Source organism: Orcinus orca, chromosome 4 (assembly GCF_937001465.1).
Source record: "Orcinus orca chromosome 4, mOrcOrc1.1, whole genome shotgun sequence".
In the NCBI taxonomy this organism is placed as follows: domain Eukaryota; kingdom Metazoa; phylum Chordata; class Mammalia; order Artiodactyla; family Delphinidae; genus Orcinus; species Orcinus orca.
Window position 1 is genome coordinate 26,645,784 of NC_064562.1, and position 141,058 is coordinate 26,786,841.

General features: G+C 40.7%; 1 protein-coding gene across 11 annotated transcripts; it reads left to right on the forward strand.

The window, feature by feature from the left end:
- Positions 1-22,854: 22,854 nt before the first annotated feature.
- On the forward strand, positions 22,855-100,130 carry SMAD1 (SMAD family member 1). 11 transcript variants are annotated; one of them, XM_004263606.2, is made up of 7 exons: positions 22,855-23,189; positions 53,106-53,683; positions 81,744-82,001; positions 84,869-84,985; positions 88,108-88,329; positions 94,573-94,829; positions 98,765-100,130. In XM_004263606.2, exons 2-7 carry the CDS (start codon positions 53,284-53,286, stop codon positions 98,906-98,908), a joined length of 1,398 nt encoding a protein of 465 aa, XP_004263654.1. In that variant the 5' UTR covers positions 22,855-23,189; positions 53,106-53,283; the 3' UTR covers positions 98,909-100,130. The 11 variants fall into 11 exon arrangements, with proteins under 11 accessions (XP_004263654.1, XP_049565490.1, XP_033258612.1 ...); XM_049709533.1 differs by having other exon boundaries at positions 22,906-23,017; XM_049709534.1 differs by lacking the exon at positions 22,855-23,189 and adding an exon at positions 23,871-23,996.
- The last annotated feature ends 40,928 nt before the right edge of the window (positions 100,131-141,058 follow it).

The following is a 141,058-nucleotide window of genomic DNA, read 5'->3' on the forward strand; positions in this document are numbered from 1 at the left end:
AACAAATTAGAAAACAATTACAAGAGAGAAAATCAATAAAACCAAAGTTGGTTCTTTAAAAATATTTATTAAAAGGTCAACCTCTTGTAAAATTGAGCAAGGGAGAGAAAGAGAAGGTGCGCCCAAGTGATCAATACTAACATTGAAAAGATTGTATCTCTGTTGTATGCATGGTTATAATATTAAAAGTACTATGAACAAGCTTATATTAATATAAACTTGAAAATAAAGACAAAATGCAGAAATCCTTAAAAAAATATATCCCAAAAAGTGACTCAAAATAAGTATGTACCTATTATATATGCAATAGGCAAGTTTTACCAAACTTTATGAAATAAATAATTCTAGTCTCATACAAACTTAGACAGAAATGTAAAACGGGGGAAAACTTAAGAATGCATTCCATGGGGCATTTTAACTTTGATACTAAAACTGGAAAAGAATGGTATAAGAAAAGTATAGGTCAATCTAACTTGGGAACATGATGCAAAATTTTTAAATAAAACATTAGCAAACTGAATCTAGCATGTACCGAAAAACAAAACATACCATGACCAAGTTGTATGTTTATCCCAAGAATGCAAGAATGCTTTAATATTATAAAATCTATATATGTCAGTTACTACATAAAATATATTAAAGGAAAAAAGCCATGTGATCATTTCAACAGATGTAGAATAAAAATTGTATAACAGTATCACTCATTTTTATTAAAATCCCTATCAGATTAGAAACAGAAGAGAACTTTCTCACACGAATAAAGGATAACTACCAAAATTTTGTATAAACTATCAGTTTAAGTGGGAAACATTGAAAATATTCCCTTTAAAATCAGGAACAACACAAAAAGTTCCACTGCTATTCAACATTGTACTAGAAAACCAAGCCAGTACAATAAATCGAGAGAAAAAAATGGGATACAAGGAATGGTAAGAAAGGAAGAAAAACAATCATTTTTCACAGATGCTATACAGACATAGAAAACCCAAAAAATCTATAGATAAATTATTGGAATTATGAGTTTGATGAGGTAGCTGGCCAAAAGATCAATACACGAAAATCAATTGCATTTATATATACCAGCCCACAAAGAGCAAATGGACTCTAAATACCCATTTACCATGGCAACAACAAGAACCAAAAATACTGAAGAAAAAATCTCACTCCAAAAAATGTTTACAATCCTTATGGATAAACTATAAAATGTTATTGAACGACATTAAAGAACTAAAAAAATAAGATCCCGTATTCATGAACAGGAAGATGCAAATATTCTAAACATGTAAATATGCCCGCAAGTTGATCTATAGTTTCCATTTTTAGCACAACTAAAATCCCTATATTGCTTTTGGTGGAACTTGACGATCTGATTCTAAAATGAATACAGAAGAGCAACATGCTAGGAATCATCAATACTTCTGATGAAGAGGAATGAGGTGGATGTACTTGCCCACCAGATATTAAGACATCATCAAACTTTAATAATTAATACAGTAACGTCTTGGTGCAAGAATAGACCAATTGACCAGTGGAACAGAATAGACAGTTCAAAAACAGGACATCTACTACATGGCAGAAGTTCTAAAGCAGTTCTGTGGGGAGAAGATGTGACTGTCAGTAAACACATTACCTGGTTATCTGTAAGTAAGGCTGGTCATCTATAAATAAAGTTAGATATTTGTCTTTGTCTGCTAGGGCTGCCACAAAAAAATACCACAAACTGGGTGGCTTAAACAAGAGAAATGTGTTTTCTCACAATTTGGAGTCCAAGACCAAGGGGTCAGCTGGTTTGGTTTCTGATGAGACCCCCCCACCCCGGCTTGCAGGTGACACTTTGTCCCTGTGTCCTCACATGGCCTTTCTTCTGTGTGTGCATGCTTTCCTGGTGTCCCTTCTTCATCTTATAAGGACACCAGTCGTATTGGATTAGGGCCCCACCCTTATGACTTCATTTAACCTTAATTACCTCCTGAAAGGCCCCATCTCCAACACAGTCACATGGTGTGGCAGGGGAGGTGTTAGGACTTCAACATATGAATTCGGAGGGGACATAATTCAGTCCATAACACCTTCTATGTACCATTAGAAAGAAAAATCTGTTCCAGATTGATTGAGGACTTAAATGTGAAAAACAAAACTTTAAAACTTATTAAAAGTGAACATAGGTGTGAAGTAACAGTTTTCAGACATTGGACATCAGGCGGCCCAGGTCCACCATCCCTGAGAAAATGGAAATTAACAAAGTAAGCCCTGGAACTGTCCCAATTTAGTGCCTAAAGAAAGTTTCCAGGTCACAGTGCAGGAAGGAGGAACCCAAACAGAGCTCCTAGAGTTAAGGAGACAGAGTTGAGGATTGAGGGAGGCCAAGGCAGCTGGGATTTATGGGTAGAGTGCCAGAAAGATGGTTGCAAAGAGAGCTCTGGAGATGCACAGAGGTTTCGCCTTGAACATTCAGCTGATTATTGATCAGCTCATGCATGTGCTGAGAACCAGGGAAAGAATACCAGAAAGGAGCAGTTGGAAAAATTCCCGAGATCACACAAGGCAAATGCAGCCCAAATGGAAAACCTCGTACTACACAGGACAACAGAGTACTCAGAAAAGTACTGCTTCAGTAATGGGGCTAAATTAACCATAGATTAAAGGCTGCTTTGGTCCCACCTAGACAAGCTTAAATGCAAGCTTTGAAAAGACAAAACTATTTCCAAGTAGCTTCACTGCATCCCAGAATAAAGTTCAAGACTGCCCAAAGGAATATAAAGATATAATATATCTGGCTTGCACAATATGAAATTCACAATGTCTGGCATCTAATAGCAAATTTCCAGGCATGCAAAGAAGAAAAATATGCCAAAGAAGAAGGAAAATATGATCTATAGTGAGAAGAAAAACCAATTAATAAAAACAGACCCAATGAAATGAAATACAGAATTAGTGGATAAGGATGTTAAAACAGCTATCATAATATATTCCAAATATTCTAGAAAGTAGAGATGTTAATCATGAGATGTTAAGAAAAGGCATGAAAGAGGTTTTTTTGAAAGACCCAAATAAAACTGCTACAGATGGAAAATACAAAATCTGAGATGAAAAATACACTGGATGGGATTTTAAAACAATAGACATATTTTAAGAAAAGATAAGTAAATTTGAAGACATGGCAATAAAAACTATCCAAAATGCAACACAGAGAGAAAAAAGGCAAAAAACAAACAAACAAAAAACCCCACAGAACATCACAGGTGTGTGACAATATGTAATCAGAGTCCTGCAGGAGAGGAGAGAGGACAGAAAGGGGACCATCAACAGGAATTGAAGAAATAATGGCTGAAATTATCCCAGATTTCATGAACTATATCAAAAAATTATTCCAAATTTAATCCAAATACCTTCAATTTAAGAAACTCATTGTGTCCATGAATGAATGCATGGATAAAGAAAATGTGATGTATTAATACAGTGGAATATTATTCAGCTATGAGGAAGAAGGGAATCCTACCATTTGCGACAACATGGACAAAACTTGAGGATATTATGCTAAGTGAAATAAGACAGAGAAAGACAAACACTGCACGGTATCACTTGTATGTGGAATCTAAAAGAAACCAAAAAAAAAAAAAAACCCAAAAAAGAGAAACGAACTCACAAATATAGAAAATAGATTGGTGGAGGTGAGTAGTGGGCAGAATGGGTGAAGGTGGTCAAAAGGTACAAAACCTTGTTTGTTTTAGAAGCACAAAAATAGATATTTCAAAATTTAAGCCCTGGAAATATAATGTATAGCACAGTGACTATAGTTAATAATACTGTATTGTATATTTGAAAGTTGCTAAGAGTAAATCTTAAAAGTTCTCATCATAAGAAAAAACATTTGTAATTATGTGTGGTGATGGATGGTAACTAGACTTATTGTGATGATCATTTTGCAATATATACAAATATTGAATCATGCTGTACACCTGCAACTAGTATAATGTTATCTGTCAATTATATCTTAATATTAAAAAAAGGAAAAATTCAACAAAGGTTCCAGTGGGTTCTTTCTTGAAACCCTTCAAGACAATCATTAGAGGGCTTCCCTGGTGGCCCAGTGGTTGAGAGTCCGCCTGCCGATGCAGGAGACGTGGGTTCGTGCCCCGGTCCGGGAAGATCCCACGTGCCGCGGAGCGGCTGGGCCCGTGAGCTATGGCTGCTGAGCCTGCGCGTCCGGAGCCTGTGCTCCGCAACGGGAAAGGCCACAACAGTGAGAGGCCCGCGTACCGCAAAAAAAAAAAAAGACAATCATTAGAAACTGCAAACACAGAGAACCTGATTATTTTATGCATTCATAAAAAGACAGCAGTTCGTAGTTAACTGAGGGCGGGGATATACAGAAGATTGGAAATGGCGGTGTTTCCTACTTCTTCAGGATAGACTGCAGGTGATTTAATTCCAGATCATTGATGATTTTAGACTTGGAACAACTCCCAGACATCACTTTATCTGTGTCCTCTGGTTACACATATAAGAACTGAGAACCAAGGCGTTGACCAAGTTAAATGACTTGTCCAAGGTGACGTAAAATGTTAGTTACAGAATTGCCACTAGCATTTAAGTTCCTTGATTCCCAGTCTTGAGTACTTTCCAGTAAGTCAGAGAAAAAATCTTTTTCTTTTTCTTTTTTTTTCACTAAATCCCGGTACCCTGGCAAACCACAGGGTACTCCCAATAAACAAACACATATTTTTGACCGAAATACTTCCAGAGACAAGCCATGAAAATGTGAATATGTTTGGGGGTAAAGAATAGTTTAACTGGAGTGTGAGGTTGATTGAGGAGACATGAGGGAGAAGACATAGTGTAGTTCTCAACGCATGTTCTGGGGACCTGGGGCACTTTCATAGGGTCTGTGAGGTCAAAACTATTCCCCATTCATACTTACATGTTACTTCCCTTCTCACTCTCCTTCTCTCTAAGTATACAGTAGAATTTTCCAGGGGCTACATGACCTGTGATATCACGACAGATTGAATGCAGAAGCAGATAGGAGAATACAGCTGCCTTCTATTAAGTCAGACACTCGAGAGATTTACAAAAATGTGAAACAATGCCACTTTTCTCACTATTTTTTTAAAAAAGTTATTTTTTTCATAAAATGTGTTATGTTAACATTATGTTACCATGTTTGTTACTATTATTTTTACATATATAAGTAAATATTTAAAAATTTTTCAGTCTTAACTTCCAATAACAATAAATAGTGACAGATGTAGCCCGTGTAAATGAAAGCTCTTTGGGGTTTTCAAGAATTTTTAAGAGTGAAAAGGGATCCTAAAACAAAAAAGCTTGAGAATCACTGTTATAGAGGATTTCTAAAACTACGTTGAAGAATTTGTCTTTCATTCACAGGCAGTGGCTTTCACTGAAGGGTTTTGAACAGGGAAGTACAAGGTTAGAGTCAGGCTTTGGGGAAGACTTATTTGACTTATCTGTGGGTAGATGGACAATAAAGGGGGGCGGTGAAGATAAAACAATCAGGAGGCCATAAATATGCTGTTGAGAAGCAGTGAGATGGTGGGATTAGGTAGAAGAAGCAGGCAAAGGGATATAGCAGTAGGATTCATGAGCGAGACAACTGATGGGACGCCAGGGGCACTGGAGAGGAAAATGACCAATGTGTCCCCTAGTTGACCAAGAGAGTGGTGGTACCATTAACAGAAGTAAGGAAGTGGGGAAGAGGCTGTGTTTTTAGGTGGTGTGAGTTTAAGCTCTGACACTTTAGCCCTGGGGCAAAATTGTGAATCTGACGAGCAGATAGCTGGAAATGTGGAACTGGTATTTGAGAGAGGTCAGTTCACGTTGGACATGTGGAGTTGAGTTGTGTTTGAGATTATGAAGACATTCCCCAGGGAGACTCTGGGAGAGATAGAGATCGGGAGCAAAAGACCCAGAGGGGCAACAATAAGGTGAGGGAAGCTCGGATCCTAAAGGCAGAGGAAGAACTTGGATTTTGCAATGTCTCAGAAGCCAGGAAGGGAGTGCTTCCAAAAGAGAGTAAATGACACCCAGAAGCCTATAGGGTTGGGGGCCTAAGGGAATTTCTCTGATTAACAGATGTCTCCGGAAATTTGAAATGTAATTTTATTGGAGTGGTGGATGTGGGTCAGATCACAAGAGGACGAGTGTGGGCTGAGAAAGTCTGAAAAGAAGTTTAGCAGCAAGAGAAGAGAGTGAGAGAAGATGGTAGCCCACTCAGAGAATGGAGAAACTCTCTGAGGATGAAGATATTCAGAGAAAGAGCAGAGATCCCAGATAAGCTCACTCTTCGGAGTCGGAAAGCAGTCTAAAAAAGAGGAAAAGTATTGATTCGTGTCTAGAAAGTGAGTGGCTAGGAGGTGAAAAAAGAAAGAATGCGTGACGGTGTCAAAGGCAGCAGAAATCTAGGGATTCTATTCCTGCCAACAACAAAAACAAAACACAAAAAGCATCTAGGTAGAGAAAAACTTCGGGAGATTTTACAGTAGTAAACTTTCAAGAGCAGTTTCCTCTGAAAAGTAGGACTGAGGGAGATTTTATTTTTGCATATTCTTCTGTACAGTTGGAAAGCTTTCAATTTTTAAATTATGAGTTTGTATTTCATTTATAATGAAAAATATTCATGCCTCATCTAAATGAATGTGGTGTCCTGGATTGCATGGGACAGCCAGAGGACATTAGCAGGAAAACTGGTATTTAGTTAAGAGTAACATATTGATGTTGTTTTCTTAATTTGGAAAAATGGACCATGATAATGTAAGATGTTAACATTAAGGGAAACTAGGTGAGGCGTATAGTCATTCATCAGTATCCCAGGGAGATTGGTTCCAGAACCCCTGTGGATACCAAAATCTGCAGATGCTCAAGTTCCTTATATAAAATGACGTAATATTTGCACATAACATGTGCACATCCTCCCATATACTTTAAATCATTTCTAGGTTACTTGTAATACCTCATCTAATGGAAGTACTATGTACATAGTTGCCAGCTTGTGACAAATTCAAGTTTTGCTTTCGGGAAGTTTTCGGAATTTTTTTAAAAAATATTTCCATCCACGGGTGGTTGAATCCACGGTCGCAGAACCCCCAGATTCAATGGGTGAACCATATTATAGGAACTCTCTCTACCATCTCTGCAGCTTTTCTGTAAATCTAAAATTATTCCAAATGAAAGTTTATCTTTCAAAATGAGTTCATGAAACCATGAGTAAACAAATATAACCGAGGCACAGAATTCTGTTAGGAAAATAGTGGCGAACTAAGATGAATGGGTGGGAAAGGGGCCAAGTCATAGAAGACGTTGCATGCCTGGCTAGAGATTTTGGACTTGGATTCTGCGGTCCATGTAATGTCACTGAATGTAGGAGGATGGTGAGGTGTTTGAAGGAGAAAGGAACAGAGCAGAGCCTTGAAATGGGTGCTCTGTCCCCAGAGAGGCTTGAATGTCATCATTCGTTTGTGCTTGTTCAACACCCGGCTCCCTGAAAAGCAATTCAAATAACACAGTAACATTTTCCCTATCATACTTTTCTCAGTCATTAAAATGCTAATGCTGGGTTAAAGGGAACCAGAGAGCACAGAACCTTCCAGAGTCCATGGAGCAAACTCTAAATTAAATGGAACCAGAACTCACAGAACCTTCTGGAGTCCACTGAGCAAACTGAATTAAATGGAACCAGAACTCACCGGGAGGCTCCAGGCTCAAAGAACCTTCAGGAGTCCACCATGCATCTTTCCCCCGTCAGGCTTGGCACTCAGGTTGGTCACCGCCGTTGTGCTGGGCTGTGCTCACCCGTCCTCACAGCCTGGCTGCTCTGACCCCTCCTGCAGCCCTGGGGCTGCTGACTCTGCACTGTTTTGCGTTGCTGCCTCTCACTGCAGTGCAGTCAGGAGACGAATTCTCCTCCTCACTGTGGACCACTTGCTGGGCCACTGGCATCACCTGGATCTTGTTAAAGTGCCGAATCCTAGCCTTCGGCAGTGGATGGTTAGAGAATCTGCATTTGACAAGGTTTCTCAATAATCTGCAGCTACATAACCAATCGCTCTAGACTGTAGGTGCTAAAAACAGTAAATATTTATGATCTCACGCCCTTTCTTGTTATTTTCATTTATTTTTTTATTGAAGTATAGTTGATTTACAGTGTTGTGCCTATCTCTGCTGTATGGCAAATGACTCAGTTATACACACACAGAAATTCTTTTTTTTACTGTTCTTTTCCATTATGGTTTATCCCAGGATATTGAATATAGCTGCCCGTGCTCTACAGTAGGACCTTGTCGTTTACCCATCCTATATGTGTGAGTTTACCTCTGCTCACCCCACACTCCCAATCCTTCCTTCCCACACCGCCCACCCGTCCACACCCTTTCTGAGGGTCAGGGAGCAGCTTCACTGGACGGCTCCGGCTCAGTCCTTCCTAAGGCTGCAGTAAGACTTGGCCGAGGCCTGCCTGGGGCCCGAGGGCCCACCCACTGCCCGGCCACTTAATGCTGATGTGGCCAGAGGTGACAGCTCCTCGTCATGGGGCCTCTCCAACCCACGGGACAACTCGAGGGTCCTGACAACATGGCAGCTGGGGTCCCACAGCAAGTGGTCCAGGAGAAGCAGGAGGAAGTCCCAGTGCCTCCAAAGTCACCTGTGTCGTTACACAGGTTCGCCTCGCTCAGACGGGGAGGGACAACTGAGGCCCTGACTGCCACAGGGCAGGCTCACTGGGACCGACGTGAGGCTGCCCACCACGCCCGTTACAGTTGTGGAAGCACTAGCTTCTCCCCGAGCTCACAGCCCTGATGCATGGAGGCTGGGAAAGTTTTTGAGATTCATTGGTGTTGGTGGCATGGGGCCTCCTCAGGGCAGTGGGCTGCTCGCTCCGGCCAGTCCTGGAAAGGCCTCGCTGGCCCCCTGCTGCAGACGCCCGTCGGATGAACACACCGCAGCTCACTGACCCACTGACACTTGGGGCTAATTGAACACCATGGTGCCCCGTGAGCGCCACTGTCTCCCCAAGGTGTTGAAGCGACTCCCTCTCCCACCAGCATCTCCATTCCTCCACATGCCATCAGCACTTGGTTTTGTCCAATTTCTATTTTTTTTACCCCTTGGGTGGGTGTGAAATGGATCTCATAGTTTTCCTGTGAATTTCCAAGGTTACTAATAAAGGCTTATTAGCCATTAGTTTGCCGTGAAATGCCCATTTTTCTACTACACTGTTTCTTTCTTGACCATTGGTGTCCTTTGTATATTTTGGATATGAATCCTTTGCAGTTACATGTGTTAGAAAAAAATTCGAATGCTTGGTAAAACTACCAGATACTGGGGGAGATGCAAATGGCTGATTAACTCTCCCCCAATGAGCATTCGAGCCCTGAATGATGATTACTTGGCCTCACTCTATAGCCACAGTCTTGGAGCAGACTTTTTATGAAAAATTAGTATTGGAATGGGGTGCCCCTTCTACTCTAGCGCCAAGAACAGTCCCTTGGAGGTTATTGCTTCATTGTAGAGAAGGATTTAAAAGACCCTCAAAGTTATGAAAATGTAAGCAAACAGGCAATCCTTGCCAGTGAAAGTTTGGGTGTAGGCGTAGGTGTAGGTGTGGTTATGTAAAATAGGTGTGTATTTGTTGCTTAGCAACATTTGCCTTTCTCCTTTAGGTGCAAGGGGGAGATCCCTTGTTGGGATGTGCTGAGGTGATCCCATGCAGGGGGAGCGAACCAGGCACCGCAGGGAGGCTGGCACTGGGTTCTTCTCCAGCATGGCCCACCTGGCACTGTTCTAAGCATTAGGGGGACATGGCTGAGCGTGTGAGAAAAGAGAAGTGTCCTCAGAGCTCAGGGGGACGCTGCTGGGGTGATGGGAAGAAAAGAGCTGAATCAATAGGAGTATCTTAGCAACCATGAACAAGTTTCCTACCATCAGAATGTGCAGGACCACATGTAATCTCACGTGGCAGAGTCCCAAGCCACGGCATTAGTGAACTGGTCACGTTTCCTGGTTTTCTCTCTCTTCCTGGCTTCTTGCAGTAGCACCGATCTTCTTTGAACTAAGTCCGTAGTATTCCTGCCCAAGGAGGGTGGTTGGGGGAGGCCTCGGGGAATAAGAGGACCTCCCGTCACTGAGGGCAGGTGGGTGCTTGAGCAATACACTGAATAAATAAAAGTGAGGTGACTGTGTTTGTACTCCAAGCTAGTAGCTGTGGATCATTCCAGATACACCGTTGACAAGGATTTTTACCAAGTGAGTCATTTCCCTTATGGTCTTTCTCTAAATTTCTTAAATGTATTCCCACAACACCTGCAGTTAAGCCCAGTGTTTCTTGGAATATAAGAAGCAAAGTACACAGCCTATCTCTGAGAAAAATGGACCCCGAGGGTAATAGTAAGGACTTTGAGAAAGGAAATCTGCATGTGCTAGTCTGATTCTTTATGCTTCTTCTTCCTTACGTCCCAGCATGCTGCCTGTTTGAAGCCATCTCACAAGGACATTTGCAGGATCTGCTAGGTTGGCCATTCCACGAAAGCAAGAGTCCTGCTTTGCTTATTGACCTATAAGAGGGACAGGTAGAAGCTCAGTAAATATTTATTGAACAAACAAATGCATCTAGTGAGCTAAGGGGCATGAAAGTATCTAAACACTACTATGTACAATTGAAGATGGATGAGTGTTAATTTCTGTCCATTGAAAACACTACTAGGGAGGGAGAAGTTTCCTCAGGGAGGATTGGTGAGAGGAAGGAACACATTAATACAAACACACTGGGGAGAAAGCTTGTGTGATGGGGGGCTTCAGTCTATGTCCCTCAGAGCTAAATTGAGCCAGAGAACATTTGTTTGCTGATGAGTATCCCTACCAAGAGGAAATAGAGAGCTTCAAAGAAGGGGAAGTAAATCTCAATACCCTGGGCCTGATGCCAGATATTCCAGCACGTTAAAGATGACAGACAAAGGAGACAACACCTTAAGACCTATTCCAGACTGCATATTTTCCTCCCTTTGTGGGTTAGCCGGCGTTCAGTAATGTGTGTCCAGGAAGTAATAGAGAATGTGGGGAAAGATGTTTTCTGCTGTTCTCTCTGTAATTCTAGGAGCCACACTGTGAGGCTTGAGGTCTAAGTCATGTTGTGATGTCTAGACTATGTGAGAAGAAATGGGACGATGGTAAGATGTAACTTATCCAAGGATGCTTGTGGCTGAATGTGTACACGTGGACTAATGGTTTGATTCCCCCCGGAGTGGCTGAAAAGGTCAGGGTAGCCTCTACTTACTGGGAAAGAAGAATATTTTATCTTTGATTTTTAAAAATTTTTTAACTTTGTTAGGAAACTCTATTGTTGCAGGTTTCCTGGGACCTTGTACCATGCTTTTTTCGTTTTGCTAATGTAGAAAATGATCTAGTAAATCATCTGTGTCTTGCTACTTGTAGCATGGGAAGAGTTTTGAAAAATGTAGAATTTTGAAAAGGCACAAGGTTTCTCTGGCCTGAAAAGCTTATACCTAATTCAGACAAAAGGGCTTTCTGCAAAAGTTAGAATTTCAAAGCATGACAGTTTGAAAGACTGAAACAGCTACAGGTTCCAGAAATCTTGAGTGGAAAAACAAACACATTTTGAAAACTTACTCATGCAGGGCTGGGTTCTCACTACTGTAAAAGTAGAGGTAAGACAGTGGGCAACAAAGTTTTACAATTTATATGCATTTCCTTGTTAGTGAAAGGACCATTTGCTTTATAACTAGGTAAAACATTTCCATGGTTCCAAAACCAAATTCACAAATAGGGTATTTTCAGAGAAATCTAATTTATATCCCTGTTTTTACCACCTTAATCTTTCTCTCTCTTATATGTAACTTAAAAAAACAAAAAAACCCCCAAGCTTTTGGTTTATCCTTGCATTATTGCTTTGTTATGAAGAAATATCTATAAATATATATTCATAGCTCTCCACTTTCTTGAAATAGATATAACATACTATACATAATTTTCTCCACCTTACTACTTATTTATTTATTTTTTGCGGTACACGGGCCTCTCACTGTTATGGCCTTTCCCGTTGTGGAGCACAGGCTCCGGACAGGCAGGCTCAGCGGCCATGGCTCACGGGCCCAGCCACTCGGCGGCATGTGGGATCTTCCCGGACCGGGTCACGAACCCGCGTCCCCTGCATCGGTAGGCGGACCCTCAACCACTGTGCCACCAGGGAAGCCTACTTATTTATTTCTAAATTTTATTATTTTTTTGGCCACACCGTGTGGCATGCAGAATCTTACTTCCCTGACCAGGGATCGAACCCATGCCCTCTGCAGTGGAAGCGCAGAATCCTAACCACTGGACAACCAGGGAATTCCCTCCACCTTACTTTTTCACTTAACCAGATATCCTGGAGATTTCCCCATGTAGCATATAAAAAGTAGTCCTGATTCCTTATTTCAGCTCCAAAGTATTCCATTACGTTAATTCAACTAGTCCTTGAAGAACAGATATTTGGGTTGTTTCCGATCTTTTACAAAGCCAAAGTTTTTGAGAATGAAGGAATGACTAGTTGTGTCCAACGAATCTGAGCCATCCAATAGAAGATATTAAAGTATTCACTGGATTTGGCAATAGGAAGGTCAATGAAATCTTAACCAGGGCTAAGATGTATACACACAACCTACCCAGCAGCATGCAGAACCTAGCTTAGCAAGGATAGTTTCAATGTCATGGTGCAAACTGAAATCAGATTATAGTGGGTCACTGGGTGAATGTGAGAAAAAGGAGACAACAGGTAGTATAAACTTCTCTTTGAGGAAGTTGGACAAGAAGGGGCACAGAAGTGTAACTAGATAAGTATTTGGAAACAAGAGGGGTTTTATTTGGGGGGGCTCTATTTTATATGTTTATGAATGTTTGTGCAAATGTGTTTGTAGAATAGAAGATATCACAGCATGTTTGTTGTTTGGGGAAGGAGCCACAAAGAGAAAGAGTTAAAATGAGAGGAAAAGAAGGTGTTGATTGCAGAGAGATGTTGTCATTCTTCATTTTTGAAGAGAAGGCTCTTAAGGTTGTTGGAAGTATGGTTAGAAAATATAACATGTAACAAGCATCTTTTTAAAAATACATTTCCTGAAATTTATAGGAACTCAACTCACCATGAAAAGGCAACTTTCACTGGCCTCATCCTTGTCCCCTTGAAGCTTATAGTATAAGAGGCATTTATCCTTATTATAGCATTCTATCCTTTTTGGTCCATCACTACCACTACTGCCTAGTCCAAGCCACCATCGTCTCTTGGGACCACTGTAGTAGCCTCCAAACTGGCCTGCCTGCTTTCACTCGTAACCTTTCTGTGGTTCCCACTTTTCTACAGAGAAGCCAGGAAAATATAACTCAGATCCTGTCTCTCCCCTGCTTTAAACCAGTCAATGACTCCTTATGGCAGTTAGAAAAGATTCCAAAGTCCTTATGAGGGTCTGCAAATGATGATCTGTAACTTCTTCAGCCTCCTTCTCATTGTTCATAACTTGGCTCAAAGGCACCTTTTCTGGCTGCCCTGCCGAAAACAGAACACTGCCTACCCCTTAAAGTCACTGTCTGTCACAGCACCCTGTTTGATTGTCCTCATAGCTTAAATGATCACATCTTCACTTATCTTGTGTTCCTTAGTTCATTGTCTCCCCAATTAAAATATGTGCCAACTGAAAGGAAAACTTCTTGTTCACTGTAGTAAACCCAGTGCCTTAAACAATGCCCAGCACACAGTAGCCACTCAATATACATTTGGTAACTATTAATATTGTTCTTTGACTTTTGCAAGGACCTGCTATAGTAATCTTCCCATCCTTTTACCTCTTGTTTTCTCTCCTTTTATTTTACACAAAGCATTTCAATTTAACAGTTATGACTTTGGGGAATAAATACAACGGCAGAAACTTTGAAACGGACAAAATTTGAGTTGGAACTCCTTAACAACAAAATGCAAATTTCAGGAGCTTTATGTAGGCAAAGTGGAGTATCCCTGAGTTAACTGGGAAAAAACCTGATCACCTTGTCTCAAGTGGAAAAGTGCAACATTAGCCTTTCTTTTGAAAGATGAGATAACTCAGTGTATGTGCTGATGCAGAGTGGAAGAATCCTTTAGGAAACCAGAAGGGTATTTTTTGTGAGGGAGTGACCCCTTCTATCTAGTCGTACAAATAAATTGCAGCCTGTGGCTGTTCCACTATGGTAGTGCCTAAGACTGTCTAATTTGGAGGTAAAGTATTAGCAAGCCAGTTTGGCCACAGATCTATGGCTAAATATTCCAAGCTACTTTATAGATAATAAAGATGGTGTTTTGAATTCCATCTGCCTGACTTTGGGGTTATTATTTGTCTCCATACTCAGGAGGCAAAGGAAGTGTTATTCATCAACCATCCTCCAAAAACTCCTGAACAGACAGTGGCTCAAATGTGGTTGATTCAGTTGGATACCCAAGCCTTAGAGATAGATCACTACTGATCATTGTTTTTATTTTCAAATAAGATTCTTCATCATAACTGCTACAGTCAGATAACATTAGCTAAAGCAAATCATAAAAAGCAAGATTTTTAAAAGAAAAATGTCTTGTACAAGAAAAAACTTTATTATGTTTATACAATGGACTCTAAAGGTGATAAAACAACACTAAAAATTCCAGTCATAAAAGATATCATCCAAAGAAATGAAAAATTAAAGGAAAGTTAATGCAAAATTTCAAAGGCTTCTCTTTGTCAGTCTTGTTAGTTTATCACAAGAAAAAGATAAAGAAAAATCTAAAGGTACACTTGGCAACTCTAATTTATATGTGACTTTGTTTCTGGTTTTCATTTCTAAATACCCTAAGTCGTATTTTGGAGGTGAAACCCCTTAGATGGGGTCGTGTTCACAAGCCCTTGAGATTTACTTTTCAGTTTCTGGGTCAACTCCTGAAATCATTCTTCTTATTTTATCCCTCCAGAGGGAAGGCACTCTTTGTCCCGTCAGTGCTGTGTTTTCAAGTGTCTGGTTGTGTTCAAAAGAAAAGCAAAACCAAAACAAACCAAAACAAAACCTACCAAGGAGTCTCCTCCTTAAGAGTGAAAAACTATCCATTCCTCCTTATAATCAGGAGAAGAAAATGTTCCGCTGTACACTTTTTCCAGGAATACATTTTGGAAGAAGAAATTATTTTAAAGAAATTTTTTATATCTCAGGAAAGTTACACCTTAACTTAGAAAAGCTGGTCAGTCTTAGCAACAGCTCGATATGACAATTGCCTCAAATACAAAATGCAGGGGCTGTTTCTGCACATGTATGAGTCTTACCAGAACAGAATATTTTTACATAAAACTTTTTCAAGTTCCAGGACAGAAATTTGATTGTTTTATGACATCCCTAGCTTAACACCAAAGAACAACTTTTACAATCTCTGGGAAAATACTAAAACCCAATATAAATGGATACGCCTAACCTCTTTACAGAACAAAAAGAGGGAGATTGTTAATATACCAAGTACTTCAAAAGATTACCTGCCTAAGCGTTCACAAGCCTCAACCATTACGGTCAGAGATAAATGACAAGTGTAGTAAGGAAGATGAAAAGCCTTCTGTAGCACGGGCTTTTAGCTACTTATCCAATATTCAGTGGTATGGTATATGTCTAACAACTGGCTCTAGAAAAAAAAAAAAAAAAGAAAACCTAAACTGTTTGGTGTTTGCCAATTTTTATGCTGTAAATGCTCCCATTGTGACAAATTTCAGGCTACCAATGTGTTTAACAACCACCCTATAAAAAAAAAAACCTGAAAATTTAACCATTGGCTCTCACAAGCCAGAGTGAGCCATTTGGAGCACGTCACTGCATTCATCCTCCTCCTCTTCATCACCAGCAGAAATTCCATTTTGTTGCACTGGCAATTTTCTATGATTAAAAAGAAAAGAAAGGCATTTCCTAGTCATTCTTGCAAATAGGCCATAAGACAGCATGTGCTGATGAGAAGTAGGCACAAGTCATGGTGGGAGCTGTGCTCGTGATGTGTTCCTTAAAGGAGCTTCAGACTCAGCTAACCCTTTTTACCCTTAACATTTTCTTTTTCCTGGCTGGAATGCATACATGATGACTGGAGCTGCAGCAGCCATTTTATGATCAACAATTAAGGAGAGAGGACAAGGAACTCACAGAGATCTTGGCCCTGACATCTTTGAGTTGCCTTACCACCTCTGGAGTTCTTATTTCTGATCTTTTTAAAAATAAGAAATAAAATATATTCCTATATTGCTTAAACCGCTGTCATTTAGGTTTTGTGTCAAAGGCAGCCAAAGCCAGCCTTTCACCTTGGGCAAACTCACCAATAGATGCAGACCTAGTAAAGAGAAATTGCTACCAGAAGCAAAACTGTTTAAAATTTTCTTTCTGGAAATCACATAGTCATTAAAACTTTAAAAAACTGACCAATCAGGGCTTCCCTGGTGGCACAGTTGTTAAGAATCTGCCTGCCAATGCAAGGAACATGGGTTCAAGCCCTGGCCCAGGAAGATCCCACTTGCTGCTGAGCAACTAAGCCCATGCACCACAACTACTGAGCCTGCGCTCAAAAGCCTGCAAGCCACAACTACTGAGCCCACGTGCCACAACTACTGAAGCCTGCGCGCCTAGAGCCTATGCTCCACTACAAGGAAAGCCACCGCAATGAGAAGCCCGTGCAGCTCAACGAATAGTAGCCCCCACTCGCCACGAGAGAAAGCCCGCATGCAGCAATGAAGACCCAACACAGCCAAAAATAAAAACAAATAAATAAATTTATATATATATATAAAAATATTTTGTTGGAATGAATCTACCTAAAATACTTGACTCTAGAGGCAGAAATTGTATTCTCAGCACAGCACTATGAACCACCAGTGAAGAGAATTTTGGCCACTGTTATTGAACACATGCAGTGTACCAGATACTGTGCTAAGCACTGCAGAGGCATCAGCACACTTGCTGTGTAACCTTGAGCAGCTCAACATCTTGGTGCTTCATCTATTTATAAGACGGAGATAACATAATAGTTATATAATAGAGGGGTTTTGAAAAATAAAGGAGTTAATAGTATATAGGTAAGGTGCTCAAAACAATTCCTGGCAAATAGGAAACACTAAGTGTTAGTTATTATTACCATGATTATTATTCCCCACAAACCCTATTGGTTAGGCACTGCTATTACCAGCAGATGACGGTAAGAACATCTATCTCATAGGGAGGTTCTGAGACTATGAGATGATTCCTCTCAAGTGTTTAGCATTGTGCCAGGTAAATGCTTAGTAAGCTCTGGCTATTATGAGTTCGATACAGAACAGCAGTCAGATGAAGCCCTTTAGTGAGATCTGTGTCACTAATTTAGTGAAATATTGTGTCAGTGTGGAGAAAAAATTAGCTTTTTTTGTGGGAGAGAAGGCTAGTATTATTCATCCATCCCTATAATGTACTTATGGTGCCTTGTGATATGTAATTAATATGTCAAAGGATGAGTGATATTTGACATGCAATAGATAAAAACCAAGTATATGGGGCACGGCAAGAGCTAAGGAACAGAGAACGCCTTGGGATGGGGCTTTGGTATAGAGGAGAGAGAACTCTGGCCCAGGAGACATGGAGTTGGACCTGATTCTGCCATTTACTAGTTTTTTGACCTTGGGCAAATTACTTAACTTTTCATTTCCCTCATTTGTTAAAATGAGAATTCTGAGTTCAATACATCATCTATCCCAACTTTAAAAAGTAATTTTGTTTGTTTAATATCTAAGAGATGATGTTGGACCTTAAAGAATAGGTCAGATTTTGAAAACTGGAGCTTCCGGTTCATACACCAACGCTGAACACAGGATATACTATTTAGATGCTTTGGGGGAATACCATTGCAAATTTGCCCACGTCTGTGTGAGAGTATGAGCGAGACCAGGCAGGAAATGTGAGTCAGGGTCATACTTTGAGAACCTTGGGTAGTTTATTGGGAGGCACTGCTAAGCCATTGAACTTTTCTGAGCAGGGGAATGACATGCTCAAACCACTCCCCTCGGGAGATTATTTCAGCAACGAGAATGATATAAGGGTTAACTGAGGCACGGAGGAGGGTTGCGGGACCACCCTAGAGGTCTAGGCATGAGATCAAAGTAACTAGGAGCATGGGAAAGGAAGGACATGAGAGGGTTTCAAGAGGGAAGTGAATATCTCACGGAAGGGATGAACCTGTGGAAATTCTCCCATATGATTTAATTGGCAAGGAGTAGATGTGACAGTTCAGCAGTTTAGTGCAGAGCCATTCATTCCTGGCAGAAACTGGGGGTCTGAACATTTGTTAGGTGAATTTGGAAACAGTTTGAATGGTAGGTAGTAAGCTCACAAAATTGGGGATCAGCCTTGTTAATAATGGTTGAATTAATAGACATCAGATAAGCAAAAAGAATGCTGTCGATTTATTACAGTTTAGGAGTTCAGTAGCTTGAATATTCACTGTGAGTTTTGGGGAATAACAGCATTGAAGTTCTGTGTGGCAGGAAAACGGAGGAGGGAACAGTCCTCAAAGGCTTGTGTCTACATGCTGCAAATACTACCTGACCCTGACTGGAAATGTGGTCTCAGAGAATAATTCTAAGCAAGGATTATAGAATGCCCCACAGACTTCAGAAACTGTTGAAATTCATCTAAAATTCTACTGTCACCATGACATTTACCATCAAATGTTCACATAGAACTTTTTACATAGTATACAGACTGTTTTGAAACTCTTAGAAAAAAGGCTAACAACTTTTTGCAAATTCTTAGAATTATAATTAGATCTGAAATTTAGACTTGAGGGCGAGGATAATAATGGGAAAGAACCATTACTGTGAAGTATTGTCTACTTTAAGAAAGACACCAATTGGAATTTTCACAGCCATTCTATTAGAGATTTATTCCTTCAGCAAATACTTGAGTGTCTACTGTGATAGGTCTGTGCAAACTTTGGGGATGTAGTGGGAAACAAACTAGATAGAGCTCCCACCTACACACAACTTAGAAGGCTGATAGGGTCTTCCCACGAATAGTCAACAACATGCCTAAATACGTCTATAATTACAAACAGTTCAAAGTTCTATGGAGGAAAGGGTGTGATGAGAGAATAAAGGGATTTCAACATCAAAAATATATAATTCCCCCCACCACAGTTATCACAGGAACAACCCCCCCTTTTTTTTACCTCCTGCCTTTTTTTCTTTCTAGTTTTAATGAGATGTAACTGACATCCAACACTGTATAAGTTTCAGATGTACAGCATAATGACTTGACCTACATACGTCATGAAATGATGACCATGATAAGTTTAGTGAACATCTATCCTCTCACCTAGATACAAAATAAAAGGAGTACCCCTTTTTAATGTGAAGAATACCACACCAGTGATCCTTGGCAGGCTTGTTCCAGGGAAACTAATTCGCTTAAATTCATTTAAGGAGCTGATACACAAACTCTACGTTGCATTTATTTTTCTGAGTAGAACCATCTCTTAAAATAAGTTTTTGGGTTCACAGTTTGCATCTATAAAATTTGCAGCCAATTTTAAGGGCTCACTTTATTGTAAATGATTAGTAATTGATTTTGGGCAGGGGGAGACACACTGCTTAAATAGCATAATTAATTTGCTTTTGGTCCCTTGATACCTCCTTTTCTCTGAGGATCCTGTCCTCCTCCCTAGCTCAGCCCATCCACTTTCTCTGATCACACTGCTAGATCTTGGCATTATCCCACACTGTCCCAGCTCCATGATTTTAATCTCCAGCATCCCATTCTCAGACTGTTCCCCAGCTTTTGGGAGTGGTTCCCTGCTCCAGAAATTCTTGGATTCCCCTCCTCCCACCTTCATTCCTTTGATCTTCTCATCTTTCCATCATCATCACACTCTCCCGTGTCCTCACCTCTCTGCTTATCACAGTTCCCCAGAGTCACTCCCCTGCCTACACCCTCTGCTCTCTGACCCTCTTTTCCTCCATCACACCCACCTGCAAAACCCCAGCTCTGCCCCTTTAGGTCGCCCGAGGCTGGAGGAAAAGCCACAGCCATGCCGACTGGCCTTGCTTTAAATTCATGACCACTAACCTCAAATGGGCACTTAATAGTGCTGCCTGGCAATCCTACCACATTTCCATGGTTCATTTGCTCTCAAACTCTCCCAAAAGATAACCGTTTCATATGTGCTCCTCTCTTTTCCAACCTCCAGCATCTCTTCCACCCTCACCATTTCTCCGGAAGTAGGGTTCATGGCTATTTCACCAAGAAAAGAGAAGCAGAGAGAAGAGAAGGTCCCTGTGTTCCCAGCTCCTCAGCCACCAGCCCTCGTGCATCTGGGCCCACACACTGCCTTCCTTTCTGTGCTAGCTTCTCTCTGCTTCAGGGCTCTGGCCCCCGGCTCTTCTGTGAAAAGGGGAAGAAGACTCAGCCTCAGGGTCTTTGCACTTGGCAACCCTCCCTGCAGATCATGTGATATGCTCCCTCTTCCTCTAGGACCTCTTGTCAATAAGGTTTTCCCTACCTGCATGGACACAGCAACCACCCCCATTCCCCATCTCTGTTACCCTTTGGCTTCCATCCCATGTACAGCCACCTGGCATATTTGTGTATTTATTCATTATTTGTCCCCCCTGAGGGATTTGTATCTCTTTGCACCATATCCCTTGTGAACTGAACAGTGCTAGATTGATTCATTCACTCATTCCTTTATTCAACAGGTGCCGGACTCTGCTCCAGGCACTGAGGGTACAGCGATGCACAGATCCAGTGAGGAAACAGCCGGTGCACAGGTCCTGAGGTGGGAGTGTGCCCCAGTGGTCCCAGGACTTGTGAGGAGGCCACAGAGACTTGAGGAAAGAGCAAGGGAGAGAGTAGACCAGGTCAGAGTGGTAAAGAAAGATGGGAAGGGAAGTTCATGAAGGGTCTTGTACACATTGTGAGAACTTCTATTTTGAGTGAAATGGGGAACCAAGGGGGGATTTTTTTGGATACAATGATATTAATATGCAACCCACATTCAAGTTTTCACAACTGTCCCAATAATGTCCTTTTGAAAACAGTCCAATTTTCTATTACCATTGAAAGAAATAACTGGCACGATTGGCAAGATCAAATTTCACAGTATGTGTAGTATTAGTAATTATCATTTGGGGCTACTAGGCTGCACTGGGAAAGGTCATCTATAGATTTAAAAAAATGAACAGTTCTACGTCTTTTTATAGCTTTTCCCCTCATCCAGAATCCAAACAAGGATTAGTTGTCATGTCTTTTTTTTTTTTTAACTGCTTTATTGAAATAAAATTCACACGTTGGGACAATTTGACCACAAAATGTACAATTCGGTGGGCTTTAGTATATCCACAGAGCTGGGCAACCATCACCACAAACTAATTTTAGAACATTTTTGTCACCCCCAAAAGAAACCCCATAACCTTTACCTATCACCCCACCCCCACCCCAGCCTTTCCAATTCCCCCAAACAAAGGCAACCACCATTCTCCTTTCTGTCTCTATAGGTTTGCCTATTACGGATATTTTGTATAAATGGAAGCTTACAACTTGTGGTCTTTGGTGTCTGGCTTCTTTCACTTAGCATAGTGTTTTCAAATTTCATCCATGTAGCATGTGTCAGTACTTCCTTCCTTTTTATGACTGAATAATGTTCCAGTGTATGGATATAGCACATTCTATTTATCAAAGGAGGGTTTGAGCAGAGGAGTGATCTGATGGGAGTGGCATTTAACAAGGCTCACTCCAACTGCTGTTTTGAGGAGCAGAGAATGAATAACTATATCAGAAGTTGATTTTTTGGGAAAATAAGATGAGGCCCAAGAATTGACCTGTAAGTGCTCAAATATTTAATGAAGAAATTAGCAGAAATATTCTGACCTATATATAAATATATTTTATGTGTTTTGGGGGACTTGTTTCATTTCCTTAGAATAATTAAACATGGAATGCAGAAATTAAAAAATAGTTAATAAATAAGAATTTTAAATGGAATGTGCACGTGTAAAATTACATGAAAAATTGGAGAGTACCATTAATTGGATTTTTAAAAAAATATTGCTGGTAATGGTTCTTTTGGTACATGTGAAATTTATTCCTCAGAATAATTATTCGCCTCTAAACATAACTCAACATTATGGTAATTATCCAAGATTTCATGCCGGCTTCCAGAGAGCTGGCCAAGAGAAAAATGAAATCTTATAAAAAAATATTTTCAATGTCTACGCAGATCAGGTATCTGGGAGCTAGTTCGGTTTTATTTTGGGAAGTTGGTGTCATCTAAAAGATTGTAGAAACTGGATCAAAAAAATTTAAAGTTCTATTGTGGCATCTGTCATTATTTGGAGCAGCGAGGTAACCAACTGGAATCATTAGATCCCGGATTGGCATAAAACACACATATTGATTCAGGGTTTGTTACAAGCACATGCAATAGTTACTAGGTTATCCTTTTTGGGTACGTGCAACTTCTGGGGCTTGCAAATCATTGAGGAGTAAGCGAGGGGCAATGAAACTAGACATAAAAAGGCGAGGCTCGAAAGGTAATTGTCAAAACGCACTCCACGTTTATAGAGCGGTTGGGTGGGCCCGGTGGACTTGTTCTACGAACATTTCAAAAAAATAAGCATTGAACGCGGAACTTCACCGGCAGGCAAGGTACCGAGACCGCTCCCCCGGGACTAAAGGAGGCAGGGGCTGTGGTGTTTTCTCCTTGGAACCAGCGGGGCGTGGGGCTGGAGGCGCGGGAGGCGGCGCGGGCCCAGCGCTCGCGCCGGCGGGGCCGGGAATTTGGAGAGGATCCCTGGTCGCGCAGCCGCGGCGGGAGCGGCGGCGCGCGCAAGTGCGCGTGTGAGCGAGCTAGAGAGCAGGCGGGCGGGCGAGTGCGCCGGGTATTGGCAGCTGAGGAGTGGAGGCTGGGAGGCTCCGACTCCCTGACGCCAGCGCGACCAGATCAATCCAGGCTCCGGGAGCGAGCGAGCGAGCGAGTGTGCGAGCGGGCGGGCGGGAGGAGGAAGGAGAGGCCGAGCCGCTGAGCCCGGGCCGAGGCGCGGGGAGGGACCCTGCGAGCGCAGCGCCCGGCCGGCCGGACCGGGGCCGCGGGGGACCCCGCTCGCCCGGTCAACTCGTGCGCCCGCGTGGACAGGCGCGCAGCCAACCCGGTAAAACGAAACAGACCCGAACCCAACTTTCCCCTCCGTCGCGTCCTCGCCCTCCCCTCGGCGCTCCGGGCTTCCCAGCGCCGCCTCCGCCGCGGGCTGGGGCGGGCGCGGCCCGGCCGGGTGGCCACGATCGCGCGCGGGGCCGGCGGCGCGGGCTGCGGCGGGGAGGGGGCTCTTCCCCGCGTGGGGCGGACCGGGGATTCCCCCCCCCATGATGGCGCCTCCCGGCCGCTCGGAGGAGCAAGCCTGCCACCTCCTCCTCTCTTCGCGCCTGGCCAGCCGGGCAAGGCTCGGGCCCGTGTGCCCCCCGCGTCTTTGTTGGGTCTGCGGTGGGGAAGCCGCGTTCCTCGGTCCCCGGCCCTGCCTGCGGCCGGCCCTCCGCGGCCACCCTCCCCCTCCGCCCGCTGCCCGTTTCCCTTTCCCTTCCTGCAGCCGAGCCTGGGCCGTCGGCGCGGCCCGCGGGCCCATTGTGTCCCGCGCCGGCCCGGGCGACCCCTGCGGGAGTCGGAGGGCGGTCGCCGGCGCTGCCCTCTCCGCGGAGCGGGGCTGTTGTAAAGGGGACACCCGGTGCCCTGGGTCCTTCTGCGTCCGGGGCGGGCTCCTTCCTGTGCCCCCTACTAGCGTCTTGGGGGTCGAGGTCAAGGAAAGTTCGTACTGAAGTTCCCTCTCATTTATTCAAAGGTTTGGCGGCGGCGGCGCGCGTATTTTTTTTTTTTTTTCTCTTCCGCCTACACCCCCCGGAGTCTCCGAGTGTTGTCTCATTCCTTTCCCTTTCCCGGATTCGATTGCCTCACTGCATGTGTATTTGTGAGTTCGCTGTGCAGCAACTGTTCATTTACTCTGCGCCCGGTCTTTGTTAGTGTTTCTCGGGGTTGTTTCTGCAGGAAGGGGGGGGGGTGTTGGGTGTGAGAGAGACAGACGTGGGCTTGTTTTTCTAGTTGCTTAACAAATATGAAGGCTTCCAGGGAGAGCGTTTGCCTGATGTACTTTGGGAAGGGAGGGGGAACAAATGCCTGCCGGCTCTTACAACTACAGTAGCTGCGGCTTTTGTTTATTTTGCGGCGCGGACGATGTTTCAGTGCACTTGCAAGGTCCCCGGCCGGGCGCTTCCCTTCTGAAAATAGAGGCGCGTCTCCGAACCCTCTCCCGAGAAAACATCGTTGTCGTGAGTGCTGTGACAGCCGGCCTCTTGCTTTCCCCTGAGGTTCTCTTGCTGAAATTTCAGAGTAGGTGGAATGATACAGAAGTTGCCTGATCTCTGTATGTGCTTCCTCTTACTGAAACTCCTAGCAAGCAGCTCAATCGCAAAATGCCTTTATTTCAGAACGTTTCTCGCTTTCATTACTTGCCGTGGATAACATGCCTGCATTCAGTAGCACAATGAGAAAACTGTTCTCTGCCCATGTTGATTTTTCATCTTGTTTCTCATTACCTCTTGACGCTTTATTGGAGGTAGCTGAGCTGTATTGGAACCACGATTTAAAAAGAATCAGGGCAGAATCAATGTGCACTGCCCCGGGATTTTCAATAGTATAAATATTTTGCATCAGTGTTAATTCTGATGGAGGTGCCAGGCCTAAATATGCTGTAACTGATTTAAATGTTTGTCCTCCCCTCTCTCTCCCTCTTTCCCATTTGCAGTTATTTGATATTTCTGTGCAGGTGGTGTACATTTGTGTAATATTGCAGTTCTTAGGAAACTGTAACCAGGGTCGTGGGAGATGATTTTCTAGAGGTGGGCGATGTCAGAGCCTCTGGAGGATCCAGGCAGGATCGGGTTTCTTCTGAGGGTAGGGATTTGTCCTTGATTTAGTTTTGACCCCTCCAAGCATAGGTATGTAACCAGATACATTTTTCCTTTTTGCAGTATCCTTTGGTTTTATACCCTTGAAGAGCTGATGACCTTTGCATTTTAGAGAAACGACAGTTTTTAGGCAATTTAAAATATGAACTTCTTACACCTCTTGGAATTTAATTTTTTTTCTACTAAGTTCATTAAAGCATTAAGAGGAAGTAAGTCTCATTTTTCCAAATACATTTATTAGTTGAAAACTAAATTGCAGTTTGTGATTTTGATTTCTAGTAAGTCTGGGTTTAGTAACTTGGTTAGAATGGAAAAAGAATAAACTTGAGTGTAATGAGATGAGTATATTTAAGCTGCAGTCGCCTACATAATCAAGGCCAAGTTGTGTGTGTATAAAAGATCTCATTTGTGTAGTCTTACAAGGCTAATGGAAGCATCATTGAGGCTTTATAAATAATGTAAGTTGTGTATAATGTAGAGTCTCCAGAGACGGCAGAGAAAGCATCATTACCAGCCTTTTCAACCTGCTGGAGATCTTAAATTGATTTACAGCACTGAACTGGTGCAAAATGATACATCAGGATGACATGGGGTCAGCCTGTAAAAGTCTATGATGTCAGCCTATTAGTTCAGTCATCATAATTAAACCATATTACAGGGGCAGCTAAGCAGGAGTCTGGCGTTATCCTTCAGATATGGGTGGCACATGGATTTTGTTTATAGTGGAAAGGCCAAACTGGCAAGGAATGCTAGTATTTCTGAAAAGGGGAAAGGCTTACAGAACTCTGAATTGCTGAAAAAATTGAAGCTAAATTAAGCCATGTTCAGTCTGCATTGTCTAAATAGCTTTCCATTTGGTAGTGGAGAAACAGATGCTTTGAGGGTGCCGATAAGGACCCTCAAAGCAGCTCTGATCCATGCACTGAATCATGCTTCATGTGAGCTTGAATTTAACTTGGCCTTAAGGACCTTATAAAATATCAGAAGACCACGTATTTCACATCTCTGATCCTTTTATTAACACTGAGTTGCACTGTATTGATGCAAACGCTGATACGTTATTTCTTTAAGCATAGTTACCAGGTCTCCACTGGAAACAGAGATATTTGAATTGAACATATAAACAATTCAGGAAAAGAAGATTCTTAGTTTTTGCTTAAATTTCTGGCAATCCTTATTCAATTTATGGGTCATCTAGGGCTGTGCCGTCCAATTAGGTAGCCATAATCATGTGTGGGTATTTAAGTTGAAATTAATTAAAATTAAATTAAAATAAAACTCATCTCAGTAGCACTAGCCACAGTTCACGTGTTCAGTAGCTAATGTGGCTAGTGGCTACCACCTTGGAGAATGTATACATAGAACATTCCCATCATCACAGAAGGTTCTGTTGGACAGTGCTGCTCTAGACCTTTCGCCTCTGCTCATCCACACTTTCTACTCACCTTTCAGCTGCTTCTCTACTTGGTACCTCTGTGGATGAGTTTGTGAGGTCGAAGGGAGAAAGAAATATGTCAATTAATTTTGCTGCTTCCTAGTTGCTCTTGTTAAAAGAGTTTGGAAGTGACAGTTGAAGCTACTGCATAAAACAAGGTTGACTTTTCTGTCAATCATATTTATCATTGGTGTCATGGCTTCTAATTTGATTTAGAGCTTTGGGTAGGAGAAATAATTGTAGCTGATTTTTTTTCTGTGTCCCTGTCTTTAATACTCATATCTCATTTAAGCATCAAAACTTCCCTAAGTACTGTCGTTGTCACCTTTTTACAGGTAAGGAAACTGAGTTCTGAGTGATTCATTGTCTTGCCTCAGGCTACGTAACTAGTGATTATATTCTTAGCCATGAAGTGAACAAGGCAAGCTCACTCTAGAGCCTCACTTTTCTAAAAAATTAATTAATTAATTTTTGGCTGTGTTGGGTCTTCGTTGCTGCGTGTGGGCTTTCTCTAGTTGCGGCGAGCAGGGGCTACTCTTCATTGCAGTGCGCGGGCTTCTCATTGCGGTGGCTTCTCTTGTTGCGGAGCACGGGCTCTAGGCGCACGGGCTTCAGTAGTCGCGGTGCATGGGCTCAGTAGTTGTGGCTCGTGGGCTCTAGAGCGCAGGCTCAGTAGTTGTGGTGCAGAGGCTTAGTTGCTCTGCGGCATGTGGGATCTTCTCAGACCTGGGCTCGAACCCGTGTTCCCTGCATTGGCAGGCGGATTCTTAACCACTGCACCACCAGGGAAGTCCCCTCACTTATATATATATATATATATATATATATATATATATATCTAGAATACCTGAATAATCATTGTTCTGCTGGGCTTTATTATTCTGGTATAGATATGACTTTGCTTTTATTTTTTAGTCTTTTAGACAACTTTGCCTTCTATTGTGCTTTTCTGGGCCATCTTCTGTTGTCTTCCTTTAAGTGCTTAAGAAAGGAAACATAATGTTAACACCTCTCTAAGCAGAACATAATTGGAAGACTAAATCTGACATAAAAGTAATGCATTTCAAAGCCAAATTGGTTTTATCTCTGCTTTTCTGGATAATTCCTGTCACTTTCCCCTTGCTTTTTTCTTGTATTATCACAAGCTGATGGTACTAAAAAAGAAAGTTCTAGTAGTTCAGTTTATCTCATTAAAATTAGTCTTCTTTAGCTGGTAAACACTGCACTTTGAGATGCAAATAGTTCACTGCAAATTCCTTGGAATTTATTTTTTTACATTTATGTCTATTTTTGTATAGTCTTACAGTTCAGTCATTTTTATTTTTATTTTTTTTCGTCAGGGCTATTTAAGAATTTGATGAAACCCTGGATCCCCTATCACGCTCCCATCCTCCAATCCAAAAATGCTTATATGCCCTGAAGCTTGTGTGTGCACAGAAGTACCCAAATTTCAGGTGAAGGACATGCATGGGACTGCCTTGCCAAGTGTGTTCATAAACACTGATTTGTAATTTCCTTTACAAAGAATAGAGATATTGAGTGTTAAAAGCTACTTTGATGTTCCTATCAAGTTGAGCAATCCGAGGCCCAGGGAAGATAGCGGACTTGCCTGAAGTCACCCATCCAGTGATTGGAGGAGGGAAAGCCTGCACCTGGATCACTGTCATTGTCAAGTTCCCATTTGTTTGTTTTTTCCTTCCTCACTCGCTGTGCTCCTGGGCCTTTGGTCTGAGCATATCCAGTGTTAATTGGGGAGGGGAGGAAAGGAGAATTTTTTGGCATGATGTTAACTTTTTGTACCCAACATTATTTGAGCTGAGTATGAATCAAGTCTGACAACCTCAGATGTTTTTTACAGATTAAAATTGATTTTTTTTTTTTAATTTTAGAGATGGAAAAGAAACGACTTATGCCTGATTTAGTCAATGGGACCTTACTAGAAAATGGTAGATCCGAGATTCTACGAAGTTCAAATTAAATCAGGCAAGTCTGCTGTACAAATCTCCTCGTTTGGCTCTCAAAAACAAATCATATTCCTAACCAAAAGTCAGAGATTGGGGTATTTAGGGAAGGAGTTAGGAGGTACTAGGGAGAGAATTGGAAAGGTCTAAGGAGAAAAGGGATAATTTAAATATAAAAATTTAGAAATGAAGTATAAACTTATAAAATGACATTGAGGCTGATGAAGTGTTCTGTGTAATTGTACTTCTGTATGTGGTTTTTCTTTTCTTTTTTAAAAACTTACTATCACCGGTTTATTATGAAAGGATATAACTCAGGAACAGCCAGATGGAAGAGATGCACAGGGCAAGGTATGGGGGAAGGGCGCCATGAGCTCCATGCCCTCTCCAGGCGCCCCACCCGCATAGCACCTTGATGTGTTCACCGGCCTGGAGGCTCTGGTCTTAATTTTTGGTACCAAGATTAGCAGGAAGTGCTTTGGTAACAAATAGAGGCATCTCCATTTTGCCTCGAATTGAAATCTCTTGACTCTTTATCCCCCTTTTCTGCTATTACGTCGTATTGCAACTATTTAGGCTAATCTGGTGACCTGTCATCTGATTTGCTGCAAAAATACCTGAAGTATTTTTAATACTTCTGGAGTTACTGCCTTAAAAAAAAAAAAACTAAGTTGCATGAATGTACTTACTTAAAATCTAAGTCAGAATCTTCACTATGGTGTTCATTATTAAAATAATGTCAGTTTTAGAGATGTACTACTAGTCCTAGGCAAAAAAGTAACATTTACAGCTATTGCTGGCTGATTTGCAGAAATGAGCGGGCCCTGTAGAACGTTCATTTGCATAAGGAAAGCTGTCTTTCAGATGGGAAAAGCCAATCTTTCAAGAACAGTTCAACTCCAATGACTGCATCAGGCTTTTAGGCTGATACTGGGAACTGCAGTATTTGAGCAGTTTAATCTAACATCTTTGTGATTTTTTAAAAATTAATTTATTATTTTATTTTTGGCTGCGTTGGGTCTTCGTTGCTGCGCGCGGGCTTTCTCTAGCTGTGGCGAGCGGGGACTCCTCTTCGTTGTGGTGCGCGGGCTTCTCATTGCGGTGGCTTCTCGTTGCAGAGCACGGGCTCTAGGTGCGCGGGCTTCAGTAATTGTGGCATGCAGACTCAGTAGTTGTGGCGCATGGGCTTAGTTGCTCCGCGGCATGTGGGATCTTCCTGGACGAGGGCTCGAACCCGTGTCCCCTGCATTGGCAGGTGGATTCTTAACCACTGCGCCACCAGGGAAGCCCCCTGTGATTTTTTAATAAGCTAAAATCAGAACTTTAGAGAACATTCCCTCTTGAAGATAAAGCATCAAACTCTCTAAGGTTTGAGGGAATCCATACCTGGCAATTCTCCCAAATCTCTCTGCTTGGTTCCTAGTGTTCACATAGGAGCCTTATATAGAACCCAGGTCTATGGTTGGTGGATTGATTTCTTAACTAATTTTCTTGAGACAAGCCTGGATTTCAAGGAACACATACAACATACACAGCAGTTACTTATGCATCTATATGCTTTTGAGCTCACGGTGAAAATAAATATTCACTATGTCATGTTTGCGAAAAGGAGGATAGAGGGATCTAGCTTTTGATTCAAAAATATATTTATACGTGTAATTTTTTAATGCTTTATTTGTAGTTTCCCCTTAATTTTAGGGCAGCTGTACTATATTTTTTCCTACAATTCCAGATAGTTAGGGTATAGTTACTCAAACTATTCATTCATTTTCCTCTCCGTGTCTATGTTTTGTGGTTTCTTTGCGGTGTGCTTATGCAAAGTGGAAGTATTTCAGACCTTTATAGTATTTTTTCTTTCAGTTTCGAATACCACAAGAAGAAAAGGGAACTCATTATCTTTCAAGTATTATAATTAGGCATTAAATTAAGTCATTAGTTAGCTAAATGCAAGATCTTTTGTTTAGATTGAAGGAAAACATGTCTTTTTAATGGAGGAGAGGGGTATTAAATATCTCCTTATTTGATAATTTTGATGCAGTGTGGTAATGAGCATATGCTTCACTTAGTGAATCTGTTAGTTCAGAGTGGCTCAGTAATTAGTGAGGAGACCCACAAAAATGAAGAATTAAATGCAACATCACAAGAGTTGTTGCAGGGTGATATAGGGGTAAGTTGTACAGACAGTTCACATGAGGCCCACTGTGATGTGGAAGGATGTGTGGGTTTGCACTGGGAGAAGGAAGAGACATTTGGGCAGAGTAGCGGTGTGGAAGACTCAAGGTAACAGGAGCAGCGCTGTCCGATAGAACTCTCTGCAGTGATGGAAATGCGCTGTATCTGTGCTGTCCAGCACTATAGCCACTAGCCGCGAGTGGCTGTTGTGCATTTAAAATGTGGCTAGTGCAACTGAGGACTGCATTTTAAATTTTCATTAATTTATGTTTAAATAGCCACCTGTTTAACAATGAGCTATCACGTTGGACAGCACAGATCTGGAGGCCAGTCTGCAGCTCTGACTGACCACAGAGGGTATTCCTGATGCGGTCCCATGTAGTGAGCTGGGAGAGGTGTTTGGAAAGGTTAAGTTGAGGATGAGGGTTTGAGGACCTCAGCGTGCCAGAATAAGGAAGCACTGGGAAGTCACAGAAGGTGTTTGAACTTGCAGTTTGGGTTGGAGAGGGTAGAGTCCATATGCCAGGAGATTGATAAGAAAGCGCTTTGAGTTCTCTCTCTCTGATGGGGTGGGTTTTGTGAGTGAAAAGACACCTGGTGGTTATTTGGCTATAGAGTAATGGGAAAGAGGGGTGTCAGATTATCCTTAAGTTTCCAACCTGAGTGGCTGGAAAATTAATAAAGCCTTTACTTAAGAATAGAGAAGAACTGGTTCTGGAAGGAATAAAAATTGTGTGAATGATAAATTAGAATTGACAGGTTGAATTTAAGGTGGGGTATCTAAGTATTCTACAGGCAAGTTGGAGATACATAACTAAGCTAAAGCCTAGGGGAGGGCTCGGAGCTTTACGTAGATGCCAAGTAGTGATCTGTTGGGAATGATGGTGGAACGTCCGGGAATGGATGGGTATTTGGAGAGGATCATGTACAGAGAAACAGAGCTGGTGGGTTGAATCTTCCATTGATGCCCACAATTAGGAAGTGGTAGAAAGGAGAGGCATGTTTGAAGTAGACAAAAGAAGGAACTGAAAGGAAGGTGTGGGGTCAGAGGAGAAGTTAAACCAGGAAGCCAAGGGAAGAGAGATTCCAGAGGAAGGTTCAAAGGGGGACATGTATGGTTCAGGGTGAAGGAGAGAAGGTCAGGGTAATCAAGTGAATGCAGCTGAGGTGAAGAGACTGAGTATATTAAGAAATAAGAAACAGAGTCTTCTATGCCCTCGAGTGATTTATGTTTCAAAATTGATGAGACGACTTCTTATTTGAAGGTTGAGGGAAAGAAGTTAATGGACAGAAAGCAATCAGAGATGAGATGATGGAGGTAGTGATCTGGAGCGCAGGTGACAAAGTATTAGTCATGGTAAGGAGGGAGATTGTCTGAGAAGGAAGCAGAATGGGGTCCGAGAGAGGAAAGCGGATGGCACAGAGCTCATGTCAGCTTGCGCTGGTTTTCCCAGTAGTGTCGGAGGCAAGTCAGTCCCTTCATTGGGATGGTGAGCCGGGAGAATCAGAAAATGGTGCTGCAAGTTTAAGAATAATGGAGAAGGTTTGGAAGAACCATTGTAGGTGATGTGCCAGGAAATCTGTGGCGAATTCAGAGGCTGAGCAGTCGGAGGAAGCCTGGGGTGAGGTTTGACGTGGCTGTAGAGTAGACTAGTAATTGCTGCTTTTTAGTGTAACTTGGTGCCTGAAAGTAAGATTGGAGAGGAATGTTGGCAGAGATGATTCTGGCTGAGGGATAGAAAATAGGCTAAGAAATGAGGTTCTAGAGTCAGGTTGCCTGGGTTTAAGTCCCAGCCCCCAACACTGACTTGCTTTTTTATAACTTTGGGAAAGCTGCCATTAACTTTTTTTTTCTAATTTTTAAAAATTGAACTATAGTTGATTTACAATGTGACCATTAACTTTTTTTTTTTGACCATTAACTTTTTGAACCTCACTTTCCTCATCTGAAAAATAGAGATAATAGTATCAGCCTCAGGATTGATAGAAAGATGAGATGAGTTATCCTTCCATATTTCATCTAAGATGCTGTTAATCATAAGATGTTATTTCATGTACTACTGAGGAAAAAACCATCATTTAGGCACAACATACCACTGACTGTAAATTTCCTGGTTAGGAGAGGGTACATCTTGCAGTCAGTGAAGTACAGGATACATAAGGGACTTAGCCTAGGACCTGGCACATAATTAGCATTTGGAAAATGTTAGCTATTTAATATTTGTAAGAGTCAATGTGATTGTAGAGTCTAGAATGTTAATGAGAGCAATATCGAATCCAACCTAGATAAGGGGTTACAGGTTATAAGGAGTCTAATGGATTAAATGAACTGAGAAGGGTTAAGCAATGGGAATCCTGATAATGAAATTGTGGAATATCAAGTTTGGGAATTTGTAGATGGAGCGTTTCCCTGACAATGCCAGCTAAAGTTTTTTAAGAAAAGTATAGTAATTGAACTAAGAGAAGAATGCCCTTTATTGATTTTAAAAAGCTATTTAAAGTTGCCCAGAGCCTTTAAAAGTAAGTATTGTGAATTTATCTATGGATTTTTCTTACACTATTCATTAGTGTTAAAAACATTTTTTTTCGTTAGAGAATACACACTCAGTGAAGAAAGATTCCGGCGTGGATTCTGGTCATAGTGTCAGAAGGAAAGGGGGAGATGGATTCTCGATTATCACTGATTGAGTGAATTGTCATTTTCAAGAGATGGGGGTATGGGGGTGGGGGTAGTACTAATAGCTGCTTGTAGAGCTCTTTTGTTTTTGTTTTTTTGTTTTGGCCACGCTGTGTGGCATGCGGGATCTTAGTTCCCCGACCAGGGATCGAACCCGTGCCCCCTCCGTTGGGAGTGTGGAGTCTTAACCACTGGACCACCAGGGAAGTCCCTGTAGAGCTCTTTTAAACATGGCTCAGAAAGCAGAAACCATAAAGGAAAAATTTATAGATTTGACAACATTTATGTGACCAAACACACACTCTTGAATGACCACGCACAAAAATACAACCGTTCAAATTTGCAGCAAGTTACTCTTCTTGTAAAAAACTTTTAAAATCAATAGGAAATTCCACCCCTACAGAAAAATTGGTACATGGACCTGGAGAGTATCATACTAGGTGAAGTCAGGCAGACAAAGACAAGTATCATAGGATATCACTTATAGGTGGAATCTAAAAACATGATACAATGAACTTATTTACAGAAGACTCACAGACGTAGAAAACAAATTTATGGTCACCAAGGGGGAAAGCGGGGGAGGGATGAATTTGGGATTAACAGATACACACTACTCTATGTAAAATAGATAAACTACAAGGATCTACTGTATAGCACAGGGAACTATACTTAATATCTTGGAATAACCTATAATGGAAAAGAATCTGAAAAAGAATGTGTGTGTGTGTGTACATACACCTGAAACGTAAATCAAGTATGCTTCAATTAAAAAAAAATAAATGAAATTCTGGGCTCCTAAAAAAATTGGTAAAGGACAGGAACAATTCACAAATGAATGAAATGCAAACTACTAATAGACATGAACTGTTCTGCCGTGTCCTGGATGAGACTCTTCACTGGAATGGGGACGATGTCGTCTCTTTTACTTTATTGTATCATTCTTTGTGGACCAGGAAGGATCAGTCTGGGGAAACTGGGCTTTTCTCACTGAAGGAAAGGAAGCCAAAATTTCCCTGCCTCCTAAGAGAAGCTGGGGTCACAAGGAGGTACACAATGAATGTAAGCTGGAGTTATAAGAGACAGGCCATCTCCATCCCATTTCCTTGATGTTGCCCCACTACCCTCATGACATTGGGCTAGGAGTCTCCTCATTGGAATGTGAGGTGTTCCCAGTGCTTTAGGGGCTCTCAGTTCTATGCAGGTTCTCAACCAGCTGGCATGATGGGTGAACTTTTTTTTTTTTTTTTTTTGCCGTACGCGGGCCTCTCACTGCCGTGGCCTCTCCCGCCGCGGAGCACAGGCTCCGGACGCGCAGGCTCAGCGGCCATGACTCACGGGCCCAGCCGCTCCGCGGCATGTGGGATCCTCCCGGACCGGGGCACGAACCCGCGTCCCCTGCACCAGCAGGCGGACTCCCAACCTATCAGTGAACTTTTAAGGATACCAGTGCTCCATAGAGCACATCGAAATGGGCCTCTTGCTCTCCCACCTGAGTTGCAGTATTAGATTTGATTTGTAGTGGCGTTTTCTTATTCATATGAGACACAGTGATGGCCTTAGAACATGGTTTTTCTTATTGAGCTAGACTGGTTCATAAGGTATTGAAATAAGAAGTTCTCCCACATAGTAAAACCTCTTATAAAGTGAAGAAAATTTGAAGTTAGGCATTAGCATTTGATTTCCCAGATTGTCTCTTGAGGGTAATAGTTAATGTAATGGGCGTAAGAAAGGCTTCTCATGTGCTGTCCGTAAGGTGGTTATTGGTAGGGTCCTTACCTAACCGAAGTACGCTCAGTCTTACCTCAGCCTTGAGTTTTTACCTGGCCACTCGACAGAAGAGGATTCATCAGCATCCTCTGACCCACCATCTCCTCTCTCTTAAGTGATCTGCAAATATTTCAGAGTTGGGGGAAAAAAAAAGGCTTTTAAATTTCACCCACAGGCTTACCATGAATTTCAGCCACAGGGCAGTTACCCCCGCCTCTTCTTTCGTTAAGTCCTTTCAGAGGACGGTGCCTGGGAGTAGGGGGCCGGAACTGGTATGCATTGGTCAGAGCCATCCTTCAAACTCTTTAAGCCAAGTTGGGGAGGGAGGGTGAATGCCGGCAACACGAGTCTTAATTTTATCAAAAAGGGTCCTTAATTTTATGGGTAGCTTTGTGTGGAAGGGAGTGGTAATGCTACAGTGAGTGTTGCTTTAGGAATTACACCTTTAGCCCTGTGACAGCTCAGCACAGCTGCCTGTACATAGCTTGCCATCCCATCTGTTATGGCTTCCTGTTTTGCTTTGTGTCCGTTGCTGGCTTTGCAGTCTGCATAATTAATAACAACCTCTTTATTTTCCCAGTGTTCGTGTTTGTGTGCTCAGGACTTCTATTCAGTTTGTTCAAGCTCGAGAGAACGAGAGAACGTTTGATTGGTTTCAAATGGCCTTCTGTTAAACTGTGAGCAAAATTAATTTGATTACCCTTGAAATAATTGGCATCCAAGCTGTATTTATAGCATTTATTTGCATGGAAACACTGAAGAGTTCTGTCTTGTCATAATGTGCAGGCTGAGATGTTGATCTGTATTCCAGGAAAGCCTCCATTAAAAGCGGTGCATCCTCACTGAGCAGTTCTGCTTTTTGTTGAGCCAATATTAATCAATTCAGCAAATGTTTCATGCATCCAGTGCTGGGCTCTGTTTCGGGGAGGGAGAGAGAAACATCTAAGTCAGTTTTTGCTGTGCAGAAGCAATCTTACTGGTAAGAGGAGACTACGATTATATGAAAAGCTAAATAACAAGCCATCGTTACTCATGTTATAGCGTCTTATTTTGAGTGTATTTCTTCAGTAATTGGGATAGCCTTTCAGAATCAAGGGATTAGGAAAGAAATCTAATGTAGTTGGTAGAGCTCCTGCACTGTGCCCACCTCCAGCTTAGTGGATTCTTTCAGCAAGTTTTTGAGCATCTCTACCTATATTTCTGTTCATAGTGTCTCTTATAGAGCTTGATAAAGTTGGGATAAGGGGTCATAAATGTAGGATTTGCACTGAGATTGTAACTTTGAGGAAAAATGCAAACGTGCTTGTCTAATGCAGCTTCTGTTTTAATAGCTTTTATTACAGTTATCTTATTCATTCTTTAGACTGAGTTCCTTGAGGGTATGTGGACAGTATCTTTACGATCTTGATGTTAGCACAGTGGTTCTCACTTTGCACATCAGAATCCTGTGAATGACAACCACCGCAGAAATGCCAGGGCCCGCCCCTGGGGGGGCTCTGATTCCAGGGTTTCGGTTGGGGAGCTTTTAAAGAAGCACCACAGGTGAGTCTAATGTACAATAGCATTGAGAACTGTCGGTTTGACACACGGTAGTGATGAGTGAATTTTTTCATTTTGATGTGTTTAAAAATATGTCGGGAAATAGGACGTGTGGTATGCTGTAGGTCTGTTGTGAACATGAACTATGTCTTTGATATCCAGCAGCACTTGGTGCCGGGTGATACCTGTTCTAGGTGCTCCAGACGACCCAGGTAGTTCTGAGGGTTAACTTTTGCTCCCCCTGTTTTAATTTGAGGAGAGAAGAGATAGAAAGAAAGGATATGTGTGTTTGAGAGCTTTCGCTTTTCCCTTCTTGAAGGAATCGGCAATTCCTTGTGTCCTAGAGTCTAGAAGTAGAGCTAATAAATAAAACTGTTGCGACCTGGGGCACCAAGAGCACAAAGAGAAAAGGAGAGAAGAGTGTTAGCGGAGGTTATCCGGCAGAGTCTGGAGGAGTGTTTGGGTGTCACAGCTGGGGGGAGGGCAGGGCTGTTTCCGCCAGCAAGGATGCTGCCAAATGTCCTGTAATGCCGAGGTTGAGAAACCCTGGAATTGGGGATAAGGAAGGGGCCTGGAAGGCAGATAGGATACTGAAGTGGTCGTGTCACAGATGGCTGTTCCTGCCACACCCGTATGCTGTTTGCTGTGTTAGCCCCTCTCCCAAATCCTCTAGAGTCAAGAGCACCGTTTTTTGCCCTTATCTGTAGATAGGATTGTGACTGCCAGCTGTGTATGAGCCGTTAAAAATGAACATTTTAATATTTTACCTATAATAAAATATGATACTTGAAAGAGTCCTTCAGTTATTTTCCATCTGTACATTTGCTTGAACGGGACAGTATTAATTCACATGCAAAAAAATAAGCCAGTAATTTTTGTTCTGTTTTGCTTACGTTTTCAGTAAAGGATACTAAGAACGATCAGTAAAACGGGAAAAAAAACATTACAAAAATAAACCCAGTAAAGCAATCAATCAGTCCATCTCTGAGAGAACCAGAATAAAAGGAAAATTTCCAATCTTAACAAAGGCTATCTACTAAAATCTTACTTTTTAAACTGCTGTTTCTTACAGCATCATTTATAAAGGAGGAGTTTGAGGCGGCGCAAGTGTCTCCCTTTTAGGAATGGATAAGAAAATACAGTCTGTACGTCTTTTTTTTTTTTTAAAACCACTACACAGTAAGTGGTAAAAATAAACTAGATTTTAAAAAGAGAACAATCAGTGGGAATGTAAAGAAAATGAATTTCTTAAAAGGAGTTTAATTTTAATATTCCACAGCCTCATCATAAGAAAAGAGTATTAAGAGTTGAACACATACGTGGGTTGTTGGTGTGAGGTAATGGTGCCAATTTCCTTGTGTCTTTGTTCAGTTATCGCTTACAACTACTTATCCCTATTCTAGGCTGTTTAGATGAAAATGAATTTAATTTTGTCATCGCTGCCCTGATAAAACTCTTGGTTTTTTCATGTTCTAGGAAAGTGGCAAGATGCCAAGAAGGAAAGCAACAACGAAAACAAAAATAAGCTGGGGAGAGAAGGAACCAGGGGGATTAAAGTAAAACCATAAGCACATCCTTGCTTGTCAGTCCCTCTACTTCATGCATGAGACAAAGGAGGAGGTTATTTAGGAGAAGCAGGGTGGTGGAGGGGTTGCCTTGGCAAGCCCTTAACCTCTCTGCACCACGGTTTCATCGTCTCTAAAATAGTCTCTACATCACAGGACTCCCATAAGGATCAAAGAGAGTGAATAGGTATAAAGTGTTCAGCACAGTGTTTGGTGTTTCACTGTGGTGGTGATGGTGATGATGACGACGATAGGAGAATGATTTTTTATTCCCTCTGAATACTTGAGCTGTGTTGGAAACTGACAGAGACCATGGATACACTCTTGTGTGATGTCTCCCATAGAGCCACCTGCGTGACAGCCCTCTCTCCCTTTGAAGTGGGTGGTGATGAAGCTGAGAGCTTATGGAGTCCTCAAACTGGGGTGTTTCAGACGTTCTGTAAAGACTGTTGCCAATAGAATGAATTTCCAGAGGAGGATAGAGTGATTTATGTGACGAAATATGTTTTTAAGTTTTTATAACATAATAAAACCATTATAGTTAAGTCTCTGTCATCCACGTATAGATTTTCCACAGCAATATTTGAATCTTGAGCAGGCATTTCTTTAGAATTTACTACATTCTCAGAGTATATAACAGTTTTATGGTTAGTGTAAGCAACATGTGGTAAGGAATTAAAAGCGTTCTTTGATAAAAGCATAATACATATTCGAAAAGCAATGGTTACGTTTTATTAAGGCTGCTTTGGATTATCCATTCCGTGGTTCATCCCCACTGATGCAAGTGGTTGATAGTCAGCTGGACTCGTTTGGATTTCCACATCAGGGTAGGCAACACAAAGCCCCAGATGCACAGGAGATGTAGTTGTGGTAAAGAAATGGCACAGGTTTTTGGCCTCTGTCCCTTAGGTAAACAGCCTGAACACGTCCTGTGACTCTTATCACGATCAACCTGATAATATGGTTCTTCAACCCCCCCGCCCCCCATAACGGTGAGCAGGGTGATGCTGGGAACTGTTTCATACCCATTTTCTTCCTACTGCACCTTTGTGTTGGGGATAAGCACTTAAAGTACTGTTCAGTTAAATAGTGAATTGGTGGAGACTAATGCCTCTTAGTAGTTGAACGTACAAAGGAGGAGAACTTGTGTTTTGAAGCCTTCTAAGGGCACTCTGTTTATTAGGTTTTTCCATCTCGATTGGTCAGTAACTCACTGAGGGGAGGTTAATGGATAGAAACTGGACTGAACAAGGGATCTGAGGCAGAAGAGACCTAGATCAGTGGTGCTGGTCTCACCTAATTCTCTAGGTGACGCTTGCTTGTATCCACAGCATGGTTTCCCTAACGCAGTGAAAGACGGAGCATCTGCTGCTTTTCGCTCTCAGTTGGAGGGAACTCTCACTGTTCTGGAAGAGGGCTGCTGCCCTTTGTTCAAATTCTCCTCTGAGGTGGCCAAGCGAATGTAAGTCCAGCTTCGTTTTTGGCAGATTGAGAACAGGATGTCATTGATCATGGAGGAGAGTGAAATCTGGCTGATCTCAATGTTTGTTTCGGTGGTTATGTAAACTTTGATTTTGAGAAGTCATTTTATTCTTCCAGATAACAGATTTACAAACTGGAAAAGGGACAGGACCAAATTGCTCTTGAGATATTTGAGTAATACAAAACATTTCTTTGGTAAGAAATTCATGCCCTGAGAAATTGGAAGGAGATTTGAATTGTTAATGGAAAGGGGACTAGGAACTAGAACGGAGAGGAAACTGAATTTTTTGTTATAATATGCCATTTTGTAAAATTGAATTTTTTGATCATGTGGCTGAATTGTATAATAAAAAAGTACATTCCCACCCATATCGTATTCACCGAGAATTAGGTCATATGTCCCAACCCCATACATTGGAATACATTTCTCTGAAAATCCTAGTTCAGTGATAATTCCATTCTGGGCAGAGACACCTTCTATTATTTTTTCCTTCGTAAAACGATAAATCTTGTCACCTGTTGGTCATAATACTGTCTCCTGGAGCCGTGTAGAATAAACCTCTTACCTACTTTCAGTTTTTATTTGTTTTTATTGTTAGAGTCTTAAAATTGAAAACCGTAATTGGTTGTAAATAAAAATGGTCTGCTTTCCTGAACTCGCCTCCTGCCAGCTCACTCCTAAAGGCAACCACTTGTTCAGATTTGTTTATTTCCTTCCAGGCTTTTAAAGGTGTGCATATATTATACATGTGCAGGTTTCATTTCTATTTGTGTTTTTAAAATGGGATTGTACCATGTGTATGGTTCTCTAGCTTTTTTTAACTGAACAATTACAGTATGGTTTCTTTCCATGTTAGACATGAAAGGCTGTCCTCCCCCCCACCTTTTTTTTGACAGTTACATCATTGTCGGATGTACTATAATTTATTTAATCGTTCCATTATTGTTAGATACCTGGGTTATGTGGAACATGGATGATCTTGAACACAGATCAAACGCATCTGAGGAAACTGCTTCCCTTGTAGCTGTTTCTGCGGCTGTTTTCTCTCATCACCCTCATACCACCGGGCCTGCTGGAGGTAGGGGCCTCCTAACTGTCTCCTCCAGACCATTCTCCCACCATCCTCCATGAAAACACCCACCTTTGACCATACTGTCAGGTTATACCACACTTCCCCTCCTTGTTACTCACTCACTGCCTCACTCCCCACCCTCCACCCTAATTCCTACAGGATTTTAGTGTCTTTATTCCCTTCCTGCTGCTCCTATGATCATTCTCGGTCTACTTCTCCAGTGACCTTTGACCCCAGCTCAGGTACTCAGTCTCGTAGGCCCATAATACGGGATTTTGCACTTCTAAAAATTAAACAGATTTCACCAACTTTATGGTTAATTATTTTCCTCATTTACTTAAGCAGTAAAGTGTTATTTGTTCATAGCTTACCTTCAGAATACGCAGTAGCTGGGATCTGACCACTTCTACTGGGCTGATCCAAACCTTTATCATCTTTTTTTTTTTTTTTTTTTTGCGGTATGCGGGCCTCTCACTGCTGTGGCCTCTCCTGTTGTGGAGCACAGGCTCTGGATGCGCAGGCTCAGCGGCCATGGCTCACGGGCCCAGCTGCTCCGCGGCATGTGGGATCCTCCCGGACTGGGGCACGAACCCGCGTCCCCTGCATCGGCAGGCGGACTCTCAACCACTGCGCCACCAGGGAAGCCCCTAAACCTTTATCATCTTGAGCTGTAACAATTGCCATAGCTTTGTAGCTGGTCTCTTTCCTCCTTCCCACTACTATCACTCCTCCTCCTTCCATGCCTTCAGACAGTTCTTAGCCCAGCCATACCATAGTCAGCCTGTTAAGCTAGAAGTCAGATCACGTTGGTATCTCTGCTCCAGCTCGCAGCGGTTCTCGTCTCAGTTCAGAGGGAAAGCTACAGAATCCTTGCGGCATTCCTGTCTGTCTGCTTCGACCTCCCCTCCCCTCGCTCTCTCCATCCCAGTCATATTGGACTCCTTGCTGCCCCTGGAACATTTCAGGCATATTCTTGCCTCTTGGCCTCTGCCGTTGCTCCCCCTCTGCTTGCGACGTGCTTCCCTAGATATCCACGTGGCTCTGTCCCTCACCTTTTCAGGCTTCTGTTGGAATATCACCTTCTCAGTGAGGCCTTCCCTGACCACAAGAATGTAGGTCCCATGAAGGCATGATCGTTTTTAAAAAGAGAAAAAGCTGTTTCTGTCTCTTGTTCAGCCCTGTGTCCCAGTGCTTAGAATAGTGACTGGCATGTTGTGGGTGTTTGTCGAATGAGTCGAATGACTGTAGTGGTTATCAGCCTTTCTTTTTATCGTTTTCTTTCCTTTTTTGGACAAAGTTAGAACTTCACTGGACAGACAAAAGCTAGGACACAAACTTTGTTTTTTTTGTATAAACAAAATATTAGAATTAGCTTATTGTGAACCAGCTCTGTAAATATGTTACATTTTTCAGCATGTTATAATTTTCAAATCAACTTTACGTATCCCTTTTTAAGGCTGATGCCAGCCCAGCGGGGGGTAGGTGGTGGAATCAAAATTTCATGGAAGAGCAAATTGAGGCTCAGAGAGGTGTTTTGTTCAGAGAGCAGCTGCTAAGTGGAAAGCTGCTCTTCAGACCTATCTTCTTTCATTCCAAGTGAAGGGCTCCTGCTCTCATTTAGAAGCATCTCAAAATGACAGAAACATGGTGGGGGTCTTATTTGAAAGCCTGGAGACTGCCCTGATTGCTTACTCTAGATTTCGCCTGCCTTTTGTTTCCATTTGGAAAGCACATAAAATAAATGGTTCACTTTAAAATTCCTGACAATGACAGAGCAACAAGTTTTATTTCTCTCACCTGTGGAGGAAGTGGCCTCCACCCAGTTTTACTGAATTAGGAGGGAAGTGATTTTTTCAAGTGATAAAAAGAAAGAAAATTCCATGCTCTTCCCAGAGGAGGAGTTCAACAATTGGGAGAATGGCGTGAGACCATATGTTGGTTTGTAAAAGGATATAACTTGTAAAGATGTTTCCTTTGATGCCTGTGATGAATATGGATGTGTTTCCCTTCTAGAGGGTCCTGATTAAATTATTCAATTAAGCCCGGAGCTGGAGGATCTAAATATAGGGAGAGGGTTCTGGCTGTCCTGCCTTGTGGGTGTCAGCTCACCCCTACAGATGTGCGTGTTTGTTGTCATAAATAACACCTGCCAGATCAGTGGAGAAGGAGAAATGTTCCAAAAAATGAAATACAGCAGAGTATTTTTCTTTTTTAAATAAAAGGGACAGTTTTTTTCCTCCCTTCGGCCTATTCCATTTTCATTTGTGAATTTGGCATTTGAATTACTGATTTTCTTTTTTTTTTCTTAACCTGATTCATAGACTTTAGTATCTGTTCTGGTTTCAAGTGTAAATCTACCACTTACTAGAATATGATCTTGAAACAGTTACTTAACCTCTGATCCTAAGGTTTATTACTAAAACTGAGAGAATGCTATACATCTTGAAAGATTGCTGTAAGAAGTCAATACGATCGTGTTTGTAAAAACGACCAATATAATCCTTGCATAAGGTAATAGCTCAATTAAAATAATTTCATTTGTTAACGATTGAATCATTCCTCACTGGTCGCTTATGGGAATTTACCGCATTTAGCATGCTTTGCAATCAGTAAAATTGCTATACTACGATAACAATGACTCAAAGCGAAGAGTTTTTTCTAAGAGACGACTGTATACTTTTTCCACTTATAGTCTGTACAGTTGAACTTGCAAATGTCCCTGCTCTGCAGTTCCCAGTGTTTGAGGAGTAAGCACTTGCAAGCCAAATGAGTCTATACAATTTTTGAGTTGAGGTGACTGCAGATGAGATTTATCAGAGTGAGGCCTTTAGGACCTGGATATCTTGAAAGGCTACCACGTCCTGAAGGACAGCTTTCCATTACAAGCATGAATTCGAGAACAGGGATTCAGGGGGATTAAGGAATGTTATACAACTTCTAGAGAAGTGGTAAGGAGATGTAGCAATAAGCCAAGCTTGTTTGTTGAAGTTGAGGACAGCAAGAAAACTTTTAAGTGTCTCCAGTCTACTTTAACTAAACAAGTAATCGTCTCGTGAAACAAAACAGAACTGACACTTGTTACTCTATAAGGGAAGCTCTGTGACTAAGAAAAATTGACCAGGTGCCCTGTCAGCAGCCAGAATTTGTCAGGATGGAAGGACTTGTGTATGCAGAGCAGAACCAGAAAGAGTTCTTGTCTTGAAGAATTTTCTAACACAACGAACATATATTAAAGAGCATACTTGGTGCAACTAAACGCATAAACTACGGCCCTGTCCTTAGAGACGCATCTAAGTGCGACATCCCTAAACTCCTTGCTTCATTGTCATCAAGGGGATGCTGCTTTTGGTCGAAATGTCACCGCTCACGATGAACTTCCAACTGGTAGGTGGTGAGCTCTTCTTTTTGATTCCTAAGATTCCTACTCACTTAACACTGTTGAGAGACCACATCACGGCAGCCCTTGCCAGCATGTCCCTCAGGTCACACCTGAGAGACTGGTAGACCGGCTGTTAGTGCCTGTGTTTTAAAGGCACCGGTACCTGCGTGACTTCATTATGAAAAATAGCTTTCAAGAGCTGGTCCACTCTTCCACCTTCACCCCCTAGTTTCTCCAGACTTGGAAAATTAACCTTGAAAACAATTTTTTAATGAAAAAGAGGCAAACTAGCTATTCTGTATCATCAAACTGACATTTCGAAAGTTGGGAAATGTTTGGAAGTAACCGAAACAAGGCTTTATAGTAAGAGGCTCAGGACAGTGAAGTCTGCCTTCTGAATGTTTGTGACGGCTGGACTTTGCTGTAAGACCAGCAGAATTCTGCGATTGCCAGTGGATCTTTTTTTTTTTTTTTGTAAAAAGTATTATTTAAAAAATGTTTTCTAATTTTTTTATTCTTTTTCAAATTCCTTTCCCATTTAGATTATTACAGAATATTGAGCACAGTTCCCTCTGCAATACAGTTAGGTCCTTGTAGGTTATCCATTTTAAACACTGCAGTCTGTATGTCAATCCCAGACTCCCAATCTGTCCCTACCCGCCAGTGGATCTTCGTGTCTCTTTCTTGTGTAGGGACTTGGTTTAAATATATTTTCTTTTTCTGAGGATTCAATCAGAGTAGAGTTCCTGTTAGCCCAACTTCTCAGCAAAGAAGTAGGTAGTTTAAAAAGCGCTTTCAAGTCTGTAAAAGAAATGGAGAGAGGTTTTATTCATCCTCACTTTCTTCTTGTTCTAGGATTTTTTTTTCCCCTTTATTTTGGTTAGTGGTGAGCTTTATTTAGCTACATTTGACCCGTTTTAAATTGAGAAATGTTGAGGGAAGGTCCAGGACTAACTGCTAGTTTAAAACAGGAAAAGGAAATGCAGAGGGACTTCACCTGTTTTCTCCTTCAAGACAAGTATCCCAAAGCCAGATGAGTTCCTAATTGCAGTAACCGGGGAATAGAAACATTTGAACAGGTTATTTGTTGAAACGACGTCACAGAATCACAGACCATCGTTGCTTTGGGATATTTTCTGAGACTGAAATAGCTGGAGAAAACCCATCTCTGTTTTTATTTTCATTGTGATGGCATTATACTTGTGTAGCAAATTTTAACTCGTTTTTTCCCCTGTTTCCCCTGGTATGTTAACTTTCTGACTCTTTTTGATGTTTTAATTTAGCTAAGCATCTCGGGGGAGGCAAGAGTTCTCATCAGGCCTTGAATCCTATCTGAAATCGGATGTTAGGCTAGATGACACATACCTTTCCACAGAACTAATTAATATTGCCGCCAGTCACTTTATACAACACACCTGTGATGTACTTTACACCTCCATGGCATTCTGGTGAGGTATTTGGTGAAATAATTTAGATACAACTACCGAACTACAGAAATCATAGTTTGCTTGTGATTTCTCTAAAGCCGCACAGTAGCTCTTCTTTAGGAGCTAGTCTTACTTTTTCTGTTTCTTCACAAGATCATCTGTTTAAGAAGAGCTAGTGGTATAAGTCAGGAAATATGCCTACAGTTTATTTAGTCACTTGGAAATACTTGTTTCCCCCGCAAAATGGATCAGGCATTTTTTTACAGAAAGATAATTTTTGTAAAGTTTTCGTTTTTCTTAAGTAACACATCCAACAGTTACACAGTTCCAAAGCGAAGTTAATCAGTACCCCTGCGTTTAGTTCCTTGATTCTTTTGATCTTTATGCCTTGATGTTTTACCATTAGAGTTGAGACAGTAATGAACCAAAGAACAAGAAGGCGGGGGTGGGGGAGAGTTGCTTGCTTCGTTGACGGTAGGCCATTTATCTCCTTTTTTTTTAAGGTACTAGCAGGGAGTCTTTGATGTTTTTCCCCCCAGTCACTTTTTTGGAGCCTGTATTTCATGCTGATTTTATTGAATCATTTCATTATTCCCTCAGTATTTAAAGGAATCAGTCGTTTTGTCTAGTTCACTGAATTGCGTGCCAGTGCAGGAACTGTAACAGCACTGGTCTGAAGCTGTAGAGGGCGACTGGCCATTGTCTGTCTCCTCTCCTCCTCCTTCTGTTAAAGGTACTTGGTTTGTAGCACTTGGCAACTCCCCCCTCCCGCCTTTTTATTGTGCTTCAGATACAAATTAGAATAATTTCCTTTTAAAACTTTCAGTGGGAATCTGGGATCTGAGGCATGGCAGAGAGTGTATTTTGTAGATATTCACACAGTTGGATAATTACATGTTTCTTTGCTAGATGAAGATGAAGAAAATGCCGTTGTTGTGCAATTGGCTAATGAGGTTTTCTTTCAGTATATAGCGAGTCTCACAGCAGTTAAAGGTATTTTACAACTTCTTCCTTTTTTCCTTTTAACATTAAGGAATACCACATAAGCTAAAGAATTCAAGAACCATGTTGAAAGGAGCATTATAAGTATTCTTCTCATTTGGTTCCGGCATTGCTAATAGAAATCCTTCCCGTGGGCGAGACTCCATAGGGAAAGGGCCTGACTTTAGAACCCTGTTTTAAACTGCTTTTTTTTTTTTCTTGGTACGCGGGCATCTCACTGTTGTGGCCTCTCCCGCTGCGGAGCACAGGCTCCAGACGCGCAGGTTCAGCGGCCACGGCTCACGGGCCCAGCCGCTCCGCGGCATGTGGGATCTTCCCGGACCGGGGCACGAACCCGCGTCCCCTGCATCGGCAGGCGGACTCTCAACCACTGCGCCACCAGGGAAGCCCTAAACTGCATTTTTATTACTTCCCAAATCGGGTCACACTATAAATGCAACCTGATTTATAAGTAGACTTTGTATGTGTCTTGAGTTAATGAATTGAGGTTTTGTTTTTTTGTGTGTAATTTGCAAATATTTGTGTATAGAGGCTTTTAAAAACTTTCAAAGTAACAGTTTTTTATTAAAGAATGTTTGAAAAGTTTTAACAAGTAGGGGAGAGAGAGAGAGATTATTACCCTTCCAGACCCAGCCACCGTTACATGCTTTGGTATATTTGCATAGTTGTTCATGTTATGTATACCGTTATTTTGGTATATTTACATAGTTGTTCATGCTGTATATACCATTTTACGTTCTGCTTAAGGTGTTTTCCCAGTTATTTTTATGAACATAATTTTTTAAGGGTTACATAATATCCCGTTGAGTGGATTATACTACATCTTACTTATTTTCCAACTTTTAGATGCTTCTTTTTTTCCTTATAATAAAGAATGCTCTAATGAAAATCATTATGCAAAAACTTTTTTACCTTTCCAGTGCAGAGTGTTTCCTTAGAGTAAATTTCTAGAAGTGAAGTTGCCGGAACAAAGATCTCCCTATTTTTTAAGGCTTCAAGGGGGTTCTTTACCAGATGAATGCTTTTGCTTCTCTGTCATTTTGAAATGTTTGTATTTGGAGAAGAGGGAAGGAAATCTCTGTTTGCTGACTCATGTTTTTATTTTGCACTTTAAACTGATAACGCCACTTAGCTTTTGACATAAACTAAAGCAGGAAGTACCAAAAGGGGCAGAAAAAGAATGAGTTGCCTTGCCAAGGCCATAGTGTCATGGACACGTTTGAGTTCCTGATGGGAGGTAGGTTACTTGTTTGACTTGAATATAAAAAAATGCTTAACTCAAGTAGGCAAAAATCAGTCATCAGCCTGTATTTTGTTTCATATGCACATTTATATGCAAGAGTTTGTGATCTTGTCACTTTAAAGTTTTTAGTGGCATCAGACCCCCCAACTGGCCCTGTGGTGTTTGGAGAACATAGGGTTTTGTTTTCATTTTTTGTTCCCTGTGTGGAGAAGCCTTTTGTATTGAGGATATCACCTTAGCTGTCTTTCTAAAACATAAATCTAATCACACTGATGCCCTGATTTAAAGCCTTCCATTTGTCCACAGGATGAGATGTGTGACAGGCCCTTCACAGTCTTGCCCTGCCTTTATCAGCCTTGTATCGTCTACAGCAACTGTGAACCCTAGCATTTCTCTGATGTTGGTGAGAATGAGTAATTTACAAAAGTGGTTTAAAAGTTGAGGCTCTAGAGCCAGACAACATAGGTTCACTCTGGCCCCACCACTTACAACTGTGCGCATGAAACCTCGGACAAGTTATTTAACTTTCCTATTGTATATTTCGCTTTCCTTACCTGTAAAATGAGGAAAATAAGAGTGTTCACTAAAGAGGGTTTGTCACAAAGATTAAACTAGTTAGTAGATATAAAGTGCTTGGAACAGTGTCTATCAAGTAACGATCACTCAGAATATTAGCTCTGTTGTTTTGCAAAATTCTACTCATCCTTTAATGCTTGTCTGATAGTTCTTCTTTGGGAAAACTTCCTGAAATCCCTGGAATTAACTGTTCTCTCCTTTTCTGCTTTTATTCGTTATCGTTTATACCTGTCGTATAGCTTTTGCACACAGTGTTATTGTTGGTTCAGGGTGGGCAAATGCATGGTACATGGGCCGCCTCTTCTATTCCTGCACTCAGGGTTCACCTTGCTACAGTCCTGGCATTCCTTCCTGCTGAGGTCTGCACTTGGCCCAAGACTCCGCCGTACAGTCCTTTAGCTTGGCATGCAGGGGAACCAGTTTGCTTCAAGAGAGTTCACTGTTTACACACTGGCTCTTCAGGATGGAGACATCTTTGCTTCCATCCTCTGTGGATACCATAGGTACTTAGCAGGCACTCAGTGCAGCTTTGCTGAATGAATGTCACTTTGAGCAGTTAAAGCAAAGGTCTGCAATGGTGGTCCTTAATCTCCCCAACTCCCCACATACTTACCTTCTATAACAAACCCATCAGTGCTAGAGTTTGAAACAGCCCCAGGTGATTTTGATATAAACTCACCCCCTCTATTTGAAAACCATTGACCAAAATATAAAAAAGCAGTTTTTGGAGTTGAAGAAAAGGACATACAGAATAAGAAGAAATGTATTCCTTTTATAAATTGTTGCTAGAGGACAAGGAAAAGAAGTTGTCTTTCTTGTTCTTTGGCACAATTAACCTTTAGTTAAAAGTAAATGATCATTTCAGGAGGTACACTCTGACCAAGTGTGACTTTTGATGGTAGCACAGTTTTATTTTCTCTTTTTCTGTTCAACGAAAATAACGCCAGCTTCAAAGCACTGGTAAAACTCTTTACCTTACAAAAGGAAACAATGGACCCGCTACAGCCTATTGAATAAGTAAAGCTCCACACTTGGCCTTCTGATTCCTTCAGGGAGCTAAATCATTCATCAAACATTTATTGAGACTCTGATATGTGCCAGCTACAGGGCTAGGTTCCAAACCTAGGAAGACAGTAAGATAGAATTCCTGAGTCATTTTCCTCTAGTGAAGAAGTAGCTATAGACATGCACAGCTGTATGTCTATACCACGAAGTAGCTATAGACATGCACAGTTTGCTATGATAGCTGTTCATAATTATTATCCCTTTGAGCTGAGGATCAGTAATGATTTCCCCCTTTTATTCCTGTTATTGGTAATTTGTGCCTTCTCTTTTATTGATTTATAGGTTTTTTTTAGAGGAATATCTGATTTTATTCGTATTTTCAAAGAGCCAACTTTGATTTTATAGGTTTTCTCTCATATATATATATTGAATTTTTGCTCTCATTTCCTTTTACTGTCTTTAGGTTTAATTTGCTGTTCCTTTTTTTTTCTTTTGATAGATACATAGAAAATTAGTTTTCAGCTTTTTTTCTTTTCTAATATATGCATTTAAGACAACCCATTTCCTGCTAAGCATGGATTGAGCTACATCTTACAAGTTTTGATGTGTCATATTTTTATAATCATTCAGTTTAAAATATTTTCTAATTTCTCCTGTAGTTTCTTTTTTGACCCATGCATTATTTAAAAGTGTCATTATTTTCAATAACGATACTTTTGGCATTTATTCTTAGTTATACTGTGATCAAAGGACATATTCTGTATGGTTTTATTCCTTCGATATGTGTTGAGATTTGCTTAATGGCTCATTATATGGTCAGTTTGGATAAGCATTCCATGTGTTTTTGAAAGTATTACGTATGTTATAGTTGTTGGGTGCATACACGAATTGAGGCAAGTTTTTAAACATGTTAATCTTCTATATCTGTTGATTTCTGTTTACTTGTTTCGTCATTTACTGTGTTAATCTTCCACTAAGATTGTTAGTCATTTTAATTCTGTCAGTTTCTGCTTTATGTGTTTTAAAACTGTGATTACTTGGATAAAAAATTGGGATAGTGATGTATTTGTGGTGGATCAACTCTTAACGTTATGAAATGTCCCCCTTTTATCCTTGGTGATGCTTCTTACTTTACAACTTCTTTTGCCTGATACAATCGCTGTGTGAGCTTTTTTGGTTAGAATATGAATAGTATATTTCTTTCCATATTTTTTTTCTTTTGCCATTCTCTGTCTTTATATTTGACGATATGTGTCTCTTGTAAGTACAGTATAGTTAAGTGGTGTCTCCACCCCTACCCCAGTCTTTTGCTTGGCAAATTTAGTCTCTTGATATTTAAGTAATTCTTGAGACTTTGAGGATTAACTGTGAATCTTACTGTTTTCTATTTTTCCCATCTATTATGTGCTCTTTTTTCCTTTTTCTTAAGTTATTTTGGATTAAACATATTTTAAAAAATAATTCCATATTTTTAACTCCTCTATTACCTTTTTATGGTTTTTAAATTCTTTCAGCTGTTGCTTTATTATGACATGAATTCATAACATATCAACAATACTTTAATGCTTTACCACAACCTGGGTAGACAAGGACCTTAGAAATCTGACTTCATTTACCCCTTCTGCTTTATTTGTTATGCCTTTTAATTCTGTATTCTAAACACCACAAGACATTCCTATAATTGTTCTGTAAAGTCAGTACCCTTTTGGAGCTCTTCGTTCTTTCCTGCAGTTCCTTGCTTTTCCCTTGTGCCTGAAAATTCCTGCTGGAAGCCAGTTCTCTCAGATTTTGTTTGTTGGAGAGCATATTTATTTCACAGTCATTTTGAATGATTTTTCTCCACTAAGTAGGCTAAAGATGTCATTTCACTGTCAGCTGGTTTCCATTGTTTCTGTTGAAATGTCAGCTGTCAGCCTTATTGTACTCATTTTGAAAGTATTGTGTCTTTTTAAAGACTTTTGTGGTAGGGTTTCAGCAATTATACTGTGATATGATGCATTAAAACTTGTGGATACCTTTCCGTCTCTCCTTCTTTGGATTTGTAGGCCTTCATGAATCTGTGGCTAGACATCTGTTGTCACTTTTGGAAAATCTTTGGTCAGTATCTACAAATATTTCCTCTCTCACAGTTTTTCTCTCCTCTTTTCCCATCATCTTGTTCCAGTCTAGTATTAAGATGATTCTAGGCTGTGTTTCAGTGTTTGTAAACACTGGTCCATTTCAGTTTTACCCTTGCACACTAGGGCATACCTCTTCAGGGTTCTCAACTGAAAGTCTGGTGTGTTTACCAGGCCCTCAACTCCATTTTTCTTTTTTCTCTTTTTTTCGTCTCCTCAGCACTATGAGACTACTGAAATCTCTGTTTGGTTCTTTAGCCTCTTTCTGCTTGGCTACTCACAGCACAGGCATTGGCAACTAAACGCCTTGAGAAGAAAAGCAATGAAGAGTGTTCAGCTTATTATTTCATTGCTTTTCACATCTCTCCAGCATCTTGGCCCCTCATGTCCTGCGTACTTTGGTTGCTCTTTGATACATTTAAAAACTTGGGGGTTTTTCCCCCTGATTTGTTCATTTGTATTTTATTCAGCTTTTATAGTTACTTTGGGGAGGAGGTTGGTTTGATACCTGCTACTGAATCTTAGCCGGACTTGGTACAAAGTTATCATCTTTAATCTTTTTCACCGTTTGTGTTTTTATCTGGTGAAGAGTAACTGGAAAGTTTAAATGAGACAACTTGACAAAAGTATTTGGTACAGTATGTGTTCACGTGCTTCATTCCTTTCATGTAAATAAAAAGCAAATTTGAAAAAGTAGGGGGTAAATTTCCTACCTGACTTGCCTGATAGCCCATAGGCATAGGCTTGTTTACTGGTTTACTGAATAAATACCCTAAAATGTTGCTACATTTACATAGTGTAAATATAACTACCTTTTTTATAGCGTAAGACATACTTGAGGAACAGCCCAAAATAGATGTTAAGACTATTGCATTTTTATTTTTTCCTTTTGCTTTCAGTTTTTGTTGATTGAGGTGTATTTTGAAATATATATCTTAGAGCCTATAAATGAATCTAAATATAAAACATCACAATATCTGTTGAGAACTTGAACTTTTTTTGCACTAAGGGGTCTGTTGCTTCTATCTCAGAACTCATGTAAACAGTAACATACTCCTTTTTAAAGCTGCATCTCAGTTTATTCATCTATAAATTGGCAATGATGGTACTACCTAGTTGAAAGAATTATTTAAAGGATTAAATACTGTGTTAGTCTGCTTGGGCTGCCATAACAAAATACCACTGACCGAGTGGCTTAAACAGTAGAAATGTATTTCTCACAGTTCTGGAGGCTAGGAAGTCCAAGATGAAGGCTCCAGCCAGTTTGGTTTCTGGTGAGGGCTCTCTTCCAGGCTTGCAGACAGCTGCCTTCTCTCTATGAAGAAGGCCTTTCCTCAGTGGGTGCACATGTAGGGAGGGAGAGAGAAATCTCTCCCTTCTTCTTATAAGGCCACTGTAGGGAGGGAGAGAGAAATCTCTCCCTTCTTCTTATAAGGCCACCAATCCAATTAGATCAGGGCCCCATCCTCATGACCTCATTTAATGTTAATTACTTCCTTAGAGGCCCCATCTCCAAATACAGTCACACTGGGGGTGAGGGCTTCAACGTGAGTTTTAGGGGGGGACATAATTCAGCCCATAGCATACTGTAATACATAAAAGTGCTTAAAATAGTATCTGGCCCGTGGTAATTGTTTAATAAATTGTGATTTTGTGCTAGAGATGATTTTAAACATCTTTTTTCTTTTCTAGGTGCTGACTTTGGGTTACTTTTGAAAACACTAGGAATGGTGATTTCTACTTTTCAGGACCTCAGCACGAAGAGGCTAACGAGAATCCTATGTAAATAAAGTGAAACCTCTTCTGCTCTCCTTTCACATTTGGGGACGTCTTTCTTTCTCCATCCACAAGGAGTGTACGTGGTGCCATCATGAATGTGACAAGTTTGTTTTCCTTCACAAGTCCAGCTGTGAAGAGACTGCTTGGGTGGAAACAGGGTGATGAAGAAGAAAAATGGGCAGAGAAAGCTGTTGACGCTTTGGTGAAAAAACTGAAGAAAAAGAAAGGTGCCATGGAGGAACTGGAAAAGGCCTTGAGCTGTCCGGGGCAGCCCAGTAACTGTGTCACCATTCCCCGCTCCCTGGACGGCAGGCTGCAAGTTTCCCACCGGAAGGGGCTGCCTCACGTCATTTACTGCCGTGTGTGGCGCTGGCCCGACCTTCAGAGCCACCATGAACTAAAACCACTGGAATGCTGTGAGTTTCCTTTTGGTTCCAAGCAGAAGGAGGTGTGCATCAATCCCTACCACTATAAGCGAGTAGAAAGCCCTGGTAAGTGAGCCCTTTTATGTTGATGCGTTTAGCAGATTTGTATTGTTTCTCAAAATCATTCCTTTCCGTGTTTTTAGTTGTCATTTTCAAATATTAGGGGAAAAGTTACATTTGTCCGCCCTTGAATATGTCATACGTTCTAACAGCATAGTCTCTAGTTAATCTTATTTCTTAGGAGCGGGGCTGTAAAAACTGTTATCCCGGTACTAATACCTCTAACTTGTAATAAATTGTTTTCTTTCTAAATTTATTCTTTATGTTTCCCTTTGGCTCTGTGCATTTCTCTAGACAAATTTAGCTATGATTTTATTGTGAGGGACAGGAAAGGAAAGAAGCATGGCATTACTGTCTACCTACTTGAGGGCAGTTGCCACTGACTTGGCAACTTTATCCTTAAAAATAGCAATTTTTATCATCTCCAGTGGAATTTCACTATGGCATATTCCCTGTAGAGGATATGAAGGAATTATGTTCTGCTGTGGAATCATTGGATACTATTACTTTATAAGATATTTCTTAGTTTTTACATATATGACCTTGGCCGGTGGGCAGGGGGAGAAGCACAGTAAAGGATACACTTCAAAATTTACTTGGTTTTGCCCTCAAATTAGAGTCCACATTCTAGACAGTTGCATCAATTGGAAAGTGATCAGGCAATCTCAAGACCCTAAGTATCTCATTGTCAGATTGGAACCAATTTTGTTGATGGATTAGTTATTAATAGCTGTTGGTTACCAAGGGTTCCCAAATGAGGCTGTGCATTAGCTTCACGTGGCTCCCCCCCGGAAATTCTGATTCTGGCCTAGCCTGGTAATCCGTGTTTTTAACAGGTACTCCAGGTGGGGCTGATGGGAGCTGTTGGATTGGTGTTTGGGAACTACTAAGCTAGATCCTGTAATAACATGGCTCTCAAATAAAAGGCATTCTGGTTTCTTACGGAATATTGAAGAAGAGTTTAAGGACTAGGGAATAATATCATAAACATCTTTGTATCCACCACCCAGTTGCCTTCAGTAACTACTGTCCTGAATTTGATGGTTAAGTTTGAAGTTCATCATTCCCATGCGTGCTTTTATACAGCAATTCTGTATGTGTTTGAATCCTTGACAGTATGTACTGTCAATTTTGTATATTTAAAGGTATTATATAATGATACTGGAGTATCCTTCTACAATTTGCTATATTCATTCAACATCATTGATGTGTGATTTCTATATTACACACTTTAGGATTACCTTGTCAAGGCCTGTGAAAAATCCTCTGGAGATTTTATTGGAATTTCATTATTTCATTTGGGGAAGGATTGACATAGTTCTCTTCTTGAGCGCAGTATTTTTCTAAATTTATTTAGGTTTTTTTTTTTTTTTTTTTTGCGGTACGCGGGCCTCTCACTGTTGTGGCCTCTCCCGCTGCGGAGCACAGGCTCCAGACACGCAGGCTCAGCGGCCATGGCTCACGGGCCCAGCCGCTCCGCAGCATGTGGGATCTTCCCAGACTGGGGCACGAACCCGTGTCCCCTGCATCGGCAGGCGGACTCTCAACCACTGCGCCACCAGGGAAGCCCTATTTAGGTATTTTAAGTTTCTTCCATAAAGTTCTTGCACAGCTTTTCTTAGATTTATTTCTAGGTAACTGTTTGGGTTTTATTGTATCCTTTTAAAAGTTACATCTTGTTACAGTTGTTCATAGCTAGGACTATACTTGCTTTTTTCCAGCCATCTTGCAGAATTCTCCTTGTTCTAATCTAGACATTCTTTACTGCTTGTCACACCCACTGTGATGTAAATTTTAGTGTGTAATATGTACAAACAGGATTGTTTAGGTACTTGGTTTGTAGATCCCCATAGTAACTTTAAGAGGTACACGGGGAAGATTCTAATCCCACTTCACAAATGGTAAAACTGAGGTCCCTATAAATTAAGTGACCTGTGTGTCAGACAGCCAAGGTTCAGTATTGAGAAAACACTGTGGATACATTTTCTCCCGCCACCCCTTCCTCCACTCTGCTCCATTTCATCATACGCTGCGGCAGCTGGGGACCAGCACACTACAGAGAGTGTTCTTTGAAGATGCGCGCTGTGGCCATGCAATCTTCCTGCTTCCCATTGCTCTTACACACAGCTCTGTGTTCTGGTCTTCACCCACCTCGCCAGCTTCTTTTCCCACCTTCCATGCTTCTTGTGCTTGAGTCATATGGGGACACTCAGTGCACTCTTCCTCTGTACCTCGTTTCTCCTCCCTCTTTGCCTAGTTCACTCTTCTTTATCCTTCAGGCCTAAGCTTAATGGAGGCCGACTTTGCTGAGAAGCCTTTGTTGATACCTCCTCCCCCCGCCCCCCCCGCCCCCTCCCCACCGCATGCCTGTCTGTGTTTCCCATAGTAGCAATTTGAATTTCTTCCTGATGTTCTTCACACTTATATTTGCCACTGTTAGTCTTCCTTGCAGAATAGTAAATCAAGCTCCATGATGGCAAGGACCATGTTTATTATTAACATCTCCACATTTAGTAGTGAGCATGGTTAAATACATTTTTGCTGTTAAATGAAAATACTTCTTTTAGTTTCTCTGTATGGTCTTTTTGTTTGTTTGTTTAGAGATGAGCTTTCAGTTTGTTTATGTCCTCCAGCCATCATCTTCCCTTTCGTGTCCATTTCATTGCCGTTACTATCTGACACAGATGGAAAGGATTTTTTAAAAGTTAACGCTGAGGTGATTTTGTTGCTCTTAATAATTTACTTGATAGGGAGGAGGTGGGAAACCAGCTAAAACAGGGCATTCTGAGACTCCACAAGTATCATTCCATCCTCCCCTTTAGCCAGGAATCTGGTGAGCCGTGCACAGACCAGTTCTCAAAAACCGTGAGGCCAATATCTGTTGAATTTGAACATATCAGGATTTTCCTTATATTTTTTATATTGTGAAGTGAAAATATGGTGGGAATGAGTAACTGGACTTCTTCCAGAGACCACCGTGAAGCAGCCCCTGCACCATATGGGGAGAAGCCCCTCTAAATCAAAGTGCAGTGGGGCCTCAGCCCCTCGCAATCCCAGAGTTAAGTAGGCATTTTCCCTCTGTAATGTAGCATGGAGCACACCTGGTTGTTGCTTCTGTGAAATAGGAAAAAAGGGGTCTGGAAGTCTAAGCTGCGGACACTGCAGCTCAACACTGAATTACTCTGAACTCTGTAACTATTTTACCTCAGATAAAGTATTTCAAAGAGCAGTTTAACAGTTTAAGCATAAGATAGGTCTCCCAAACTTGTTATTTTCTGCTAAGGCCCCTTTTGGGATCTCTAGAGAAAACTTCCACAGAAATTGGGAGGGAGTCTCTAGATTTAGAGCAGTGGTTTTCAAAGTGTGTGGTCCTCAGACTAGCAGCATCAGCATCACCTGGGAACTTGGTAGAAACGAATATTGTTAGATCCTTCCACAGACCTACTGAATCAAACTCTGGGGATGGAGCCAGCAATCTGTTTGGACAAACTCTCCAGGTGATTCTGATTCAGGCTAAAGTGTGAGAACCACTGGTTTAAGGTATCCAGGCAGGTCAAGTCCAGCTGACCAGATGAAGTCTCTTATTGAAAAGAGATGCTAATGAGTTACAGTTTGAAATCCTTCATCATTTTTAACTTAGCATCTTGTTAGGGGTATAAAACTGACCTGCTCTTTCCAGAATTTCCCTTCCTGTTGATATTCATTAAGATTAGCATTCTGATACAGTGTGATAAAGGTGTCTTAAAGGGTGTGGAGGAGTGAGGGGAGGAAGGAATGCTTTGTTGTTTGGCCCAGTGGAAGTTTTATAATTGTTCTTTGGGGTATCTTTTACTGTCTCTGTTTCTTTGACCAAAAATAATTTTAATGGATTTAAGTAAACGTAGTTTTTCTTTACCTGTGCCATTAATTTTGTTATAAATAAAAGAGTCTAAACATTGTGGTGGGGAAAAAACCGAAAGTTACAGAAACACTTTGCAACAACTTGTGCTCATCATAGGCAATGATGGGAGACAGTGTGAGAGGGACGAACCTTCCTTTTGGTGAAAGGTAGTAAAGCACCTTGGCCATTACTGAAAAATGCATCTTTGGGAAAGTAGAAAGTGGTAAGAATTTCTTTTTCTGCAAGTGTGTGGATAGTTACAGGAAAGAGGAAGTGTGTGCAGTTTCTGAAGACCGTGCCCCTGCTGATGATGTAACAGGTGACTGTTTACTTGGACTTTGGGTAGCCTTTAGAGTCCAGGCTACTTATTAGTGGTTGGGTTAAATGGCAGTTTTCTTTTTCTTTACCAAAGCAAATGCTGACAGGGTAAAGTCAGTCATCTCAATGTGGTATGAGAAGGCTATTCAGTTGCTATCTGCCGCCATTAAAATGTCTTCATGGAGACTTCCTGTCATTTGGCCTTTTTTTTTCTTTTAATGTTTTTCACGTGGTTCCTGAGAATTATCATCTGTACTTTGAACTTCATCCACTTGCAAGGCCATATTGATCCTGAGCTTGAAATTCTGAGATTTCAGTTTGATCTTTAAAGTAATACCCTGCTGTTCACTTCCTGGTGCTTCTTCCATTTTCAGCAGCATGGCTCCCAGCTGTTTAAAATACACCTAAAATCCTCTTCACCTGTTGACCGAATGCAAGTTTTGCCCCTTTGGCTGCCTCAGTCACCAGGTAATTCCTGGCTTGGTAAATTTTACCTTAAGAAGAAGGCCTTAAAATCATAGAAATGGAGAATGAGTTGGTGGTTGGTGGGGGCAGGAGGGGAGTAGGTGTGGCTATAAAAGGGCAACATTGGGGAGGGACCCTTGGGTTGACGGAAGTGTTCTGTATCTTGGCTGTGTCAGTGTCGTGACTGTGATGACAGTCTATAGTTTTGCAGGATGTTACCATTTGAGGAAACTGGGTAAGAGGGTAGGCAGGATTTCTCTTGTTACTTCTTACAGCTGCATGTGAATCTGCCATTATTTGAATTTTAAAAATGGTGATTCCCTGAAAAAGCAGCTAGTGCAGCCCGCGACTCAGTCACATTGAGTGCTTTTCCTCAACAACCATTGTGTTTTGGCATGTAGCAGAGGTGCTCTGTGAGTACTTTTATATTGTCACACAGAATATTAGACGGACATATACTCAAGGATCAAGATTTAATAAAATTAATATTTAAAAATTTAAATCAAAAAATTTTAATGTGTTTCTTCATGTTGTGAATGTGTTTTTACATGAGCCAAGGATGACAAAAACCTCTATCTAATTAAAGTGCCTTTTTTTTTTTTTTAAGTCTTTGTATTAGTACATCCATTCGGAGGATGGTGATGGGTGGGGGGACGTATTGACTTTTCCTTCAAGTTTATCTGAGTGGCTGTATCTAGGAGTCTGGTGACTGACGCTGTAAACCAGATACCAGGATACGATGGTGACAAGTGTTTTGAAGATTTAGGATTAATTAGTAACAATATCAACTATAAAAATTAAAATAAAGCATTATGACCTGTATATTATAGTCAGAGTTCTCCAGATCAACAGAACCAATAGGATCGATCGATCAATCTATCTATCTATATATACATACACACACACATATATATTATATATATAGATCTTATATATTATATATATACATATATATATTTTATACCTAGATCCTATATATTTAATAGGATCCTACAAAATTTAAATTAATTTATTAATTATCCTATTAATAAGTCTACTATTGGGATTTCCCTGGCAGTCCAGTGGTTAGGACTCGGCGCTTTCCCTGCTGAGGGGCCGGGTTCAATCCCTAGTCGGGGAACTCAGATCCCATAAGCCTCACGGCCCAGCCAAAAACAAAAAGAGTTTTTAAAAAAGTCTATTATATATTATAGGTTTATTATGGGAGCTGGCTCATATGAGTATGGAGGCCGAGAGGTCCTATGATCTGCTGTCTGCAGGCTGTAGAACCAGCAAGTCTGATGATGGAAGTCCCAGTCTTAGTCCAAAGGCCTGGGAAGCAGGAGCACCGTATCCGAGGGCAGGAGAAGATAGGTGATCCAGCCTTTTTGTTCTGTTCAGGTGCTCAGCAATTGGGTGATGTCCACTTACAGTGGTGAGGGTGATCTTCCTTACTCAGTCTACCAATTCAAATGCTTATCTCCTCTGGAGATACCCTCACAGACACAACCAGAAATACTGTTTTACCAGCTCTCTGAGCATCCCTCAGCCCACTCAGGTTGACACATAAAATTAACCGTCACACCCTGTGTTCATCATCTACATCTAAATTCCTCTTCACTCAGACATCTGGGGCCCATGTACAACTCCTCAGGAACTGGGTCTGCCAGAGAAAGATGGGCATGTGAGTACAGCACAGTGTGCTAAATTGAATGATAGAAGTGTGGACGGGAGATGCAGCCAACTCTTACAAGCCTGAGAGTGGCCACAGAGAAGCTCGCTGGACTCCAACGCATCTGGACATTGTGTTCCAGCCTGTGTGGTGGTTCAGTTATATAAGTATATAGTATATTTCATCGTACAAAGGATTTAAGTTGGTTTATAAGAAGACTTACAGTAAAGTAGAAAGTATAACTAATAAGGTAGGCCAGGGAAAGCAAATTCAAAAGGAAGGTCAAGACTAAGAGGAAAATTAGCACATATGCGTCCCATGACTCACGATGATACAGATGTACTGCTGTGCATAGTTACTTTAAGTTTGTGATCCTAGTCTGGATGGTTCTCTCCTGCTTTTGGTGTGGGGGAGAGATGTGTATGACATTGAAAAGAAGGAAGAAGGCTTTGAAAGCTGTAAAAGGTAGTTCAGAACATTTGTGCCTGAGGGTGGGTGGTGGGTAGAGCCACCGAGGCAGTTTGCAGAGACTTCCTGCGGGAGGGATCCTTGGGGCGAGGGCAATGTCCCCTGACTTTGCAGTTGCTTTTCCATAGTCCACTCAGGGCCCCGTTCTCCTGTCCATGTGGAAGTTTTGTTGTGCAAGAGCATTTGGTTACTACTTTTGCTTCTGTCCGAGTTCAAGGGACAGCCAAGTGGACGTGGAGTTTAGATATTGAACTTATTTCCCAAATATTATCTTGGGCATTTGGCTTGTGTTTGATAATTTCATCAGTGTCATCTCAAATATTATTAGAAACAGATGAAGTAATGTAATCATGTGTGGGATTTTATACCCAGATCTCTTAGTGGATTCCATTTTCTCAAATCCAAGGCAAAATGTGAAGTTTATTATTCCGATCTTTTTTTTCCCCGAGCAACTGTGCCTAGTACATGATTTGGGCAACTGGTTTTGTGTTATTTATTAATTGATGAGCACATGGTATGTTTTAGCAGTTACTATATGTTACTTTTACATAAATTGTAAAAGTACATACATTTCATAAGTTGAAGCAGACATGGAGACCATAATTCTGTGATTTGTTTCTGGGTAGCATTTCTCTATTGCCAGGTCTACTCCAATCTGAAATTTTAAGACCATAGATTATACAAAGTATCTTGCTCATACTTTTGCTTTCCTGACCATGATCCTCCACTTCATTCCTTTCCTATCTCTGCAACATTAGGTGGGCCAGAGCAGATATTTTCAGACCTTCTGGATTCACGTAAAGCTCAGCACCCTTCTCTCTACCCCTGCTAGTTTATAGGGCTGAAGGAACACTAGCCGGCTGGCAGCTGTTGGAAACAAAGCACACACACACACAAAACCATGGCTGATAAGCAATTTTGAAAACCACAGAAAAACATTTGTCGTAATAAAGTAGTTCACTGATTGCAATTGTGTGGAAATAATGTTTCAAATCAAAAGGGAAAGCCTGGCTCATGACTTCCAAGACTAGCTTTGGGTGAAATAATACGGAGACCTGTGAGTACTGCTTTTTGGCTTTGTATCCCCGCGTGTGGAAAATCCTCAGTGATGTCTTGTCGGTCGGGGAATGTTCTGTGTGATTGTGGTGGGGAGCCACAGTTGACTTGCCCCAGGCTGGTAGTGCCCTAGGCTCTTGACAGACACGGAAAGTGAGAGAAATGGAGGGGAAGTTGGCTTTTGTAATGATCTCAGACTGATTTTCTCGGTTTTACTTTCAGCCTCCTTGGTACTAGCTGTTCAAAGGCTCAAGGAAAAGCCTGGGCATTTCTTTCCCAAAATGTAGGTCCCATCCCCTTGTCTTTTTCTACTTTGAGATGCAAATATTCTCTTGAAAGACCCAGCATCATGCCTGATAATCATGAATTAGCCAAATCGTCAGACCTCTGCCCTGTTATTTGGAAGAAGGAGATTTGTTTGGGGAGGAGATGGGGAAACAGAGTGGATATTTATTTAATTTAAAGAGCAGAGCTGGGGGATTTCGGGCAGCTGGAGGCTACCCTGAGCACTGTGTTAAAAATTGCAGAGGGCCTGGAGAAGGGGAGGACTAAAAAACCCCCAAATTTTGTTAATTTGCTAGCTTGGCTGGGAATTCGTTGCTCTCAGATACTGGTCTCAGGACTGGTTGGAAAGGCTGCATGCAGACTTGCTTCCCCTGCGTTTAGTCTGGTCTGGGCTTCCACCGTGTCAACAGCAGCTCTTCCCCGTGGGTGGGAGATGGGGAGGTAACGCTGAACTTGCCACTTACCCATTTCACTTACCTAATTACCAGTGCCTCAACTGGACTTCTCCATTCCCATGACCTTTAGCACCGAAGCCAGCCCGTAACACTCCACCCCGTCTGCTCTTCCTAAAACTGCAATGCAGGAGTTCCCAACCCCCGGGCCGTGAACCGTGGTCCGAGGCCTGTTAGGAACCGGGCCGCGCGGCAGGAGGTGAGCGGCAGGCGGGCGAGCAAGGCTTCATCTGACCCGTCGCTCCCCACCGCTCGCATTACCGCCTGAACCATCCCACTAACCCCCGTCCATGGAAGAACTGTCTTCCACAAAACTGGCCCCTGGTGCCAGAAGGGCTGGGGACGGCTGTGCTGCGAGCCACATGGGTTGTGTAACTAGAAGTAACCGTAATCTTCCCGAGAAAAGAATGAGAATCTGTAAACAGAGACTATGTTTAAATAAAGAGATTTAGGTCCACAAAGGACTGTTTGGCACTTTTTCCCCCGGTTCTTTTTTTTTTTTTTTTTGCGATACGCGGGCCTGTCACTGTTGTGGCCTTTCCCGTTGCGGAGCACAGGCTCCGGACGCGCAGGCTCAGAGGCCATGCGTGGCTCACGGGCCCAGCCGCTCCGCGGCATCTGGGATCTTCCTGGACCGGGGCACGAACCAGTGTCCCCTGCATCGGCAGGCGGACTCTCAACCACTGCGCTACCAGGGAAGCCCACCCCCCGGTTTTTTAAATGGGCATTTTTATACTCTGGCATTTTAGCAGACCTTACAATGGAAGATAAGGTTTACGTTCTACTGCATCACTACGTCAGTTCTAAAACAGCTCTCCGAGATGCTGCTGTTCTTAGTTACCCGCTCTCACATGAAACAAGTCATTTCCTGTCTAAGCGAGAGTGTCTGGCTTACGTAGTCATACGTCACCTGACCACCTCCCACTTGCTCCTGTATGGGATCTTAAGTCAGAAGAAGGCAAAAGGAGAGCCTATGCTTTTTTTTTTTTAATATATAAATTTATTTATTTTTAGCTGCGTTGGGTCTTCGTTGCTGTGCTCGGGCTTTCTCTAGTTTCGGCGAGCGGGGGGCTCCTCTCCGTTGCGGTGCGCGGGCTTCTCAATGCGGTGGCTTCTCTTGTTGCGGAGCACGGGCTCTAGAATGCACGGGCTTCAGTAGTTGCGGTGCAGGGGCTCAGTAGTTCTGGCTCGCGGGCTCTAGAGTGCAGGCTCAGTAGTTGTGGCGCACGGGCTTAGTTGCTCCACGACATGTGGGATCTTCCTGGACCAGGGCTCGACCCCGTGTCCCCTGCACTGGCAGGAGGATTCTTAACCACTGCGCCACCAGGGAAGCCCCCAGCTTATGATTTTTTGAGTGGTATTTCGGCAGCTTTTTGTAAACTGAAAGTAAACATATATATGACAACAGAGTGGAATTCCTTTGTATGTTTTTTCCTGTATGTTTCCCTATAAATTCCTGACAATTACACCTGACCAGCTCTGTAGCAGATTCAGCAGTATTTTTTGTGACAGTACCCTTTCTTTGAGCATCTAAAAAGTGTTTCCAGGGTATGGTGGTGTACCGGGACAGGTATTTAAGTACGATGGTCAAGTTGGGAAACAGTTGTGGGTAAACGCTTTTGAAACATCAAACTTAACAGCTTTTAAACAGAAAAAAGGACAGCTGATTTTACAATGAGTTATTTTTAAAAGAGAAAACTGGTGGGAGCATGTCACAGGGACACAGAGGTCAGCTTGAAGGGGCTGCTTCTAGCTAAATCAGACAATTTGATCAACAAGATATTTAAGGGCAGAAATGAATTATCAGCCACGGGGGGATAAAAACGGGGATCCATGCTGGTAGTATTCATTCTACTCTTACAGTAGAATGCTGATTGCTGACTGGTAGATGTGGAGTGGAGTTCTTCAGGAAAATCAGGACAAATGGGGACTATTAAAGGAGATACTTCTCTGTAGCTGTAAGGTTAAAATATGGTGGGGCGGAAGCTCAGGTGAGAAGGCCTGGACTAAAATTTTGGCACTTGGTATATTTGACCTTGGGCCAGTTGCTTGTCCTCTTTGAGCTTGTGTTTGCTAACCTGTGAAATGGGGAGCGATGGTATTTACCCTCCAAGGTCATGCTGAGGCTTAAGTTAAACAATGCACATGAAAAGGCTTTATGCATTCTGGAAACATAATGTGGCTGAAACAGTGAAACAAAGAGCATAACTTTTGTGCACATCTTCTTTAGAATAAAAACAAAATTTGTAATGTTAAGTTTTCACTAAACAGATCTTCAGGAAACTATAATACAGTTGACCCATGAACAACTCGGAGGTTAGAGGCACAAACCCTCCATGCAGTGGAAAATCCACGTGTAAATGTGTAGTCGGCCCTCCATATCCGTGGTTCTGCATCCTTGGATTCAATCACCTGTGGGTCGGGTAGTACTGTAGTACATATTTAGTGGGAAAAATCCGTGTGTATGGGTCTGTGCAGTTCAAACCCGTGTTATTCAAGGGTCAATTTTTACAGTATTAATAATAGTAACAATAGAAATTAAAATAGCTACTTTTTATGCTTACTGTGTGCCAGGCACTGTGCTTATGGATTCACGTGTATTCTCATTTCATCCTGACCGAGCTATGAAAGGTAGAGAGAGGTACCCACCGACAGGGCCACTTAGCTGCAGTTTAAGTAAGTTGTCACATGGCTTGTAAGGGGAGAGGGTGGATTCAAATTGAAGTCTAAATGCGAAGTCCATGCCGCTACCCACCACACTACTGCTTCCCAAAAGAAGTCGTTCCCCCCACCCACCCTGATCAGTTTTCTCTCTCTGACAGAGGGAAAAGGTACCCACAAGTTTCAGTGGGAGAGCGTTTGATCTGAAATACATACGTGCAGCAGCTGCTTGGATTTGGGGTTGCTAATGGTAAATTCTAAAGCACACCTGTGCTTTAGATGCTTCTGGAAGCTTTATTTGTATTTATTTCCCATTGGTCAATCTTCATCATTAGATAATAAGTGTCTGTTTCCTAGAATATATTTGAACTCTGAAAGAGAACTAATTACATTCAGCTGCAATTAGAAATGAAACCAAGCTGCCTGGTGTGACACCTGGGGATGGCCATTTCCATATCAATAGCGTCTGATAGATGATTAGGCGCGCTAGGCCGAGGGCTGACCAGAGCCCAGGAACTTGCTAAAGCTAACTGCGTCACATTGAGAGACACCTGCCTCCCCCCACTGGTTCCTGGTTGTATACTTATCGGCAAGTCACTTAATCTCTCTCTACCTCAGTATCCACCCTAGGTCGGAGTTGTTACGAGGATTAGATGAGTGAACATTTGGTACAGCCCTTGGCATATGTAAGCACAATGTAAATGTTAAATGAAAAGGAAATCTGGGAGAAGTACTACTCTTCCCATTTTACTAGTAAGAAGTTCAGTGTAAAGAGTAAGTTCCCTGCTAATCGTCTAGTAAATAACTGGACAAGACTTCTATCCAGAAGTCCAAAACTAAAGCCCGCCTCTGACTGTTCCTAAACTTCCGGTGTACCTTATGAAGGACTTTTTCCTCTCCTGGTATTTTTAGCTGACACCCTGAAGTTTTTCTACCTCTAACAAACTATGAGGTCTCCAATAATATAGCATCTTCCTTCTGTGGTAGTTAAGCAAATAAGTATTTGGCAAAGGAAAGGAACCTGGGGTAAGGATGGGAAGGGGACCTGGAGGGAGGAGCCAGCATTTGAGAGGCTGCCACATGCCACCTGCCAGAGCTTGGCCACTAGCCCTGCAGGGGGACAAAGGCCTGTGCTGTCTGATTCATGCCGCTAGTACCCTGGGCTTCTTGGTCCAAAGACAGTGCTTTTTCCTTGGCACCAAGACACCTGACCAGAAAAACTGGACACTTTGTGAATTTTCTTGTCAACTTGGTATAATAAGGCCATGCTGGTCTTTTCTGTATCATTCTAATTTAATCTGCATACCTGAGAACTGGGACCGAAGCTGTATGGAGTTTTAGGGTTGAAAGGGATGATTTCTAGAAATCTGACTAAAGGTGAGAAAATTGAAGTTCAAGCTCCACAGCTAGTTAGAGACGTAGACAGGTCAAGAGGCCTGGGGCTGTGTTGCCCACAAATATGGTAACCCCTCATCTTCCCCACCCAGGCTGCATTCAGCCAGACTCCAGGAGGCCTGATTTATTGTGTCTGGGATGAGGTACAGGAATCTGCCTTTAAACAAGTGTCTTGCTAAGTCACCAAGGACTATACTTTGAGCAAGACTGGTCTGTATTAATCAGGTTATAATAAGCAATCTAAGAACAGTCATATAATTCACAAACATACATTAATTGAAAAAACACTTATTAGGGATCTATTATATGCCAGGCACTGGATGATACAGTGAAAGAAAACTCAATTCTGCCCCCAAGGGGCTTATGGTCTGGGTGAGGTAAAGTCAAATTAGCAATAAAATGTTACAGATGCCATGATGATCTAAGCCACAGTGTGGCACAAAGAAAAGAGGAATTCATTTCTCCTGGAGGTGAGTAGAAAAACCAAGAAAGATACCATAAAAGAGATGGCATTAGAACTGAGGTTAGAAGGATGTCAAGTGAGCAGAGGTGCAGGAGTATGAAACCAGCAGGTGGAAACTGCAGGAAGCTCCAGGTGGCTGGGTGAAGTGACAGGGCAGTTACCCAAAAGATAGGTTGGACCCTGAATCTGCACTAGATCGTGGAGTCTTAAAGGACGTACTGTGGGCACGTAATCTCTCAGATGAGATGTATTTCAAAGGAATCACCCATGGTGTACAAAAAAAGAGAGAATCCCAAGCTTGGAATTATCTAGGAAGTTGGGTTCTCAGAAGTTGATTTCAATTCAGGCTCTTTTTAAGTCAATTTCATGTTGTTTTGCAGATACTTTTATTGAATATAGTTCATTTCTCTGTTTATATTTAAATTGTGTTCACATATTCATCTTCTGTTCATGTATTTGTACTCGAGTAATTGATACATTCCTAGAAAACAAATACTACAAAGTTGCTATCGTTAGGCAAAATCGTCTTAACTTTTAAAAAGATGTTCCCTCAAAAAACTAAACAGAAGAATGGAAAGAGAATTTTAAATCCACAGTCTTTTTACAGTTTGGCAGTACTGAGTAACATAGTCTGGTGGTTATTATATACAGACCTTGATTCAAACCCTGGCCCTCCACTTAGCAGCTGTGTGACCTTGGACGTGTCATGGAGCTGGACTGAGCCTGCTTCCTCATCTGCTGTGAGGGTTCAGGGATCTGTTATAAACTCCGTGTGGGCAGGGACAGTGGCCGTCCCGCTGACGTCTGCACCTGCCATGTCCCACCCAGAGCCTGGCCCTGAGGTCAGTATTCGATGGGCATGTATGTAGTGCCCAGTGAACAGTATCTAATTTTACTTCAAACCCTCCCTTCTGCCGCCTGACCACCAATAAGCACGCAAAAAGATAAAGGGCCACCACTCAGGGATTTGGGGCTATATTTGCATTAAAATTTAACCTCGATTAAAGGTTATGAGAATCTTTTTTTCAGTGTAGTTTCCCGATGATATATCCTGAGGTTAGGAATTTTATTTCATAAATGCATATACTATTAACTTTTAAGTAGTCTTACCCTCTCCTCCACTCTTTCCTGGAAACGCTTCTATTTAGAAAGTCATGAACACACACCATATTTAGGGACATCTGTCTAGTTTAGATATTATACTGGGCACAGCTGCTCTGGCAGCTTGGCTGCCTTCCCCCTTTCCCCTTCCCTCGCGCCCCCCCCCCCACCTGTTTTCAGATGAGAATTGTGGCCGCTGGACCAGCTCTCAGGCTGTTCTCCCATCAGCCCTGGGCCACCTTCCTGCTCTTGGGTGGCCTCACTGGCTGTCCTGAGACCTGAGTGAGATGTGGTCTGACACTTGTGCACCGCGACGCTCCAGATTTCCACAGGCAGCAGCGGCAGACTCACACAGTTTAGGGCAGGGAGGGCCCTCGGGATTCAGACCCCTTGCTCTTCGGAGTGAGAAGATTGAGACCCTGGGAAATTAAGTGACTTGCTCAAAGTCACAGAACTAATAATTATCATAGCTAGGCTAGAACTCAGGGGTCTCGACTGTTACCTCAATTCATTTTCCAGGTCTTCGGAACTAAGGGACATTTATGTACCACTGGGTCACAGCCAGCTTATTTGCCATTATGTCTGTGTGGACAAACATAGGCGACAGCCTGGCAGCTTTGTTATCAGAACTCGCTTGTGCGTTAAAAAAAAAAAAAAAATTCTCGTCCACGAGCATTTGGCAGGTCACAACCTCATCAGCCTTGGTCTGGTCACTAGACTACTTTACACTGATGACTTGGTGATAGAATTTCAAACAATACTTCAGAATCTTGAAGATGTTCACAAATCTGGAGGGTGCACAGGAATACTTTTCACAACTCAGCCCCTCTCTGCAATGTTAGCTGTTTCTTTTTCATTCCTTTTCCTTGTGCCCTGGTAACACAGAAAAGCTGAGTCCAGTAGCAGAATCGCAAATGTCTTCTGAAACTCGCTTCCTGAAATGAAAATACCTCCTGAAACTTTCTTAGTCTGGTTTCCCTATTGACTGGAAAAGGGATTTTATTTATTTTTTAACTAAAAGGGACACATAAATACTTTGAAAAGCAGAGGGATATACATCACTAAGAAAAGGCAGAAAACTGACCTTTTTCCTCCTGGGAGGTCAGGAAAAGAGGGGAAGAAAGCTCCCTCCTTTTAAAGACATACAGCAATTATTAGAGATTTTCAAGTAGGTGGAGGGAGGTGTAGTGAAATTACCTAGGAGCCTTGCCCTCACCCCCTACTAGAACACACTTGAAGAGGTGGTGTGCAACCAGCTCGGGCTTTTTCTGTTTTGTTTTGTTCTTTAACCAGGGGTACAACTCCTAGAATACAGGAATGACACAGCACAATCTGATTTTTCAGTGATTCAAATCAAAAAGAAATGCATGTGTGTAAAGAAAGTGTTTTAACACTGAGCCCCTCTTTCAAAGGAGATTCTTGTAATTCAAATTAGCCAGTAGGAGCAGCCCTTAAAGGGAAGCCGCAGACTTCTCTCAAGTTGCCAAGTAGGAGTAACCTTATCAGTTGCCGAGGAAAAGGGTCCCCAGGAGCTTCAGTGCTCCCATATTTCTGTTTTCCATAAAATGGAATAGACTGAAACATGGAAAGAAATATGAAGAGGAAGGCATTCCTCACCCTCTCTCCCTTCCTATTTCTGACCTGAGTCAAGCATAGAGTTTGCAAATCCTACTTCTTTCAGCTGGGTAATCATCCTCTCACCCAAGAAATAAGAATTGCACATAGGGGGACTTCCCTGGTGGCTCAGTGGTTAAGAATCTGTCTGCCGATGCAGAGGACACGGGTTCCAGCCCTGGCCCCAGGAAGATCCCACAGGCCGCGGAGCAACTAAGCCTGTGCGCCACAGCTACTGAGCCCGTGCTCTAGAGTCCGTGAGCCACAACTACTGAACCCACGTGCTGCAACTACTGAAGCCCACACACTCTAGGGCCCGCGCACTGCCACTACTGAACCCATGTGCCACAACTACTGAAGCCCGCGCGCCTAGAGCCCGTGCTCCACGACGAAGAGTAGCCCCTGCTCACTGCAGAGAAATCCCGTGCACAGCAACAAAGACCCAACACAGACCAAAAAAAAAAGAATTGCACATAGGTTTACTTACACATAGATAATTGGTCTGGATGTTTATTCTTTCCTTTTCCCCCAGTAGAAAACATACCTTAACATTGAAATATTGCTGAAATGAAAGGAACAAGGACTGGGGATGGGGGTGTGGGGAAGACAGCTGGGAGGGAAGTGCACTGTCCTTCAGGATCCCACACAGGCGAGGTGCCTGGGCCTTGTTGTTTTCGAGCAATTTGTGTATATAGGCCTAACCCTGCCTAGCTAGCTCCCCCCCCCGCCCGCCCCATCTCTTCTCTTCCACATTAATACTTCTTTCTAGGACTAGCAGCTGTTCCACACCCCAGAACCATTTCATTCCTCTCCTTAATTTAATCAGTTATTGTTTATAGTTTGGATGACCATAAAACTTATTGTCTAAACAAGAACACTTTTGAGAGTGACAGAGTCACCTATTAATAATTCCATCGGACAACAGGTACAGACTGGGATTGTCCAAGGCAGGCCAGAATATACAGATACTCTACTTATAATCTTCAACTGCACAAATCAGTTTTGATAATGATTCATCTCTTAGCATCATCAAGGAGTTAGAAGTGTCTCATAACTGGACTCACTCAACTGGACTGGAGTTTTCTCCTTTCAATTGAGCGGACCTTTAATTTGTCCAGAAACACTTCTAGACTTTATTCTACTCACCCATCCCTTAAACTGTATCAGACATAATTTAACATTCTTGGAAGTTAGTAATCGAGACAGCAGAACCTCAGTGGTTGACAGTGCTCATTGCCTTTGTCTCAACTCTCGCCCCTTTCTCTGTGACCTTAGGTAAGTTATCCCTCTAGAACTCTTATTTGCAAAGTGTGATAATGTGATCGGCATGGTTCCAGGCTTAAAGTAAATATTAGTGGTGGTAATCTGAATTTTGTAGATTCTGGTGATCACCTGAAAACCAATTTGATGGACATCTCCTTGCTTCTACATAAATGCTCTTAGTTCTAGAGTCTAGCTTTATATCTTATCTGCCTCCCTCCTTGCTGTGACCAGTCTTTTTGCTGTAATTTTCTGAGAAATTAGTAACTTATTAGAATTGTGACGCTGAGTAAATAGGAAATCCACACATTCAAACCACCCCAGCACAGTGTCCCACACCAGCTACTCAAAGCCATAGGTAACATGGCAAGCACATCTTCCTGGAGGATCAGTTTTACTAGATTGTAAATTATTTAAGATATCACTTTTATATTTGATAAATAGTGAAGAGCAGAGTGTAAAATGTATATGAGTTGGTTAAGATAAATCAACATGTCGATGTAATTTCAGTTCCAGTGGTGCTGCTGGGACCCCGGATGAATTCACTCTCCTCTGTCACTGATGCTTACCTTGGTGGAGAATGTTGAGAAATACTGGGAAAATGTCTTTCAGAAACATTCTGTGGGTAATTTGAGAGGGTTTGAAGCACTGGTTGCTGCTATTGTTAGAGGGTTAAGTTGAACTTTAGGTAAATTTGACAGAAATGTCTTCATCCTAGAGTGTATAGGAGGATATCCGTTCATATTTTTTATGTTGCAGTTCTGCTTATTAACTTTGAACAGCCCGTAGAAGATGTATGTCTTAAAGATTATCACCCCCTTCAGCATAAGACTTCCTTGCAGCTCTTTCCTTTTGGTATCTTCAGTTGGTTTTCCCTGTAGGATCGGGTGTATCTGTGATAGCAAACTGGAATTCCTTTCCTGAATGGGGATTCTGAATTGGGAGATGTACATCTTATATATAGCCCCAGAAGAAGAGGTGGTAGGATAAAACTGTGTTAATTGGGGATGTAGTACTGTTGAGAGCTCAGAATAATGGTTTGCAAACCTTGAAGATGGGATTGGGAAAGGAATAAATAATAGAAAATTTTAGCCGTTTTTTTAGATTAGCAAAAGACAATTTTAAATTGCCTCTTCACATTCATTTTTTGAACAGCTTTATTGAGGATTAATTGGCTTAGAATATACTGCACATGTTTAAAATGTACAATATGATTAGTTTTGACATACATGTGAAAGAATCACCACAATCAAGATAATGAACATACTCATCACCCACAAAAGTGTACTCCTGCACCTTTTCAGTCTCTCCCCCCAGCCCCAACTCTCATCCCCAGGCCACTACTGACCTGCTTTCTGTCACCATACATTGGTTTGCATCTTCTAGATTTTGTTTGCGTGGGATCATACACTCTTTTTCTGTCTGCCTTCTCTCACCATATTATTTGAGACCGATCCATGTTGTTGTGTGAATCAATATTTCATTCCTTTTTATTACTGAGTAGTATTCCAGTGTATGGATGTACCATATTTGTTTATTCATTCATGTGTTGATGGACATTTGGTTTGTTTCCAGTTTTTGGCTATCACAAATAAAGTATACACGTCTTTGTAGATACATGTTTTCATTTCTCTTGGGTAAATACCTAGAAGTAGAATGGCTGGGTCATATGGTAAGTGCGTGTTCAACTTTACAAGAAACTGCCAAAATATTGTCCAAAGCGGTTGTGCCATTTTACATTCCAGCCAACAATGTGTGAGAAAATCCCTGCTGCCATTACTTGATATGGGTAAGCCTTTTAATTAAAAAATTTTATTGTGGTAAAATACACATAATTTAATACTTATCATTTTAACCCTTTATAAGTGTACAACTTCATGGCATTAAATACATTCACAGTGTTGTGCAACCATCATCCAAAACTTTGTCATCATCCCCAACAAAAACTTGGTTCCCATTAAACAATAACTGCATCTTTTCCCTTTCCCCCAGCCCCTGGTAACCTCTATTCCACTTTTTGTCTGTGAATTTTTCTATGCTAAGTCCCTCATATAAGTAGGACATTTTTCCTTCTGTATTTGATTTACTTCACTAAGCATAGTACTTTTAAGGATTTCTTTGATGAAGGGTGTGTTCACATCTTTTACTTAATTTTTAATTGGATTATTTGGATTTTTATTAATGAGTTTTGAGAGTTCATTATATATTCAAGACACAAGTCCTTTATCAGATATGTGATTGCAAATATTTCCTTTGAGTCTGTGGCTTCAATGTGTTAAGTGTAAGACAATACTTCAAAATAAATATCCTTAAACAAGCATTTGTGGGGAAAAAATAGGAAATTCAGAAACTAAATACAGAAATGGATAAAAATTGGAAGAAAATCAAAGAGAATTGATGGAATTCAGTAAATAAATTTAAAAGAAAAACATTTCATAAATAAAGAATAAATTTCAATGTGCCAAAGAACAGTAGATTTGTATTAAAATGTAGTTAGGTTCTTTGAAGAAAGTCAGGAAAAAAACTAAATGAGTGAATAAGAAATTTAAAATGAGATAAAAAGGGTCTAAGAGAAAGTGATTGGAAAGGACAACAAAGAAGATCCAAAATATGTATAACTGGAGCTCCAAAGTACCCAGAGCCAGTAGAACAGGGCTAATACTTAAAACTTTCCAGAAGTTAGAGAAGACCTAAATCTACATATTGAAAGAACTCAGCTTACACTTGGGAAAATTCACCTAAAATGATCAACTTTGAGACATATCCTAGTAAAACTATTAGACTTTAAAGATAAAGGAAAGTCCTCAGGGCTTCCAGGTAAAAAGAGCACATTACTTGTAAAGGCAAGAAAGTAAAGCTAAAATCAAATTTCTCAAAAGCATCATCTAGAAATAGGCAACAGTGAAAAAACATTTCAAGGAACAAGGAAATCAAGGACAAGCCAAGCTCTCCTTCAAGCATCAGGGCTATAGAAAGTTTTAAATGTGCCACAAGTCAGGGAATACTGTAACAATGAGCTAGCTCTTCTGAGGCATCTGCTGGGGTCATTTTATTCAACTAAGATATGACTGGGGGAGGTTTGGCAAAAGGACAGGTGGTGAGCATTTAATATATTCAGTCATAGAGATAAGGCTAAAATAAGTGTAGTGATATGGATGAAAGAATAGTATATAAACTTTATTCTGACAAAGTAGAAAGAGTACAACTATAAAAATGGAATAGAAGAATAGGGAAAGGGGGAAAGTAAAATAAGATCATTGATTGTATAGGTGATAGATGAGAATTAAAAGATACCATTTAAAACTGACCAACTAGACGGTATGAGGTTGAGCAAGGAAAAAAACTGGGATGGAAGACCTTAAAAGATACAAATAGAAAAATAACCATAGCACAGCAATATAAAACTATCTTTAGAGTTTCCTTTTTAAAAAATCAAAGACAAATAATTACTTCACATAGAGAAATATAGTAAATATAATATTACAGTAACTCTAATAAAAAATAACATGACAGAGTTGAGACCAAACATCAGTCATAGCAATAAATGTAAATGGGCAGGAATTCCCTGCTGGTCCAGTGGTTAGGACTCCATGCTCTCACTGCTGAGGGCCTGGGTTCAGTCCCTGGTCGGGGAACTAAGATCCCACAGGCCGTGCGGCATGGCCCAAGATAAAAATATACATCGTGTGTGTGTGTGTGTGTGTGTGTGTGTGTGTATATATATATATATATATATATATATATATATATATATATATATATATATAAAACTGGATTTAATCACCTATTAAAATTAAAACGTTTTCCAGTTGGTTCGTAAAGCAGAACTTTATGCTGTATTCAGAAGACCCATCCGCCCCCCACCCCAAAGTGATTAAAAAGCTAAAAATCAAGGAATTGGCAAAGGTATATCAGGCACTTGTAAACAACAGGAAATAGGGGATTGTGATTCTAGTATCACACAAAATAGAATTCAGAAGACCAAAAAGCACTGACACAGAGAGCACTTTAAAGTGAACATATATGCACCAAACATCACAGCAACCTCCTGTATAAAGCAGGATATGGCAGGGAAGATGAATAGAAACACAACAATAATGGAAACTTTAATACACCAGTCTAAATACAAGACAGGTCATGTGGGAAAAAACGTAAGTAACATAGCAGCCAGAGGTTGGGAAGCTGCCCACAGGCCAAGTCAAGTCTGTTACTTGTTTCTGTAGATAAAGCTTTTTAACACACAGACACATCCACTTGTTTACATATTGTCTATGGGTTTCTTACTACAACAGCAGAGTTGAATAGTTGTGACAGAGGCCCTGTAGTGCACAAAACCTCAAATGTTTACTCTCCGATCCTTTACAAAAGAAGTTCACTGACACACACACCCTGCCCCCGATGCTGGAGACCTAAGCAACATTATTAATTAGGTAGTTTTTACAGAAACGTATTAAACACTGCATCCTAATAATAGAAAATATACCTTCTCAAGTGTGCAAGGAACACTCACAAAAATGTATAATATTGTAGGTCATAAAGAAAATATCAAGTTCCATAAGTTAGAAATACTGCAGTCAGCATTCTTATCACAATGCCATAAACCTAGAAATTTGAAGCAAATAAGCTCTTCTCTCTGGGAATTTTAAAACTTTTCTACTAAATGACCTATTGGCAAATGAGAAAATATAAATTACATAATTTCTGGGAAATAATGATCAAACAGCTACATATTAGAATCTGTGGGATGCATTTAAACCAGTGATCAGAGAAAAATTCATAGCATTGAACACCTATATCAGTAAAAATGAAAGAATAAAAGTAAATTTTAAATTCCCAATCAAAAGGCTAGGAAAAGAACACTGAAGTAAGCCAAAGAAAAAGCAGAAGTATGAGGACAAAGATAATAAAGATAAAAGCAAAAAATAATGAAATAGTAAAAAAAAAACAGATCAAGTCAACAAATCCAAATCCTGGTTTGAAAAAAAACAACCCAAGGGTCAATTTAATAAAGGAAGAAAAAGGTGTTGCAAGAAGAAAGCACAAATATAAAATAAGAAATAAGAGGGAAATAGATATTGATAAAGAGAATACAAAATTTTACTGTAAGGTTACTTAGCATACCTTTATGCAAGTAAATTTAAAAACCTAGGTGAAATGGATAATTTTCTAGAAGAAAGTATAATTTACCAAAATTATCCTCAGTAGACATAGAAAGCTTACATTTATTTACAGAGGACAAATAGAGAAAGTTTTAAGGAACTACTCCACAGGAAATCACCAATCCCAGAGAGTTTAAGAGAGGGAGTCTACCAACAATTTAGAGTCTGTTTAGAAACATAAACTGTTTCTGAGCACACAAACATTTATGAAGCAGGTGTAACAGTGACATGACAACCTGCTAAAGATAGCACACAAAGAAACTTACAGATCAATATAGTTTATGAATATTAATATAAACTGAAATAAAATATTAGTTATAAGACTCTAATGCCCCACATTAAGAAAATAATACATCATCACCAAGCAGGTCTTAGCCAGAATGCAGGGATAATTCACCATATTAATAAGTATAAGAAGAAAAATCATAATATCTTTAGAAATGCTGAACAATCTTCTGACAAAAATTCAACACCTATTCCTAGTAAAAACACTCAACTATAGGAATGGATGGATACTTCCTTAACATAATTTATATATGTCAGTCTTAAAGTCAGCATCTTACTTAATGGGGAAACACTAGAGGCATTCTCACCAAGGTCAAGAATAAGTCATGGAAATTCACTATCTCCCTTACTTTTTAACATTGTATTGGCACTACTAGCCAGTGCAATCAGACAAGAGAAAACAATTCAAAAGGAAAAAGTAAAACTAGTTGGAGACGTGATCATTTGCTGGAGAACTCACTCTATAATGAGTCAATGATAAAAATAACTCAGACAACAAAAGAATTCAGCCAGGTAGTAATATATAAAATAGCATGGAAATATCAATAACCATATATATAAATAATTACCAGATAGAAGATATAATGGAATAGAAAACTCCATTTAAAATAGCAACGGAAAAGATAAAATACTTAATTTTATAAGAAATGTTTAAAACCTAATGCAGTGTTATAGATTGAATTATGTCCCCCGCAAAATGTATCTGTTGAAGCCCTAATCATAAGTATAATACCTAAGAATGTGACTGTGTTTGGAAGTAGGGTCTTTAGAAAGTTAAAATGAGGCCATTGGTCTGGACCCTAAACTGACTGGTGTCCTTATAAGAAGAGGAGATTAGGACATACAGAGGAACACCAGGGAAGTAAGCTACGGGAGAACGCAGCAAGAAAGTGGCCATCTGCAAACCAAGAAGAGAGGCCTCAGGAGAAACCAACCTGCCAACACCTTGGTCTCAGATTTCTAGCCATCAGAACTTTGAGTAAATAAATTTCTGTTGTTTAAGTCCCCCAGTTCTGTGGTACTTTGTTTTGGGCAGGCCTGGCAAATTAATACAGACAGTAGCTATGGGGCAGTCCTGAAAGTTGCAAAAGTAGAGTTGACAGACCTTCCTAGTTCTTGAATAGAATATTTTAACATCATCAACATATTCTTACTAAATTAATGGGGTTTTTTTTTTTTGTTTTTTTTTTATTTTTGCGGTGCACGGGCCTCACTGTTGTGGCCTCTCCCATTGCGGAGCACAGGCTCCGGACGCACAGGCTCAGCGGCCATGGTTCACGGGCCCAGCCGCTCCGCGGCATGTGGGATCTTCCCGGACCGGGGCACGAGCCCGTGTCCCCTGCATCGGCAGGCGGACTCTCAACCACTGCGCCACCAGGGAAGCCCAAGTAATGTTTAAATATAATGTGATCCCACTAAAAGTACCAGTAATCTTTTTTTCTGGAGGTCGACAAGGTGATAACCAAAGTTCATATGGAAAAGTCAGCGTATGAGTAAAACACTGAAAAGGAAGAACTGTGAGAGGGGATTAGCCCTACAGATATTAGCATGTACTATAAAGTCTCTATAATTAAAGCAGAGTGATACTGGGACACAGACTAGAATGGAATGGGATGGAATGTCTAAAGATAGACCCTAACATACATGGACATTTATGAGAAAGGTGGTGTCTCCAACCACTAGGATGGGTGGGCTTTTTTTTTTTTTTTTTGGCCTCGCCACGTGGCTTGGAGGATCTTAGTTCTCCCACCAGGGATCAAACCCGCGCCCCCTGCAATGGAAGCATGGCGCCTTAACCACTGGGCCGCCAGGGAATTCCCCAGAGTTGGGCTTTTTTAATTAATGGTATTGGGGCAGCTGGCTAACCATTTGGAAAAAGATAAAGTTAGATCTATTCCTCATACTATAAATAAACTGAACTCCAAATGGATCAGAGATTTAAGTAAAATATGAAACTTTATATGCACTGGAAGAATGCATGGATGAATTCCTCCTTACAGTCTGGGTGTAGAAGAAGGCTTTTTATCACTCAAAATCCATATGCCATAAAAGAAAACATTGATAAATTTGACTACCAAAAAATAAAAAATAAACTTGCACATGAGCAGAGCCAAAAGACAAATTGACAGATTGTGATAAGATATTTGTAACGTAATATATCATGGGCTAATATCGTGTATGTATATATATATATATATATATATATATATATATATATATATATAAATAATGGGAAGATGAAAAATGGGCAAAAGGCACAAGCAGGCAATTCACCAAAAAAAGATAAAAATACATCTTCTGAAATACATGGAAAGATGATCAACTTTCACCATAATAGAAATATAAATTAGAATTGCACCACAATACCTACCATTTTCCACCCATCAGATTATCAGAAAAATTTTTTAAAAACCTGTCAGCATAGTCTGTTCAGGAGGCTTTGAGGGAAAAGTCACTTTCATTTGTCGCTGGTAGCAATGCAAAATGGTACAACCCCTATGTAGGGATACTTGACGATAACAAAATTATACCCGCATTTACCCTTTCACCCAGTATTTCCACTTCTAGGAATTTACCCTGAAGATACACCTTTAACAATACTGCAATATATGCCTGGAGTTATTCATTGCAATATAGTATGTAATGGTGGAATATTGTAAACTACCTAAATGCCCAGACATTGGAGATTGGTTGAATAAACTATGGTGCTGTTAGCTGTAAAACAAATAAGGTCCATCTCTACAAACTAATATGAAGTTAATCCTAAGATACAGTTGAAAAAGCTAAGTGCAAAGGCTGTATAGGAGGCTGCCTTTCCTTTTAGTAATAAAGTTGAAATAAGAAAGCAAACATTTATCTGTTTAATTTCTTCAAGAAGAAACACAGAAAGGATAAAACAGAAAAAAATGAAATTGATTATCCTCTGAGGAGGTTAGATGGGCTGACTGATAAATTGTAATATATACATATGATGAGATGCTACACACATTGGATGAATCAATCATACGGACATAATGTTGAACTTAAGAAGCCAGACACAAGAGTATATACGATTTCATTTATAAAAAGATTTCTGCATTTTATTATAGGTGTGTGATACCTCAGTACCTTTTTTAAGTTCATTAAAATATACCTGTACCTATATCAGCAGCAGCAAAATCATCTCATCTTAATAATCAGAGGTGAGAAAAAGGTATCAATCTCGTCAAGTTCATCTATAGAGTGCTGCTTTGTTGTAGTTGGTGGCTCACATCCCAGGTCATGTACAAAAGCTGATTGATCTCACCTGTGGTGTACACTAAGGGCAGCCTGGTGCTTTAGAGCCAGACCACTGCACACCACGCAACAGTTACACAGGAACACGTGTGTGCGTAGTATCAGCCGGAGGTATAGAAATACATTGCCTTCTGCTGCCACTGTCATCTGCAAGCAGTGGGAGGAAGTAAATTCCCAGTTCTAAAACTCTGTTAGGCAATAAGAGTCTCTAAAACAGGGGCTCCAGTAAGGGGGTGTGGGTGGGAGAGAGGAAGGGAGAGAGAAGAGAGATGGAGAACTGTTTTAAGTTGCTGTCTGGTGCTGTAGTTGGCACGAGGGATTTAGAAGCCAGTATTTTCCACCTTTTAAAGGTACGGATCAGAATGGAGGCTGTAGCTAGATGACCATAAAAGGCAAGCTGGGAAGCGGTAATTCAGGCTGCAACAGTTGAAAGAAAAAGAAAAGTGTTTGATTGCATAGGTAATTTAAAGATATTGCACTATTTCAGAGCATGTATTTATTTTGGAATATAGATTTCTCTTGGTGTTGGGGGAGCCTTTGTGACAGTTGGGAACTTTGTCGACAACAAAGCACAGTGGTTTACATTTCAAATGACTACTGAAAGGTAGGAGGAATTAGGTCTTCTTTTCCCTTCCCCCCACTTTTTTCCTTCTTGGGTTTTTTTTGGGGGAGGGCGTTGGGTGTTTTGGAGTGTAATTGATTTACAACGTTGGGTTAGTTTCAGGCATACAACAAAGTAATTCTGATATATATATGTATTTATTCTTTTTCCACTATAGGTAGGAATCATGCTTTTGATGACTTGATTTGGACAGATTCCATCACTGTGTGAAAAAGGAAATACATTTATTCTACTAAAAAGATTTGTTTCTAAGGGATCAAATAGTAGGGGAATCAGCAAATCTTATTGCTACAGGATTATGGAGAAATCTACGATACAGCACATGAGAACTTTTAATACCTTCAAAAACTTTTTTTTTTTCTTAAACAAGTTTCAGCTCATAAATTAGTGATAATCCAAGCATTAAGAGTACTTTTTCCTGTAGAAATGGTATCAGTCATGGATAGATTCCCTGGAAAGCCCTCAAAAATCTACTTAATTCCTAATGCCACTAAATATGGTTTCTTTGGGAAAATGTATTCTGAGGCCTAACTCCCAACAACAATAACAGATTTTAAATCTCCTCTTCCCTCCCATGTAGTTTACCAGATGGGTTGTTTTTCTCCTTCCAGCCAAGGCCACAAGAGCAGTAGGGATTCCAAGGACCTTGATTATGGGGAGGAGCCATCTGGTGACCCTGGCAAGAAGCTGCTAACCCCAGTTAGGGCTCTGGAAGCCAGCCTGCCCTTCCCTTTATCATTGCCTTTGTAGTGGCTTTGCCCCTGGAGGTTTCTGGAGGTTGAGGACCATGCTAATCATTAACTCCTTAGGTTCCTAACATACGGAGCTTTTAGGAACGGCTTAAGTTGTTTTATTTCCTTCTCTCCTGGTGTGTATGTTTTTTGGCCTTTGTACCTTGAGTATTCATTCAGTTAGCAAAATGTGGATTGTATGACCTGTTTCTTCCTTTGCCTATCAGGTAGTGATAAGGATTACTGAGAAGTGGGTAAATACATTAAGATCCTTAGAGGAAAAATGTTCATAAAGTATGACTGCTAGGACACAACATAAAGTCTGTCCCACAGAAAATCACATTTTATCTAATTAACTATTTTCATTGGCATTTGGATTTTATACAGCTCATTGTATTTACCCTCTCAACTTTATTTACTACATTTCCTTTGGTTTAAAGTGAGTTAATGTGTCCATTTAAAGCATTTGTGGTGAATAACTCATAGCATTCAATAAATATTATTAACTCTTAAATGTGAAATCTTATCAGCCAGAGATGTAAACTGGAATTGTCAATGGCGATATATGTTCCTACTTGTGCTTTGGTTTTTAGTGAATGAAAAAATTAAGAATAAGGGAACCTTAACATTTTTAACCTAAAAGAATGTATTTTGCAGACTTTCCTTGGGTAGTTTGTCGATGCTGCAGGTCCAGGCATAGGCCATCAGTGATTCTAAGACCGTAGAGTTTACTGCATTTATTCCTGAGTGAAAAATGTCTTTTCATTTGAATGGTGCCTTTCAGTTGGCAGCATGACAGTGTTCGAATAATTTGTTGTTACTTACAGATTAGGTTTCAACTTTATTGTGTTTTATTGTGGCGTTATTAACGATTTTCATCATTCTCATTTTTGTCCCTCTTTTCTTTTCTTTCCCTTTTTCCAGTTCTTCCTCCAGTACTGGTTCCAAGACACAGTGAATATAATCCTCAGCACAGCCTCTTAGCTCAGTTCCGGAACTTAGGACAAAATGAGCCTCACATGCCACTCAACGCCACTTTCCCGGATTCTTTCCAGCAACCCAGCAGCCATCCGTTTCCTCATTCTCCCAATAGCAGTTACCCAAACTCTCCTGGGAGCAGCAGTAGCACCTACCCTCACTCTCCGACCAGCTCAGACCCAGGAAGCCCCTTTCAGATGCCAGGTAGGTTGCAGTGTTCAGTGATGTTCTGTGGTCAGATCAGATTTGACCACAGAACAGTGATGTTCTGTGGTCAAATTGTCATCACAGTGTTAAGGCGAAGCTGGGTTCCCTGGAATGGAGAAAGTTTCCAGCCCTGGTACGTGGCACTGCGCCTCTAGAACTCAGGATGCAACTTTGAATGAAAGGGGACTTCTAGCCAAGTAAACCAGTGTTTTATTTGTCTGGCACAGATGCTTGAATACATTTTTGATTTTTGAAAGGTTTTAAAACAGCTGCATCCTTCTGGGAGTGGCATAGTTGTTCTAGCCTTTGCGCTTGATAAAAGAACGAGGAAAAAAATAGCATGCTGCACACATTTGCTGTTCCCATGCAAGGAAAAATCCCTGTCGTAAGTGCAGCCTCAGAAAAGATATTTCCTGGGGGATCACACCCCACCACACAACTTAATTAGATTCGTTTAAGTGGTGATGTAATCCCAAGAAACATATACTTTAACAACAAAAGACTTGCATCAGGAGTACTGGAAACCATCTGCTTGTTTAACTTTAACAAAGACAAAAAAACCATTATCCTTCATTTTTAGACTTCTCTGGTGGTGTAATGTTTGTCAAATTAAATGAGTAATTAGGACATTATATTTTTCGAGTTACAGGTTCATAAGCGAGCACCTCAAAAAATGATTAGTGCCCAATTTCTCGCCAGCAGACCTCACAAAGGATACGCCAAGCAAAGATACACTTGACATCTATTAACGTTGCAGGAAGGGAAAATGAGTGGGCGAGCATGTTTAATGTATCACTTGAAATGTTTTTGGGCAGATTTGAATCCGACAGCAGAGCTGGTGTGTCCTCAAAAATTGAAAAGTGGTCCACACTTGATATTCCTATCTTTTATTTATATATTAATTGCTTTTTTACATTTTTAGCCTATTATCTTGCACTTTTTTTTTTTTTTTTTGCGGTACGCGGGCCTCTCACTGTTGTGGCCTCTCCCGTTGCAGAGCACAGGCTCTGGACGCGCAGGCTCAGCGGCCATGGCTCACGGGCCCAGCCGCTCCGCGGCATGTGGGATCTTCCCGGACTGGGGCACGAACCGGTGTCCCCTGCATCGGCAGGCGGACTCTCAACCACTGCGCCACCAGGGAAGCCCCTGCACTGTTTGTTTTTCAGTCGAAAATAGTTTAAGATGAGGGTGAGGGATAGACTTGTTTCAAAATCAAACTACTATCATCTGGTAATCTGCTATCCACCACACTCCCTCCTGGACCCGCTGGGTTTGAGGAACAGGTTAGTGGTAAGGAGATTGTTTTGGAAGGCTGTGGAGCAGTGGCAGACCCAGGGTGGGCCCAAGAGTGACAAAACTGAAGATTATTGCTTGAATTTACACCTTGTCCCCAGCTGTCAGGGATTAAGGCACAGGCCAAGTAGAGGAAATATGGAGCAGAGAAAGCTGAAGGGGTGGGAGGAGGACCTTGTGGGGAGAGCAGAGCATCACCCAGAGTATCTGGTGCCTCCCAGGGACGCTGATGCCTTAAGTCGTTGATGAAGTTTTCACCAGCTTGTTTGCAGAAATGGTATTGGATTTGGTCTCAGAGGAGGCTCTTTGTCTTCATTCCTGGCTGGAAGTAAAGCAGAGGCAGTGTTACAGCTGCAGGGAAGAAGCTGAATTTTAAAAAGCTGGAGAAAGGGTGGAAAATACATCCAGATCAGGTCCCCATAGTCCTGTCTTTGTGCTCTGAGGCCTGGCTTGTTAGCACCTGGACGGTAGAAGTGGCCAGGTTGTGATTCAGCTGGAAAGTCAGTCTGGGAAATCTCTTGAGAAACTCTGAAAGAGTAGTGTTCGCTTTTTCTATTTGATGGTTGCCCTGAGTGGTCTAGAGTACCTGTCCAAGCTATTGGTGGTTCTTTGAGGTGAAGCTTTGTTCCCTGCTCTGTTGTATGTGCTAAGTGGTATGAGGTGAGCTCACCATAGCCCATGAGGAACTTGTTTTTCCATCACAAAGGATTGTTTGTGGGAAATCCTTATTTAAGAAAGCACAAGACTTGTGTTAGTGTTCTTTGTTTCAAAAATCACACTCTTTGCCTCTTATTTGCCAGTTAGCTGTGAGCTTTCCAGGAGAAACATGTATGCAAATTCTGAAATAGAAGATAGTTGCAACAAACTGATTTCTTTCCTATTATTCTGCTACTAGGGATTTTGAAACTTGTGATTATTATTTTTTTAATATGGGTACAGAAGATTTTTAAAAAATTTTTATTGGGGTATAGTTTATTTACAACATTGTGTTAGTTTCAGGTGTACAGCAAAGTGAATCTGTTATATATATTTAAGTGGGTAGGGAGAAGGTAGTCCCAGCAGATTTCTTGAAGTCATGGGAAATTCACAGTTGGAGTCAGTAAGTTGGCTGTAATGAAACTCAATTGATAAATCCCTAAGAGCCCATAGATTTAATGCAAGAGACCCTGAAGCTCCTTTTCTTAAGAAGTCCTGCGTAGCTTTCGAAGGTATTCCGTCCACCAGGGAAATGATGAAATGCAGAGGCCCTTTTAAAGTGGGTTGGGTGAAAGCATGTTTAAATGCCCTTCTGATTGTTTTAAAATGGCATGATCCTCGGTAGGCAGACAACTTCTAGAACTGGCATATGGCGCTTTCGTCCCACTGAATCTTCACTACAATTGTATAAGATTATTTATTGCATAAGATGGTAGTAATTTTCAAAAAGTGTACACCCAGTCCAGCGCCTGTAGCCTCTAATCTTCCGATGGGGAGGTTGAAATGGCAACTTAATCTCTTAAGAATTTCGGCACCGAAGAGAATATATGTTTTAAGCACGTGTGTTTACCAGAGCTTTTTTCCAAATTTTGTAGCCGATACACCTCCACCCGCTTATCTGCCTCCTGAAGATCCCATAACCCAGGATGGCTCTCAGCCCATGGACACAAATATAATGGCGCCTTCACTGCCCTCAGAAGTCAACAGAGGAGGTAAAATGAATTGCTGCTTATTCCCTTTCAGAGTCTGAAGTTTATCTGTCCAAGTGTTGCTTTCTCTCACAGATTTTTATTAGTCTTTAAAAAGATAGCTATTTGAAAAAGATAAGCACTTATAGTAAGAGAAGCTCAATGGAAAGACTTCTTTGGATTACAGATAAGCCTTTTATATGAAGAACAGGCGCACTGATTTAACTAATGAAGGCCTAAATACAATTGTGCAGTCATCTGTTTATAACTTCAATACTCAATACTTTTGAATTGGTGATAAAAGAGTATTTTTATGTGAAAGACAAAGGATGTTGAGGGAGAAAAAAGAACGTAAAACTAGAGTTTTCACTGGTGATTTCCAAAATTTAAAGTTCGTATAACAAGGCTTTCCAAAAGGTTCTTTGGTCGTTGGAATAGATATTCATAAGCCCCATCTATTTTCTAGGCCTCATCTATGTATAGCTGCAGCTGAAACAAACTAATAGCTTTTGTTCCCTTCTTGCTCTATTTGTTTGTTTCTTACCTTGTTACAAGAAGGGGTGGGAGGCGCATGTTTTTCCTTTTCTTACCCTGAGGAGCTGACTTCTTTTCCTCTCTAGTAGAGGGTGGGTCTTTGTGATCCCTGGCAGTGTCTGAGAGGAGGATGCCATCATTCTGCCAGGTCTGCAGAGGCTTAAGCGAGCAGGGAACTCGGGTAAATAAGCGTTGGGAGAATCCCTGAGCATCTGTAAGAAGTCATGACCACACATTGAGTGAAACTGTCCCCAGGTAACCTCCCCTGGAGGAAAGTGCTTCGCTGGCCCGCTCAGCAGCGGCAGAGATGGCTCGTTCAATTTGTATTCATTTAATGCACATTGAAGTTAAAAAGCCATTTCGTTACTAGGTATGTCTTATCTCATTCCTATCACTTTTTCAGTAAAGGTCTGCAGATACCTCAGACCTTGTCAGAGTTGCTGATATCTTTTAACTTCTTAAAAGTTGTGGATGAACTCAAAGAACCTTCCTTCAGTGTGCAGTGTAATAAATTGGAATTTACACCTTTTTAATCTGTAAACATTTCTTATATCTTTTTTATTGGCTGTCTGTCATCTTTTTTATTAGCTCTGTATTTTGATAATCTCTAGAATATACTCTCAAACATAAAATTATGAGTTGACAAAGATTTTGGTTGGGGAAAATAACTCCCGTCTCACACATCCTTGGAATGTGTATTTGGGGAACAGAATAGCAGGAGAGAATGGGCACAGCACTGTGAAACAGTTATAAGCCTGTGGACCTGCAGCCATGGTGGCTAAGCCCAAAATGTCTGATTTCAAGAAACAGACCTTCAATTTGCTTTAAAATTTTTCCTTTAAATGGCTTAAAATTCTTTCCCCATTAGAATAAGTTTACACTTAATATTTTCATGAGGACCCGCTATTGGCCTTGTGGTTGTTATACTTTGGTGGTTTTCCTGGAGCAGGGGTCAGCAGACTGCAGCCCACGGGCCACTTCAGCCTGCTCCCTGTTTTTGTAAATAAAGCTTTATTGGGACACAGCTGTGTTCATTTATTACATATTATCTGTGGCTGCTTCTGCACAGCTAGGGCACAGTTGAATAGGGGCCATAGAGACCACGTGGCCCCCAAGACCTTTCTGGCCTTTTACAGAAAAAACAATTGTCAGCCTCCAACCTGGATGAATAGTCCTGTGAGCAATCCTGATAGCTGATTCAAGCCCTCTCTTAGACTTCCCTGATGGTCCAGTGGTTAAGACTCCGAGCTTCCAGTGCAGGGGGTGCGCGTTTGATCCGTGGTCGGGGAAGTTCCGCCTGCCGTGCGGCACAGCCGGAAAAAAAAAAAAAGCCTTCTCTTTATGATGTTGCAGTCTTCTTTAAGATTTGGCACCTGTAAATCCCTAAAACTTTGCTCTTTGAAATACAGCTTATTGACATGGGATAACACTTAGCAAACAGGGAAGATGGTGTGTGTTTGTGTTCAGCTTACCTGCTTAAGTGTATAAAGCAGTTACTGTATGTGTGGATTTTCTTAATGATCATTTTCCTTATTTTCTTTACCGAATTCTACAGTAAAGCTCATTTTAATATACGTGGAGGTTGAAGTGAAGAACGCAGAGGTCGTTCTCCCTTAACAGTTAGAGTTCGTGCTTCCAATGTGGATTTTCTCTCTTTTTTTTTTTTTAAGATTGTACACTCAAGTCTTCATAAACCTCAGATCATTACATATTGGCATACTAGATACATATGGTTTGTATTCCTGGAATTGCTAAAGCACTGGTATAAGAGGTTTTACTACAGAAGGAACTTATCTTTAGAACTTTTTAGTTGCAAATGTTTAGAAGCATGTTCTGTTTGGAGATTTGTTAGTCTTAAGAGATTTGACTTAACAAGCTGCATCCTGTCAGTAAAGCTGGGTAATTTCCATTGTTGGCCCATTCTGGGAATGGAGAGACAAAACACACCTGCTCTGCATGACTTAAAGCAAATATAAGGAAGTTAGCATGAAATCTGGATGAGAGAGATATGATTCATCCTGTAAGAATGGCCAGCTGGCAGGATTTCTTCCTGAGCTTGAGGACTGGAGCAAAGCTGTAGCTGTGAGAGTTATTGGCAACCGAATGTGAAGTAAGGTAACTTCTTATCAATAATTAGAAACTGATTTTCATTGCTTTGAAAAAGCGTCGGCATACTGAGGCGTTGTCCAAAGTAATTCCTCTTTGTGCCAGCACCTTTGGCACATTTCCTGTCCTCTATTGTTCTCTCCGCACTTGTTTTTTCACTTGCCACTTGTTGCGTCTCTTTAGATGGTGAGCCAGGGTCAGTGGTGGGGTCATTTCCATTTTGGTGAATTACAGAGCGTTCAGCACATGCTGCTCGTGTGCTTGCTCAGCCAGTGTCTTGGTTATCTGATGGCCACTGGAGAAAATATCTTCCAGTGAAAGGTGAATGTCGCACTTAGCAAGGAGTACCTGCTTCTGAGATCAGAGATGAACTCTGTACATCATCATAGCAGTGGCTTCTTCACATCTTCATTCCACGACCCTGAGCCAACTTCACCACACAAGTTTCAGTTTTTGAGAGCCCAGGGCACTCACCGTGGTTGACTCTCAGCTTTTCTTTCTTAAAGATGTTCAAGCAGTTGCTTACGAGGAACCAAAACACTGGTGCTCTATTGTCTACTACGAGCTCAATAATCGTGTGGGCGAAGCTTTCCATGCCTCCTCCACGAGCGTGCTGGTGGATGGCTTCACCGATCCTTCCAACAACAAGAACCGTTTCTGCCTTGGGCTGCTCTCCAACGTCAACCGGAATTCCACTATCGAAAACACTAGGCGACACATCGGGAAAGGTGAGCTTTCACTGGAACCTCTCTCAAATGTTTGTCTGTCATGTCCCTCTTACCCCAGAACTCACCAGTCGTTCCTGGAGTCAATACCAGATGATATACACTTGCCGGTACGGTTTATAAATATTTTTTCAATTTGTATTATCAGGAAGTTCTTCATTTTCCAATCAGCGATTTTTGCGGTCTCCTGACTCATAATAATTATAGCTGGAATAGTGATTTGCTATCTGGGGACACCATTCTATCACGTGTTTTGCCAAAGAATGAAATAGCTGTTAAAAAATTCTTTACAACCTAAAACTAAAAGCAAAAAGCAAATGAAAACAAGTAAACCGAATGTATTTCAAATGAATACCATGACCCACTGGGGAAAAAAAAAAAGAATTAATTCAAAATAACTTATGAATATATAGTATTTGGCTATAGAACCTCAGCCTGAGCCAGGTAAGGTAGAGCGACTGCAAACAAATCCTGAACTCTTTTTAATAGACTTGATTATTTAGTGGCAGTGTGAAGGAGACAGTTATGAAATTTTAAGATGTATTATAATATTAAGCAAATGACTAAATGTGTGGTTGTTGGAGTAAACCTGGGTTTTCACTGTGGAATAGGAAGAGACATACAGGGCTTCCCTGGTGGCGCAGTGTTTGATGCCTGCCGATGCAGGGGACACGGGTTCGTGCGCCGGTCCGGGAAGATCCCACGTGCCGTGGAGCGGCTGGGCCCGTGAGCCACGGCCGCTGAGCCTGCGTGTCCGGAGCCTGTGTTCCGCAACGGGAGAGGCCACAACAGTGAGAGGCCCACGTACCACAAAAAAAAAAAAAAAAAAAAAAGAAGAGACATACAGTGGAGAAGGGTAAAAAATAAACCCTGTGGAGGTATCAGTGTGAGATCATGATTTTAATAATGTGTACATGCATGTTCATGTACTCCTGTACACGTGTATGTATGCACGTGTATGAAGGCATATGTGGATGTGTCTCTGCATGCATATAGTTTCTGATCTGTCTGCTGAGAGGGCCAAGAGGCAAAGATACCCAGTAGTAATAAGCACATACAGTGCTCAGACCATCATCTCTTAACTCCATGGCTGCTAAGAGGAACCAGGGCTTTTGGAGAAAGGGCTGACTCCAAGGCTGAGACAGGTAGATGCAAGATGAGCCGCAACGTTCTGTTATGTCCGAAAGTAAACAAATACTTATGCACGTGATGGAGGCATTTCCCAGGAGCCAACTTGGAGGGGCTCCCACTGGCCAACTCTGGGTAGTTCGAGCACCAAAATAATTAAATACAGTAGTGAGTTTTAAACCACTGGAAAACCATAGTAATTCATAAGTCCATGCCAGTAACAGATAAATAAATGAATGGGGAAGGCTGACTGGTAAATGCAGAGTGAGTTGGTGGAGTTAGAAAGTCCCCATTTTGCAACCATCAGGCAAGAATAGTCAGTGATGCTAAATATAGAGAGAACTTTTTATGAGAATCAGGATATTTTCATGGTCTTTAAGTATCTCCTCCCAGGCTGCCTGTTACTGACATGGGAGAATAAAAATCAGTAACTATTTAGTGGAGAAATTGGACAACATCTTGACTAGGCGATGAGAATTATCATCGCCAGTGAGAGGCAGATGGAGGTCGTGAACCTCCAGCTGTGGTGCTCTGAGGAGGGAGTAACGTCACCTACACAGAAATCCAACTGAGCATGCAGATCTGAATCGAATCTCAGGGTGCCTTCAGACAGACCCCAGACACAAAGGGTGAGAAGGGACTGTATTCTTCCAAAATACTGATGTTGAAAGACAAAGGTGTGAGAATGTTCCACATTAAAACGGCTAAAGAAACATGACAGCTCTATGTAATAATCTGCCCCTGGACATGATCCTGCAGCAGACAGGGGAAAAGTACTACAAAGAGCATTATTGGGGTCAGCAGACAGAATTAGAATATGAGTGGTAGATAAGATAGAAGTATTACATCAGTGTTAAATGCAGTGGCATTGCTGATTATGCTGTGGCTTGTAAGAGAAGACCCCTGTTCTTAGGAAATACACACTTAAGTATGTAGGGGTAAAGGACCATGATGAAATGGTTCAGGAGGAAATTATATATGTATCTTATGTTTATAGATAGAGATATCTATCCACCTAAAACAATCCTGTGTCTGAATGTATACATGTATGTACCTATGTGTGTGTATATGAGGGTGTGTGTGGAAGAATAGAGAGGACAGAGGTACCCATGATGAAGCATATGGAGTGAACTGTCCCAACAGGTGAATCTGGAGAATGGTTGTGTGGGTGTTCTTTGTTCTGTTTTTCTTTGTTGTTTGTTCTATTTCTGTAAGTTTTCAAATTATTTCCAGAGTAAAAGTTTTTTTAAATGACCTACTATGAAATTTAGAACAAATTAAAAGGTTATTCAATAGGTGCTTAAAAGACATTTGAGATGAAGTTTAACATTGAATCCTGGAAACAAAAACAACAACTCTTAAAACAGGAACTGATAGATAATTCTGTAGTATGCTTAAGGAAAAAATATAAGCCTAAACTACACATCTAATGATGAAATGTCAGAACTCAGGTTCATATCGTATGGGTATCTTTCTGTGGTCTGTAAACCCCTGAAATTGTATATAAACACAATTTTGCATACATTTGGAACAGAGGGACATAGTTTTCATTATATTCTAAAGTTGACCATTACTCCAATGTAGTAAAAAGCCATTGTACTCTGGAACATTCCTATTAACAATTAGGAAGAAAATAAGGATTCTGGGAATGCTGTTATTTCAAATTGTTCCAGATGCCTCGACTCTATTTTTAGAAATTATATATCAGTTTTCTTTAATCTGGCAATAGCCAGTTAGAAAATATAATGGAGAGGAAAATTACATTCTCAGTAGCAGCAGAATGTGTAAATAATCTGAACCAGCAACATATGAGAATTATGTAAAGAAAACCAAATTTCACTGAGAGCGAAAGAAAATTTGAATAATAAATAGGTAGTCTGTGTTCCTTAAAGAAAAGGCTTAATATTGTGAGAACAGTTTAAGGATATTCATTCTTCCTAATTTAGTTCATAGTTTAAACAATCCATGTCAGAATCACAATGTTTTGTTTTTGAAAGTTGGAAGATGTATTCTGCATATTGCCCAGAAGGATAAATAAGTGAAAATAGCTAAAATTTTTTAATGGAAGAGTAAAGAAAAAATTCTCAAGGTGACGATTAATGAAAGATTATGAAACTACAATTAAATCGGTGTGTAGAGAGAACAATAGAATAAAGTAAACTCAGACTATACTGTATTTAAAAATTTAATGTATGATAAGTGAAGCATAACAAATTAGTAGAGTCTTCCAGTGGTCCTGCAATAACGAAGTTAGCTTTGGGGGGAGGCTGGGGGTAGAAACCCTGCCCCATTCCACATATGCAAATGGATTAGTGAGTTGAATTATTTTTTAAGGCAAGCTATTGAAAAGCTAGAAGAACATATATTGATCAAGAGTGGCAGAGAGGACTTCCCTGGTGGCGCAGTGGTTGAGAGTCCGCCTGCCGATGCAGGGGACGTGGGTTCGTGCCCCGGTCCGGGAGGATCTCACGTGCTGCGGAGCGGCTGAGTCTGCGTGCCATAACTACTCCGCAGTAATCCCATGCACCGCAATGAAGAGTGGCCCCCGCTCTCTGCAACTGGAGAAAAAGCCCGTGCACCGCAGGGAAGACCCAACACAGACAAAAATTAAATAAATTTTAAAAAAAAAAAGGATGAGATAGACTGGAAAATGCTTTAAAAAAAAAAAAAAGAGTGGCAGAGATTTTCTAAGCATAAAAAGCAACAGAAAGATTGCAAGAGATTTGTCTACTTAAAGATTTCAAACTTCTGTAGGTTAAAGAAAAACGGTACCGTGAACAAAATTAAAAGACAAAGGACTAACGGGGAAACAAATAAGAAATAAATTATTTATATCTTTCCTATATGCGCAGCTCATTAAAAAAATAATGAAAATACTAGAACCCCAGAGGAATAAATAAGTAAGAAATATGAACAGTAAATCCATAAGAGAAACACAGATGGCTAGTAAACAGAGGAGAGCGTATCAAGGCTCACGTGCAAATTAAAACAATATTGTTTTCCAGCTATAAATTAGGGGAATTTTGTTGTTGTTTTAAACTCAGACTCAGTACTGGCACGGGTGAAGTGAGAAAGGCACTCATCTGCTGCTGGAGAGAGTGTATATTGATACAAGCGCTCCGGCAAAGTGAATCAAGAGCCTTCGATCCAATGACATAACTTCCAGGAATTGCTCCTAATTATATTATCAAAAATTATGCTGAGACATTCATCATGGCATTGTTATCATAGCAGAAAATTAGTATCAACAGAATGGTCCAATGATGGGAGAATCCTTTAAATAAATTGTTGTAGTCATTCAATGGTGGAGATATGTTAAATGTTTGCAAAGAAAGTTTAATGATACTCAAGACCGAATACGATGTGTATTCACAGTTACTGCCTCTGGGCCTCTAAAGGAGTGATAATGTTTTCTGCTTCTTTATATTTTGCTTTACTTTCTAAATTTTCTAAAATGAAAATTCCTCATTTTTATAATCAGGAAAAAAGTAGCAAACACACACACACCCTTAAATTGTTTTCTCTACATCAGACAGAAAAATGGGCTTCTGCTCCAGCGGCTATTTAATTGTTACAGCAGTCTTAGCCATTGTGTATACATATCAACACAGCACATAGTATTTTTTTTCATTTTTCTAAAATACTTTAGTTCACTCAAATCATGACAGCCCTGTAGACACAGCCATCAGCTCGACTTGCATTTTTCTCCTTCTTTCTTTCTTTAATATCTTTATGGGAGTATAATTGCTTTCCACTGTTGTATTAGTTTCTGCTGTACAACAAAGTGAATCAGCTATACGTATACATATATCCCCATATCCCCTCTCTCGAGTCTCCCTCCCACCCTCCCTATCCCACCCCTCTAGGTGGTCACAAAGCACTGAGCTGATCTCCCTGTGCCATGCAGCAGCTTCCCACTAGCCATCCATTTTACATTTGGTAGTGTATATATGTCCATGCCACTCTCTCACTTTGTCCCAGCTTCCCTTTCCCCCCACTGTGTCCTCAAGTCCGTTCTCTATGTCTGCGTCTTTTATTCCTGCCCTGCCGCTAGGTTCATCAGTACTACTGTTTTTTTTGGATTCCACATATGAGCACATAATATTTTGGATGAGACAGTAGGTTCTTGCATTGACTAAGCTTTGCCAGAGTTACCTGCAAGGTCCATCACTGAAAGCCACATGGGATGTGACTGTTTGCTGGGTGGCCTATAATGGTGTGGGGTTTTGTCAGAGTGGTTTTTTCCCCTTTCATTTTTTTAAAGGCTGGGTAAGATCAATTTCCTACACTCCTGGCACTCTAGGTCTCACAGGAAGAATTTTGGAGCAGATAATAGTTGAGTGAGATCAGATTCCACACAGTATGAATTACTTTTTCTAGGTTTTCTTCCCCCGGGCCTTACATCTATTTTTTTTTTTTTTTTGGCGATACGTGGGCCTCTCACTGCTGTGGCCTCTCCCGTTGCACAGGCTCCGGACACGCAGGCTCAGCGGCCATGGCTCGCGGGCCCAGCCGCTCCGCGGCATGTGGGATCCTCCCGGACCGGGGCACGAACCCGCGTCCTCTGCATCGGCAGGCGGACTGTCAACCACTGCGCCACCAGGGAAGCCCTGGACCTTACATCTTACACTTCTCAGCAGTACTTCCTCCACCTGTGGTTTTCTAGTTCTCTTACTCCTCTCGATCCTCCCTTCCCCTACCCTAAAATTTTTTGAAAAGCTTAGCTGCAAAATAAATACAAGAGAGCTTATGTAACGAATATGCGTAGGATCCCATGATCAAGTTCAGCTTTATTGTGCTATGTTTTTAAAGTGAGAATTTGCTCCCAATTCATGGCCAAATAGGCATTAAGTGCTTTTCAAAATGAAATTGCTGCACTCTGTTACTTATTTTTAAGAGACTTTGTTGTGTTATTTCCTACAACCTTCTAGACATGCATGTTGACATATGGACATTGTATTAACTAATACAGTTAACTAAGATTTTATCAATTGTGCAAGACTTGGAGAATGTCTGTTTATCGAATCAACCATGTAAATTTACATTCTGAAGCTACACAGACGCTTTTCAGCTGTGAAAAGCGATAATGACCACACTCTGTGCTTTGTCTCCCTGCAGGAGTTCATCTTTATTATGTCGGAGGCGAGGTATATGCTGAATGCCTCAGTGACAGTAGTATCTTTGTGCAGAGTCGGAACTGCAACTACCATCATGGATTTCATCCCACTACTGTTTGCAAGATCCCTAGTGGGTGTAGTTTGAAAATTTTTAACAACCAAGAATTTGCTCAGTTACTGGCACAGTCTGTGAACCATGGCTTCGAGACAGTCTATGAGCTCACAAAAATGTGTACTATTCGCATGAGCTTTGTGAAGGTAAGTGAGCTCTGATTCCTCTAGTCAGGGTTTAATGCACTTCCATGTTATATGTAAATCTATATCCTCTTGATATGTGTCCATAGACACCAACTTATTATCTAGACATTTTTAACCTTTAACAAGGATGTCAACTATGAGGAAAGTATCATTGGAATATAGGAGTGTTTGTGTTAAATGTTAGTAGTAGCAGGCTTTAATAACTTTTCCTTATTCAAGTAGCACTATTTTAGCTATTGTAATACTATTAGAATATGTTATTATGTATATATATATAAAGTATATGCTTTAAATGCATGGTTGTCTTATGAGATCAGTTCTTTTTATTTTTATTTTTTTGTTTATTTATTTTTTGGCTGTGCCACGTGGCTTCAGGGATCTTAGTTCCCCGACTAGGGGTTGAACCTTCACCCTTGGCGGTGAAAGCGCAGAGTCCTAACGCCTGGGCCGCCAGGGAATTCCCAGAGATCAGTTCTATAAATGCACCCCTCTTTTTTTTTAATGCTATGCTTGTTAGTACTTCTAGGACGGAGACACTTGTTACTTTTGTTTCAACAATAAGCAAGTGGTCTTTTTTGTGTGTGAGAGTAAAAGTTCATCACACTGAGATTTATTTTTGATTGGTCAGTTTTTTAGTGGTTCCAGTAAAGCTTGTGATTTTCTGGTTTTTTTTTTTTCCAAAAAACAATAATTTATTCTCAGGTACATATGGGTGGGCAAGGGATGCACTGATCTAGTATGAGTGCCACTGGGGGTGGCTCTGTCCCATATGACACTCATCCTTTTTTTTTTTTAATATATCTTTATTAGAGTATAACTGCTTTACAATGTTGTGTTAGTTTCTGCTATACAGCACAGTGAATCAGCTGTACGTATACATATAGCCCCACATCCCCTCCCTCTTGCGTCTCCCTCCCACCCTCCTTATCCCGCCCCTCTAGGTGGTCAGAGCACCGAGCTGATCTCCCTGTGCTATGCAGCTGTTTCCCACTAGCTATCCATTTATGTTTGGTAGTGTGTGTATGGCAAAGCTACTCTCTCACTACATCCCAGCCCCCCCTTCCCCCGATTTTCTTATATTCAAGAGTTAATAAGGCCCTTGCCTCAGCGCTAGGATTGTGCTGTGAGGTTCGAGGAGGGTGAAGGTTACAGACATCGCTCACAAGAATTGATCTCTTTTTTGCCTCCTCTTCTGCCTGCCTCTGAGAAATAAAAAGTTTTAAGATGCCATCGAAATGGAAAAAAGAAACTCATATGTCTGATTAAATTTATGAGTCAGAAACTTATTCTAGTGGCTGACTGACTTGGCTCTGAATCCTCAAGACAGATTTTCCTCCTCTGTTACGCTGAGAAACAAAACTAATTATATATTTGGGCGAGGCAATCACCTTTCATATCCTCTCTTCAGAAGCTCACAGAACTTGTTGTTAAACCTGTTCTGTGCTGTATTTATTACAGAGGGTAACTTTGGAACCTTACTTGGTTAATCATCCTTTACGTCAAAGGTATCTTTCCCTGAATATCATTTTTTCCCTACTTCTTTGAGTCACATTAGCAGGTTTTCAGTGTGTTTTCTTGAAACACAATTCAACAGTTTCTTATAGCTGAGTCCAGAACTTTTTAGTATTGAAGGAGGTTTTTTTTTACCTTTTCAAGAGGTTTACGTATATGCTATGTACCTATGAGACTACAAAGAGCTTTCTCATCCATTAGTAATGTGCACTGTTTAATTTTTGACTTAGCATTTTGACTGAAATGAATTTTAAAATGAGGACAGTGAGTTGCCAGCATTGTTTGTGTTTGTTGTTTTTATTGATATGGAGGAAAGAAGACCTCTTGAGAGTCAGGAGATCCAGGTTCTAGTTCTGTGTGTGTGTGATTAAGGACCCGGGATTCCTTCCTGATCCCCACGTTCATTATTTTTAAAATGGGTGGCTGCGGGCTTCCCTGGTGGCGCAATGGTTGAGAGTCCGCCTGCCAATGCAGGGGACACGGGTTAGTGCCCCGGTCTGGGAAGATCCCACATGCTGCGGAGCAGCTGGGCCTGTGAGCCATGGCTGCTGGGCCTGCGCGTCCAGAGCCTGTGCTCCGCAACGGGAGAGGCCACAGCGGTGAGAGGCCCGCGTACCGCAAAAAAAAAAAAAATGGGTGGCTGCAGTTGGGGAACTGTGGTGATCATTACTGAGGTCCCTTGATAAGTTTATTGTTATTGAAGGACCACTCTAGGAGAATTTATGACTCCAATGCTCTAATTGGCTTTCTCCTCAAACTTATTTCTTATGGATTACCCAATCAATTTTAATGATTTTACTTTTACACATTTTTAAGTATTGACTTTTACACAAGTAAAAACCACCGTTATGCTGATAAAAAGTGTTTATAATGCAAAGATATGCATTAAAAATGTATTAGATTTCATTTATTCAGCAAACATTTTTAGCACCATTCCAGAGAATTAATAACAGATGAAAAAGCGCCTAAAGTGTCTAGCTTCAAGATGCTGATGGCCCAGTCTGTGTTTAATTATAATATAAAGTGGTAAGTATTGGAATGAAGCGTTATACAGGCTATAATGGACATAGCTAGGAAGCTGGATTTGGAGAGTTAAAGATAAACATCTTATTTTAAACCCCCTGCTGACATGACAAAGGGCAGCTACTTTATTATACATTAGCAAAAAAAATTTACACATGGTACAACATTGTTCTTTATTATCATAAGGACTGCATACTTTGCCCTCTCACACTTAGCATCCTAGAGAAAGGATATAGAACGTTTTACTAATATTAATAGCCAATTTTGTACTATTTTTTAAAGATGATCATTTTTGGACTTTAATATAAAACACATACTTTATAGATTAGTTGCATAGTAAACTCCGCATATCTGAAAACTCCAAGTCATTTCAGCTGAACAAGTGTTTCTGGAGCTTCTGCTTTGTGCCAGTCACTGTGCTAGATGTTTGAGATCAAAGATAAATAAGATCTGGTCTCTGCCTTCAAAGAACTTACTATCTAATGTAGGAAACATGCACATAAATCTTCTGATTAAACTTAGCAGTTTGTTGATATATGTACAAATGCATGGATGTTTATACATATGCAGTTCATGTATCACAACTTTCTCTTGAAAGTTCTGATATTCAGATACGTTTCTTGAAATTCCTGGGGTAGGTAGATAGCAGAGATAAATAGAACCTGGCCTTGTCTGACATCCCTCAGGAAACAAGGGTTTATCAGGCCCTTGTATGCCATCATCCACCATACCAGTGAGGTTTTGATCTTTGCAATGGCAAAACTATTTTTCTCTTTTGTACAGGGACTTGCTTCTGTCAGCTTTCATGTCTTAATTCAGTAATCCTGAAGCTGCCTGGCAAGCTACCCTCTCGTACAGATGATTCAGGGCAATGGCTAGGTGTTACTAATTGATTCAGGGCAATGGTTAGGTGTTACTAATAGATTTTTGGATACTTACATGCTCCTGCCAGTTTTGCTTGGAGATTGAAAGGTCAAGCTCTGTATTTATAGAGACTTCAGTGGCTAAATAGGAAGAAACAGAATGTCAGTTAGTCTTACATACCTTTTTCCTTATTTTCTTGATGATGAAATGAGAATTTAACAACATCTGTCACAATATTATCGGTGAGATAATGGGCAATAAAAGTGAAAGTTAGAAAGTATCTTTATTACAACAGCCTTATAATGTAGTTTGAAACTTTCATTCCCCAAGACCAGTACTTCTTAATCTGGAACCCATGGATGGCCTCTGGGGAGCTGTGAAATTGCCTGCCAAATCGTGTGTGCACATTTGTGCACGTTTGTCTTGTGGAGAGAACCGGATCTTTAATCGGAGTGTCTGATTATGTGAGCTCTTTTTACTTCATAAGTTTAACCACTGAGTCAAACAAGTTAAATGACCTCCCGTGTTGTTTCTAGGGTTGGGGAGCAGAATACCACCGCCAGGATGTTACTAGCACCCCCTGCTGGATTGAGATCCATCTGCATGGCCCCCTCCAGTGGCTGGATAAAGTTCTTACCCAGATGGGTTCACCTCATAATCCTATTTCATCTGTGTCTTAAAACGGCCTCGGGCTTCTGCCTCTTGAAAACTATTGAGCCTTGCATGTACTTGAAGGATGGATGAGTCAGACACCATCTGAACTGACAAAGGAGCCTTGATAATACTTGACCTCTGTGACCAACTGTTGGATTCAGAAATTTAAAAACCTGGGTAACATACTGTTGATATAAGAATCTGTTTAGTTTACATTGTAACATTCTATTGTAAAATCAACTAAAATGCATACTTTTAGCAGGACTTCGTGTATAGTTAAAGGAGAGATGGCCAAGCCAGGGACAAATCATCTATTGGAAAAACGGTCCTAAGAGATTCTGTTGTGTTTGGCACTTTAAGGTCATCGTTTGGCAGAAGCTGAGCATTAATAGTCTTTCTGACGTGTGTTTTTATCAGGTTTAGAGCCCATGTGGAGTCTTCTCACATGGGTTTTCATAATATTTTAAAACTATTTGTTTAGTAATGGTTTTTGTTTGTTCGTTTTTTTAAGTAAAGGTTAATCTTGGTGATATACATAGTAATCTTTCTAAAATTGTATGCTGACCATAATGCTGTCAGAATAATGTTAGGCATATGCTCTTTGCTAAATATATATGTACAGAATATTTGGAAGTTAAGAATTGATTAGACTAGTGGATTTAGGAGTATTGGAGGGGGCGGGGGGAGAGGGAAATGACAAATGTAGAATATACTGTAAAAATTCAGTTTGTTGCTTTAAAGAAACAAACTGATGTCTGAATTTTGCTGTGTTTCAATTTTTTAGAGATTTTATCCTACCTTTTTTTTTTTTCATCTTCTGTCCCATCCTCTCCAAAAAACAGTTATGCAGCTGGTTAATTCATATAACTGTGAGAGCAAATGAATAATTCCTACTATTCTGAAATTGACTGCCTGTATGTTTCAGTACCAATTGTATGGAGTGCTTGAATTTAATAAGGAGTTTTTATGGAGTTTACAATACAGAAATAGGCTTTAATTTTCAAGTGAATTGTTTGCCAAACCTAGTAACTCTGTTAAATATTTGGAGGATTTAAGGAACATCTCAGTTTAAATCCATTTCAAACTTTTTAAGTTTTTTTGTACTGTGTTTGGTTTTATTTTTCTTCTGCTAATCTTTTATATTCACTTACGCTCTCGTACACTGAGTACTTTTATTCCAAAACTAGTGGGTTTTCTCTACTGGAAATTTTAAATAAACCTGTCATTATTGCTTACTTTGATTAAAAATTTGTTGTTTCCTTTCTTCACACACAAGATTTTAAAATTAATAAAGTTCACCACTCTCTTGAGAGATTTTTCTCAAATATTCTTTGCCAAACATAACAAACTAGATGGCTGAAAACCTAAATTGCAGAGACAGGGAGACTGAATCATGAAAAGAGCAGAGTCACTTTAAATCAGAAAAGAAAAGACATATGGGACTTTAGAAATTAAGAAAAAGCTAACTTGCACAACCTGGAATTCCAGATCTAAACATGCCTTCTCGTGTGAGCAGTGTCTGTAGCGGCCGTTATTGGTGGATGCCTCTCAGTCCACCAAAAGTCCCAGTTTCTAAACTTCAGATGAGGATGCAAGGATGAATGTGAAAGGACGTAACATTGGGGGAAGAAGGAGAACTAAAACTGCAGCGAGACAGGATGATCGCTTCTGCCATCTACTTGTGACTGGGATGAGCCCATCCTCTCTCTCTCTCAGCCCCACCTCACCCCCAAAATGGAGTTTGCCCATGAAGGACACAGATTTGGGGAGACTCAGATTCTTCCCTGGCCAAATAGATGCCTCTGTTTCTCCCGTACGTTTTTGTACCTCTTTCCCAGAGGTATTTATCAGCCCCTTCTATTCCCCAAACTAGGACCAAGCAGAAATTTCTGCTGCATCTTGCTGTCTCCAAAGGCATCATGGTGTAAGTGTAGAAAGCCCTGAATGGAAGACCTCTGTTATAACACACATTCATGCTTTGCTAGGGCATTTCGCTTCTGTGAACCTCTGTGTCCTCATCTGTAAAATGGAGATAATGTCGTTGTGTCCTCATCACAGGTTGAGGGGAGGATCTATGGGAAGAAAAATGTGTTTGAATACACCTGGCAAACGTAACTGCCATGCAAGTATGGACTCACTCTTTTCTTTGAGCCCCCCGTACTCTGTTTTCTCACTTACCTGCTATCATTCCTGGCACAGGTGATCTGGATACACAGTGGTGATTGGTGAGCTGTAATAAAAGGAGATTAATAAAACTATCAGGCTTCAGCAATGAAGTATAACTGGAAATTGTCTAAGAATAAAGAACTCAGGTCAGGATTTCTCACCTTGTTCCTAGTGGACAGCTATTTTTTGCTTTCCCCGAGTTCCTGGGGCTGCCTGCTAGGACAGTTATGCAAGGGGTTAAGTGGTGTAGCTATGCTGGCAGCCAGCTTGGAGATCTACCAGGTGAAACCCCCAGATTGTCCAGGAGATTGAAATGTACTGTGTCCACGACCCTAGGAGTTGGCAGTGTGACCCTCATACAACTGCAATTATTTGTATTTTTGGTGAAATCCTAGGACTGTTGTCATCAGCCATAGGAGGCTTTAAGTCTCCAGGAAGTTTTTAATTAAAGGAATGAAAAAGTCAAAGCAACCATTTGTTTGGATTACTAGAAAAAATTTAAGCTAGTTCAAACAAACAAGGCAATGTGAACTGTTTTATAGTAGACATGTTTTCTGCCCTAAGAAAGCACTAGGTGGGATGATTAGAAGTGGAGGGCCCTGAAGCCACTGCTTCACTTCACTACTTCATAGAATTAGACCTCCAGCAAGTTTCTGAACTTTTCTGCACCTATTTCCTCATCTGTCAAAACAGGCAATGGGACTTCCTGGTGGCTCAGTGGTTAAGAATCCGCCTGCTAATGCAGGGAACATGGGTTCGAGCCCTGGGCCAGGAAGATCCCACACGCCGTGGAGCAACTAAGCCCGTGTACCACAGCTACTGAGCCTGCGCTCTAGAGCCCGCTAGCCACAACTACTGAGCCCACGTGCCACAACTACTGAAGCCCGTGCTCATAGAGCTCATGCTCTGCAACAAGAGAAGCCACCGCAATGAGAAGCCCATGCACCGCAACGAAGAGTAGCCCCCGCTCACTACAACTAGAGAAAGCCCGCGCACAGCAAGGAAGACCCAACACAGCCAAAAATAAATAAATAAATGAATAACATTTTTAAAAAATGTAAAATAAAATAAGGCAAAGTGAAAAGCATAGAGGAGAACAGAGGAAAGAAAAATATTCGGACTCGGCTGAGTGGAGATCAATGAAGGTTTTAGAGAGAAAGTGGTGTTTAAGGTTGAACCTTGAAAGATGGAAGCATTTTGAAACTTTGAGGCAAGAGAACAGTCTGAGTAGAAGTGTGTGTGACAGTCACCCAGCATCTGCCCACCAATTTCTAAAGACCCGTCTCCAACCCACAGGGTTGCTGTGGGATTTACCATACAGTATAATGTGATGTCCCTTCTGGCTACTGTCACGTGGTCCAGGCAGGGGCCTGTTCTGGGACTGGAAATAGGGAAGCGGGTTTTTCTGTGCCTGGCTGAAGCTATGGTAAACCTTGGGAATTGTTTCCTGCCATCTCTTCTGCTACCTGTGCTGGAGACAAAAAGTGAGAGAGATAGGGTTCTCAGGGAATCCTGGTTCCTGGGTCTAGGATTTCCCAAGTGCTGCCATGTTCCTGTTCTTGGCTATCCTGGGACACACCGGAGTCTTTAGGGAGAATCCCCTCTTCTGCTTCATGTAGTTTGATTTGCGTTTTTGTTACCTGCAAGCAAATGTGACTTAAGCAATACAAGTAAGAACACATTTGACTTTTTAAAGAGAGATCATTTTTATAGGTAATTTTAACCAAAGCAGTTCTTGTTCATGCAAGATTTTAAAAGTCCAAGAAAAACAAAAAGAAGAAACAAAGTCACCTGTACTAACCCTTGATAAGTAAGGTTATCCTTGAACTAGGTGATTATGATAACCTGGCAGAGAGATACTCAGCAGGCTATAGGAAATTCAGGTCTAAAGGTTGGTCTTATTAGAGAGATGATGATTGGCTCCATTTGTTAAGCAGTTACTGGCACCAGTCCTGTGCCAGCCACCGTGCAGGATGATAAAAGTAAACAAATCCTCGGCCCTGCCTCAAGGAACCTGCACTCTATTGATAGAGGCAGACAAGTGAATAGGCAATGACACAGTGCTGTGACAGCGAGGGGCCAGAAGGGGATATAAACGGGACCAGAAGTGTAAGGGAAGACTTATAACAGGAGATGGTGCCTGCAGGCTCAGTCTTAGTGTGCTGGCTAGGAATGATATGGGCATGGGATGGCTGGGGAAGGATGTGAGCCAGGCAGGAGGGGCAGAGGGTGGGAGAGCCTGGCACCTTTGTGGGCAAAGCTGCAGTGTAGCTGGAGTGTAGGGCAATTTGCAATGGGAAAGGAAGGAATGGAGGGGAAAGAAGGGGCCAGGTCATTAAAGATCTTGTATATGTAATACTAAAAAGGAACTAGGGACTAGGGAAGTCTAGGGACTTTCCCCCTAGAATTTTAGCTCCTAGACATCTCAACCTAGAAGTGGTTATGACAGTCCAGAGTCCAGGAGAGAATCTACGGTGAGGCATACACACAAGGAGCAGAGAGGAGCTAACGACATAGAAAAGAATCGTAGAAACCAAGGGGAGCGTGTCAATAAGGAGGATTTAAAGAACGACATGAAGAGAACAGATGCAGAAAGGTGAGAACTTAGAAAAGGTTTACGCTTGGTACTTAGGAAGTCTCTGGCGACCTTAGAAGTTTTGGGGGGTGGTGCATAAAGCCAAGAGATAAGGGTTAGAGAGTCTGGACTAAAAAAGTGGAGGCAAAGAGCATTGAATCTAGAAAAGTTGAGTGGTGCGGAGAAGACAAGGAAGTGAATATGGTGGCCGGAGAGAGGACGATATGAGGAAGGCTGTGTTAGAACAGAGCTGTCGCACGCCTGTGAGATGATGTGTGCCTCTTCGGTGAGGTCATCCACCACAAGAGGATAAGGCTGGGCTGAGGAAGAGTGGAAAGGCCACGGCAGGTGCTGAAGAGAGGACTCAACCAGCAATAAGCTCGAGCCCTGGGAGAGCATCATTGGCAAAGCCGAGGTGGGGGACATGGCCTGGAAGTCGATCCCATCTTCATGGTTCCATAAAGGCTCTGGAATCGGGGGCAGGATTAGAGAAAAAGACTGTGGTAAAATTCCTAGAGTCGATTATTGACAAGGCAGTCCTGGGGAAACTCAAGGGGACTAATGACCATCAATGGAACGGTGGCCTAGGTGGTCCAGGCTAAGAAGCAAATGAGGAACGAGAAACCAAGCAGGAGTCGCTGGGAAACTGGGATGAGAACAGAGAGCATGTTTGGTGTGAATGACCACAGCCTGCTCTCCTTCCGTCACTCAGAGAAATTTGAAAATGCTGCATCTCAGACAATAAATCCTGAACCAAGGCCCTTCATAAAGGGTGCTTTGTGGGGTAGAGTTGTGAAAGTGGTTGGAGGAAAGAAAATCAAGGAACCAAGAAGTAGGCTGAGAGGAGTTAAGTGTGTCATAGGGAAGAACAACTCTGACTCCATATTGGATCTGTTTCTTTGACTTTGTATTCTGTTGCTGTTGTTAGGAGTTAAGAATGTTGCCTAGAGCCTGAAATATACAGGATAGCTCATCCTCAAGGCTCTGACCTTTAAAGGGGTAACACTTTTCTATTCACATAGAGAGGAAAAGTTGCAGAGCAGAGAATAATATTTGTCTTGCTGCAGGTTTATAGGAACATCATGACCTGACCTACATGGACAGCTGCAAGAACAAAGGATTCCGGCACCAAGAAGTTTGTAACAACCAGCCACAGCCCCTCCCCTTTGAGTACAAAAGAAGCCTGAGTTCTAACTTGGGGAAGATGGTTCTTTGGGAAACTAGTCCACCATCTTCTTGGTCTGCTGGCTTTCCGACTAAAGTCACTATTCCTTTTGCCCCAACACCTCGTCTCTCGATTTACTGGCCTGTCGTGGGGTGAGCAATTAAGAGCTTGGACTAGGTAACAAGTGTTTTCGCCCATCATTGTGTCACCAGATAGTGCTTAACCCGTGATAGGTACTCCGTAAAAAAATGAATGAATGAATGATATGGTCTAACAGCATGGATACTGAGGTCATTTAGGGTGATGGAGGAGACAGTGTAGGGGCTTACAGTGGAATTAGGGCAAGGGACCAGCAGAACTACTGTAGTGAGAAAAAAGACTCCAGAAGAACATCAGTCTTCAAGGGAAGATAAATGGGAAAGAAAGCCAGAGAGACTTAGGAGCGTCTATCAATTCATCCCAGGATCCGAGAGGGAGCAAAGTGAAAGGTGAAAAGCTTCCTTCTCCCCAGTGCTTGGCATACTTCACACACACAAATTTACGTCATCTGTGTCTTTTAAAGATCCCCTGTGCCTGAGGTTTTGGAAAGGATTTCTGAAGAATTTCTTGCTCAGTTCATAGGGTTCGTGATACAGTTAAATAAAATAGGAACGCAAGAAAGAGGAAACAGGTGTGGGGAGGAGTGACGCTGATGAAGCTCATGGGATAGAATTCTGGGCTCCTGGGAGTCTTATTTCTTGTATTTCAGGTTATAGACTAGTTGCTTCCCCAGATGATACGATGTCAACGATAATGTACATAATAAGAGCAGGGTCAGCAAGCAGAATGAATGGAAGACGGTGGGACGGACACAATAGCAGGACAGGAAGATGGTGATCCAAGCTGCTCTAGAACGTGAGGGCAGTCTCCTCCACTTCCCAAAGCACACCAGATTTCCAGCAGGTGAAAGAAGAGTAAAGTAGAAGAGCTGCTTGCCCACTGCCAGCTCTAGGGACCATGGGTGTGGAAACTTCGGGTGATTTCTGGGCTGATACAGTACCAGCTGAATCATTTAGAGCAGTAGGTTTTTCTTAAAAGAATATGTTTTGTATATTGCCTGCGTTGGGTCTACAGTGTTTTCTTACACTAGCAGAACTTATTAAAAAGAAAAAATTTGCCCAAGCCTTTGTACTAGATTTAGATTTCATTACTAGGTTTCCCCCAACATAGTAGATGAGCTGTTAGCCTCCATGTTAGTTGATTTATTTGTTCCATATACATTTATTTTTTTCTGGGAGAAGTGGGATTGGAAAAATTGTAGGTGGTTTACTGAAAAGTCTATTGAGTCTGGTGACTTTTATCATTCTTAAATGGTTTTCAAGGCAGTGGTCCCCAAAGAGGGTGCTGTAGGGAATCCTGAGGGCTGCGGTTCCCAAGCAGTGGAACTGAAAACCTCTTCGGCAGATCTGGAAGCTCGGTGCCGGCAACTGAGAGGCCATAATCCACTCCAGTTGAAACGTAACCTGATATTTAACAGGGAGGGCTGTCTTATATTTAAAAGGTCGGGACTGACTTCTCTAAGGAAGACTTTGTGAAAAGCTGACAATATGTAAATTCCCCCCTTGATCAGAAAACCAAATAAATCCAAGTAACACAGCTCTGCTCTCTTTATCCCTTAACACAGAGTAAGTTTTAAAAAGGAGAAAAAGAGAGAAGAAAAAAAGTGAAATTGAGCTGCTGTTACCCTTTAGGACTAGATACCCTTTGAGAACCTGAGGAAGAAAATATTCTTCTTTCCCTTGGTCTTGGGTCCGAGTCGCCTCCCCCTTATTTCCATCCCCTGTGGATGTGATTGTTGAGTCAGGGCACCTGAGTTATAGGGACCTGTTTTTAATGCCGGCTCCATCACTTTCGAGCTGTGTCATTTCAGGCAAGTGAATGAATGTCTGCGCTTCAGTCTCACTGTCTGTAAAATGGGAACATAATAGCCATGTTCTCGTAGGTTGTGTGATTCACACTGAACACTTGGTGCAGAGCCAGGCACGCTGTGAATGCTTACTAGTGGCTTGGTGGCATTGGTGATGCTGACCCAGTGGGCTTCATAAATGCAGGCCTCTCAATAAAGGGGGGGGGTAGGCTCTTTGGTACCTCTGGGAGTTGGTAGATGACCTGAAACCCGTAAGAATTTTTCAAATCCCCATAACAATAATAAACATTCTAGTAAAGAAAAATGCAGTGAATTCTGGCAGAGGAAAAGAAAAAAAAAAAGAAATGCCCAGTGTGTAGCATAACTAATGTTAATAAAACCTAAATCTTGTCCATTTTCCCCTGATGCTTCCAACAAGAATCCCATCTGTGGAGTCTTTGTTTTGTTTTTCTGCATTTTTCTTCTTTTTTTTAATTGAATGAGAGATTCTTTAAATTCTATAGTGCTTTACAATTTTCAAAAGTTTCACACACATGATTTCATATAATCCCATAATGACCCCCTTTTCTCCTCCACCCCATGTTGCCTCTCCCCCCTCCCCACTGGTAACCGCTAGTTTGTTCTCTGTATCTATGAATCTGCTTCTTTTTTTATTTATTCACTAGTTTGTTGTATTTTTTAGATTCCAAATGAGTGATATCCATCTGTGGATTCTTGACTGAAGAAGCTTGAGGTGACTATATTGAAAGTTTTATCCTATTTGCTAAATACTTGTGCTGTCGAGGTGCTTATAAATATTGATTTTCATTTACATCACTCCCTACGTCACCCTAATTTAGAGACTAACTCCTTGGTAGGACATCTCTTAGCCTGGTGACTTCTAATTCTAAAAACCTTTCTTTATTCCTGGTTCCATTTCTACTTGAATGTTTGCCACACCTGATCTCAGACCTGTAACTTTCACCACCAGTCTTAGGCTACTGCTAACTCCAAAGGATTCAAGCCACTCTTCCGTGCTTGCTTTCACCCAGATTCTACTTCATCTGCTGAAAGAACACATCACTGGGAATTCTCATCCTAGGTACATTCTCATCCTTTGCCACAACTTGAGCCATCGTCCTTCTGTGTAGTGCCACATTCCAGATTCTTGTTTATCCCTTTGTAGGCAAGGATTTATTCTGGTAGTGTAATTTTGTCTCCGCTGGTTGGGACACGGAAGGCTCGTGTTCTACTTCTGGAAGGGTATGATTCCTAACTGGGTGAAGTGGCAGCCACTCTGCCCTGGGTGTCTGCCTAAGTACACAGCAGATTCTACCCTTACCAGTCATCAGATATTAATAGCTCACTTGTATCTAGTAAAATCCATTAACTCAGGGCCCTACGAATTTTCCTACCCCACCCCCTTGCTTGCCTAAATATATTTAGAAACTTCAATTAACATAGGTCCTTTTGAGAGGAAGGAGACAAGATTAACCAATTTAACCTTTATAGGATATGTAATTCTACTTAAGCATAAGGCATTAAAGGTAATACCGTTAAGAAATGTCTCTGAAGCTAATCCCCGTAGGACACTAAAACGCTTTAAAATTTGAGCCCTTGAGAAGCTAGTCCCGATGAGGTGTGACATTGATCTATGCTTAAAATGGGTGGAGGATTTCTATATATATATCCCAGCCTCTAGCTTCTGTTTTTGGGGAGACTGGGTGCAAGATGGAGTAAGGGAGAGAGAAAGGCTTTGAGTCAGAGAATGGCATCTTGATCCTGGCCCCAGAGCTCCCTTCGTGGTGACCTCTGTGAAGTTCTCCAGATCTTCTGAGGCCAGCTTTTCTCTCTGTAAAGTGGGAAACAAACTCTTCATTCATTCATTCATTCCTAAAGATTAGGAATGATTATGTAAAGTGCTGCTTGCCGTACCTGTCACCTGAGTTGATGCCCAATAAACAGTAGTTACCATTATTATGTTTGGTTGAGTCGGCGGGGTGATTTATTTGTTAATTTATTTAGATTTGTTTGAAAATTCACTGTAACTGCCTTCAAATTCAAAAATATTAAAGTTGTATGGTATGAAAATTGTATATACATCTCAATAAAGGTAAAAAAAGGAAGATTTTTAAAATTTAGAAAAGGGGATCTATCAAATCCCCTTAGAAAACATTCAAGTGATTTTTCTTTAATAAATTTATTTATTTATTTATTTGGCTGCGTTGGGTCTTCGTTGCTGCGCACGGGCTTTCTCTAGTTGCAGCGAGCGGAGGCTACTCTTTGTTGCCCTGCGCGGGCTTCTCATTGCGGTGGCCTCTCTTGTTGCGGAGCACGGGCACTAGGGCACACGGGCTTCAGTAGTTGTGGCACACAGGCTCAGTGGTTGTGGCGCACAGGCTTAGTTGCTCCGCGGCATGTGGCATCTTCCCGAACCAGGGCTCGAACCCATGTCCCCTGCGTTGGCAGGCGGATTCTTAACTGCTGTGCCACCAGGGAAGCCCACAAGTGATTTTTAAACCAAAAAATCTCAGGGCCTATTCTGTAGGTGACCAGTAAATATTGATTAATGGACTTCATCTGTAGTTTTTCATGAGAACAGGAGCCCAAGTTGTCCCTTAGGTATCCTGCCCTTAATGCAAACATTAATTGCTACTTTTATGATACAAAAGTAGTACTTTGTTATAAACTTCTTTTTAAAATTATTCCTTTAGCATGAATTAGTCATTGGTTGATGACCCCAGTCCGGGCTTAAGAGTAAACATTTTGGACTAATTATATTCATCCATTGAGGGATGAGATGAGGGCCTTTGGATATGAAGCACAAATTATTTCCCAATGCATGGAGTATGGTTGTCATAACAACCTTATAACAGAATAACCAATAACTGACATGGGCCACGTAGGAGGGGCCTTACTCTTCTCATGAGAAAACCTGTGGACGAGGTCCATTAATTTACGGACCACCCAAAAACTCGGGGCTGGAATTTCAGTTTTAACATCGCTTCTGTTTCCTAGGAGAATTAGATAGCTTTTGCCTTCTTAATATGTTTTTAAATTTAAAAACAGTTAAGGTGGAAAAAAACCCATATTGTCTGAGAACTTCATTTTAGGCAGGAGGAAGGGCACTATAAAGTATATTTTTTTAAGGAGGCATTGGGTCTCGAGTTTGAGAGCCAATGTCCTGCATGCACTGGCTTCTGCTTACGTCTCCCAGCTCACTTCATCCCACCCCAATCCAAATCCTCAAACACACCAAGCTTCTTCCCCCTGAGCTCCTCCGCACCAGCCCCTCCTCTTCCGCGAACGCTCCCTGCCCCAGTCCTTGCTCCCTGCTGTTTGCAGGACGACGCCTCCTTGAGTTTTACTTCCAGGGCCCTTGCTGACCTCTCTGGCAGGCGTGGCCCCGAGGCACTCGCTGTCACACCACCTACTTGAATTCTCTTTAGCCCTTGTCACCACCTGATTAGGGACCTTTTCTGTCTACGCCTCAGTGTATCCTCCGTGCCTTGAACATGGCCTGGGATATGGTAGGGGCCCAGTAAACATTTGTGGAATGAAAGAATGAATAAGATAAGGCAAGGTAAAGCATCTTGTTGGTGATATATAAAGAGCATTCATCATTTGATCATATCTAAAACTGTAAGGTTTTGCCTTATGAAATAAGATATTAAGACACTTGAACCAATACTGTGGCAGGGGTGGCACCCACGCTCACCATTTCAGAGTCTGCAAATTAGCGCTAACTGAAAGTGATGTTCACAATATTTTGCAAGCTCTTTTTTTTCCGATTAGGTGTGGTGTTTTAGTTAAACTATTATATATTTGTGGGCATGTGTGTAGGGCATAAAAGCTCAGAAAAGTGAGATCTTGTTCAAACTGGGGTTAAAACCAAATGATAATGGATGAACATGAGGTCAGATGACTCCCAGCAAACTATTACTAACAAGCAAATTATCAGCATCAATAATTGGAGTAAAAGCATTGGGCTTAGATGAGCAAAAATTTATCCAGAGAGTATGCAAAGAGAGATGTGTGTGAAGGGTGGTAATTAACTTGCCTCCAGCCTCCCTCATCTCCAATCCATCCTCTACACCCTCTTTCTAAAATACCAATGTTACCTCTCTACTCTGACGGAAATCCTCCGGTAAGTCCTTATTGCCACATATGATGTGCATACTCATGAAAGCAATAAAGTGTCACTATTTGCAGAGCAGGCAAAGACCCTTCATAGTCCGGCTCCTCCCATCCCCTTGTATGTCCCCACACAGGCCCTAAGCTCCAGTCACACTGGAACACTTGTCATCCTCACTCATGACAGTGGCTTGCTCTTACACAGCCCCTCCCTGAGAGGCCCTTCTGCTGCCTGGAAAATCCTAACTCATCATCAAGAAATACTGAGGCATCACCTCTTCTGTGTAGCCTCCCTGATGTCTGTCTCAGGCAGTGTTGGGTGCCCCTCTCTTATTCTCCCATTGCACTACCCTCAACAGACCCCCATTTTAAGCAGTAAACATTTCTAGTGTAATTTTCATCATACTTCTCCACTCATCTAGCTGCTGTTTGCTTACAGGACTGTATCTTACTTATATTAGGCCTCCCGGTGCTACTATCCCCAGGCTTGGAATATAATAGCCACTCAGTACATGCTTGTCTGAATGAAAGAATGCATTCACTGAAAGCTTCATAACTCTTCTTGCTGGAGTAAACTGATATCCCAGAAGCTGCTATTTTAAATATCATTTTTATCCTTTGAGAATTGAACATGATTCCCTTGGGAAAGCTCACTGAGTCTGAATGTGAGAGCTGGACTTTCTTTCCTTGGGATTCAAATGTTCCACCTCTTTCGAATATTGTTTAGTAAAAAGATGAATGGAGGCAAGTGAATATTTATGTATGTTAAAGTCAACAAGCTTTTACAGAGGGTGTTTGTGACCGTAACACTATAATGAGGTTTCCAAGAGTGGAGGCTGCGGCCCAGCCTGGTTCACAGCTAAGCTGAGGCGGCCCAGCAGACAGTCACAGGAGAGAGAGCTCGAGGGACCAGGAGATCATGTAGCCCCCAGGCCCTCAGATGGTCCAAGTATGGGCTTTAGGTGTACAGTGATGAACGCCTGAAATCGCCTAGAAAATGCTTTGTGTATGCACCAACATATATTTTTCCTGGAAGGGTGTATTTTCCCTGGGGGTAGATGGGCTTGTAGATTTCACTACATTCTCAAAACCATCTGTGACCAATAAAAGGTTAAGATACAGCCCACGATCAACCCCTCTCCCTTTATGAAATAAACTGAGGCCTGAGCAGTTGGGTGATTTGTCCAAGGCCTCAAGCACCTTGGTGTCATACCTGCATCTAGAACCCAGTCTCTGGGATCTTCCCTCCCCTTAGCCATATTGCCATCCCTTCAGAGAGCCCTGATGCTCTGACAGTTTCCTTAGCAATGCTTCACCAACTGATGGCAGGCTCTCATTTGTCCTAAATTAAATATAATATCAAGGGGTACCACTTTAAAACTGAGGGTAAATAATATGTTCATTACATTTGATCTCAGTTTTTCACCAAGATTATATAACTGTACTACCATTAAGTGCTATTGGATACCTCCATTTTTTCCCCACTCAAACTTTGGAGGCACTTTTAAATTTCATTTTTATTTGTCCTACAGGTCAGAATGCAAATTTTGTAATAAAATTACTGAGCTGTGTTTGAGCTTTTAAAATTGCAGTTTCATAGGCTCTTGGTTTCTAAAACTGTGATGACTTGCTTTATTTATACATGAGCCAAGCTATTTAACTCTTTTAAAGGGACTATGGATTTTATTACTTGTTTTCTCTGTTGGAAATTACCATGAGAAGTTCCCAGGAAAATTCTTGTTTTGACTCCATTTTTATGCTTTTAGAAAGAGGAGCATCATGGCTCTTTGGCTGGGGATGGTAAAAAAGAGGTTCTGTGTTTCTGTTCCTCGTGGAATGGGACCCTCCTTAGAATTACTGCCCTGGTGCAATTGCTGTGAAAAGCAGCAAGAATGGTCTATCGTCACATGCTGGTTTTCTTGGCTTTTTTTTTTTATTATTGAAGTATAGTTGATTCACAATGTTGTTTAATTTCTGCTGTCCAGCAAAGTGATTCAGTTATACATACATGCATATATGTATATATATATATATATACACATTCTTTTACATTATGTTTTATCATAGGATATCGAGTATAGCTCCCTGTGCTATACAGGAGGACCTTGTTGTTTATCCATTCTCTATATAACAGCTTACATCTGCTAACCCCAACCTCCCACTCCATCCCTCCCCCAACCCCATTTCCCTTGGCTTCTAAATAATACTGAAGAACAGGAGTTCTTCCCGGATTACACAACTGCCTGTGGTGATTCTACTGAAAACTTGGAATTATTGCTAAAAAAGTCTCACTCAGAGGGCTCAAATCAGTCAGGGGAGGGAGAGAGAGAGGGAGAAAAAGCTCTCAGGTGCCGAAGAGCTCAATGAGATATGTCACTATCATTCTTAAACACCTGTCCTCTCTCTCTAGGGATCCCTAAAAATGACTAGATGTTTCGGAAGAAGAAAGACCAGAAAGGAAATGATAGGAACCTTATGTAAATATGGAGAAATAAAGTTAGCATCACATATGTAAGAGGGACAGCTGCGTGTACATTGGAAATGCAGAACAGAATGGAGTAGAACACGAGGGGGGCCCTGGAAGCCCAGGCCAGGGACAAAGCCACCCAAGGCAGGAGAGAAACAGGAGCTGAGTTCAGAGCTGACAGCAAAAAGAGGAAAAGGAGAAGACTGTTGTCTGCCCCCAACTCCCTGTTCCCTACGGTACGTGCCTCACGAGCCCACCAGGTACCCACAGCCTCAAAGAGACTCAGTTTCCCACTTGCTACCCTGCTTGTTTCAAAACCCCTCTTGCAAGCTTCTTCCTCTAGCTTCTAATCAATCATTCATTCATTCATGTATGCGAGCATTTACCCAGCAAATGTTTACTGAAAATGGCTTCTGGCAAGAGTCAAGATTTCATCTAGCCTTGGAGCAGGGCTGCCGGGAAATTGCAAAGAGGAAGTAAAACCTGGGACAGTTTTAAGGAGAGCCTTAATCACCTGCAGTGTGGGGTGACACGCTAATAGAATTGAGGTCACTACCAAAGTGGTCCCCTCTCCCCAGGTTCCTTCACATGGTAGTCCAGTAGTTGTTTGCTCTGAGGTAACCGTATGTGTGAGCAGATGGCCTGAGAAGCCGGGAGATTGGAGAAACGTCCTCTGATACTGGTTAGGGGTCAGATATTATGTTACTACCACATTATACTTGACTTATTCTCTGGTGTTCTTCCCCATTCTCCAGGCTGGGTGTGTGCACCACCATGCTGAACCTTCACCCCCAAATACCAATCCTCGGGGGCTTCATTGAGGACACAGGCAATAGAAGACTGGGAGGTCATCCTGGATTCCTGTTATAAATACTGTGATCACCACAGTGCTCTCTTGTGTCTAATTTCATCTCTTACAAACCTCACATGGCCCTTTGTTTTGGTTTGAGATTCTGTTTACAGATACAATTGTTTAAATTTTTCATAAAGCTAAAATGTACATGACTAATTAAAAATCAAAGAGTCCAGAGGACTCATCATTGCAAAGCAACTATCCTGGACTCTGCCCTCCCCTTTCTTGATTTTGCTGCCCAGTCATAACCATTGTTCCATCTGTTGTTTTCTTTTGGTTGCCATCTCCACAGCTCTACGTAGTCAGCTTCTACTTCTATGTCTTGATTTATCAATTCTAGACCTCGTTTGTTGATTCCCTCCCGTTGAAACTCATGTAACTTAGATTGGGACCTGAACCCACGGTCTTTTCATTAGAATCACTCACCTGATGTCTGGACTTGCTGAGGCTCAGGCTCTCTGTGTCGCAGCGCAGAAAGAATTCAGCGAGAGGCAAAGTGATGGATAAGAAGTGATTTATTAGAATAGGATGATTGTGAGGTTTACAGGCGGGCAGGCAAGCATTGCACTGCCCCCGAGTACTTAGTGGGTTACATTTTTATAATAAAGGAAGAGAGGGGAGGGGGAGAGGACCTTCTTTGTCTTTTTTTTTTTTTTGCAGTACGCGGGCCTCTCACTGTTGTGGCCTCTCCCGTTGCGGAGCACAGGCTCCAGACACGCAGGCTCAGCGGCCATGGCTCACGGGCCCAGCCGCTCCGCGGCATGTGGGATCTTCCCGGACCGGGGCACGAACCCGCATCCCCTGCATTGGCAGGCGGACTGTCAAACACTGCGCCACCAGGGAAGCCCTGTCTTTCTTGCGTAGACATCATGCTTTCAACATCAGCTCCTCCTCCAGGTTGGGTTTTTTGTCCCTACATGGTCAGGCCAGGACTGTCATGCCACTTTGGAAAAATGATTTCAGGTCTCAGTGCAACGAGGGTGTTTCACTTTGAAATGTCACCTTTCCGTAAGTGATTGTTTTTTGTGTGCACAGATTTTGTGTGCACAGAGCATGTCCTGGGGGTCATTAACTTGATGACACCCCTGGGCAGGTTGCAGGCCTTATTCTTCACTGTTGTTTTTTTTTTTTTTTTTTTTTTTTTTTTTTTTTTTTGCGGTATGCGGGCCTCTCACTGTTGTGGCATCTCCCGTTGCGGAGCACAGGCTCCGAACGTGCAGGCTCAGCGGCCATGGCTTACGGACCCAGCCGCTCCGCGGCATGTGGGATCTTCCCAGACCGGGGCACGAACCTGTGTCACCTGCATCGGCAGGCAGACTCTCAACCACTGCGCCACCAGGGAAGCCCTTCACTGTTGTTTTATTGTTTTTAGGACACTGTGCAAAGAGCATGTCCTAGGGGTCAAAGAGCATGTTTTGGGGGTCATTAACTTACTGAGCTCACTGGGCAGGATGTAGGCCTCATGCCACCATTGTCTTATTGTTTGGGGGCATGTCTCGTGCTTCTGTTGTGCGATTTTGTTGCTAATCGAGTTAGCTTTATTTTGTTGTTAAGCAAGCCAATCTGGCTTTGATGCTAAGCGACTTGTCCTGCCTTGTGAGTCAAGCCAGCCCACATTGTTTCAGGATTTTTCCATTACTTTCTTGAATGATCATTAATCTTACTGTGGTCTCCCAAAGCCCCCTAAAATTCCCTCCCTATCTGCAATCCCCTAATGGGATTTCCAAGGTGACTATTCGATTATCGTACTGAATCCCTCTCACTGCAGTAGAGGACTTAGCTGGTCTACGTGGCTCCCACATCCCCTTCCTGCCTCCTCCTGTTACTGAGTCCAAGCTTGTACTGCTCGCCCACACGACAGGCTGATAAATTGAGAGACAAGTTGCTGGGGCAAGGAATAGCGACATTATTGGGAAAGCCAGCAGACCGAGAACATGGTGGAATAGTGTCCCAAAGAACCATCTCGACCAGGTTTGGCTACTAGTTTTTCTTATAGAGCAAAGAGAGGGAAGCGAGGAGGTAAAGTAAACAAGGTGATAAGCTGTTGCAAATGTTTCCTGGCTCTGGTCAGACTCAGGAGGGGATGTGTTAATTTCTTCTTTCCTGCAGCCGTTCCAAGGTGAGCCTGGTGAGGATGTTTCCTGTGAGCTTAAACAAAGATATTTGAGCTTAAACAAAGATATTTTAGCTTAATTCTCAGGCACGGGGAGGAAGGGTTCCAGGAGATGGGCCATTATGTATACTTTAAATTATAGGCAACATCCACTTAGTGATTAACTTGTAGCAAAAGCAATAGAATACAAAGGTTAAAGTAAAAGAAATGAATCCAATATGGAGTCAGATTTGTTCTTCCCTGTTACAGTCCCAGTGTAGAAATTTCACGATTCTTGTTTCCTTCACTTTGCACTTAACTTCTCCCAGCCTTGTTACCTGAACCTCTGTTGGTAAAATGTCAAGGTTGATGGCATTTACACTGTGTTCCTTAAACAGAGTCCAGTCTCCTGTGATTTGCCTACAGGTTGATTCTATATGTTCCAAGCTAATAAACAATGTTTACTATCATAACTAGGTAAATAGTATCCATGCAGAGACAAGTGGTGAGCCGAGATCACCAGGCTTCCTCCAATATCACAGCACCTGTGCCCCTGAATGGAAAATGTTTCTATAGTCAAGTTCAAATGGATTTTCCTTTTCTGTGTTCTACCATGTAATCAAAATAACAGTTAATATTAGTTTGCTTTTTACTTGGACCATAACTTTCTTTGTTTTTTTTTAGATAATCAAAATTTTATTTTATTTTTAAATTTTTATTGGAGTATAGTTGATTTACAATGATGTGTTCGTTTCAGGTGCACAGCAAAGCGATTCAGTTTTATATATATACATACATCCCTTCTTTTTCAGATTCTTTTCCCATATAGGTTAATATAGAAAACTGAGTGTAGTTCCCTGTGCTGTCCAGTAGTAGACCATAACTTTCTGATGATGTGAATTTTTTTCTTGTAGTTTCTGATTCCTTTCCTTCTCTTTCATTTTGCCTACATGGAATGAGGTTTTTGATATGTCAGCTTGTCTAGGCTAGAGTTCTGTTATTCAGACTCTAATCTAGGTGTTGCTCTGAAGGGATTTTGATCATTAAAGCCCCCAATTAGTTGATTCTAAGTAAGGGAGGTTAAAGTGGGTGGGGTGACGTTTCCCTCAGAGAAAAAGAATTTCTTTGGACCTATGGACAACAGGTTCAGTCTGTGCCTATGGTTTCGAGCCTGCCATGATATCTTCTTCCCGATAACCTGGCCTATGGATTTGAGACTTCTGTAACCAGCCCCCGCAATCATGTAAGCCAATTCCTTTGTAATCAGTCTATCTATCCATCTCTCTATCTCTCTATCTATCCATCTCTATCTATCTATCTATCTGTCTAATCTGTCATCTGTCAATCTTCTATCATCTCAAACTGGTTCTGCTTTTCTACTTGAACCCTTCTGTTCCTTTATCACAACTTCAAAATTTACCAGTGTTTTCATCAGACTGTTTAGTCCACCACATGCCGTGTTTGCTGGAGCCCTCCCTCCTGGAGCTGTTTCGCTCCCCTTCCAATCCACAGACATCACTCTCTAGCTCCTAACGGACAGTCACTTTCTCAGGACTTCCCCTCACTGCTCTCTCAAGTTGAACTTACGTTTCCTGGATTCACATCGTCCTGTCTATTGGTTTATTTCCTCAATTTGTTGGAGTTCTACTACAAGTTATTTCCTTTTAAAAAAATGAAGGTAAACTTTGAGAAAATGTTTTACATTTTGCTCTCCCCCTTGATGGACAGTTTGGGTACAGAATTCCAGGTTGAAAATAATGTCCCCCTAAAAACTTTGAAAGCACTGATAGAGTTTTTCCGTGTTATCTAGGACTGCAGGTGAGAAACTGGTACCAGTCTGATTATCAATCTTTTTTAGATGACCTGTTATTTTTCGCCACTGGAAGCCTTTGGAATCTTTGTTTTTTTTGGTTTTTTTTTGCGGTACGCGGGCCTCTCACTGCTGTGGCCTCTCCTGTTGCGGAGCACAGGCTCCGGACACGCAGGCTCAGCGGCCATGGCTCACGGGCCCAGTCGCTCCGCGGCATGTGGGATCTTTCCAGACCGGGGCACGAACCCATATTCCCTGCATCGGCAGGCGGACTCTCAACCACTGCGCCATCAGGGAAGCCCTGATCTTATCATTTTGAGGCCTTATTACATAGGCAGGGTTGATTAAATCATTGGCCATTGACAACTGATGCAATCTCTAGAAGTCAAGGGGTGGGCCTGAAAACATGATATACTGCCATTTGCAGCCACGTGGATGGACCTAGAGAATGAGGTGAAGTGAGTAAGAGAAAGGCAAATACTATATGGTATCACTTACATGTGGACTCTAAAAAAATAATACAAATGAATGGTTCTACAAAACAGAAACGGACTCACAGCTACAGGAAATAAATTTGTGGTTACCAAAGGGGAGAGAGAAGGTGGAGAGGGACAAATTAGGGGTATGGGATTAACAGGTGCAAACTACTGTATATAAAATAAATAGAATAGGTAAGTAACAAGGATATACTGTATAGCACAGGGAATTATACCCATTATCTTATGATAACCTATAATGGAGTATAATCTGCAAAAAAACTGAATCACTGTGCTGTACAAAGACACCTTTATCATTCTTATCACTTAGAAAATACCAGGGGCTTTAAGAGCTCTGTGCCAGAAATGGGGAGGAAAGCCAAATACGTATTTCTGATCACAGTATCACAATTCCTTAGGGCCAACCTTCCCCAGGGTGTGTTCCCCAGAACACACGTGCCACAAAATACCCTGTGAAAAAAATAAAGGAGGTCGACTTTAAGACCTACCACAATGTCAGCAACATTTAAGAAAGGACTAACCTGGAGTGGGAGGTACAAACTATCGGGTGTAAGATCGTCTCAAGGATGTATTGTACAACATGGGGAATATAGCTAATACTTTGTAAAACTGTAACTGGAAAGTAACCTTTAAAAATTGTATAAAAATTTTAAAAACAAAAAGAAAGGACTAACTCTTTTGTCAATTCAAAGACCACTTTGGAAAGTTCTGCAGTGGAGAAACCTGCAGCAGCAATTCCTTACTGGACCACAGATACCTTTTTTCATGGAACACTTATTAGCATTCCATGGCTCACTCTGGGAGCCTGTCTTCCAGTAAAGGCCTAGGAGATGCTCCTCTTTAAGTCTCAAAGGCCTCTTGTTTCCATTACTGCAGTTGCCTAAAGAAGAAATTCCACAGCCAAAGGCGTTTAGTTGAATATGCTTAATGAGTTAAAGTGCAAAATAAACTATCAAACAGCAACAAGTGTGCTTCTGTTGCCTGACATTGCACAGAATTCTCAGTGGGGAGGAAACCAAACGTTTACCTTCTCTTTGGACTCCAGAGGAGAGTGGATTCTCCACAGCAAACTACCCGGGGCTCCAACTTTCACCTCCGGGCCTTCATTCTTCAAGGCCGCCTCCTCTTGGCCTTTGTCAATCAGTTCTCACTTCCTTTAGACTATAGCATTGATGCTTCAAAAGGCATCAATAGTGGGAATGTCCAGAGCTGGCTTCCGGCATGTACGGGCTGCTCGTTGGGCGTTTGCTCCTCGCAAGACTAACCATGTGCGGTATGTTGAAATGCATTTTTATTCCAGTTTTAAAATAGGAATAAGGGAATTCCCTGGTGGTCCAGTGGTCTGACTCTGTGCTCTCACTGCAGGGGCTGCGGGTTCGATCCCTGGTCGGGGACCTAAGATCCCACAAGCCGTGCAGTGTGGCAAAAAAAAAAAAAAAAAAAAGATCTAAAATAGTAATAAACCATTGTTTTTCACTGTGGTAAAATACACACAACATAATATTTACCATTTTAACCATTTCGAGTGTACAGTTCAGTGGTATTAAGTACATTCACTTTGTTATGCAACCATCATTCCCATCCGCTTCTAGAACTTTTCAATCACCCAACACAGAAACTCTGAAACCTTAAACACGAGCTCTCCACTGCCGTCCCCCCACCCCTGCATCCCTGGTAACTTCTAGTTTACCTTCTGTCTCTATAAATTATTCTAGGTACTTCATATAGACGGAATCATACAATATTTGTCCTTTTGGCATCTGGCTTATTTCACTTCACACAATGTTTGCAAGGTTCATCCGAAACAAAATAGTTTCAGCGAACAATAATAATTCTTGTATCAGGGAAAGGGACAATACTGTTTGTAATCTTTCCCCAAGGTTTCGTTAACCCTCTAAAAGAGGGAGCACGGGAGGCACAGGCTAGAGCCCACATCCAGTCAGATTCTTTTTTTTTTTGGCCACACTGTGAGGCTTGCAAGATCTCAGTTCCCTAGTCAGGGATTGAACCCCGGGCCACGGAAGGGAAAGCCCAGAATCCTAACCACGAGGCCACCAGGGAACGCTTCAGATTTTTTTCTTACTCATTTCTACTGAAATAGAAAATCCTAACCATAATTACTGGTCATCAGAATTTGCAAAATTGTTCACGACCTCTGTCTGATACTTCTAAATCTACGGCTCAAACATATACCCAGAAAGTATGTTGTGGTTTCTCTCTCAGCAGTAAGTCAGTCATCAGGATAAAAAAAATTTTTAGGATAAAAAAACAACACCACCACATGTAATACCTGGAACGTTCTCTGTTGCAACGTCAGAGATGATGATAAATGGAGTAGGTCTCCACTTTGATTTCATTTGGTCCTGCAAAGTGTTTCACCAGGCTTGGGGACAGCATTTGAATTAGTTTCTTTTATTTATCTTCTTTTTACGGATATAACGCAGAAGCACATCCCATAATGTCTTGGATTTCTCCGATGAATGAAAAAATCACGTGTTAAAATCAAACTTGTTGATTAAGATATTTATACCATAGTTTGATCTTCTTAAGACATCCTGAGCGCCACAATATTTAAAATGATAAAAATTTATACTCTGACATGATAGACTAAGGCTGTTAAAAACAGAATATATCATTGAAATATACTACTTGAAAAAACTACTTAAAAAAATGGCATTACTAGTGTCATGAAGAAATGCTTTTATTGCCTCCCTGATTTTAAAAGCTCGTTTAAACACCTTCATCTTGATAAACAGTTTATTTCTGTGTGGAAAAGAAGGCTTGTACTTACTGCCAATTTCTTCACAAAGCATGCTTAAAAGATAAACACTTGGTGACCACAGTTTAAACGTATTAACTACTTTCACCAACTATGTTCTGGGGAGGAAACAAGGGATAAGGATACAAGCATTTTATCCAAATAGGTAAGCACTTCCTCCTTGAATTCATAACTGGTGCTGGCAGTATCCTTCCAGCCTACATCATGGTTCACAAAATAATTGTCAACTACATGAAAAAATCTCTAGCATGGGGGTGGAGCAATAAACTAACCAGTAGGTCACTGAGCACTCCCCTTTTATATATTTCTGCACATTTCTGCCAAGCATTGACTGATACTCAGGACATCTGATTCTTCCCAAATGTAGGCCAAATATCTACCAGCATGCACTCATGATAGACATGACCCTTCTTTGCTGAATGCCATTAATATTATACAGTGTTCAACAGTCCACTTGGATTATGAAATTCCCAGTAGCTAATTAAAATTTCTTCCTGAGCATGGTAATTATCATTAGCCTTCTAGCTGGATTTGTAAACTTTTTAGCAATATGTGACTTCTATATTTGTTTTTTTGTTTGTTTGTTGGTTGGTGTGTTTTGTGTTGTTTGGTGTACAACTTTGATGAATGTTTCTTTAGTTTTGGTCCCTTCTCCACCTTTAAATGACAAAATTTATCAATTTCATATTAGAAAGCATTATTTTGTGCTTGTTCAGGAAAAACTCAATTGGTTTATCAGAAAGGTCATGATACTTTGAAAGCAATCCAAAAGCCTCTGTGGCTTCTTGCCATTCTTTAACAAAGTTTTGTAAGAGACAATGTAATAGAAACTAGAGGCAAATTGATTGCTGGTCTGATAAAATCCAATTTTCACATATTCATCAAGATTCACTTGTTCTAACGTATACAGCCTCACATTCGATATTTGCATTGGACTCCTGTTCACTGTTTACATTTACACTGTTTTTCTATTACATTACCGTTTTTATCACTACCTTTATATTTTACTTAACTACCTCTAAGCACGTGATTTATTTCAGTGAATTGCCTATCCTAACACACAATAAAAATGTAAAGTTAGATGTAAATAGCATTTAAATATGTAAAATTTAATAGTCAAGGCAAAAGTGCACCATTAACTGAACGTTAGTTGAGATGAACAAATTTTAGTGATGATTAAGCATGCAGCTAGATTCCTATCCAAATGATAAATTAATCTTAACTTTCAGATTTACCAAATGAACATGAACTAAATTGTTTCCTTGCTCTTTCCTTCTATAGATAGCCTGGAACACTGGTGATCCACAGTCCGCCTATGACCAGCAGTTCCCTGTGGGGTGGGATTTCGGGGTGTTGGGAGGGTTGCCTGCCTTCCAGAATAGCTCATCCTCCAACTAGGCTGATATCCAAAGTCCTCACGTCATTAGTGATTTCTCCTAGGAGCAAGATAGATGCAGCTCATAAAATTCAAGGCGATTTTTATTAAATATCATGAAGCCCACAGCATACAGGTGGCCTATAGATACAGGTGATATATGAAACGGACACAGTCCCTGCCTTCTGTAGCTTATGATTCAGACCTTAAAAAAATAAACACATATAAATTGCAAACTACGGATTACGGTAAGTGCTGAAGGAAAAGAAGGATGAGAGAGAGAATAATAAAGGAGTGGGGGGGACGGGAAGTCTAATTTAAATTGGTTGTTCAAGGGCAAATGCTCTGTGAGTTATTCTCTTTGAGATCCTCAAAAAGCAGAATAAGCCATGGGTACTTAGTATATCCTCTTTTTTCTAACAACATTTGTGTAGTGTAAGAACACCTCAGGGACAACAGGCTTTGCTCTTTCAATTATTATTATCATTGTTAGTGTTTACTATGTTCCAGGCACTGTTCTAGGCTCTGGGTGTAGAGTTGTGACTGAGTTTCTGTTCTCATGCTCCTCAGAATATGAAAAGATAAAAATATAGCTAAACTCTGGAGTAAACTATTGGGTTGGCCAAAAAGTTCGTTTGGGTTTTTCCATAAGATATTATGGGAGAACCGAACGAACTTTTTTTTGTGTGTGTGATACGCGGGCCTCTCACTGCTGTGGCCTCTCCCGTTGCGGAGCACAGGCTCCGGACGCGCAGGCTCAGCGGCCATGGCTCACGGGCCCAGCCGCTCCACGGCATGTGGGATCTTCCCGGACCGGGGCACGAACCTGTGTCCCCTGCATCGGCGGGCAGACTCTCAACCACTGTGCCACCAGGGAAGTCCCTATGTTATATTTTTATAACCGATCAATAAATTGGCTTTCTGGTCACACACATTAATCTGTAAGAGTGTGTTTAACCTGAGTCTTTACCTGAGAGATTATAAATCAAGTCTGTGAGGTCAAGGGCTGGCTCTGGATGGAGTGTTGAGCACTCGCCCCAGGTGGTGCCCCAGTACCTACCCATCAGGGTGGCCCCAGGCTTTTTCCATGAGACCACCAGTTTTAGGGTAAATTCTCTTTCCAAACCGCAGTTTGCATTAACCAATGATCATGAGATATTTGGAAGACACCTCATCAACTATCCCTAGGGAGGAAATAATGATTTAGGATGTGAGATAGGAAGTGGTTATTTCAAGGTTTATAATAAACCATTTTCAACAAAATTGACTGATATTCCCAAGAACTGTCAATAGACTAGAAAATGAAGGAGCAATTGAATTCACAACTTTTGATCCTTTTGTAAGTGTAGTTGCCTACACTTAGCAGTAGGAAGACAGGCTAACACAGACAATGGAATGCAGACGTTTCTCATTTATTCCAACAAGCTGAAATAGTACATAAGATCTAAAAAGAAACATTCAGCAGTTCAGTCTTGTCTTCCTTTCTTGTGAAATTGAAAGGAAAAAAAATAAGCACGCTTGAATTTTGTGTAAATGGGACTAAGAATATTTATCATAGACAGTTGGATATTAGTCATGAGACCAAAGCTACTCTTTCCAAGCTCAGCAGAAATAAACAAAGAATTTGATAAATATTGAATTATGCTAGAAGGCAAGGGCTCATACTTTTAACATAATCTGCTTTTTATAAATTTCTTTCCTTCTCCTTTGAAATAAAAGTCTGTCACCAAATACAAGTTAAAAAATACTACATTGAATTGCTTTTCATCTCCGCTTAGGGAAGAGTTTTTACTTGCTTTCATACCATCATCTTTAGCAAGTTTCCTCCAAAATGAGAGGGGAAAAAAACTTGAAATTTCCAGAGAAATGTAGCGAAAAACAGGCTGCCTATAGAGTGATGTGGTCATGTCACATATATCACTGTCCAGTTAAGACAATGTATTTAAAGACATCAAATTAGATTACGGTAATTATCTTGGAAATTTGATTTTTCATAACTTTCTGTAAGCTAGAGAATATTTAAGCACCTGAAAACATTGATCAGTTTTCCTAAGCTTTGCACATTAGGATCACTTGGTTGGGAGAGAGGTGGATGGTGGGGAGGGTGGGGAAGGGTCAATTTAAAAATTATTGATACCCTGTTCCCGCCCGCCCCCACCCCCCAAGGCTCTAGCTCCCTAGTTGATTATAATCTGACATCAAAGTTAAGAACTACTGTCCTAAGAAATAATTGTGGTAACGTAACCATCAAAATTCTATAAATTCAAAATGCGTTTAAGTTTAGGTTAGGTTGCCAGACAAAATAGAGGATGCTTAGTTAAATTTGAATTTGAGATAAACAACAAATACAAATACTGAATCTGGCAACCCTAATTTAGGCTTTGGTTTTTTTTTTTAGCTTAAAAATTCTTTGCAGTAAAGTTGTTTACCTGCTCTTAGAGCTACTTAGAAACAGACTTCTCTGATTTAAAACAAAACAAAGAAAAACTGGGGAAAGGTGTTAGATGTCCTCCTTTCCTGGGTTCTAAATCAGCTCATCTCCTCTTTACATTTCCAGAGTTTTCCTTTGGTTGTATCTTGCCTTGTGTCTGGGGTTTATAGTTGTCCTTAACAGGGAGGGGCAGGGAGAAACAAGGCTACATCATCATCTTGTTGAAACCAGAAGCAGAGTATGTCTCTGCTGTCATTATTAAATGTTACTTTTCATTGAAAAAAGTAAAAAAGTGCTCTTTGCTTATTAAGTGAAAATATTATGAAACTGGGGGATAGCCACTGCTAACACTGTGTATTCCCTTCCAACCTTTAAATAACTAAACCAGATAGATGTAGATCTAGGAATCACACATTACTGGGAGATTTGATAACTGAGGCAGAAGACTCAAATCTGCCGTGCTTGGGAATGTAAATTGATACAGCCACTATGGAGAACAATATGGAGTTTCCTTAACTAAAAATAGAACTACCACATGACTCAGCAATCCGACTCCTGGGCACATACCCTGAGAAAGCCATAATTCAAAAAGATACATGCACCCCAATGTTCATTGCAGCACTATTTACAATAGCCAGGACATGGAATCAACCTAAGTGTCCATCAACAGAGGAATGGATAAAGAAGTTGTGGTACGTATATACAGTGGAATGTTACTTAGCCATAAAAAAGAACAAAATAATGCCATTTGCAGCAACATGGATGGACCTAGAGATTGTCATACTGAGTGAAGTAAGTCAGACACAGAAAGACCAATATCATAGGGTATTGCTTATCTGTGGAATCTAAAAAAAAAGGGTACAAATGAATTTATTTACAAAAGAGAAGTAGAGTCATGGATGTAGAAAACAAACTTATGGTTAGCAGGGGATAAGGGGGGAGGGATAAATTGGGAGATTGGGACTGACATATGCACACTATTATATGTAAAATAGATAACAAATAAGAACCTGCTGTATAGCACAGGGAACTCTACTCAATACTCTGGCCTATATGGGGAAAGAATCTAAAAAAAGAGTGGATATATGTATATGTATAACTGATTCACTTTGCTGTACACCTGAAACTAACATAACATTGTAAATCAACTATATTCCAATAAAAATTAAAACAAAAAATCTGCCATCTTCTCTGTTTTCTCCCGCGGACCAGCAGTGACAACCCAGCTTCACATAATGCCTTGCTATTTCTTCCTTTCCTAATTAACCAATTTTCCCTAAACCATTGATTACTTAATGCTTCCTTCCCCCATTTGCTTGTGATGCCATCTTTATTATGGACAAATTTTTTTTGATATTGTGAATAAGGCATTTTTTATTGTGCCTAATAACTAGTTTTGCTGCTATAAAGGAAAGTTATCAATGTTTATCAATTTGTTTTATTTTGGCTTTCTTAGTAAAGTTTCTATGTAAAAAGCTTGTCAGACTTACCAACTGCTACCCCTTCTTTGGTGAGGCCTTACTCCAGCTCTAAAATCTGGTCACAGTGTGTGGAAATTTTATGACACCAAGAAATGGAGACCAATCAAGGGATTCTGGTCCCCTTTTGTTCCTCATCAAATACGATCAGCACGTTCAGACAATCCCCTTCTTGCTTCCAGTCCTCTTGTGAAGAAGCGGTTTCTTAGGACCACTGCCTTACTCATCACAAAAAGGGGTTGTGCCGACCCCTGTTACTACGTCCTCTGGGTCAGAACCTGTGTGCTCAAGGTATCCTTCCGTCTCAAGACTTTTACCAGTGAAACGTGTTCAGCGGTGATTTCCAAAAACAACTTTAACCTCATTAGGGCTCTAACTTGCATACCTAAACTATAAGTGTTAAATAGCAAGAAGCATAATTACTAGACAAATGAAATGTTTAACAAGAATATTTTAAACATTAAATGATCTTCTCGTGTTGCATTATGTATAATTTATTTTCTGGGAAGGAACACGCAAATCTTAGTGTGACTTAAGAATGTGTCACAGTTTATTAACTCCATGTGTTCCTGTGGGAAAGAATGAAGACTAACCTGAAGTTGTTAAGGTTTATCAAGAGTCTCAGATGATACTCTCTAACTAAGAATTAGTTTTAAAATTAATTTTCTTGGTAGACAATAATACCATCAGGAAATAAAAATAGTTTGGTCACACCTTGTCAGTATTTATACCTTATAAATATAATGTAAGATGTTAAATCAAATAGATCATTGGAGAAAAACCATATGACCATCTGTTTAGATAAAAAGACATTTGATAACATTTATCATTCATTCTTGATTATATTTTTAAACTTATAGTAAACAAGGAATAAGGTGCTTCCCTAACATGACCAAGCTGATGTAGCTTTAATAGTCAACGTTAAAATATCTTTGTATTTCTGGAATAAGCCTTAAGTTTTATGTTGGCTTTCAGTATCTCTCTTATGAATTGTCAATGTGGTGAATTACAATAATTGACTTTCTAATTAAAAGCAAATCTACATTCTGAGAGAACCTCAACTTGGTCTTGAATTACTGTACTTTTTATACATTGCTGTATTTGATGTTAGTTTCTATTACGATTGATGCATTTAAATTCATGTTTCAGACCGGCCTGTAAATACATTTCTTGAAAAGTTTTTGGTAGATTTTCATATCCAAGTTATGGTAGCCTATTAAAATTAGTATGGGAGTTTTCCCTCTTTTCTATTCTCTGGGAATGTTTGTGTGAAATTGGATTTTTTTTTCTGATTGTTTGCTGAAACTCACTGATGAAAACATCTGGGCTTGAAGGTTTGTTTTTTTTTAAATGGGAATATATATGACTTCTGGTTCAGTTTTTTCAATGGTTATAGGACTATTCAAGTTTTCTATTTCTTCTTGTGTAAGTTGTGCTTATATTTTTAAAGTATTCATCTATTTCATTTAAATTTTCAAATCTGTTGACGTAACAGATAAAATGTTCACAATACCCTCTAATTATTATGTATAGTATCTTTAACCTCCCTTATATTCTATTTTATATTATTTGTATTGATCATTTGTGCCATATCTATTTGCTTTTGATCACTCTCCTCAGAGGTTTAGAATTTTATTAATCGTTTCAAAGATCCAACTTTTGCCTTTGTTGTTTCTCTTCATTGTATGTTTGTTTTCTATTTCTTATTTATGCTTGTCTTCTTACTATTTCCTTCTACTTTCTGTGAATTTATTTTGTTAGTATTTTTCTGCCTTCTTGAGATGATGTATATAACTCATTAATCTTCACCCTTTCTTCATTTCTTATACTGAGTATTTAAGGCAGTACATTTCCTTCTATGTACAGCTTATCTGCATCCCATCACTTTTTGTTATGTACTATTTTGAGTATTATTCACTTCAAAGTATATTCTAATTTTCACTATAACGTTTTCTCCAGTGATTTTGGGAATTTTTTACTACTTTCTTTCCTTTTTTTTTTTTTTTTGGCTGTGCTGTGTGGTTTGTGGGATCTTAGTTCCCCAACCAGGGATCAAACCTATGCCCCTGCAGTGTAAGCGTGGAGTCCTAACCACTGGACCACCAGGGAATTCCCTCTACTACTTTCTTATTGCCCTCTCAGCTTAACTGAATTGAAATGTCGGAGAAACATGACCTGTATAGTACGAAATATTTTTATTGTGAAATATAATATAAACATAGAAAAGTACATGAAATATATGTGTACTGATTAATAAATAATAAAAAGTGATGTAACTACTCATATAACCACCACTTAGGTCAAGAAATAGAATGCTCTCAGATTCCCAGAAGCCTTCCTCATTCCTCTTCCCAAACACAAACCCCTCCAACTCCTAAAGGCAACCATAATAAAGTTGTCCCTAAGTATTCACAGGGGATTGGTTCTAGGACCCCTACACATACCAAAATACTCAGATACTCAAGTCCTTTATATAAAATGGGGTAGTACTTGCACATTAACTTACACACATCCTCCTGTATGCCTTAAATCACCCCTAGGCTACTTATAATGCCTAATACAATGTAAATGCTAGGTAAATGGTTGTATGGCTAATTCAAGTTTTGCTTTTTGAAACTTTCTGGAATTTTTTTTCCAAGTATTTTTGATCTGAGATTGGTTGAATCCAAGTATTGGAAATCCATGGATATGGAGGGCAGACTGTACTGACTTTAAAAAAATCACCTTTCTACTTTTTTTCTTAAATAGTTTTCCCACCCAAGTAATATCCATAAATTATAGTTTAATTTGCTTATTTTTGAACTTTATATAAATGAAATCATACAGCATAAAGTATTTTATAGATAGATTCTTTCACAAATATTACGTTTTCATGATCCATCAGTGTAGATCTGAAGCATTCTTATGGTTACAACTTTTCAGAAATGGTTTTTACTTCCCATCCCTGCTCTGGTCAGAGCCAAGGCAACTTTCCTTGCAGAAGTGGGCATGTTCACTGCTGGCTCGTCCTTCCCTTTGGTATCTTGGCTTTATGGGGTAAGGATCTCCTTTTAGATCTTCACCTTGGGTAAACCCTTGGCTTTCATTTCTCTTTCCATGCTCTACAAAGCTACTAAAGCCAAAATTTCCCTGGTTTAGCAAATGTTCCTAAAGCAAAAGCAGGTCAAGTGCTCTGCTTATATTTCCGGGGTCCCTTCTCTATTTAGATTTTGGCCTGGAAATTTCTTATGATCCCATCAAATACCTGTTGCTTTAAAGAACTTGCTTTTATGTGCTATCCATCATTTTAAGTTGTTCTTCCCTCCAGCTGGGAGGGTTGGTCTAAGTAATGTAGCCTTCCACATTATGGGAAATGGAGGTCTTTTATAATTTAAAAAAAGATTATATTCAACCTGTGTTTCTATTCCCTTTCTCATTCCTAATATATTAATGTGTGCTTGCATGTGTGTGTTCCTTAATTAGAAATTCCCAGGGTATTTTTGTATTATTTTTCCTCCAAATATATAACTCTTGGTCTATTTATAATTCTACTAGTTTTTATTTCATAATTCTTTAATTTCTGGTTTTACCTTTATTTCCTTTCTCATTTAAAAAAAATTCTTTCTAACTTATTGATTTGAATGCTTAGTTCATTTACTTTTAGGCTTTTTTTTAATATTGAAAATATTTAATAATGAATTTGTTTTTGAGTTCATCTTTGTATGCATCCTATTAGTTTTATTATTTCATATCTCTCTTTTGTAAAGGATCTATGTAGTTTTGATTTCATTTTTGTTCTAAGACTTATTTGGAATAATTTCCTTCCTCAGTTTCCAAAGGATTGCTTTTTTCCTTCTTGTTTGACCATTTATTATTATTATTATTTTTAAACATGTGCTCTCTGAATCCATCTTTTTTTTTTTTCAGCTGTGTTGGGCCTTTGTTGCTGTGTGCTGGTTTTCTCTAGTTGTGGTGAGCAGGGGCTGCTCTTCGTTGAGGTGCACAGGCTTCTCACTGCAGTGGCTTCTCTTGTGGAGCACCAGCTTTAGGCGCACGGGCTTCAGTAGTTGTGGCACACTGGTTCAGTAGTTGTGGCTCACGGGCTTAGTTGCTCCGCGGCATGTGGAATCTTCCCAGACCAGGGCTCGAACCCATGTCCCCTGTACTGGCAGGCAGATTATTAACCACCGTGCCACCAGGAAAGTCCCTGACAATTTATTATTAATTTTGATTGTATTTTATTATTTTTAGAGAATGTGACCTGTTTAGTTTCAGATTTTTAAAAAATTTACTGAGTTTTTTGTGGCTTAATGTATATCAATTTTAACATATATTTTATAGATCCTTGTCAAAAAGAAGTAGTGATACATCGGGTCTAACATTCAAGATATACATAAACAGAGAGTTGGCAGGTAGATAGATAGATACCAATCTTTAAAATTATAGTCATCTGAGGGTTTTTTTTCCTACTTGATTTGTCAGGTCATTAATTCAAATGACACGGGTATAGAATATGAATCTGCTTAGGGATAACATGTTTAAGCCTATGCTTTTCTAAATTTGAAGACATTTTCCTTTACATTACTTTAGAATACTTAATATTTTCACTAATGATACTGGAAAGAGTAAAGCACATGGTTAGTGTCTGCAACAAGATTATTTTCTCTGTCAAATTTTTATTCCCTGTACCTCTTTCAAACTAAATACATATCAGCTTTGCCACAGTTGAATACATGTCACCTATAGTCTTTCTGTGTCTTGTCTCTCCAGTAGGTAACATGACGACTGTGTTTTTTCTTTATGCCTTGGATGGTCACTGTGTCCATCTTTTCCTAGCAACCATATGTTTAGGGGAAAAAATGGGCAAGAATGGTGTCTCTAACTAGTATTTTGACTTTGGAAAGTCCCCCCTCTCTATTTCTTCCTTAATCATTATATTGATAAAATATAGGAATAAAATAGGAATTTAATAGGAATAAAATGGTTTCTCATAGAAAATTTGAAAACAGCATCTGCAATATTAAGAAGCAGGGAAAAAAAAAGGTACATATAATCCCATCACTCCAATGCAACCACTATTAAGTAGTTTTGCCTGTTTCCTTCTATTTTTTTCAAGAATTGTTTTTACGCAATTGAGATCAATTTTGTATTCTGATTTTTCCAGTATTATATCATAGGCATTTTCCATTCTTAAAAACTATCCATCAAGCTCATGTTTAAATGCCTCGATAACATTCTACTATTTACTAAATATTCCTTGAATGATAGACTATCATTTTCAATATCTTTGTATTGTTAATAATGCTTTGATGAATTTCTTTTCTTTTTTTCCAGTAATACAGTGGACCTTGAACCTTCAGGTGCATCAGAAGCACCTGGAGAGCCCCTTGCCCAGAGTTACTGATTCAGTAAGTCTGGGGCAGGGCAAAGAATTCACATTTCTAATAACTTCAGGTAATGCTGATGGTGCCAGACCACATTTTGGGAGTCACTAGAATCACTGTAATTAATAGAATGTATAAGGATTTGCTTTAATACATTTCTGAGAAGCAATGCTTCTTCCTTCCACCGTAGGTTATATCTTTGATATTTCAGGGAAAAAATGGTAATGCTTATCCTGGTTGGAAAAGGAAGTAGTGATGTCTATTTAAAGGTTCTCTAAAATCTTTCAGTCACTGGCTTTTGCTAACCCATTTGCACTTACTGTGGAATCTTACTGGAACAGGCATCCATTTGACCCTGGAGCTCCATCACTATACAGCTGGTCTCTTTCTTTCTTTCTTATTTTTTTTGGTAAGTCACCTGCTCTCATTTAATTCATTTCCTTTTTGTGGGAAGCCTCTGACATCTGTCCCACATACTTCTTTATAAATACAAAGGTTCATCCTTTATCTTTTTATTTTTAACTTTTATGAGTCATTTACTCCTACCCTTTTTATAGTTGTGATCTTTTCATTCCTTATGTTTTAAAAAGACACTTTAGACTAATTCTTTATGGCTGCTTTTTAAAAAAAAATTCTTATTTTTTTAACACCTTTAATTACATTCTGTTGACATTTATATTTTGGTCTGAGCCTAGTGTCAAATATTAGGATCACATGGCTTCTCACTTCATTGGCACCATCACGTGGTGAAATTGTGTATCACATTGGAAAATCTGCCACATATGGTGAGACAGGATGCCATATCACATCTTACATAGAGATAACACTGAAATTAGAGAGGTCATGATAAGTTGGGGGATCTGGAATAATTCTGTTAGTTTAGTAAATACACAGCAAAATGGGAGCTAATAAACACCAATGATTAAGCATGCGGATACTGGAGTCAAGGACATGAGCTCAAACCCTGGTTCAAACCATTTATAATGATATGACCTTGTGTGCCAGGTTAATCACCTTGAACCTCAGTTTACTCCTGAGTTTGGGGATACCAGGAGCATCTACCTCACAGGGATGTTGAGAGAAGCAGTTATTATTATGATAATAGCACAATGGCCATCAAACAGTTCAATAAGATCATTAGCTGTTAACAAACCGTCACATTTGGTTTTCCTTTTACATTCTGACCCAGGATAGAAAGAGTATCAGGAAAGAATGATTCCCCTGAGATTTTTAGAAAGTTATACCAAAATGGCATAATTATTTTTAGAATGATCAGAAGTAGCATGAAGGTAAAAGCCACAAAATGTTGATGTTGAAAGAAACATTTAAATAAAAATGCTTTTATAGAAAAAAGGAAGGGAACTTGTGAAAAAAAAATGTCTTCTAAACTCTACCTACAAAGTGAAATTTGAAAATTATCTGTCTAAATTAACCATAATTTACAGTCAAAATAAACAATTGGCGGGGGGAGTAACTTAAAATCCTTTTTAAGGGTGGAAAAAAACTTTTAAATATTAAAAATGATTTATAGCCCCAAATCCTTTCAAAGTTCTATTAAAGAGAAATGTTTACTTTTATAAATCCTTGGAAAAGATACACTTAGGACAAACCTGGATGTTGGACATTTTTCTAGTAAAAATGAATTTTAATTATTTGATTAGAAAAATAGGATGAAAAGATACTTAAGATCAGTGAGAATAAAGTATGTGGGGTATTCCGCCCTCCACCTTAAAACAATGCATCATGATTGAATAGAATGGGAAACCTTGCCAGAACCAGAATCTTTTTTTTTTTTTTTTAATAAATTTTATTTATTTATTTATTTTTGGCTGCGTTGGGTCTTCGTTGTTGCCGTTTCGCACGGGCTTTCTCTAGTTGCGGCGAGCGGGGGCTACTCTTCATTGCAGAGCACTGGCTTCTCATTGCAGTGGCTTCTCTTGTTGTGGAGCATCCTCTAGGCACACGGGCTTCAGTAGTTGTGGGCTCATGGGCTCAGTAGTTGTGGCACGCGGGCTCAGTAGCTGTGGCGCACGGGCTTAGTTGCTCCGCAGCATGTGGGATCTTCCGGGATCAGGGCTTGAACCCATGTCCCCTGCACTGGCAGGCGGACTCTTAACCACTGTGCCCCAGGAAGTCCCCAGAACCATAATCTTACATTCAGTTTTCAAACTGTAGTTTCCTCAGACAGCCTCATTCAATAAGTTTTTGTTATGCCATTATGCAAATGTAGTCTATGTTCATTATCTTTCTACTTATTAAATTCATCAAAAGCTGTCCAGGAACAGATTTTCTGTTTTGTCAACTACACCCACAGTCTTGTTCCCAGATTTGTCATCAGCATTTCCAGACTGTGAGGGAAAGAAAACAAGAAATGGAACACTTTTATGAATTTTAAGTATGCTGTAACTCTGTTTCAGTGCAGTATTCTAGTGTGCAACAGCCGTCTGCTGCTGCTCCCAGCATACCCAGTCTCAGGGCGGTGCCAGGTTAGTGCAGTTGGTTAGAATGTGGCATTAATATGTTCGTAATCAATTCCTATGTCATTCAACTGGCTGTGCAAAGCAGAAAAATATCTTCAATGTCAACCTGAACTTCTGAGGCAAGCAGTCTTGAAAATGTATACCTTTGTTTATTGAGATTTGGGAATTTTCCAGAAATCTATTGACTTCTATTTTTATTTCATTGTGGACAGAGAGCAAATTTTGCATGATTTGAATCCTTATGAATGAATTGAGACGTGTTTTTGCCCAGAATGTGGTATATGTTTTGTGTGCACGAATATGGTATATATCCCCATTTACTTAGATCTTCTTTCATTTCAACAATGTTTTGTAGTTTCAGAGCATAGCTCTTGCATACCTTTCATTGAATTTATTCCTAGGTATTTATAATACTATTATAAATGGTACATTTTAAAATTTCATTTTTTAATTGCTGCTTGCTAATATATAGAAATGTTGATTTTCATATACTCATCTTTTATCCTATGAGCTCACTAATTTCAATTATTAATTCTACTAGATTTTTTTTTTTTTTTTTTTTGCGGTAGGCGGGGCTCTCACTGCTGTGGCCTCTCCCGTTGCGGAGCACAGGCTCCGGACGCGCAGGCTCAGCGGCCATGGCTCACGGGCCCAGCCGCTCCGCGGCATGTGGGATCTTCCCGGACCGGGGCACGAACCCATATCCCCTGCATCAGCAGGCGGACTCTCAACCACTGCACCACCAGTGAAGACCAATTCTAGTAGATTTAAAAGATTTTCTACATGGACAACTTATTAATCTAAAGACAATTAATTAGGGACTTCCCTGGTGGTCCAGTGGTTAAGAACACGCCTCCCAACGCAGGGGACTCGGGTTCGATCCCTGGTGGGGGAACTAAGATCCCACATGCCATGGGGCAACTAAGCCTGCGCGCCATAACTACAGAGCCCACGCGCTCTGGAGACCGTGCACTGCAACTAGAGAGAAGCCCACGTGCCGCAACTAAGACCCGATGCAGCCAAAAAATAAAATAAAATAAATAAATGTAAAAAATAATATTAAACAATAAAGACAATCTAGATAAATCTATTAATCTAAAGGCAATTAATAGTTTAAACATTAGACTTTCTATGTAGACCACTGTAAATAGAAAGTTTTACTCTTTTCTAATCTTTATACCTTCTATTATTTTTGTTAATTTTTGCTATTGTACCACCTAGGACCTCTGATACACCGTCGAATAGAAGTGGTGAGAGTAGACATTCTCACCTTCCTAATCCTAGGATTGACTAATTCACCACCAAGCATGATAGTAGCTATTGGTCTTATAGTAGCTGTAGATATCTTCATAATACGAACTCAGTTCTAATTTCTAATTTTGTGACTGTTTCTGTCATTAAATGGAAATAGTATCAAATTGCTTTTCCTGAATCCACTGAGATGATCACATTTTTTTCCTCCTTTATTAATGTCATTAAATTACATTGTTTGATTTGGTAAACCTTGCATGCTGGGAAAAACCCAGCCATTGTATTTTACCCTTTTTCTATATTGCTGTGTCCAATTTACTAGTGTTTTGTATAGGATTTTTGCATTTATATTCATTGATGTGATAGTGGTCTGTGATTTTTTTCTTCTAATGTCTTGGTCAGATATTTCTATCAGGGTTATACAGTCATTATAACATTTGGTGGATAGTATTCTCTCTATTTTCTCCAAGAGTTTATAAAAGATTGACATTATGTGTTCTTTAAACGTGGAAAGAACTCACCATTGAAGTCATCTGGGCCTGGAGTTTTCTTTGTTAAGTGGTTTTTAATTATGAATTCAGATTCTGTAGTAAATGTACAACTACTCAGCTTTTCTATTTATTCTTAGCCAGTTTTGGTAAATTTTGTTCTTCAGGGAATTTGTTCATTTATTCTAACTTATCATATTATACTGACCTAAATTTGTTTATAATATTCCCCTTTTATGATTTTAATTAGACTTTTCCAACCTCGGTACTATTGATATTTGGGGCAAGAAAATTGCTGTGGGAGACTGTTCTGTGCATTGTAGAATGCGGAGCACCATGCCCGGCCTCTACCCACTGAACGCTGATAGTGTGACAACCAAAAATGTCTCTAGACACTGCCAGATGTTCCTTGGGGACAAAACAGCTCTGATAGAGAATCAGAGTTTTAATGTCTATAGGATCTTTAGGGATCTTTCATTCCATGTACTGGTAATTTGTCTCTTTATTCTTTGATTAATTTTGTTAAGAGCTTTGTAGGGTGTGCAAAAGCAGGCTCTGCCCCAGATCTGGCCCATGGATCATTTTGCTGACCTCAGCTTAGATCACTAACTCTTCTTTTCTAATAAAGGAATGAAAATGCTATAAACTTTTCTTCTAAGGATACTTTATCTGTATCCCATAAATTTTTAAAATCCTATACTGTGTTGATGGATAGCAGCCAATTAATAGCTCTAAACAATTAGTATTGTTTATCTATGGAGATAACATATGGGCATTACTGAGTATTATTCCAACAAAATTGCTTACAAATGGATTTTTGGTTCTGTGAGAGACAAGGGATAATATTAATATAACAATCTAAGAAAATGTAGTCACATAAATATACTGTCCCAACTAGTTGATAAACTGATACAAATTCTTACAATTTGGCAATATTCTTTTTGCTCTTCTAGCTAGGAAAAGCCAGTCTGCAACATCGAAAAATGTTTACCAGGACGAGAAAATTACAGTGATTTTACAGCACCTTATCAAGTATTGAGTTGGTGCCACCTGCTGGGAGGCAGAAACGGGTTTCCAGCATCCTCAAAGGGTGAGAATTATGACCTCAGAAGCTGTAAAACTTTGCCTATAGCATAAAATGAAACATAATATAGGTACCTTTGGGCCTGTAAGAAATCAATAATTCTAGAATAAATTAACTGCATATAAAAATATGATCTATGTATTAAAATGGGAGTGTATTCTTTTCCATCTAAGAGAAATCAGATGGCATATTTGCATTTACCATGAAATGATATACAATAAAGTTCCTTAAAATGGTGAGCTCCTCAGGTACTGATTGTGTATTTCTGTAAAGGTAATTCATCACTTGACTGGGGCTAGTGGAGGAGCTTAAGATGTGAAGAACCACTGCTAAATGAAGATTAGTAAAAAAAATAAAACTAAATCTAAGGATAACATTGATTGTCATAGGCAGAATAGTAGCCCCTCAAAGACATCCATGCCCTAATAGTGCCCAGAGGATGAAGCCTTGCACCCAGAGACCAGAACCAGGAGCCACAGAGGATTATACCTAGGCCTTGAAACGTAATGGAGACTGCCAGATTGGATTTGAAATCGTATGGGCCTGGGACTCCTTTTTTCCTTCCACTCTCTCCCTTTCTGAATGGGAATGGTTATAACTGCTCTCCTGTGTCTCCTCCTCCACCATTGAGAACTGGTTTCCTAGTCTCACAGATCTACAATAGAAAGGGATATCTGCCCCAGCATGGATTATACTCACCTATACCTAATTTAGACTTAGATGATACTTGGGATTTTTGAGATTTAGATGAGAAGCTGTCACGGGTTGAAAATTTGAGGGACTTAGAGAGGGGATGAATCGATTTTGCATGTGAACAGATGTGAATCTTTGGGAGGAAGAGGGCAGACTGGGGCAGGCAGAACGGCCCCTCCCAAAGGTGTCCTCACCCTAATCATCAGAATCTGTGAATAAATTACCTTATGAGGAAAAAGGGACTTTGAAGATGTGGTTAAGGCTAAGAACCTTGAGATGGACAGATGAGCTGGGTGGGCCTAATTTAATCACCCACATCCTTAAAATTCTTTGACCAATGTTACTGGCTTTGAAGATGGAAGAAAGGGGCCCCAAGCCAAGGAATGTAAGTGGCCTCTAGAATTGGGAAAAAGCAAAGCAACAGATTCTCTCCTAGAGCCTCTGGAAAGGAAGCAGTCAGCTGACATCTTGCTTTTACTCCAGTGAGACATGTGTGGGACTTCAAACCTGCAGAACTTCAATATATTTGTGTTCTTTTAAACCACTAAGTGTATGGTAATTTTTTTACAACAGTAATAGAAAATGAACCTGGTAATAACAGCTAACAGTTACTATGTTCTAGCACAACAGCACTACATCTATCTCAGATGATAACTCTCTTACGAAAGGAAGATAAAGCACCCTGAATTCATATTACATAATCTGGCCTTGGTTACCTCTCTGACCTCATCCCCTGTTGCTCTACCTCTTGCTTCTATCACCCATTCACTCTGGTCTCCTTACTATCTTTTAAGCATGCCAAGCAAGCTGTCCCCTTTTTTTAGTATGTGCTTTCCTTAGATATCCACAACTCACTCCTCACTTTCTTCAGGTCTCTGCTCAAATGTCATCTTCTCAGTGAGGACTTCTTCTTTGTCCACCCTCTATAAAATCTATACCCATCCTTACCTGGCACTCCCTAACCCCTAAACCCTAGCTTATTATTCTAAATAGCACTTTTAATCATTTGATATGTATTTACTTGTTTACTCGGTTTTTTCTTGCTCCCTAAATATAAGCTCTATGTGGCCAGGGGCTTTATCTGTATTGATGACAGTTGTATCTCCAGAACCTAATACAGCGCCTGGCACATAGTAGTCACTCAATAAATATTTGTAGGACTAAAGGAACATTTTCAAAACAATTGACAGATTACAAGAATTCATTTATGCTAAAATTCTAACGCAGAATACACATCATGGAGCAGGGCAGATACACGTTAACATTACTTTGGTTGGCAAATGGACCTCAGTGTACAGATTCAATATCATGCCTTGAAGAATGAGATCATTTCTCAAATGACTTCCTACAGTTTATAAGATTTATAATCCTACAGATTATAAGAAAACTAGTATATAAATGAGTTTTGCATTTTCCTATAAATAAGCATAACCAAAACATTTTTAAAAGATAATTACTAGCTACATTTTTCCCAACTTTTTAATCTTGAAAAATTTCAAACCTATAGAAAATCTGAAAGAAAGAACCACAATTAACACAGTGCCATATTTTCTCTCTGCACACACACTTTTTGTTTTTTGGCCTGGACTATGTGAAAGCAGTTTGCAGATATCATGACCTCATCCCTAAATACTTCAGCATGCATCTCCTAAGAACAAAGGCCGTTTTCTAATAATCACAATATTATTATGCCTGAGAAATCTAAGTTAACAACATATCTATTGTGCTTCCATGTTCAAATTTCCCCAACTGTCCACAAAATGTCCTATATAACTTTTTAAAAATCCATATTCCTATCCAAATCATGGTTGCCCATTAATGGAGATCAGTCCTTCTGTCTTTCGTTGTCTTTCATGATATTGACATTATCGAAAAGTCCAAACAAATCACATTCTTAACTGAGTGTTTCCTCACAGATTCAGGCTAAACGTTTTGGCAAGAATGCTACATCAGTGTACTTCCAATAATTTGTGTTTTCCTCAGTATTGATGCTAGAAATTTTTTCCTCGAAGCAACTATTAACTTTTTGCAAAGTACTAATGTTCCAAGGAACATGCTTTAGAGAACACTTGGATAAGGAAAAAAAAAGTGAAATGCACAAAAATGTTTAAGAGTTTGAAGTTAAAAAGCAGGTAAGGATTGTAAATCATTTTTAAATTACAAACTTCATTTCCTTAGGTAATGCAAACTCAGCTTTCATCAAGTTTAACACATACCAAAAAAACCGCACAAAACATTGTACAGGTGAGCAGCACCAAGCTTAAAGAAAGGAAATAACTTCTCCCAAGTTCTATCCTTATTCTATTTACTGTGTTCAGGAGCTGAGACCTAAAACCAGGTCTGAGTGCTTACATGTTCTTTCCACCAGACCCCCTGCTTCACTTAGCCTGTTTTACTTTCTGTAATTGACTATTCTTGGGTCTACAATTACTCTGGGATATAAGTGGTGGGCGGTCTTTCAGTCTAAATAATAATAATAAAGATGCTAAGGAAGACTAATCCATTTTTTATTGTTCCATATTCAGTAAGAACCAATTCGTGGCAAGTAATTGAGGAATGCCTAACCCCTCCCAAATGCATGCAATTATGCAAATCATATGTGGGGACTGGGGGCTTGGCTCCAGGCACTAATTATAATATAGCCCCCATTTATGACTATTTCTATTCGCCGTAATTTGATCCTTTGCTATTGCCTTATGATGCTGTCTTTATTACACTACAGCAAACATTTGGGAGACATCAGTTTTTCCTAAAAGTCCTGGAACTCAAACTCAGGTTTTTCTACTTATTACAGGATTCAACAGCTTTTCAAAAAAAATGAGTTACCATTCTTAGCCGCAGTGAGGTAGCAAATATTAAGCATGTTCGTTTTCACCTCCATTTCAGGCGAAAGCCTCTCCCCCTCTGACGACTTTCCAAGGGCGGTGAGCACGAGTCCTTGCTTTTGGTACAACTCACGAAATATTAATCAATACAAATGTGTAACTTTTAAGAGAAAAAACTGCGAGCCCTTCCGCCGTTTAAAACCACGCCATGCTTTAAAAGCTTGAGTTGTACAGAACGTTGAGCATTTACTCCCACAGGTTGGAAATTGCTTTGCGGAGTTTGAG

Excerpts from the sequence above, each read along its gene's own strand:
- SMAD1 (XM_004263606.2), top strand. The coding sequence starts at position 53,284 with ATGAATGTGACAAGTTTGTTTTCCTTCACAAGTCCAGCTGTGAAGAGA. Across the intron at positions 84,986-88,107 it reads CTCAGAAGTCAACAGAGGAG|ATGTTCAAGCAGTTGCTTAC; the intron begins GTAAAATGAATT and ends TCTTTCTTAAAG. Across the intron at positions 94,830-98,764 it reads TTCGCATGAGCTTTGTGAAG|GGTTGGGGAGCAGAATACCA; the intron begins GTAAGTGAGCTC and ends TGTTGTTTCTAG.